Source organism: Papio anubis, chromosome 20 (genome assembly GCF_008728515.1).
Source record: "Papio anubis isolate 15944 chromosome 20, Panubis1.0, whole genome shotgun sequence".
Taxonomy (NCBI): Eukaryota; Metazoa; Chordata; class Mammalia; order Primates; family Cercopithecidae; genus Papio; species Papio anubis.
The window spans coordinates 19793101-19926357 of NC_044995.1; the positions used below are offsets into that span (position 1 = coordinate 19793101).

General features: G+C 42.4%; 4 protein-coding genes across 41 annotated transcripts; 3 read left to right on the forward strand and 1 right to left on the reverse strand.

Annotated features, from left to right (window-relative positions):
- Positions 1-11178: 11178 nt before the first annotated feature.
- ZNF382 (zinc finger protein 382) lies at positions 11179-58358 on the reverse strand. 18 transcript variants are annotated; one of them, XR_004180301.1, is made up of 9 exons: positions 58195-58304; positions 44426-44597; positions 42218-42338; positions 33824-33894; positions 31387-31513; positions 30703-30795; positions 14111-15527; positions 11329-11471; positions 11179-11218 (listed from the first exon to the last, which is right to left on the reverse strand). XR_004180301.1 is itself a non-coding variant. In XM_031659564.1 (8 exons), the coding sequence occupies exons 3-8, from the start codon at positions 42219-42221 to the stop codon at positions 11423-11425; spliced, it is 1761 nt and encodes a 586-aa protein (XP_031515424.1). In that variant the 5' UTR covers positions 42222-42338; positions 44426-44597; positions 58280-58358; the 3' UTR covers positions 11225-11422. The 18 variants fall into 18 exon arrangements, 17 of the variants coding, with proteins under 17 accessions (XP_031515424.1, XP_031515422.1, XP_031515425.1 ...); XM_031659564.1 differs by lacking the exon at positions 11179-11218 and having other exon boundaries at positions 11225-11471; positions 58280-58358; XM_031659562.1 differs by lacking the exon at positions 11179-11218 and having other exon boundaries at positions 11225-11471.
- On the forward strand, positions 28153-28816 carry LOC116271660 (28S ribosomal protein S24, mitochondrial). Its single transcript, XM_031659579.1, has one exon. The coding sequence runs from the start codon at positions 28172-28174 to the stop codon at positions 28673-28675; it is 504 nt and encodes a 167-aa protein (XP_031515439.1). The 5' UTR covers positions 28153-28171; the 3' UTR covers positions 28676-28816.
- Positions 36131-87000, forward strand: ZNF529 (zinc finger protein 529). Of its 10 annotated transcripts, none has more exons than XR_004180302.1 (5): positions 36131-36296; positions 40141-40225; positions 58164-58571; positions 59312-59371; positions 75462-75534. XR_004180302.1 is itself a non-coding variant. In XM_017952867.3 (5 exons), the coding sequence occupies exons 3-5, from the start codon at positions 76341-76343 to the stop codon at positions 86304-86306; spliced, it is 1638 nt and encodes a 545-aa protein (XP_017808356.2). In that variant the 5' UTR covers positions 36153-36296; positions 40141-40225; positions 76301-76340; the 3' UTR covers positions 86307-87000. The 10 variants fall into 10 exon arrangements, 7 of the variants coding, with proteins under 7 accessions (XP_017808356.2, XP_009192524.2, XP_009192522.2 ...); XR_004180304.1 differs by lacking the exon at positions 75462-75534 and adding an exon at positions 61916-61954; XM_017952867.3 differs by lacking the exons at positions 58164-58571; positions 59312-59371; positions 75462-75534 and adding exons at positions 76301-76394; positions 77387-77513; positions 84850-87000 and having other exon boundaries at positions 36153-36296.
- Positions 87001-104573: 17573 nt separating this feature from the next.
- Positions 104574-121570, forward strand: ZNF260 (zinc finger protein 260). 12 transcript variants are annotated; one of them, XR_004180305.1, is made up of 4 exons: positions 104574-106001; positions 108843-109062; positions 114708-114835; positions 115820-115838. XR_004180305.1 is itself a non-coding variant. In XM_021930317.2 (4 exons), exon 4 carries the CDS (start codon positions 118736-118738, stop codon positions 119972-119974), a length of 1239 nt encoding a protein of 412 aa, XP_021786009.2. In that variant the 5' UTR covers positions 105553-106001; positions 108843-109062; positions 114708-114835; positions 118273-118735; the 3' UTR covers positions 119975-121570. The 12 variants fall into 12 exon arrangements, 8 of the variants coding, with proteins under 8 accessions (XP_003915451.3, XP_021786009.2, XP_009192505.3 ...); XR_004180306.1 differs by having other exon boundaries at positions 104576-106001; positions 114751-114835; positions 115820-115834; XM_021930317.2 differs by lacking the exon at positions 115820-115838 and adding an exon at positions 118273-121570 and having other exon boundaries at positions 105553-106001.
- Positions 121571-133257: the final 11687 nt, after the last annotated feature.

Genomic DNA, 133257 nt, shown 5'->3' on the forward strand with positions numbered 1-133257 from the left:
AATTCTCCCCTAACATCCAGTTCTGTAGCCACTCACCTTCTCTCCACAGATGCAACAACTGCTAGCAGTTTCTTTTTATTCTAACAGGAATATTTCATGTAAATTTCATAAATTTTTGGACAAAAGTAGGTTATTCATAATACGTGATTTATTACACATTCTCATCGTAAGTCCACATTTGGCCCACTTCATTTTTTTTTTTTTGAAACACGCCCAGGCTGGAGTCCAGTGGCCCAATCTTGGCTCACTGCAACCTCCACCTCCGAGTTTCAAAATTCTCCTGCCTCAGCCTCCCAAGTAGCTGGGACTACAGGTGTGTGCAGCCATGCCCAGCTACTTTTTGTATTTTTGGTAGAGAGAGTTTTTCACCATGTTGACCAGGCTGGTCTTGAACTCTTGACCTCAGGTGATCCACCCACCTCAACTTCCCAAAGTGCTTGGATTACAGGCGTAACCCACTTCGCCCAGCCCACTTCATTTTTTAACATATTCCAGGAATTTTAAAACTTTGTGTTAACCATCAATTTACTGCCTCTCGGCTCCGAATCCTTCATTGCCTGCTCTACAGTATTGGAACTGGGTTCTGTGAACATTTCTCCTTTGTGACCTGGCATGATGTTAATTTCTGCCAGTAGAGTGTGGGGAGGACACTAGAGGAGGAGGTTGTTTCTCTTCTTAGTTTTGTTTCACTCTTGTCAGGCTCCTGTAGTGCTTGCAGCAGTAGCCCTTGGCTCCTGTAGTGTGTGACACGCAGCAGGACCAGCCTCTAACACGCACTTAGGTGGCTTCACAGCAAGTAATAAGAGGTAGTGGCATCTCTCTGAAGATGGCTTTTGCCGTCTACCAAGAGGTTGACTTCCAGGCTAGTCCGACATCTCTGCCATTCTGAACCATGCCTCTGCCCTTTCTAAGAAGGCCTGGATTTTGGCCTATGGGAGAGTGGGCTAGTTTGGGTTGGGTATCTCAGTCCATGCTTTCTAGGGTCAGTCACTGCTACCACTTTCTTTTGTATTCCATGAATATTCCAGGTAAAATTTTTAAATCCTTTGGACAGAAAGAAACCAGTGACTTCATTAATACTGTATTATAGGGTGGATTTATGTATATTTATATTTCAGAGATTTATTTTTTACTTCCTGAATCCAAGAATTCACATCCTTCATTGATTCTCAAAAATTCTCAACTATTTCCACTTAAAATATTCCTTTCCCTCATTCTCTGCCCACTTCTCCCTTCTCTGTCTATCCTCTGAATTATATGTTGACCTTTTCTTACTGTCTTTTTAGAAGGTCTTTTGCTTATTTGTCCAACAATACTGTCGAGAACAGAATTCCTTGTGTGTACATTTTTTAACATTACATATTTTGTATCATGCTATGCAATCCAAAATTTGTTTCATTCAGTCAATAAGTTCATGAAATTTAGTCTCTTTTTGTGATTGACAGGGGTTAAGGAGGGAGTGAGGTCAAGGGGGATGTGGATGTGGCTATAAAAATGCAACATGAGGCCGGGTGCAGTGGCTCACGCCTGTAATCCCAACACTTTGGGAGGCTGAGGCAGGCAGATCATGAGGTCAGGAGATTGACACCATCCTGGCTAACATGGTGAAACCCCGTCTCTACTAAGAATACAAAAAGAAAAAATTAGCCGGGCGTGGTGGCAGGTGCCTGTAGTCCCAGCTACTCAGGAGGTTGAGTCAGGAGAATTTCTCGAACCTGGGAGATGGAGCTTGCAGTGAGCCAAGATCGTGCCACTGTACTCCAGCCTGGGCAACAAGAACAAAACTCTGTCTCAAAAAAAAAGAAAAAAAAGAAAGAAAAGAAAAGAAAAGAAAAAAAGAAACATTTTTCTTTTTTAAGGTCAGGAAGAAATTCTTCTACATTTTTGTCTATTCACTTTGCAGTTGTACCTTACACAATTAGGTCTTTAGAAACTATTCCAGAGTAAAATTTTGTATTTACGATTCTCCCATAACTGTCTCTTGCAGCCCTTCTCTGTGAGATGGTATTTTTTCCTGCCTCTGGATGAAATGTCTGGCAAGTGTCATTATAGTCAAAAATCCAGGGAGGCCGAGGTGGACGGATCATGAGGTCAGGAGATCGAGACCATCCTGGCTAACACAGTGAAACCCCATCTCTAATAAAAAAATACAAAAAATTAGCTGGGCGCAGTGGCAGGCACCTGTAGCCCCAGCTACTTGGGAGGCTGAGGCAGGAGAATGGCGTGAACCCGGGAGGCGGAGCTTGCAGTGAGCTGAGATGGCGCCACTGCACTCCAGTCCGGGTGACAGAGGGAGACTCCATCTCAAAAAAAAAAAAAATTGCAACATGAGGAATCCTGTGGTAATGGAAATGTTCTGTGTCTTGATTCAATGTCAACATCATGCTTGTGATGTACAGTTTTTCAAGATAATTAGTATTGGGGAAAACTTGGTCAAGGGTACATGGGATCTTTTTGTATTATTATTGCAGTTGCATATACTCTAAAATTGTTTCAAAATAAAAACCTTGATTTTTTGAAGTTTAGGAAAGATCGTTTCAGACAAATATGTGAATCTGAATTATCAATGTACTGTAATGTAGAACATGGGACTTTATTATGTTTCCCATTGCTATTCTGAATGACTAGTGGTTAGGTTGTCTTTTATTTTAAAAAATGAGACATTCGGCCGGGCGCGGTGGCTCAAGCCTGTAATCCCAGCACTTTGGGAGGCCGAGATGGGCGGATCACGAGGTCAGGAGATCGAAATCATCCTGGCTAACACGGTGAAACTCCGTCTCTACTAAAAAATACGAAAAACTAGCCGGGCGAGGTGGCGGGTGCCTGTAGTCCCAGCTACTTGGGAGGCTGAGGCAGGACAATGGCATAAACCCGGGAGGCGAACCTTGCAGTGAGCCGAGATCGTGCTACTGCACTCCAGGCTGGGTGACAGAGCAAGACTCTGTCTCAAAAAAGAAAAAAAAAAAAAAAGAGACATTCATAGGCTGCTTTTTTTTTTTTTTTTTTTTTTGAGACAGGGTCTTGCTTTGTTGCCCAGGCTGGAGTGCAGTGGCACAATTATAGCTCACTGCAGCCTCATTTGTGGTTACTTGACTAATTTAGATTTTCCTATGTTTATACTTTCTCATTTATATACATTAAAATACTGATTTTTTTTTTTTTTTTTTTTTTTTTTTTTTTTTTTTGAGATGGAGTCTCACTCTGTCACCGAGGCTGGAGTGCAGTGGCACCGTGTCAGCTCACTACAACCTCCGTCTCCTGGGTTCAAGCAATTCTGCCTCAGCCTCCCGAGTAGCTGGGATTACAGGCGCCCACCACCATGCCTGGCTACTTTTTATATTTTTAGTAGAGACAGGGTTTCACTATGTTGCCCAGGCTGGTCTTGAACTCCTGACCTCAGATGATCCACCCGCCTCAGCCTCCCAAATTGCTGGGATTACAGGCATGAGCCACCACACCCAGCCAATGATCTGTTCTTAAAAAGACAAAATATTGGCTAGGCGCAGTGGCTCACGCCTGTAATCCCAACACTTTGGGAGGCCAAGGTGGGTGGATCATGAGGTCAGCAGACCATCCTGGCTAACACGGTGAAACCCTGTCTTTACTAAAAATATAAAAAATTGGCCGGGTGCGGTGGCTTACTCCTGTAATCCCAGCACTTTGGGAGGCCAAGGCAGGTGGATCACCTGAGGTTGGGAGTTCAAGACCAGCCTGACCAACATGGAGAAACCCCGTCTCTACTAAAAAAAAAAAAAATACAAAATTAGCCAGGCATGGTGGCGCATGCCTGTAATCCCAGCTACTCTGGAGGCTGAGGCAGGAGAATCGCTTGAACCCAGGAGGCGGAGGTTGTGGTGAGCTGAGATCGTGCCATTGCACTCCAGCCTGGAGCAAAAAGAGCAAACCATTTAAAAATAAAAAATAAAAAGCCAAAAAAATTGCTTAAGGTATGAGGTGGTGGGTGCCTGTAGTCCCAGCTACTCAGGAGGAGCTGAGGCAGAAGAATGCGTGAACCCAGGAGGTGGAGCTTGCAGTAAGCCAAAGGTCACCACTGCACTCCAGCCTGGGTGACAGAGTGGGGAACCTCCATCTCAAAAAAAAAAAAAGAGTAAAATGTGTGTGTGAGAAGGCAGGCAGTTGCTCCAAGCCTGTAATCCCAGCACTTTGGGAGGCCTGAGGCAGGACAGATCACACAGGTCAGGAGATCCCGAGACCATCACAGCTAACTTTCTGGGTGAAACCCGTCCCTAAAAATACCCAAAAATTGCTTGGTGGCAGGTGCCTGTAGTCCCAGCTACTAGGAGGGAAGAGGCAGGAAGAATAAGTAAGCCGGGGAGTAGAGAGAGCTTGCAGTGAGCTGAGATCCGACCCACAGCACTCAGCCGAGGCGTGAACTCCGTCTCAAAAAAAAAAAAAAAAATTAATGAAAACAGAAATTAAATTTTGTACATTGCTTATTTCAATGGCCAAATCCAGCAATAAAACATGGTATATTCAGCCTTTGCTTTTGTTTTCTTTAGAGATGGATTCTCTTGCTCTGTTGCTGAAACGCTAAGAATGCTGCATCTTTTGATCGTCAGCTCATTACCGCAAACTCTGCTTCTGGGTTCAAGCCATTTTCCTGCCTCCTCAGTACCCTCTGGATACAGGTACCCACCACCTCCTAAGCACTAATTTAATATTTTTTTAAAATGAAACAGGGATTTTCTCTATCGACTTTCCAGGCTGGTCTCAACTCCTGACCTCAGGTGATCCAACTGCCTTGTCCTCCCAAAATGCTGGGATTACAGCTGTGAGCTACCATGCCCGGCCAATAAGCTATATTTATTCTTATTTGATGTGGATGAAAATTGTCAAAACACAACCAATGGGTAATGTCAACATGCATTCTAACATGCAATTTATTGGATTTAGCCAATAGAATGTGGGTGGAAGTCATTTTTGGTAGAACTGTTGGGAAAAGGGCTCGTGGGGTGCCTGTATAAACTGGCCATAAAAATATGGGACAATAAGTTGTGGAAAGCCACAAGAGGCCTCTGAGGAAGAAAGCCTTCTATTTGCCATCACGTTCCCATGACCAGAGCGTGACCTGCTCTCTTATCTATAAACACTGTGCTCAAGGAGAAAGACACTCCTTTGAAGCACTGGAATGTGGCCAGATATGCCGGCTCCTACTTAGGCCCACTCCCCACAGTTGCTCTCTGATAAGTAAAAGAATAAATCAGTAGTTAAGTTTATGCTGCTTCAGCACAAAGGAAATTTACCTAAACCACCATTGCCCCCCTTTCACTGTTTCACCCCTGAACATCTGCTTCTTAGATCTAAGTGACTGTGCTCAATAAATAGTGTGGAGACCAGAGCTTGGTACCTTTGCAGCCTCTGATTTGCTCTGGCCCTCTGGCTCCCAACTTTATGAACTCTTAACCTGTCTCTTCTCATTCCTTTGTCGCCACTGGACTTCGGGTACCCTATGGGTGGTGTTGAGGCTGGTCCCCAACAGAACTTTACATGTGCTTTCATGTTATGACTTAGTTTTTGCTATTGGCCATGAGAAGAACATGCCACATGTAGCCATTTGCTCATCCATGAAAACCTTCCAAGAATAGTGGCACTGCTTCACTTCCACCTTCTAAATGTCATGCACATTTCACCAACATGGTGAAACCCCATCTCTACTAAAAATACAAAAATTATCCAGGTGCGGTGGCAGGCCCCTATAATCTCAGCTACTCAGGAGGCTGAGGCAGGAGAATTGCTTGATCCCAGAGGGCAGAGGTTGCAGTGAGCTGAGATCGTGCCATTTCACTCTAGCCCGGGTGAAAGAGCGAAACTCCATCTCAAAAACTAAGGCCGGGCGTGGTGGCCCATGCCTGTAATCCCAGCACTTTGGGAGGCCAGAGCGGGTGATCACCTGAGGTCAGGAGTTGGAGACCAGCCTAGCCAACATGGTGAAACCCCCCCTCTAATAAAAATACAAAAATTAGCCTGGCGTGGTGGCACGCACCTGTAATCCCAGCTACTCAGGAGGCTGAGGCACGAGAATCACTTGAATCCAGGAGGCAGAGGTTGCAGTGAGCCGAGATTGCACTCCAGCTTGGGCAACAGAGCAAGACTCTGTCTCAAAAAAATGAAGATAAATTTTAAAATGACCATTATAAAAAAGACAAACAATAACAGATCTTGGTGAGGGCAGAGAGAGGGGAACACTTTAGTACACTGCTAGTGGGAATGTAAATTAGTATAACCACTATAGAAAAAATTATAGAGTTTTCTCAAGAAACTAAATATAGATAATCCGCATAATCCAGAAATCTCACTGTGGGGCACATATCCAGAATGAAGGAAATCAGTATATCAAAGAGCTATCTGCACACCCATGTTTACTGCAGCACTATTAACAATGGCCAAAATACGGAATCAACCTAAGTCTCCCATCAATGCATAATGGATTTATACACAATGGAATACTATTCAGCCATAAACAGAATGAAATACTACCATTTGCAGCAACATGGGTGGAAGTGGAGGTTAATTATGTTAAGGGAAATAAGCCAGGAACAGAAATACAAACTTGGCATGTTCTCATGCATAAGTGGGAGCTAAAAGAGTTGATCTCATGGAGGTGAGAGTAGAATGATGGTTACCAGAGGTCAGGAAGTGAGGGGCCAGGGGTGAAGAGAGGTTAGTTAATGGATATAAAAATATGGTTAGATAGGGCTGGGTGCGGTGCCTCATGCCTGTAATCTCAGCACCTTGGGAGGCCGAGGCGGGTGGATCACGAGGTCAAGAGATCAAGACCGTCCTGGCCAACATGGCGAAACCCCGTCTCTACTAAAAATACAAAACTAAGCTGGGCATGGTGGCTGGCGTCTGTAGTCCCACCTACTCGGGAGGCTGAGGCAGGAGAATGGCGTAAACCCGGGAGGCGGAGCTTACAGTGAGCTGAGATCTGGCCACTGCACTCCAGCCTGGGTGACAGAGTGAGACTCCGTCTCGAAAACAAAAAAAAAGAATACTGCTGAGAACCAAGGGATAGCAGAATTGGCCCCATTTAGTATTATTCCCAATGATTGCATATGCCCAGATGACTATGTATTGACTGGTTTGTCAGCCATTGTTAGATGTGTTGGAGACACCCAACAGAACACACACCCTGAGTTCCATCTTCCATAGGTGTGCCACCCCTAGATATAAAGCCTGCCACTCCAATGGGGGGCTGATCATCTGGATGGAGTTTAAAATATGGGCTAAGTGCAGTGTGTTCCTTGTGTTGTGAGTTGACCTGCGGAACAATGATGAGACCATGTAGCAAGGCCTGTGTGTGTGTAGACTGACTACTACTGGATATATAATTCAGAAGCCAGTCAAAGATATCTTTGGAGACACAAATCAGGAGGTACTGCTGCTAATGAAGCAGAGCTAGGGATTTTTATTTTAAAAAGTTACAGACAGTACAATTCACTTTTTTATGCTTCTATTTTTTACACATGCACAGATTTTTGTTATCTATGACCACAAGCAGGATACAAAACAATTCCAACACCTCAAAGAATTCCCTCGTGCACCCCCTGTGTATTCAGACCCCACCCCACCCCAGACACTCAGCAACCTTTGATGTTTTCTGTTGTTATATTTTCACCTTTTCCAACATGTCATATAAATGGAATCATACAGTATGTAACTTTTTGGGACTGGGTTCTTTCCCTTAGCATAATGTATTCGACGTTCATCTATATTGTTGCATGTTTCAGTAGCTCATTATTGTTATTGTTGAGTAGAATTCCATCCTGTGAATGTACCACAGTGTATCCATTTACACACTGAAGAACATTTGCTTGTCTCTTGTTTTTAATTTTTTTAAATTATAAATGATACTCACAAACACTCATGTACAGGTTTCTGTGTGCACATAATTTTTCATTTCTCCAGGATAAATACTTATAAGTGGGATTGCTGGGTCATATTGGATGTGTAACTTTTTGAGACTGGCATATTGTTTTCCAGAGCAGCTTTACCATTTTGCCTTTCCTATTAGCAATGTATGAGAGTTCCAGTAACAAATCCGTATCTGTACTCCTGAATCTAAAATAAAGGTTAAAAAAGAGAGAGTTCCGGCTGGGCGTGGTGGTTCATGCCTGTAATCCCAAGGTGGGCGGATCACCAGGTCAGGAGATCAAGACCATCCTGGCTAACACGGTGAAACCCCGTCTCTCCTAAAAAATACAAAAAATTAGACAGGCATGGTGGCAGGTGCCTGTAGTCCCAGCTACTTGGGAAGCTGAGGCAGAAGAATGGTGTGAACCTGGAGGCGGAGCTTGCAGTGAGCCGAGATCGAGACAGAGCGAGACTCCATCTCAAAAAAAGAAAAAAAGGAAAAAGAGTTTCAGTTGTTCCACATTCTTGTCAGCACTTGGTATTGTCACATATCTAGGGTTTTGAAAAGCCCAATTATAAACTGATGAATATCTCAAATAGTAGAACATCCCAGGTGAATGTTGAAGACTAGTGTTGGAGCCTGTGCTTTTGCTGTTGCATTTTACTTGTGAAGTAGGGCATGGCAAGCCTGGTTCTACTGCTAGACCAGAAACTGAGTGGAGAAATTAAAACATTAGCTGGCAAGAAATGATCACATTTGAGATGTACTGTGCACTATCTGATACTGGGGACACAGAGGGTGAGGAGATATGCTTGTTCACATACATTATCAGGAAATACGCAACAGTTATAGGAACCATGTTTGTAGGATGGAGCTGATTTACAGTCAGACTGCAAAGCTCTAACATTATCTCCATGATGCCTGGATGTCTGGCTCTGACTCTTGGTTGGGATAAAGCCGGTAAGTACATGAGGTACTGGATTAAAGTGGCATGACCTCGGCTCACTGCAAGCTCCGCCTCCTGGGTTCATGCCATTCTCCTGCCTCAGTCTCCCGAGTAGCTGGGACTAGAGGTGCCCGCCGCCACGTCTGGCTAATTTTTTGCATTTTTAGTAGAGACGGGGTTTCACCGTGTTAGCCAGGATGGTCTCGATCTCCTGACCTTGTGATCTGCACGCCTCGGCCTCCCAAAGTGCTGGGATTACAGGCGTGAGCCACCGCGCCTGGCCAGTTAAAGTCTTATATTCCCTGGGAGACTCCCACAGCCAATTTGTTAATGATGGCTTTTTAACTTTTTTTAACTCACATAACCAGTTAGATAGCCTGGCATGACTATGTAACCAGTGAAGAGAGAAGAATAAAAAACCTATGCAGTGGCTGGGCACGATGGCTCACGCCTGTAATCCCAGCACTTTGGGAGGCTGAGTTAGGTGGATTACCTGAGGTCATGAGTTCGAGATCAGCCTGGCCAACATGGAGAAACCCCATCTCCACTAAAAACACAAAAACTAGCTGGTCGTGATGGCACATGCCTATAATCCCAGCTACCTGGGAGGCTGTGGCAGGAGAATTGTTGAACCTGGGAGGCAACACACATGGGACGTCTGACCACTGGTGCTTGACTGGCATTCCCAGACATTAAGAAAACCACCTCGAGAAGGCAGCTACATGACTTTGGAGCCCTGAAGTGCTTACTCTTCCCTTTGCTGAGCCACATCCCGGTTTCTAAATCCAAAAAACATTTCCTGGGTGTGCTCTTGTGAGTCTTGTTAGTCCTCTAAACTGATGAAATCATTTTGCATATGTCTTTATGACCTTTGCAGTTAGGTCTACAAAATATGAATTTGCAAAATCACTCCTATTTTGTCGTATATATTTAGGCCAAGTTGACTTAGATTCTATAAACATGTTTGCTCCTTAGAGCTGCCCAAACTTTATTGAGCAATAGATAAGCTAGATGAAAAATACTCACGCGGCACATGAAATTTTGGTTCATGATGGACTGCATACACAATGGTATCTCATAAGATTATAGTACCAGCTACAGGGTGTGGTGGCTCCCCTGTAATCCCAGCACTTTGGAAGGCATGGTGGATCATGAGGTCAGGGAGATCGAGACTATCCCTGGCCAACACATGGTGAAACCCCATCTCTACTAAAATACAAAAATTAGCCAGGCTTTGGTGGCTTGCACCTGTACTCCCAGCCACCTCGGGAGGCTGAGGCAGGCGGGAATCACTTGAACCGGGAGGCTGAGGCTGCGTGAGCCAGATCACCCATGCACACCAGCCTGGGCGACAGAGTGAGACTCTGTCTCAAAAAAAAAGAAAAAACAATTATAGTACCATATTTTTACTGTACCTTTCTGTGTTTAGATAGGTTTACATATACAAATAATTACCATTGTGTTACAATTGCCTATAGTATTCAGCACAGTAACATGCAGTACAGATTTGTAGCCTAGAAGCAATAGGCTCTACCATATAGCCTAGGTGTTTAGAAGGCTGTACCATGTCGGTTTGTATCAGCACTCTGTGATGCTTGCAAAATTATGACACTGCCTAATGATGTATTTCTCAGAATGTATCCCTATTAAGTGAGGCAATGCTGTATTTATCAATTCATAAAGTGAAAATCTCTAAAGTGAGTGGAGTGGCTCACACCTGTAACCCCAGCACTTTAGGAGGCTGAAGAGGGAGGATTGCTTGAGGCCAGGAGTTTGATACCAGCCTGGGCAACACAGCGAGACCCCATATGTATAAAAAATAAAAACGTTAACTGAGTGGGATAGTGTATGCCTGTAGTCTTAGCTACTTGGGAGGCTGAGGCAGGAGAATTGCTTGAGTCCAGGAATTCAAGTCTGCAGTGAGCTATAATGGCACCACTGTACTCCAGCCTAGGTGACAGACTGAGAACCTGTCTCACAAAAAAAAAAAAAGGCAAAGAAAATTTCTGACTTCTTCAAAAGAAATCTTCAAGCAGGATTCTGGAATATAGCCCAATGTTGTTTCATGCCAAAATATAAACCACAGGACCAAATTTTCCTAAGGAGCAGCAGCTTATATGTAAATAGCTTTAGAAAACACAACTTTGGCCGAGCACAGTGGCTCACACCTGTAATCTCAGCACTTTGGGAGGCCGAGGCGGGGGGATCACCTGAGGTCAGGCTTTGGAGACCAGCCTGGCCTACATGATGAAACCTCTCTATTAGCTGGGCGTGGTGGTGGGCGCCTGTAATTCCAGCTACTTGGGAGGCTGAAGCAGAAGAATCGCTTGAGGCAGAGGTTGCAATGGGCCGAAATTGCACCACTGCACGCCAGTCTGGGAAACAAAAGCGAAACCCTGTCTCAAAAAAAAAAAAAAGAAAGAAAGAAAGAAAACACAACTTCATTTAGACTTTCGTTAAAGCATTCAAAAGTACCTCCTTCACAGACATTCATTAGATTCCATACCTTGATTTCTCTCTGCGCCTTTGTTGAGAAATGACAGCACGGGGTCTTTTGAGGATGGATCACATTATCCACAGCCTTTCTTTGGGGGCTATTTTCATTTTTTGTGTGTGCAAAATTGGGACGTATATGATGAATATGATTTACTGCCAGAAAATGAGAAAGAACATATATAGACCCCTCAATTGAGTTGTTATTAAGGTATGTAATTACAAGCCAAAAATGCAGCCAAATCTTCAACTGTATTTTATGGTCAGTTTTTCTTGATGCCAAAATCACCTATTAGTAACCACCATATCTTTGCTCATTGACTGCAGATCCAAATATTTATATCTTTATTTATTTATTTATTTATTTATTTTTGAGACAGGGCCTCACTCTGTTACCCAGGCTGGAGTGCAGTAGCACTATCCTGGCTCACTGCAACCACTGCCTCCCGGGCTCAAGTGATCCCCCCACTCAGCCTCCCCAGTAGCTGGGACTACAGGCATGTGCCACCATGCCTGGCTAATATTTTGTAGAGATGGGGTTTTGGCATGTTTCCCAGGCTGGTCTCAAACTCCTGGGCTCAAGTGATCCTCCTAACACCTTCCAAAGTGCTGGGGTTACAGGCATGAGCCACCAAGCCCAGCCTTATACCTTTACTTTTATGATATGTTAATAGATACTAAAAAATTACTTTTCCCTGTTAATAAAACAATCAAGTTAAATAAAAACTTTTTTATTAAATAAAAAATAAAACTGTTTTTAGTTTAAAAGCCTGACCATTTTGTTGGCCAGGAATTTGGGAAGCCCTCAGCTGGGCAGTTCTTGCTTGAGGTCTCATTTGTGGTACCAGTTGGGTATCAGCAGGGTCCACAGTCATCTGAAGGCTTGACTGGATGTCCAAGAGGCTTCACTTAGGTGGTTGGCAGCTGATGCTAGCTGATCGCTGGGAGCTCAGCTGTGGCTGTTGACCTGGGTGCCTACACATAGACTTCCTAGCATTATAGTCTCGGTATGGCTAGACTTCTTTCATGGAAGACAGCTCTCCCCAGAGTTAAAAGTCCCTGTAATCCTAGCACTTTGGGAGGCCGAGGCGGGCAGATCACCTGAGGTCAGGAGTTCAAGATCAGCCTGGCCAACATGATGAAACCCTGTCTCTACTAAAAATACAAAAATTAGCCATGCGTGTGGTGCTTGCCTATAATCTCAGCTACCCAGGAGGCTGAGGCAGGAGAATCACTGGCACCTGGGAGGCAGAGGCTGCAGTGAGCTGAGATCATGCCACTGCACTCCAGCCTGGGTGACAGAGCAAGACTCTCTCTCAAAAAAAACAAAAAAACAAAAAAACAAAAAAAAACAAAGTCCCAAGCACCATTTGTTTCCTTTTAATCTTCCTTTCTTTAGTATTAATTCTTTGATGGTGTAAAAGAAATGAGCAACAGTTAAAGTCATTCTTACAATCATTTCATTTGAAGAGTTCTCATCCTATGTGAATTCCCTGGTGTAGCGTAATATATGAACGATGGCTATAAGCTTTTCCATATTCATCATTTGTACTTGACCAGTAAGATACAGACCGTAGGTAAAGACTATATTCCTCCCCATGCTCCAACTTCAACACACTCACAGGACTTTTCTCTAGTTGGAATTCTCTGATGGTGAAAAAGAGAAATGCTGGATGCCTCTCCTTCTCTAGTAGACTTTTTGCTTTCAAATAAGGCATTAACTGTGGCTAACAGTAATCTCACATTTATGACATTTGCCTGGAAGATTTGGGCTGTGGCTAAACGTCTTTCTACATATATTACGTTCATTCACATTCCCAGTTTTCACAATAACACTGATCAAGTTTCCCTGTAGCAAGAATTCTCTGGTTTGAACCAGCACCATATTGATAAAATTTATAGCTGTTTCCCTTCAGTGTCAATTATCTCATGTGGTGAAAGTTCTGAATCGTCTGCCAGTATCTGACTGAATACACATATGCACTAAGACCCAGCGATTCCATTCCTAAGTATATACACAAGAGAAATACATGTATGTACACCAAGACAAGTATGCTCTCAGAAGCATGATTTATTATGACCCTAAGCTGTAAACAATGTAAAAGTTCATCAACAGGAGAATGGATAAATTGTGATATAATCATATAATAGAATTCTATACTGGATAAAAATAAATAAACTTCTGCCACATGCACTAATGATTAGACTCAGGGACATGATGAATGTAATAAGCCGTACATGAAAGAATGCATGATAATCCAATTTATAGAAAGGTTTATAATATGTAAAAACTAATTTGTAATGTTAAAAGTCAGAATCATGGTCAACTGTGAGGAGGTAACAACTAATTTTTATTTTGGATTTGCAATGAGAAGTACAGTTTATACCTCCTTCTTTTAAAGAACCTCTCTACTCACTGTATAGTCCATGGACCGCAGTCAGTTGGCCAACTAGTTATTACTGATTAACAAAAGGATATGTATTGAAATGGAAAATGTGATTTAAAATGTTTATAACACCTTGACAGAGGAATTTTTTGTCTGCTGAAGCTAGTAATAAAAAAATTTGGACTTTTTAATGATTTTTGTCATGTAATTTGTCTAATAACATTTGTGTGTGTGTGTGTGTGTGTGTGTGTGTGTGTGTGTGTGTGTGTTTTACAGGCTGGCAAATAGTAGGTTACCATGTGGTATAGTACCTTAAACTGTTGGATATTATTATGCTTGCAAGCAACATCATCTACAGGGTTTACTATGACTTAACATTTTTTTACAAAAAAAAGCCGCATTACTTACTGAATTCCCATGGTTTCTACCTTGTGAGTTTTCTGATGGACAATGAGGTTTGACTTACAACTGAAGAACTTCCCACACTGTTTACATTCATATGGTTTCTCTCCTGTGTGAGTTTTCTGATGGCGAATGAGGTTTGATTTCCTACTAAAGGCTTTCCCACACTGAGGACACCCATTGGATTTCTCTCCTGTATGTATTCTGTGATGAACAGTGAGGATTGCCTTCTGGCGGAAGGACTTCCCACATTCATTACAAATATAGGGTTTCTCCCCTGTGTGAATTCTCTGGTGGAGAGTGAGGGTTGTCTTTTGGCAGAAGGACTTCCCACATTCATTGCAAATATAGGGTTTCTCTCCTGTGTGAGTTCTCTGATGCACAGTGAGGGTTGTCTTCTGGATAAATGCCTTCCCACACTCATTACACTGATATGGTTTCTCTCCTGTGTGAGTTCTCTGGTGATCAATGAGGTATGACTTCTTCCTAAAGGCACTTCCACACTGAGGACATTCATAGGCTTTCTCCCCCGTATGTGTTTTGTGATGTCTAGTGAGGGTGGCCTTCTGGCGGAAGGACTTCCCACAATCGATACAAATAAAGGGTTTCCCCTCTATATGTGTTTTCTCATGAAGGGTGAGGGCTGTCTTCTGACGGAAGGCCTTTCCACATTGATTGCAAACATAAGGTTTTTCACCGGTGTGAATTCGCTGATGTTCAATGAGGTATGATTTCCTTCTAAAGTTATTCCCACAGTAAGGACAGTGAAAGGGTTTCTCTTCTGTTTGTGGTCTCTGAGGCATAATAAAGACAGACTTTCTGCAGAGGAATTTCCCATATTTGTTGTAGGCAGAGGGCTTCTTTTCCATAAGATTACTTGGATGGACACTGAGGCTTGACTTTTCTATGAAGGCAATTCCATCTTTATTGTAGTCAAAGGTTCTTTCTCCTCTGTGAGCTCTAGTATGTGTAAAGAGCATTCCTTTCATCAGGAAGGATTTTTCACATTCATTATGGTCAAACGGTGGCTCTGGAGCTTGAACCTTCTGATGCTGAATAAGCTCCTGTTTACCACTGAGAACTCTTTCTGTTTGTTTCTGGAGGTTCACTGCAGGATGAATTTTCTCATGCTTCGTACTGAGGAGTGATTTCTCCCATCCAGTACTGTCCCCACACTTCTCTTTTATGGGGCTTATATTTCTAATGACTAGTTCTGAAATATTTTTCAAAACTTTTCCATCAGGTTTATATTCACATAGTATGGTTTTTGAAATACGGTTCTTGCCTAGAGTAAGTGCTTTACCATAAATATTACTTCTCTCCTTAATTAGTTTTTTGTGATTGATGAATATGAGGGATCTAGAATGCCTGTCTTGGTATTCTTTGAACTTCACTAAGACATCTTCAGTTTTCCCATCTTCTTCTAGAAAAGAATACAATTAACACTGTGAGTCTTCACATAAATGCTATGGATTGGGTATACAGCCAGACAAACTATGGTGAGATTATCTCACTACTCTGATCTACAAAAAGGCCAGAATAAATTACCTCTTGGTAGCGAAAATGTATAAACACAAATACAAATCTTGCTACTCTGTTAAAATGAAGAAAAACTGGCATAAGTAAAAAACATTCATATCTTTGGCATGTTATAAATATAAGCTGCACTGAGAAGGTATAAGAAACACAAGGATGGCCAGGCTCAGTGGCTCATGCCTGTAATCCCAACACTTCGGGAGGCCAAGGTGGGTGGATCACCTGAGGTCAGGAGTTTGAGACCAGCCTGGCCAACATGGAGAAACTCTGTCTCTACTAAAAATTCAAAATTAGCTGGGGGCGCAAGCCTGTAATCCCAGCTACTCGGGAGGTTGAGGCAGGAGAATTGCTTGAACCTGGGAGGCAGAGGTTGTGGTGAGCCGAGATCGTGCCATTGCACTCCAGCCTGGGCAACAAGAGCGAAAGTCTGTCTCAAAAAGAAAAAAAAAAAAAAAAAAAGATAAGTGAGCAGAAGAGAAAGAATGATGAAAGAGGGATTCTCCTTGGAATAGAAGATTCAGAGCTGCTGAAGTGAGCCTACCAAGGGTGCTGAACAATAGGCAATGTGACAGAAAATTATTTAGGAAGAGACAAAAAGCTATACATTGGCCGGGCGCGGTGGCTCAAGCTTGTAATCCCAGCACTTTGGGAGGCCGAGATGGGCGGATCACGAGGTCGGGAGATCGAGACCATCCTGGCTAACACGGTGAAACCCCGTCTCTACTAAAAAATACAAAAAAAAACTAGCCGGGCGAGGTGGCGGGCGCCTGTAGTCCCAGCTACTCCGGAGGCTGAGGCAGGAGAATGGTGTGAACCCGGGAGGCGGAGCTTGCAGTGAGCTGAGATCCGGCCACAGCACTCCAGCCTGGGCGACAGAGCGAGACTCCGTCTCAAAAAAAAAAAAAAAAACAAAAAAAACCAAAAAGCTATACATTATTTATCCCCTCATGACTAAGTAAGTGTTATAAGTGCTTCCAATTCTTTCTTCTTCACTTGCATTGAGCCCATGAATGGTAAATGAACTTTCTCAGCTCATAGTGTTTACAGAAACATTAGTCTATAGTCTAGGCCCTAGATGTCCATACAACTGCAATTTATTTTCTCTTGAAAGCAGAGAATCTGGAAAACATATTCCCATGAGGAATTATCAAATACACCAAAAGACAAAATATATTTCCAACACGAATATAATCACTGTTGTGTATACATATTTTACATATTATATATGTATTTAAATTCATTTTTATTTTTTTGAGAAAGGGTCTCGCTCTATCCCCCAAGCTGGAATACAGTGGTGTGATCCTGGCTCACTGCAGCCTTGGCCTCCCAGGCTCAAGCAATCCTCCCACCTCAGCCTCCCAAGTATCTGGGGCTACAGGTGTGTGCCACCATATCCAGCTAATTTTTTATTTTTTTTTTACAGACGGGGTCTTCCTGTGTTGCCCTGGCTGGACTTGAACTCCTGGCCTCAAGTGATCTTCCAAAAGTTCTAGGATTATAGGCGTGAGCCACAGTGCCCGGAGACTATAGTATTCTGATTGCTGTTACCATCAATTTATTCTGCCAGAGATGGTCAATAATGAAATTCTCCTGACCAACAATTCTAACTTCATTCTTTCAATTTGCCAAATTACTTTTTTCAGCTTCAGGGAAAGATAGGTTTGAGTTTTCCTCCCAATACAGTCACCTTAACTCTGCAATTCCCTGTTGGAGTTGTAAAGGGCTGGATTCTTCGATGTATGTGCAAAGCACTGATTAATCTTAATCATTTTAAAAAAATTATTGTATATCTTACTATAGTTGCCTTACTACCATCCATATTTGGGAGGGCAATTTAAAGATGGATTCATCTTACCTATGATTTACATTGTTATTTATAATAGTCCCATACTGGGAACAGCCCAAATATCCATCAAAAGATGAACAGGTAAAACTGTGTCATGTATTATACAATCGAATACTACCACAGCAATAAGAAGAAACAATGCTGATACACAATGACAACAGGAATGAATCTCAAATATTTTGCAGTGTGTAAGCTTTACGAAAAAGAATACATATCATACAATTCCACTTCTGCGCAGTTCTAGGACATGTAAAACTAATCTGTATTGGTAATTGGAGTTACATTGCCTCCCTAAGCATATACCTCCAAGTATATGCTACTATCCAATTTTTCTTAAAGTTTTCACATAGTCTTTCCTTTTATTGGAGACAAAGTCTCACTCAGTCACTCAGGCTGGAGTGCAACAGCATGGTCTCAGCTCACTGCAACCTCCACCTCTCTGGTTCAAGTGATTCTCCTGCCTCAGCCTCATGAGTAGCTGGGATTACAGGCATGTGCCACCACACCTGGCTAATTTTTGTATTTTTAGTAGAGACAGGGTTTCATTATGTTGGCCAGGCTGGTCTCGAACTCCTGACCTCGTGATCCACCCGCCTCGGCCTCCCAAAATGCTGGGATTACAGGTGTGAGCCACTGCACCTGATCCCCACCCTTTTTTTTTTTTTTTTTTTTTTTTTTTTAAGACAGAGTCTCATTCTGTCACCCAGGCTGGAATGCAGTGGCACAATCCCAGCTCACTGCAACCTTAGTCTCCCAGGTTCAAGCGATTCTCATGCCTTGGCCTCCTGAGTAGCTGGGACTATGGGTGTGTGCCACCACATCTGGCTAATATTTTTTGTAATTTCTAGTGGAGATGGGGTTTCACTGTGTTGGCCTGGCTGGTCTCGAACCCCTGACCTCGAGTGATCCACCGCCTTGGCCTCCTAAAATGCTGAGATTCTAGGCATGAGCAACTGCTCCCGGCTAAGCTTTCACATAGTTTTTCTACCTTTCAGTATCCCGTCTGTCTGAAATTGTAATAAAATTATGGTCTGGAACATTCACTTCAAGATATTTTCCAACAACCTGGGATTTTAACATGATCATTCTATGAAAAGTCCTTGATTTGATAATATAATATTGCTTTCCCAACTAAAACTCACATTTTTGGAGGTCAATATTTTATTGACGATCTTCTCTAAAATCTTCTGAGTATACATTTACACACTGTTATCTGAAGTTAGGGGATACAATGCTGGCAGGTACACCTAAAAAGAACTTAGTAGTAAATGATTTCTAAGTGGATAAGAAAGATATTTTCCTTGCACGGTATAACAGTCAATAAGATAACTACTGAATACCTGGTCTCTGTTACAAGCTGCAGTAAGGAAAGGCAAAAGAGAGGACCTTATTTTGGGGAAATGATGAACCAAATGGAGAAAGAAGTTTCATGTAAAACAACTTCGAATTAGGTACCAAATTACTAGATCATATCAGAGGACATGTCTGCTCACATATTACAGATGTTAAGTAGAATGGGAATGCATAAAAAACAGAAATAGACACAGTCTACACAGTAGTCAAGGTATTTCATGGAGGAAATGAAACTTGATTTTTTAGTTAAGTGATATATTAGTATTGTGTGGTAAAGAATTTAATCTTGCTGCCGGGCGCGGTGGCTTACACCTGTAATCCCAGCACTTTGGGAGGCCGAGACGGGCGGATCACGAGGTCAGGAGATTGAGACCATCCTGGCTAACACGGTGAAGCCCTGTCTCTACTAAAAATACAAAAAATTAGCTGGGTGCGATGGCGTGCGCCTGTAGTCCCAGCTACACGGGAGGCTGAGGCAGGAGAATGGCGTGAACCCGGGAAGCGGAGCTTGCAGTGAGCCAAGATTGCGCCACTGCACTCCAGCCTGGGCCACAGAGCAAGACTCCGTCTCAAAAAAAAAAAAAAAGAATTTAACCTTGCCAAATGAGAGGCCTAACCTTTAACTTCAGTTTCAGGGTGGTAATTTTTAAGGCCTTTGAGTGTCATGGCTAATAGGAGTTTATTTGTTTGCCAGGGAGTCTTTGGCTGCCCAGACAGTAACAATGTGATTTAGGGTAGGGGCTTTGAGTCATGCAGCAAGCATCAGCTCAGCTTCCTAAGGCACTGGAAACTGAGCTCAGTCACGTGGGCAATCAGGCCTATTTGATGGAGCCCCAGTAAAAACTTTGGACACTGAGGCTGTGCTGAGCTTCACTGGTTGGCAGTACTCTGTATGCATCGTCACACAGTGTTGCCAGGATTGCTCTCCATGACTCCACAGCGATAGGGCAACTAGAAGCTGCAAGTTTGGCACTTTCCCATACTCTGCCTATTTCCTTCTTCCCTTGACTGATTTTAATCTTTTGCTGTAACAAATGGTAACTGTGAGTTTAACAGCTTTCACTGAGTTCCATGGGTCTTTTCAGCAAATTATCAAACCTGGCCAGGTGTGGCGGCTCACACCTGTAATCCCAGCACTTTTGGAGGCCGAGGCAGGTGGATCACTTGAGGTCAGAGATTTGAGACCAGCCTGGCCAACATAGTAAAACCCTGTCTCTATTAAAATACAAAAATCAGCAAGGCATGGTGGCACATGCCTATAATCCCAGCTACTTGGGAGGCTGAGAATCACTTGAACCTGGGAGGTGGAGGTTGCAGTGAGCCAAGATCACGCCACTGCACTCTAGCCTGAAAGACAGAGTGAGACTCTGTCTCAAAAAAAAAAAAAAAATTATCAACCCTAAGGGCAGTCCTGGGTATCCCTGAATTTACAGCTGGTGTCAGAAGTAAGGGTGGTCTTGTATGGATTACTGTACCCTCTAACTTCATAGTTGGTTAACTTTGCAAATATATATGGAACATTTAGTATCCATCATATAAGGAAAGGTCCAGCTGTGATGAATAGAACCAATTACAGTTTTCCCTCATTATCCAATCCAAGGGGACAGGTTCCGAAACCCCTAAGGATACTAAAATCCAAAGATGCTCAAGTCCCTCATATAAAATAGTGTAGTATTTGCATATAACCTATACATCTCCTCCTGTACACTTTAAATCATCTCTAGATGACTTATAATACCTAATACAATGCAAATGCTATGCCAACAGCTATTATACTATACTGATTTTTATTTGTATTTTGTGTGTGTGTGTGTGTGTGTGTGTTTGTGTATTTTTTTTCTATTGGCAGTTGGTTGAATCTGCTGATGTGGAAGCCATGAATTGGCGGGCTGATTGTATATGGAGTATATTTAGGACTCTTGAACAAATAAGAGATTATCAAAAGCTCTTAGTCACAGACAGAAATACATTTGGAATGACCAAATGAGGTATGATCCTGTCACCCATGAAAACAGAGGGATTTAAATTTCATATTAAAAAGTGTTATCTTTTTAGCATAATGACAGAATAAACTGAAAAAAAAAAAAAAAAAAACTAGGGAAAAATCATGGCAAATTCAAAGATTAATTACAGCAGCCCACACCTGAAATGAATGATATGGCTCTCATTTTGGAAGCTGTCAATGGCAAATGAGAATATAAGAAGATGTAAAGATATTTTACAGGGTGCAATAATATAACACATTGTAGAGAGATGATTAAGAAAGTATAAGAGATGATGGACTCAATCCTATACTACTTGGGCTGATTATGGGCACAAGAAAATACAGAAACAAATAATAATAAATAAGATTATGGGAACAGGCCTGGCGTGGTGGCTCATTCCTGCAATCCCAGCACTTTGGGAGGCTAAGGCAGGCAGATCACTTAAGGTCAGGAGTTCGAGACCAACCTGGCCAACATGCTGAAACCCCATCTCTACTGAAAATACAAAAATTAGCCAGGCGTGGTGGCATGTGCCTGTAATCCTAGCACTTTGGGAGGCTGAGGTGGGCAGATCACTTAAGGTCAGGAGTTCGAGACCAACCTGGCCAACATGGTGAAACCCCATCTCTACTGAAAATACAAAAATTAGCCAGGTGTGGTGGCATGTGCCTGTAATCCCAGGTATTCGGGAGGCTGAGGAGACAGGATCACTTGAACCTGGGAGGCAGAGGTTGCAGTGTGCCCAGATCACGCCATTGCACTCCAGCCTGGGCAACAGAGCGAGACTTCATCTCAAAGTCTCAGTTAACTACATTGCTGCAGGGCAAGACTGCAAGGAGCCCAAAAGGGAAAGAATGCTAGAGCCCTGAAGGAGCTGAGCAAAGAGTTCAGTGGCTGCTTAGCTCTGAGAAAGAGTTTGCGATTCTAGCCCTGTGCCAACAGGAACCTTGTTAAAATCTTGGTCCCAATACCAGCAAATTGGAAATGTGATATTAAAAGAGAGCAGTTCAGCATGGATTCATGAAGACCAACATGGGGCAGTCCCTTTCTGGTATTTTTAAACGCACTGAAAATTTTAAAGCAGAGTGGAAAAACAGGCAAATAAAACAAAATAAAAGAGCAAAAAATCCTGGTCCATTCATCTTTGTCCTGGGTTAGGTGAAAACAAAACAAAACAAAACAAAACAAAACAAAACAACCTTGGTCTTTCCATTGAGACTCCAGAAGGGCTGTGTTTTAGGAGTAGAGACTGCATCCCAGGACTCAGGACAACACCATAAAACTTTAATCAACAAGGCCCAGTCCTTGGGCATGTCCACCGAAGGGCCCAGTTTTAGAAAGATTTCTGTCAAGTCGGTTTAGCTGGAATCCCCTATTCTCAATATCTGATCTCTCGCCTCACCAGACCCTGCAGGTGATATCTGATCACCATGACCTGCTTTCAATAGGAATCCTGGTAGGTCAGCTGAGCAAGATTACCCTATCCACTCAGTAATTTCCCATCACGGCCCCTCTCCCCCAACTATAAATTTCCTCTCTTCCTTATCGTATTCAGAGTTGGCCCATTCTCTCCCCACTACTTCAAAACCCCATTGTAGCAGTCCCTGAGATCTGCCTTACAAGTGTCAGGATAATGTTTTTCTTTAGTATTTATAGTAACACAGCTTGGATAGGAACAGATTGATTATTGGACCCCTTTGGCATCTCACCCAGAACCCCAAGTGCACACCTTTTGAGCCTTAGTCTTCACTCCTGACTGACTGGGGACCCATTGGTGAGTCGGACTCCTGGTCCACCGCTCTGGACAAACTCCCATTGAAGCTGGTACAACATTTTGATTCCTTAGATTCTGAGCATACTCTAGAGGCTGGGTTAGAATCCTAGGTTCCTCTGTTTATATGAAGTTGGGTCAGAGACATTGGTTTCTTTGTTTAAAAAGTACCTGCTGGGCTACAGGTCTTTCTTCCTGTGTCTTTCTTTTGGGTGGGAATTCACTTCCTGACTCTCGGGGCTAGAAAATTCTTGACCTGTGAGGCCTCTCTGTTTGATCCTGTTGCTCCCATGGGAACTTCTCAGTTGACTGATGGTGTATGTTCCCCTGTTGGTATATGCTCTGCCAGCTTCCTCCACTTCCTTTCTTCTTGGCATCACTTTACTAAGGATTCTCTAAACTGGCTCCTGTAAGACCTCTCCTTTCCCACTGCTCCACTCCTCCTTCCTCCTCTCACCACCTCTGATCATTCCTTCAGTTCCCCTGAATCCTTTGACATGTGGCCCTTCAGAACTGCTCCATCCCTTTATCCACCCTGCCAGACCTTTCCCTTCCCACTCTAACCCCTACAGTCACTTGAACTTTAGGTGCCCTGCCCCACATTGGGGGCACTGAAGGGGCCCCCAAAGGAAACACCTGTGGCTGAGAAGGAAAAAAGGGCTAACTGGAAACAAAGTAGATATTTTATTCACTCAGCCAAGCTTTGGAGACATCCAGATAGCTCAGTGGCACACCTAAAATTTAGTCACAGCTTCCATATGATTATATAACAGGGAAAATGAAAATCTGAAAATCCCCTCCACAAATATTGGCTAAAAAGCATTAGCCCACACATTGAACAGCTAACCTTGTTCCATGTGTCAGAAACACAATTCAGATAAAAATATAAAGTGGAGCAAAGATAAGGTGTAACACTATTTTACTGACTCCTGGCTAACATTTTAGAATGAAAGTTATAAGATCTCTGTTTGGGACTGTCTGCCTATGTATGTCTATGTATGTATATTATGTATATGTGATATTTTCTTACCTCGAGATGGTATTAATTATTTATTTAAACATTTTAGTTATTTAGAGATGAGGTCTCACTGTTGCCCAGGCTGGAGTGCAGTAGTGCATAGCTCTCTGCAGCCTTGAACTCCTGGGCTTAAGTGATTCTCCTGACTCAGCTTTCTGAATAGCTGGATCTACAAGTGCACACCACTGCACTGGGACACATTTTTTTCAGAGACTGGGTCTTGCTATGTTGCCCAGGCTGGCCTCACACTCCTGGCCTCAAGCGATCCTCCTGCCTCAGCCTCCTGAGTAGCTGGAATTACAGGTGTGAGCCACAGCACTTGGCCAAAGTAATGTATAAACTCCCTTAAAGAGTTTATTCAAATTGTTTTAAGATAAAAATGAGTGTTTGTGTAAGTGAAATGTTCCTAACACCCCCAGAAATATAGGAACGAACCCAAAGGCCTTTCAAGTTCATGTGACTTGGGGTAAAATTTTGATAACTGAGTTTAATATTTTTGGTTTAATAAGAAGAGGTGCATCTATGAGCACATATTTTTATTTTACTTGGCTTTACTAGTCAAATAAGTTACTATTGTATTTACTATGTTTAAAACTATAAAAACTATACATTCAACTTAAGAAAAAAGGCACAAATAAATATGTAGTAAAAATGAATTGTCTGATATCCATTATTTCATATACATCAAACACAGCAGGAAAACAAAATAAAACAAACCTATGCATTTAACTTTTCAGGTTTTCCTGATTTGCTTTTAATTGCCTTTTACTTGTATATGCTATACAGTTAACAAAGAAGTGACTTGAGATAATGGCTAGTTTTGTTTAATGTATTATGAAATTTTCATGAACAATCCAAACATAATAAATACTATTTGTGTAGGTCAATATAAGTGGAATAAGAGTTTTATAAATAGGCTTTTCCACAGTTGTTTCATAATATCTGCCTAAAAACAGTTTCCAAAATCTTCTTGGTAACCTGCAACCTAAGAGTCATGCTAAGTTAACTAATACTCATTTATAATTTCTAAGATAAACTACTGCAACATTCATTATTGAACATAAGTTTAAATTTACATACTTTTGGCTCTTTAATTTTATACAGAATAGAAAGACTAAACATATTTGGATCTGTTAAACGCTAAAAAATTGTACTATGAGAAAACATGTATTGATAAAGTTGTGAGATGATGTATTCATAACATTTGCTAATCTGTTACAGCATGCTAGTATGTAGCAGATAATTCACAACTATCTACTTCTTAGTTTACTCTGTTAAAAGGTTACTAATGGTTAACATTATAATCACTATATGTAATTAAAACTACTAAAAATAGGCAGGGGGCAGTGGCTCACGCCTGTAGTCCCAGCACTTTGGGAGGCTACGGCGGATCACCTGAGGTCAGGAGTTCGAGACCGGCCTGGCCAATATGGTGAAACGCCATCTCTACTAAAAAAACACAAAAATTAGCTGGGCATGGTGGTGCGCACCTGTCATCCCAGCTGCTCCTCAGGAGTCTGAGGCACAAGAATCGCTTGAATCCGGGACTTGGAGGTTGCAGTGAGCTGAGATCCTGCCACTGTACTCCAGCCTGGGCGACAGAGCGAAAGACTGTCTCAAAAAAAAAAAAAAAAATAATAATAATAAAATAAAGAAAGAAAGAAAAAGAAAGAAAGAAATGGTTCATTGCAACCTCTGACTCCCAGGTTCAAGCAGTTCTCCTGCCTCAGCCTCCTGAGTAGCTGGGATTACAAGCGTGCACCACCACGCCCAGCTATGTTTTGTATTCTTTTAGTAGAGACGGGGTTTTGCCATGTTGGCCAGGCTGGTCTTGAATCCTGACCTCAGGTAATCCACCCACCTAAGCCTCCCAAAGTGCTGAGATTACAGGCATGAGCCACTGTGCCCGGCTCACTCTTACTATTTACAATAGCATCAGAAATATTAAAAGCTTAGAGAGGGCCCGGGGCGGTGGCTCACGCCTGTAATCCCAGCACTTTGGGAGGCCGAGGTGGGCGGATCATGAGGTCAGGAGACCGAGACCATCCTGGTAAACACGGTGAAACCCCATTTATTCTAAAAATACAAAGAAATTAGCCGGGCATGGTAGCGGGCACCTGTAGTCCTAGCTTCTTGGGAGGCTGAGGCAGGAGAATGGCATGAATACGGGAGGCGGCGGAGCTTGCAGTGAGCGGAGATCGCACCACTGCACTCCAGCCTGGGCAACAGAGCGAGACTCCGTCTTAAAAAAAAAAAAAAGCTTAGAGAGAAACTTAATGAGCAATACTTAAGACTTCTATACTAAAAACAGGAATTTCTTACAGGAATTAGAGAAGCTAACTAAAATGGAAAGCTATAGCATTGTCATGAACCACAGAACTCAATATTGCTAAGACATTAGTTCTCACTAATAAAAAACCTAGCACGTTTATCTAAAGAAATCAAGAAGTTGATTCCAAAATGAAATTGAGAAGAAAATGACCTAGAATAGCTAAAAGTTGTTTTCGTGTGTTTGCTTTTTTTTTTTGAGATAGAGTCTCACTCTGTTGCCCGGCTAGAGTGCAATGGCACAGTTTTGGCTCACTGCAATCTGTGCCTCCCAGGTTCAAGAAATTCTCCTGCCTCAACCACCCGAGTAGCTGGGACCACAGGCGTGTGCCACCATACCTGACTAATTTTTGTATTTTTAGTAGAGATGGGGTTTCACCATGTTGGCCAGGCTGGTCTTGAACTCCTGACCTCAGGTGATCTGCCCGCCTCGGCCTCCCAAAGTGCTGGGGTTACAGGCATGAGCCACTATGCCTGGCCCTAAAAGTTTTTAAAAAGCACAAAGTTAGAAGACTTACTCTAACTGACTTCTAGACTTCTTATAAAGTTACAATAATCAAAGACCAGGTGGTATTGTCAATGTGACTTAAAATATGTCCAAAGAAACAACAGATTGTCCAAAAATAGACTGACACAAATGTGATCAATTTTCTCTATGATCATCAGAGTAATTCAGGCAACAAATACTGATGGAACAAATTGATAACCATATAGAAGAATAGACTCTCGAACCCTACTTCACATCATAAAAAAAACATGAGGTGCATCACAGAACTAATCATAAAAAGCAAAATATACAGCCAGGTGCAGTGGCTCACACCTGTAATCCCAGCACTTTGGGAGGCTGAGACAGGCAGATGAGCTAAGGCTGGGAGTTCGAGACCAGCCTGACCAACAAGGAGAAACCCCGCCTCTACTAAAAATACAGAATTAGTGGGGCGTGGTGGTGGATGCCTATAATTCCAGCTACTTGGGAGGCTGAGGCAGGAGAATCGCTTGAACCTGGGAGGCGGAGGTTGCGGTGAGCTGAGATTGTGCCATTGCACTCTAGCCTGGGCAACAAGAGCAGAATACTGTCTCAAAAAAAAGCAAAATATACACACAAAATACAGAGCACTATCCTCACCATACCTAGAAAAGAGAACTATCCTCACTATACTTAGAAAAAGACAAATATTTGTTTGAGAGGTCAAATAATTAATTATAAAAGAAACAATGATTAACTGAAATTCACCAAAGTTAAAAACTTCTATTCCTCAAAAGACACAATTAAAATGAATACGCAAGTCATAGACTAGGGAAAATATTTGTAATACGTACATTGAACAAAAGATGTCTATCCACAATATGTAAACAATTCCTACTACTCAAGGAAAAATAGATACTACTTAAATAAAAAATGGATAAAACACTTGAACAGGGCTGGGCATGGTAGCTCACGCCTGTAATCCCAGCACTTTGGGAGGCCAAGGTGGGCGGATGGCAAGGTCAGGAGTTTGAGACCAGCCTGGCCAATATGATGAAACCCCGCCTCTACTAAAAATACAAAAAAGTACCCAGTGTGGTGGCGCACATTTGTAATCCCAGCAAATTGGGAGGCTGAGGCAGGAGAATTGCTTGAACCCAGGAGGCAGAGGTTGCAGTGAGCCAAGATTGCGCTACTGCACTCCAGCCTGGGCGACAGAGTGAGACTCCATCTCAAAACCAAAGAAACAAACAAACGAACAAACAAACAAAACACTTGAACAGATGCCTCTAATATAAAAAGCACGTGAAAAGGTTTTCAATATCATTAGCCGTAAAATAAATCTAAATTAAAACTGCGAAGTTGGCCGGGTGCGCTGGCTCACGCCTGTAATCCCAGCACTTTGGGAGGCTGAGGCGGGCGGATCACGAGGTCAGCAGTTTGAGACCAGCCTGATCAACATGGTGAAACCCCGTCTCTACTAAAAATACAAAAATTAGCTGGGCATCGTGGCACACGCCAGTAATCCCAGCTACTTAGGAGGCTGAGGCAGGAGAATTGCTTGAACTCAGGAGGCGGAGATTGCAATGAGCTGAGACTGCGCCATGGCACTCCAGCCCAGGCAACAGAGCGAAACTCTGTCTCAAAAAAAAAAAAAAAAAAAAAAAACTGCACAGTTATACAACAAGAATGGCCAAAATGACCAGAATGGCCAAAATGAACATAAAATGTAGAAAAGAGGTCCCGCGCTCAGCTCGGCCCAAGATGGCGGCTTCCGTGTGCAACGGGTTGCTGGGGCCACGGGTGCTGTCCTGGAGCCGAGAGCTGCCTTGCGCTTGGCGCGCCCTGCACACCTCCGCGGTCTGCGCCAAGAATCGGGCGGCCCGAGTACGCGTAGGCAAGGGGGACAAGCCGGTGACCTACGAGGAGGCACACGCGCCGCACTACATCGCCCACCGTAAGGGCTGGCTGTCGCTGCACACAGGTAACCTGGATGGAGAGGACCATGCCGCAGAGCGAACGGTGGAGGATGTTTTCCTTCGCAAGTTCATGTGGGGTACCTTCCCAGGCTGCCTGGCTGACCAGCTGGTTTTAAAGCGCCGGGGTAACCAGTTGGAGATCTGTGCCCTGGTCCTGAGGAACTTGCCTCCACACAAGTACTACTTCCTTGTGGGCTACAGTGAAACTTTGCTGTCCTACTTTTACAAATGTCCTGTGCGACTCCACCTCCAAACTGTGCCCTCAAAGGTTGTGTATAAGTACCTCTAGAACAATCCCCTTTATTCCATCAAGCTGTAGCCTGCAGAGAATAGAAACGTGGGAAAGGAGTGGTATGCGGGGGAAATGCATCCCCTCAGAGGACTGAGGCGTGGTCTGTCAGCTGCTGTTGAATAAAGACCCTCTATCTTGTCTCGCCTCTCTGTTTTTACTGTTGGATGGAGTGTGGGGCAATCAAAATTCTCATACAGTGCTGATGAAAGTCTAAAATGGTATAGTAGTTTTAGCTACTAAACTACCAAACTAAAATGGTAGTTTCTAAAGAAGTAAAATATGTATCTGCCTTATGAATCAGCAATATCACTGCTAGGTGTTTACTGAAGAAAAATAAACATGTATGTCCACAGAAATATTTTTACAAGAATGACTATAGCAACTTTGTTCATAAACTAAAAACATCCTAAACTAAAAACATCCCAAATGTCTTTCAACAGGAGATGCATAAACTGATATATTCATACAGTGGAAAACTGTTTCACAGTTAACAAACTACTTATGCATGCAGAAGCATGTATAAATCTCTCAGACATGAAGCTGAGTGAAAGAAAGCAGATATGAAAAAGGTTTGCAATAGACAAAATGAATCTATGTTGGTAGACGTCACAACTCTGATTGTCTTAATGAGAGGGACTGAGTTGGAAGAGGCCTGGTGGATCTTAATGGGTTAATGAAACTGTCTTTTATCTTGATTGGAGTGTGAGATACATGGGTTTATACTTCTGTCAGAACTCACAGAACTTTACACTTTATATCTCCATGTACGTTATACCTATAAAACATGGAATAGATTCTTGGTAAGGTAATAGCAGCCAATATTTCCATAAACACAGGTAAACAAGGAAAAGATTTACATGGGGGTGATATTCATACCTAAAATTTACATTTTAGAGGCATGAAAGTCAGCCATATATAGGCACTTTATAGGTCTCAGGTCTTTAATACATCGCTAATAGGAAGGCTACTATGAAAATATAGAAAATAAAAAGTGCTGGTGAAGAAACTGTAACCCTTGTACACTGTTGGTGGGAATGTGAAATGACGCAGCTACTACAGAAAACAGTATGGTGATTCCTTAAATATTAAACACAGAATTACCACATTATTCAGCAATTCCACTTCTGAGACTATACCCAAAAGAACTGAAAGCAGGGACTAAAACTGATATTTGTACACCCATGTTCACAGCAGCAATAGTCACAATAGCCAAAAGATGGAAGGAACCCAACTGACCACTGATGTATGAATGAATAAGCAAAATGTGGTATATACATACAACAGAATATTAATCAGCATTAAAAAGGAAGGAATGGATGAACCTGGAGGACATTATGTTAAGTAAAATAAGCCAGTCAGAAAAAGGATAAACACTATGTGATTCCACTTACAAGAGGTACCTAGAGTAGTCAAATTTACAGAGACTGTAAGTAGAACGGCGGTTGACAGGGCTAGGGAGTAGGGATAAAGGGAAGTTATTTTTATTTATTTATTTTTTTGAGATGGAGTCTCGCTCTGTCACCCAGGCTGGAGTGCAGTGGTGTTATCTTGGCTCACTGCAACCTCTGCCTCCCAGGTTCAAGCAATTCTCCTGCTTCAGCCTCCCAAGTAGCTGGGATTTCAGATGCCTGCCACCACGCCCAGTTAATTTTTTGTATTTTTAGTACAGACGGGGTTTCACCATGTTAGCCAGAATGGTCTCGATCTCCTGACCTCATGATCCGCCCACTTCGGCCTCCCAAAGTGCTGGGATTACAGGCGTGAGCCACTGCGTCCGGCCGTGGGAAATTAATGGGTACAGAGCTTCATTTTTGCAAGATGAGTTCTGGAGATGGATGGTGGTGATGGTTGCACAACAGTGAGAATGTACTTGATGCCACTGAACTATATGCTTAAAAAGTTTAAGATAGTATATTTAATGTTATGTGTATTTTACCACAATAACAAAAATAGATCCCTAAAAACATTCAAAGGCATCAACTACTTGACATTTAATATTTACTAGACTTCATTTATAGACTCACCTAGATAGCTGTAACTTGGAAAAATTCTCTGTGTCCATAGCTCTTCTCCTTGTTCCAACTTGCGGATCATATCAGGCTTAGTCATGTGAAACCCTGATGATGGAAAATGAGACTCTTGGTCTAAGCTGTTTCAACTTTAAAACTATTGAAGTAAGATAAAGATACAACTTCAAGGTAGTAAATGAGGTATACATTAATGTCTTACCAAAGTTAATACCTTATACTACACAAGTGATGATATAATCATATTTTCTTTTCTTTTCTTTTTTCTTTTTTTTTTTTGAGACAGTCTCGCTCTGTCACCCAGGCTGGAGTGCAGTGGTGCAGTCTTGACTCACTGCCACCTCATCTCCCAGGTTCAAGCAATTCTCGTGCCTCAGCCTCCTAAGTAGCTGGGATTATAGGTATGTGCCACCACACCCAGCTAATTTTTGTACTTTTTAGTACAGATAGGGTTTCACCATGTTGGCCAGGCTGGTCTTGAACTCCTGGCCTCAAGTGATCCACCTGCCTCGGCCTCCCAAAGTGCTGGGATTACAGGCGTGACCAACTGCGCCTGGCAAGATAATACTTTCTACTAAAAAAAAAAAATCACCTCTAATCCCTGAAATTCAAAGTTCTATATGTATCAGGAATTCTTAGAAGGAGATGCATGACATTGAAAGATTCAGGAGTGCTTCTTACCCACAGATACAAAGTGGCAATAGTTTTCCAACATCACATCCCTGTAGAGGGCCTTCTGAGCAGGGTCTAGTTGCTGCCACTCCTCCTGGGTGAAGTCCACAGTCACATCCTTGAATGACACTGATCCCTGTAAGGGCATACTCTAGTTCATCCTGAAGTGATCGGAAATGTGTGAGAACTAGATATTGGAGACCTAGTACTGACAATGTTTACTGGTCAGACTAGTTTCCTTATTTATGTTTTATATTGTATAAAATTCTCTCTCTGAAAATACATCCATTTGTATTTACTTATAATCTCATGCTAAACATACTGAGATCACACTACTTGTCCTGAATGTGACTGGTTGCCTGGTAGACCAAAATGAATAAAACCCTGACCCTGCTCATGAGAAGTTACAGGCTAAGAGAGGGGCATACATGTAAATACATGCACTTAGTAGGTTTTACAGATGCAATGACAGAAATACGTACAAGGTAAAGTGTCACAAAACAAGGAAAAATTTCATTTTGTACTCTGAGGCTTCACTGAGGACATAAAAGTTTTGTACTCACAACGAATTTGTTTTGTAGGAATACAGGGCATCAGCTTTTAAAAATTCATGGGGAGAAAAAAACCAGTTAGTAAATCAGGAAATAGCAAAAGGCACAGTATGTTAGGAAACAGTCTTTGAGCTCTAAGAAGGAAAAGGTATATGGAGGTAGGCAGTGGGGATATTATCACATGACACTAGATTTTTTTTTTCCTACAGAACAGCGGTCTTAAAGATATACTGAACACATTCCCAACATTGTAGCTATTTATAAACCATCAATAGGCATTTATGAAAATCTACATTGTTAATGATTACTGCTCTTGAATGTAAATTGTTAACATTTTATTTCCTTCCAGTAGACTATCTCGTACATTCTACTGTGATGCATGCCCTACTTTGGGTCTGTTGCTTTAAGGAATAGAAAGAACGTGAATAAACATAAGGACACACATGTTATGTGATAAAAGTTTTGAGGCAATACTCCTGAAGACTAGAAAAGGCTTAATGTATATTATGTGGGAATGACAATTAAGTAACCTTGGTTACAGATGTCTTCTAGATTAAGGAAGTGTCAGCGGGCTGACAGAGAACAACTGCACCTACATGACCACCATTACAACAGAGATGGTTGTAAATTGGCTGTAGAGTGGAAAAGATACAGGCATGTTATCTGCATAGGCAAATGCATGGCTGCTGGGACTAGAAAGTGAAAATGGGAAACAGAAGAAAATGTAGGCTGGACCAAAGGAAGTAATGAGGTAACCTTGGAAGTGTACTTTAAGTGTCTGTGGAACATACAGGTGGTGATAGCTAGTGGAGGTTGGATATACAGTTTTGACACTCTGGACAGGGGTCTAGAGTAGAGAGGGGTATTTGAGAGTCACTAGAATCACACTAAGTGTAGCCTTCAGAGTGAATGTGATTATGCATAGAGAAAAAGGGACTGTGAAGAAGAGAACCAATTAGCATCTGAGGAAAACCAATATTGTAAAGGTTGGTGGATGAGCTAAAGAAGAATTTTCTGAAAGATATGAAAAGAGGACAAAGTACTGTTTGATCAACAATAGAGTATTTCAAAAGTGGCCTGGCATATGAATTTCCTTCTCCTGCACCAGCATATAAAACATTAAAAGAAACTAAAAAGAAAATAACAAATCTCTAACAGCATCAGAATACTGGAAAGGTTTTCACTGGCAGGCCACAATTTATAGGATCGGCTAGCAGACATGAATAAAACAGGAAGATCAGAGAGGAGGAACACAAAACCTGTTTCTTTGACAAGCCTACAATCAAATTGCTACCCTAAACGCCTCACAAAGCAGGACATCTTTCCAGAAACGAATGCTGGGGTCTACCACTTCTATCTCCCAACATATCATTGCAAAACCTAGGCTAGCGGAGATAATTAAGGTTTTTCCATGTCTGCTCCATGACTACTCACAACTTAGATCTCAAATCAGCATCAGGACAAGTTAAATTGATTCAAGCCATATATTCCCATTTAAATCAAGACAATACCTTTCTGTTTCAGCAGTTTGTCTGTGAGAAGACTGAGAAAGGAGATGATGAATGATGTACCCAATGAATATGTACAACTAGAAGGCGCGCTTGGGGAAGGCTTAAGTTGATCTGGTTGGAATGGAGAAATTGTGAACAGGGCTGGATATAGGATGAGGCAGGTGAGGCATCTAGAATGCAAAATTTAGGAAGGCACAGCCCTGAGGGTACCCCTTAAATATTTCACCTCATGCCACTTGCCTGCCTCATCCTAATCTGGCCCTGACTGAAGACTAGTTTCACAGAAGAAAATCTCAATATCTGGGAAGGTTAAAGGACAGGGAAGCTCATGTTCATACACCATGAAAAAAAATTATTCCAGAAAGAGAGGAAACATCACCTCACCTGAGACATGGCTTTGAGATTTCTAGATGAACCTTCTCTTTCGAGCTCTTCTTTTGGAAAAGGAAACAGTCCTGAGAAAGCAGAGATAGAGGATACATGTATGTGTGAGACCATAGTTAACTCAGAACTCCCGGAATTAACTCAGTTAAATCTGCATGAATGTTCACTATTTCAGCACTTGTCCACCCTGCGTACCCTTCAGATGTCCAGGATGGTAGTTAGTGGGAAAACGGACAAATCAGGCTCCCTCACAAACACCAGAAACCCGGTCTGTTGGTAAAGTAGACAGGATTCTGGGGAACCTGTTTTAACTTCAAGAGAGGGAACATTGTGTTTTTCGCTCTGCAGCTCTGCCTTCCATCTCCCACTAAACACAGGTTTACTGTGTATTTCCAAATGGTTCTTCTTGGACTTTTTGCCAATTTACACTGACAGTAGTGGATGAGAATACCTTCCCAAGCCCTGATGAAGACAGTTGACAACTTTTAAATCTGTGCTTATCTGGTCTATATTGTATTGAGAATGATTTTTTTTTTGAGACGGAGTTTCACTCTTGTTGCCTAGGCTGGAGTGCAATGGTACAATCTCAGCTCACCACAATCTCCACCTCCCGGGTTCAAGTGATTCTCCTACCTCAGCCTCCTGAATAGCTGGGATTACAGGCATGCACCACCACACCCGGCTAATTTTGTATTTTTAGTAGAGTCGGGGTTTCTCCATGTTGGTCAGGCTGGTCTCCATCTCCCAATCTCAGGTGATCTGCCCACCTTGGCATCCCAAAGCACTGGGATTACAGGCATCAGCCACCACGCCAGGCCCGCAAAATAACAATTTTAATTATTATAGTGAGACTGGACTTATTAAAAATCTATCCAATACTTTTTATTATCTTAGCATGTCTAAGGGAGTAGGGAACCTCACTCATATAGAAGTGTTGAAAGTGGTAGTTATGACAGGCACCGTGGCTCACACCTGTAATCCCAGCACTTTGGCAGGCCTGGAGGGGGAGGATCACTTGAGGTCAGGAGTTCAAGACCAGCCTGGGCAACATGGTGAAACCCCATCTCTACTAAAAATACAAAAATTAACTGGGTGTGGTGGCGCAAGCCTGTAGTCCCAGCTACTCAGGAAGCTGGGGCAGGTGAATCACTTGAACTCCAGGGGCAGAGGTTGCAGTGAGCAGAGATCACGCCACTGCACTTCAGCCTGGGCAAAAGAGCAAGATTCCATCTTAAAACAAACAAACAAACAAAAACAACAACAAAAGTGGTAGCTATGGTAAAAAAAAAAAATTTTTTTCCTGCATGGCCCCCAGTGGAACGCTATTCATTTCAACATATTGGTTTTAGTTAATATAGTGTTTCCAGGTAACGAATCTGGGAATTATGAAAATCACCTTTTCCCCTCTGATACTGTTATCTCTATTTTATTTGCTAAATTGCTGATTAGTTACAATTTTGGAGGAAGGTTTAATGGCTACTATTCAGATAATCAAATCTTACATAACCAACTAGCCATGGTCATAACAGAGTTCCTCAATCATTCAAATATTTAGGTCACCAAGGCCACAAAACCACCAGAAGTAACAGTAGGTTACAAACACATGCAGAGTCACAGTCAATCAAACATCCTTCAGAGAACCAGCAACCTACAGGCCCCACTTGTCATTCACAACCTCAGACAGCAGCTAACACGATTCCAGGCAAAGTCACAATCACATCCACAGATCACTTTCAATTCTCCACACTCACAGTCTCAAATGCGACTCACACCTAATCTAAAAATAGACACACGCAGAGGAAACCTCGCGCAGCAACACTACTCCGTCCACTTTTCACACAATCGGCCACAACATCCCAAAGAGACAAGCACCTAAAATGCAGCAGGTTGGGCGCAGAAGGCCACCCCCATTCAACTCGCGCGCGCGCGCACACTCAGCGCCCGCTCCGCGCAGGGACCCGCCGCCAGCGATGGCGCTTCCGCGGGATCAGAACGGGCAAAATCCCCCTTCGCGTAGCTCGCTCCGGGTCACCCTCAAGGTCACGCCCACGGACCACGCCCGAGGCCCGGCTCGTACAGATCTGAGCGTCTGGATACCGCGGTCTCGGTTCTCTCTTCAGAATTACCAGGCCCGGCTGGGACTCTTGGTTACCTCCCTGGCCTCCCCACCCGGTTCCGCGTCCTTAGACAGCTCTCCTGGAACGGAGCTCCCAGTGCCCTCCTCGGCCTCCTCAGCACCCCTGGCACCCACCAAGCCTCACCCCCGGCCCAGGGTGAGTCGTCTGCGCCTGCGCACTCGCGCGTGGGCCTGAGCTCCCAGGAGTCTCCGGGGCTGCCCGTTAGGCGCCGCGCGGTGCTCGCTGCGGGAGCTCCCCTCCATTTGCACCCACGCCGACTCTATTGCGACGGGGACTACGCTTCTCCCAGGACCCTGGCTCCCTTTTCCGTTAACCTGGTGGTCGTTTTCCGTGTGGTGAGTTGAGGTGACCCGGGTCTGGATGCGAGAGGAGCTCACGGCAGGGGACCCGGGTTCCTGGGGCGCGGAGAGGGCTTGTGGAGGCAGAAGCCCCAGGCCTGTGTGCAAGTTACCTGCTGGGGAGGGAGACTGTGACTGTGTGTGTGTGTGCGGTTCTGTGGCTGCGTCCGTGTGTGGTGTGATTGTGAGTGGGCGCGCCTGTGACGGGCCCGGGACGGGTGCGGGGTATGTGCACAGCAGGTGCACAGCCGGGACAGCCCTGATTGTCCCCTATTGGGTCCGCGGGACCGAGTGGGGGCGGGGCCACTGACGGCGCTGAGCGGTGACTGTGAATGTGTCATGCTGTTATCAGTGATCCTGTGATAGCGCTGTTGTGACCCACTGGAGACTGTGGTCAAAACTGGCCTGGTGCAGCTTTACAGAGTTTGATTTCTGCAGTTCTGGGGCTCGGGAATAGGTGGACAAAATCGCTGTGTGGCTCGATCTGTGTCTGTGGAAGACTCCGAGACCTTCTGTTCTAAAGCATGGCCCCTGTCGCTTTCATAAAGCATAATGCACAGTGGCATGCAGCCTCGCCAACATCTGGGGCCAATTTTAAGTTGCGTGATTTCTTAAGAGTTTGTTGTACTGGGATTTCTTTCACTGCCTCAGTCATTTCACCTTATAACTACATTGCACAGTGTGCAGTCAAATGGCTATCGAAAAGGAAGCTGGATATTTGAGATCCAGAATGAAGTTTCCAACTGAAAAAGCACAGCCTTGTGTTTCACATGGACAAGGCTGTGTACTGATATGCACAGCCTTGTGTTTGATACGGAGATGTTAGAGCTGGAATTGCTCCCAAGGCAAGGTCCTGGGAAGATACGATATTGAGGCCCCAAAAGTAGGATTCCTTTCTCCAAAGATGTGTGTGTGATGGAGTTTCACTCTTGTTGCCCAGGATGGAGTGCAGTGGCGTGATTTCAGCTCACTGCTACCTCCGCCTTCTGGGTTCAAGTGATTCTCCTGCCTCAGCCTCCCAGGTAGCTGGGATTATAAGCATCCACTGCCATGCCCAGCTATTTTTTTTTTTTTTTGTATTTTTAGTAGAGACAGGGTTTCACCATATTGGCCAGTCTGGTCTCCCAACCCCCGACTTCAAGTGATCCACCCACCTTGGCCTCCCAAAGTGCTGGGATTATAGGCATGAGCTGCTATGCCCAGCCAAATTTGCTACCATTTTCTTAAGAATTTTTGCATGAGGTTTTTGGTCTGTCATTTCTTTTCTTGTAGTATCTTTATCAGGTTTTGGTATTAGGGTAGTACTGGCCTAAAAATATATGAACTGTCCTGTCCTTCCCTATTTTCTGGAAAAGTCTGTATAAGATTGGTATTATTTGTTCCTTAAATTTCTGGTTGAATTATCTGGCAAAATCATCTAGGCCTGGAGATTTCTCTTCTTGATGTAATAAATTCAATTTCCTTTTTTTTTTTTGAGACGTAGTCTCGCTCTGTCACCCAGGCTGGAGTGCAGCGGCACGATCTCGGCTCACTGCAAGCTCCGCCTCTCCGGTTCACGCCATTCTCCTGCCTCAGCCTCCCAAGTAGCTGGGACTACAGGCGCCCGCCACCATGACCAGTTAATTTTTTTTGTAGTTTTTAGTAGAGACGGGGTTTCACCGTGTTAGCCAGGATGGTCTCGATCTCCTGTCCTGGTGATCCACCTGCCTCAGCCTCCCAAAGTGCTGGGATTACAGGCGTGACCAACCGTGCCTGGCCTCAATTTCCTTGATATATCTGTTTCATCTTGTGTGTTTTAGTAAGTTGTATTTTTTTAAAGGAATTTTGTCCATTTCATCTGAATTCTCAAATTTGTTGACATTAAGTTGTCTATAGTAATTTTTTTTTTTTTTTTTTTTTTGAGACGGAGTCTTACTCTATCGCCAGGCTGGAGTACAGTGGCGTGATCTTGGCTCCCTGCAACCTCTGCCTCCCAGGTTCAAGTGATTCTCCTGCCTCAGCCTCCCGAGTAGCTGGGACTACAGGCGCGCACCACCACATTCAGCTAATTTTTGTATTTTTAGTAGAGATGGGGTTTTACCATGCTGGCCAGGATGGTCTCGATCACTTGACCTTGTGATCTGCCCACCTTGGCCTCCCAATAATAATTATCTTGTTAGACTCCTAATGTCTAATATGTTCCTTAGTGATAAGTTATCTTTCATTTCTGATATTAGTAATTTGTCTTTGCAGTTTTTTAGTTGATAATTCTAGTTAAGTTTTTATCAATTTTTTCTTTTTTTTTTTTTTTGAGACGGAGTCTTGCTTTGTTGCCCAGTCTGGAGTGTTGTGGCGCTATCTCAGCTTACTGCAACCTCCACCTCCCAGGTTCAGGCGATTCTCATCCTTCAGCCTCCAGAGTAGCTGGGACTACAGGCGCATGCCACCATGCCTGGCTAAGTTTTGTATTTTTAGTAGACATGGGGTTTCATCATGTTGGCCAGACTGGTTTCAAACTTCTGACTTTAGGCTGGGTGCGGTGGCTCATGCCTGTAATCCCAGCACTTTGGGAGGCCGAGGCGGGCGGATCACGAGGTCAGGAGATCGAGACCACAGTGAAACCCCGTCTCTACTAAAAATACAAAAAATTAGCCGGGCACGGTGGCAGGCGCCTGTAGTCCCAGCTACTCGTGATGCTGAGGCAGGAGAATGGCGTAAACCCGGGAAGTGGAGCTTGCAGTGAGCCGAGATTGCATCACTGCACTCCAGCCTGGGCAACAGAGCCAGACTCCGCCTCAAAAAAAAAAAAAAAAAAAAAAAAACTTCTGACTTTAGATGATCCGCCCACCTCGGCCTCCCAAAGTACTGGGATTACAGGCATGAGCCATCATGCCCACCCAAGGTTTTATCAATTTTGTTCCTTTTTTCAGAGAATTCGCTTTTAGTTTGGCTAATTATATATCTATTTCATTTATTTTTTTCTCTCATCTTATTTCCTTTCTTCTGGATATTGAGAGTTTACTTTGCTTTTTCTTTTCTAGCCTTTTAAAGTAGAACCTGTAGTTATTTATTCTAGGCCTTCTCTTCTAATATAAGCATTTAAATCCAGAATCTCTACTTTAACTCCATTCCACAAATTTTCTTTTTATTTATTTATTTATTTAGGTATTTACTTATTTATTTTTGAGGCAAAGTCTCACTCTGTCACCTGGGCTGAAGTGCAGTGGTGTGATCACGGCTCACTGCAACCTCGACTTCCCGGGCTCAAGTGATCCTCCTGCCTCAGCCTCCCACGTAGCTGGGACCACAGCATGTGATTGCATGCCATCGCATCCTGTTAATTTTTGTATTTTTTGTAGATAAAAGGTTTTACCCTGTTGCCTAGGCTGGTCTGAAACTCCTGAGCTCAGGTGATCCACCTGCCTTGGCTTCTCAAAGTGCTGGGATTATAGGTATGAGCCACCATGCCTAGCCCCACAAATTTTTATATGGTGCATTTTCACTATCAGTTAGTTCAAACTATTTTCTTTTTCCCATTGATTTCTTCTTTAACCTATGGATTATGTAGAAGTGTGTTTAATGTCCAAACATTTGTGTGTTTTCTAGGTACTTGTCAGTGATTCCTAATTTCATTTCACCAAAGAACATATTGTGTATGATTTTGATCCTTTGAAATTCACAGATGCTTTTTTTATGGCCTAATATGTGATATGTCTTGAATATACCATGTGCACTTGAAAAGCACGTGTATTTTACAGTTGTTGGGTGCATTATTTTGCAAAATATTAATTTTATCAAGTTGGTTGCTAATCCATATATCTTCACTGATATTTTTTGTCTTTTTTTTTTTTTTTTTTGCCAGTTGCTGAGAGATGGATGTTAAAAATCAAGGCCAGGACTACAGTAAGGCTGAAATCATTGAAGTCCTTGGAGCAGAACTGAAAGAGGTACTTACTAACTTTTAGGGTTGTGTAAGTGCAGTGTTGTTTGAAGCTCTGTGTGTGTTTCTGTAAAGACTGGTCTGGAAAACAGACCAGGGGAAAACATTTCTTTGCTTTTCTGCTCCGCTCTCACATGAAAACAACAAACACAGTAAGAGTCAACACCAAAGACTTCAGTGACCCCCAGATATGTGGCGATTTCCCCTACCAGCAAGCAAGCAAGCAATCAGTTCTGCAGCAGACACCAACTGCGTATCCTCCAATTTAATTCTGACACTATCTGCCTGGAAATAGCATCAGATCCCTCAGGCTGAGGGCTCAGTCCCTAAGACTGGCATCTCTTCAGACACCAGTTGCAAGTGCGGGCCTCTAGAACTTCTGACCAACCGGGCTTCAAGTTGGCGTTCCCAGACATTTACAGTGGCTCATGGCTGGAGGATCACTTGAGGCCAAGAGTTCAAGACCAGCCTGGGCAACATGAGACCTGTCTCAAGAAAATAAAAAGTAAAATTAGCTCGGCATGGAGGTACAAGTCTGTGTAGTCCTAGCTACTTGGGAGGTTGGGGTGAAAGGATCACTTGAGTCCAGGAATTCAAGGTTACAGTGAGCAGTGATCTGTGCCATTGCACTCCAGCCTGCGCAACAAAGCGTGATCCTGTCTTAAAAAAAAAAAAGAAAAAAAAAGATGGGGTTCTCACAACTCCCTTTTTGGGTTCAATTAATTTGCTGAAGTGGCTCACAGAACTCAAGGAAACACTTATGTTCGCTGGTTTAATATAAAGGATATTACAAAGGATATAGATGAAGAGATGCATTGGGCAAGGTATGGGGAAGGGGCATATTGTTGGAAGCACAGAATAGGCAAGACTCCAGAGAAAGTTTCTCTTCTCTCCCCACTTCTTGCTGCCATTGTCTGTTAAGTTTGATCCGCAATAGATGGATCTCATTCTCCTTTTCCATTTCCCTCATATTTGTCATGGCCCTTTTGAATCCTGCCATTCAGTGTTCTGATTTTCACAGTGCTGGGGGTCATCAGTATGTTCCTAAGGTGGAATAGCACTCACTTCAGACCAAGGATGACAGAGGTGTGGGGAGCAAACATACACTTAGAGGATAGGGCAGACCAAGTGAATGACAACTCTTTCCATCACACCCACCCTCAAATCATGAGGTACTTATCCACTTTTACCTTTGAATACAGGACTGTGGTTCTCCTATGCAAAGACGGCAGGGAGTGGACGCTAGGAGGGTAAAACAACGCTGTGAATCAAGCTCAAGAGATCTCCCTCGGAATTGCATTAAACTACTACCAGAGGTCATATACTAAACTAGTAATCCCTTAAGGCATAAGACATGTTAAAACCACTTTATTGAGCCATAATTCACATACAATTCACTCATTTAAAGTGTACAATTCAATGGATTTTTGTATATTCACAGAGTAATACATTCATCCTCACAATTTTATTTTATTTTGAGACAGAGTCTTGCTCCTTCGCCCAGGCTGTAGTGCAGTGGCATGATCTCGGCTCACTGCAACTTCCTCCTCCTGGGTTCAAGTGATTCTCCTGCCTCAGCCTCCCAAGTAGCTGGGATTACAGGCACACGCCACCACACCTGGCTAATTTTTGTATTTTTAGTAGAGAAAGGGTTTCACCATGTTGACAAGTCTGGTCTCAAACTCCTGGGCTCAAGCATCACCACAATTTTAGATTGTATTTGTCTCCCAAAGAAATCCAGCTCCCCTTTGCTATCACTTCCAAACCCCCATGCCCTCCAGCCCTAGGCAACCGTTAATGTGCTTTTTCTTGACAGATTTTCCTGTTCTGGACATTTCATATAAATGGAGTCATGCAGTATGTAAATCCTTCATGACTAGCTTCTTTAACTTACCATAATGTTTTGAAAGTTCATCCATTGTAACGTGTATCATTATTACTTTCTTTTTATGACTGAATAATATTCTAAGATATGGTAAAGATATGACATCTTGCTTACCCATTCATCAGCTGACGGATGTTTAGGATGTTTCCATTTTTTGGCTACTGTGAATAATGCTGCTGTGAAGATTCATGTGCCTGTTTTAGTGTGGAAATGTTTTCATTTCTGTCAGGTAGACCTGAGGAGTAGAATTGGAGATTATGCTGACATGATGTTTAACCATGTCAGGAACTGCTAGATTGATTTTCACAGCAACTGGACCATTTACATTCCCACTAGCACGGTAAAAGAGTTTTTATTTCTCAACATCCTTGACAACACTTAAAAAAAATTATAGCCATCATAGTAGGTGTAAAGTATTCATAGTATCTCATTATTGTGTTGTTGTGCATTTCCCTAATGGTTAAGAAGGTCATGGGATTTTTTTTTTTTTCCCCTGAGATGGAGTCTTGCTCTGACACCCAGGCTGGAGTGCAGTGGCGTGATCTTGGCTCACTGCAACCTCCACCTCCTGGGTTCAAGCGATTCTCCTGCCTCAGCCTCCTGAGTAGCTGGGATTACAGGCGCTTGCCACCACGCCTGGCTAATTTTTGTATTTTTAGTAGAGACGGGGTTTTACCATGTTGGCCAGGCTGGTCTCAAACTCCTGACCTCAAGTGATCCACCTGCCTCGGCCTCCCAAAGTGTTGGGATTACAGGCGTGAGCCACCACACCCAGCCGGTCATGGGATTTTATTATACTTTTATGCATGATAGGAGTAAACAGAATCTGCAAACTCTTCTTTTTCCTTCACATAGAAACCTTATACATACTGATGTCTTCTGGAAAAACAGAGATGAGTTTAAGCATTATCAGGGCAGCAAATTATGACATAAACAACAGGATTTAGGATTACTATTGAAATATGAGGTCTTAAAGACTCCTTTGCACAAATAATACAAATAAGCAAATTATAGACAGGAAAATAGCTCAGGATGATCAGAGTTCTCTCTCTACTGACCAGGAGAGTAACACTGATATTCACTGAGTGTTCTCAATTCAATAGTTTATCATATCAGGTTCTTTTAAATAGATTTTATGACACAGAGTGGTGTCTTTTCCCCTGTAGCTCCATAGGGAGAACACATCTCCTCCATATTTTTAAAAGATTCCTTTTTACTACGATTAGGTGGGTCTGCATCCTTAAGAATTTTACTTGTTTGCGTGATGACAAAACAGGACTGAAAAGCTCAATACATAAGGAAATGGAAAATGGAGTCAACAATTTTTGAAGTTAAAATGTTAATAAAGAGCATATAATGTTTTATAGTCATTGCCACTCCTGTCATTGCCTGCCCTTTCATTGTCACCTCTTCTGCCTCATGATCCACAGTTGGAACCCCTTAAATAATCAATGTGGCATGTAAATCAAGGAACAGTACATACATAGCTTAGAAGATGTAAGCATAAATGTTAAGATGTTGCTTAGAGATCCATAGTTACTGAGCCAGCTAGGGAATGAGCTGTGTGGTGATGTTAAGTATCATTAACCATCACATTCAGTCCTGGAGCTGGACAGAAACCAGAGTCTCCTCATTACCTTCCATCCCACCAAAATCCAGCCTCACAATGTTGCCACTGCTGAGGAGTATGGAAAGGAGTCACGAGCTAATCACTTAGAAAAATTCATAGTAATCTCTTTTGTATGCATAGTGCCTTACGGTTTACAAAGCAATTTTCCAGCTTTTATTTCAGTTTTGTGAGAAACAGGTAGAAAGACACTAATTTATTTACTACACTGACACTGAATATACTTTGTCTCATTTCATAAAAACTTACTCCCTCCATTTACAGATGAGATGGGTAGAGCAGAAATGCCTGTCTTCATTTTACATCAGAAGAGAATGAGGCTCAGTAACATTAAGGGATATACACAACTAAAAACAGTGCAGGTGGGGATTGTAGCTAGATCTGTCTGAGCACAGAGCTCTGGAACACTGACTGCCCTGCAGCTCAGTTACTCCACATGAAGATGAATCTGGGGCTCTCTGCTGGTCAAGAGGCAGCTCATTTCTGTATCAAACTTCGCAAAAACTTCCTACTCATCCATGAGCCCCTGTGAACCTTTAAACTGGAAGTAATGGGAGGGCAGCAAGTGGAAACTGATAGGCCTGAGTCTTTAATTCTTTCCTCCATGTTTAATATTGGGTTTGTTGTTTCTCCCCACCACAAACTCAGAAAGGCAAGGACCATGCACTTTGGCCACAGCAACCTGATTGACTTACGTGCTATTCTGGTCAGACTTCATCTTCCAAGAGCTGTCACCAGGCCTCCCCTTAGTTCAATGACCCATCTCCTTCTTCACTTTCTTTTTAATCAGGCTTATACTTGCTGCTTCTTTTATGCTTTGATTTTTATGAGATCAATTAAGTGTTCTTTATTCTCCTTTCCCCTGCACTGGATTAAAAATAAGATATTGTATTGCTTTATTATTGGAAGTTACTCTTAACCTTGCATCTTTGACTTAATGGCTAACTGGTATCTCCTTCTTGAGCAATAAAAAAGACCTTAGAATGCTTTAGGTTCTTTCTCTTTCTCTTTTTCTTTCTTTCTTCTTTTTTGAAACAGAGTCTCCCTCTGTCACCCAGGGTGGAGTGCAGTGGGGCGATCTCAGTTCACTGCAACCTCCACCTCCTGGGTTCAAGTGATTCTCTTGCCTTAGCCTCCTGAGTAGCTGGGATTACAGGTGCGTGCTACCACACCCGGCTGATTTTTTTTTTTTTTTGAGACGGAGTTTTACTCTTGGTGCCCAAGCTGGAGTGCAATGGCACGATCTCGGCTCACTGAAATCTCCGCCTCCTGGGTTCAAGAGGCTGGTTCCTCAGCCTCCCAAGTAGCTGGGATTACAGGTGCACGCCACCACACCTGGCTAATTTTTGTGTTATTAGTAGAGACAGGGTTTGAGGCCAGGCTGGTCTCAAACTCCTGACCTCAGGTGATCCATCCACCTCAGCCTCCCAAAGTGCTGGGATTACAGGCGTAAGCCACCACACCCGGCCCACCTGGCTGATTTTTGTATTTTTAGTGAAGATGGGGTTTCAGCATGTTGGCCAGGCTGGTCTCCAACTCCTGACCTCAAGGGATCTGCCCATCTTGGCCTCCCAAAGTGCTGGGATTACAGGTGTGAACTACCGCATCCCGCCTCTTTCTATTTTTGTCTGGTGCTTTTGATCTAATTTGTTTTGAAATTCCATAAAAAGTAATCATCATTACTTGGTAAACAGAATCCCCAACATACTCACCAATTTCCTTGCTCATCATTTAAAATTTTATCTCATTCTGTCTTTTGAGTTTTTCTTTTTGCTGATTCAAATCCTTTAGAAATTCTTCCAGTGAGTCTATGAAAAAAACCTTTGTCTGAAAATGTCTTTATTTTGCCCCACTCTTAATTGCTACTTTTCCTCTATCACTTCGAAGGTATTATTCTCCTGTCTTCTGATATCTGTGTGCAATCATCTTTCCTTTTAGGTAGCATGTCTTTTCCGTTTTTCTTTTCTTTCCTTGCCTCCCTTCTTTTCAAGATTTCTGTTCTGCATTATCACTGTGATGTGTCTAGGTGTTAGATCGGCTTTCATTATCCTACTTGACACTCATTTTGATTCCTCATCTTAAAATTGACTTTAATTATGAAAAGTTCTAAACCACTTTTTCTTCTGATGCTCCTCCTCCTTTTTCTCCTTTTATGACATTCATTAGATGTGTCTTGGGGCCCTTTTATTTTCTTCCATGTCTCTTAGTTTCTCATTTGTCTTTCACTTTTTATCTCTGTGCTGCATTATAGGTAATCTCTTCAGATATATCTTTAAGTTCATTAATTTTGAGCTGTGCTTGTTATGTTCTCTACACTTAAGATCTCTTTTATTTCTAGAAATTCTCTTTGGTTATTTTTTAAATCTATTGATTCTTTTTAAGTATTGTGCTTTCATTCTGAGTTTTTTCCATTTAAAACATTTAATATTATTTCATATTGTCATATAATATGCAGTTCTTAATAGAAGCCAACTTTATTATTTATTTAGTCTGCTGACCCGCCTGTGATGGTTACTTCCTTGTTGTTTGTAATTTTTGAGCTCATCTCAGTGGGGCAGAGGTATGCTTTGTTTTTGTTTTTAAGGGTTTTTCATGTGCCCTGGATTGAGAGAGTGTTCAAAACCATGTTACATTTACTTTTGGCTGAGTTGCAGGGGTTTCAGTGGAGCTGAAGCTGGTTCTGTATGTAGGGATTTTTACTTATTAAAAATTAAAATTTTAGGCCACGTTTCGTGGCACATGCCTGAAATCTCAGCACTTTGGGAGGCCAAGGTGGGAGGATTTCTTGAGCCCAGGAGTTCAAGACCAGCCTGCACAACAAAGTGAGACCCTGTCTCTAAAGTTTTTTTTTTAATTAGTTGGCCATAGTGGTGCCTACCTGTAGTCCCAGCTACTTGGGAAGCTGAGACAGGACAATCACTTGATACTAGTAGTGAGTCATGATCATGCCACTGGACTCCAGTCTGGACGAACTCCAGTCTGGGTGACAGAGTAAGACCCTGTCTCAAAAAAAAAAAAAAAAAAATTAGATACAGACTTTCTGCTTTTCTATTTCATCTTGAGTCAAGAGTTTTGAGAAGCTGTGCTTTTAAAGGAATGGATGAATTTCATCTAAGATGTCAAAGTTATTGGCATAAAATTGTTCATATTATTGGCATATCATTTTACCGTCTGTAGGATCTGTAGTGGCATCTTCATTTTTATTCCTGACATGGGTAATTTGTGTTTTCTTTTATTAGTTATGCTTACTAGGGATTTATCAATTTTTTAAATACCTTCAAATAAACAACTTTTTGTTTTGTTCATTTTCTTAATGGTCTGCTTTCTATTTCTACTTAATTGATTTATGCCCATCTTTATTTCTTTTTTTCGACTTTGGGTTTAGCATATAGCATGTTTGTTATTCTTTTTCTAGTTTCTTGAAGCCTTTCTTCATTTTTAAAAGTTGTGGCAAAGTATATATGTAACATAAAACTTACCATCTTAACTATTTTTGAGTGTACAGCTCAGTAGCATTAAGTATATTCCCATTTCTGTACCACCAATATCCACAACTTTTTCATCCTGTAAATGTGAAACTATATCCATCAAATAATAACTACCCTTTTCCCCCTGCCTCCAGCCCCTGGCAACCACCATAAGAAACCTACAGACTCTCTCACTATAGCGTTAATAGCCAAAAAGTGGGAGACCAGTAATTATCTTTTTGTGATTGGCTTGTTAGAATAATGTCCTCATGGTTCAGCCACATTGTAGCATATGTCAAAATTTCCTTCCAAGGCTGGATAATACTACATTGTATGTGTATGCCACATATATTAGTCTGTTTTATGCTGCTATAAAGGAATACCTGAGGCTAGGTAATTTATAAAGAAAAATGGTTTATTTAGCTTATGGTTCTACAGGCTGTACAAGCAGCATAGTGCCAGCATCTGCTTCTGGTGAGGCCTCAGGAAGCTTACAAAAATGGCAGAGGGCAAAGGGAGAGCTAGCATATCACATGGCAAGAGGGAACAAAAGGGAGAGGGAGGAGGTGCCAGGTTCTTTTAAACAACTAGCTATAGGGTGAACTCATATCCATGGGGAGGACACCAAGCCATTCATGAGATCCACCCGTATAATCCAACACGTCCCACTAAGCGCCACCTCCAACATTGGGGGTCACATGTCCACATGAGATTTTGAGGGAACAAATATCCAAATCATATTATCACATTTTGTTTATCCACTCATCCACTGATGGACATGTGGGTTGTACCTATTTCTTGGCTATTGTGAATAATGCTGCTATGAATTTCTTCTTTCTTAATTTAAGTACTTAACATTCCTCTCAACTCTGCTTTAGCTGTATCCTTCCATTTTTGACATGCTGTCAAATTTCATAGTTCAAAATATTTCCCCCTTATTTATTCAATGATCTGCAGATTTAGAAGTGTGTTATTTAATTTCTATGTACTGAGGGATTGTATAGATTTCTTTTTTTTTTTTTTTTTGAGAAAGAGTCTCGCTCTGTTGCCCAGGCTGGAGTGCAGTGGCATGATCTCGGCTCACTGCAAGCTCCGCCTCCCGAGTTCACGCCATTCTCCTGCCTCAGCCTCCCGAGTAGCTGGGACTACAGGCGCCTGCCACCACGCCCAGCTAATTTTTTGTATTTTTTCAGTAGAGACGGGGTTTCACCGTGTTAGCCAGGATGGTCTTGATCTCCCGACCTCATGATCCGCCCATCTCAGCCTCCCAAAGTGCTGGGATTACAGGCGTGAGCCACAGCACCTGGCCAGTATAGGTTTCTTATTACTGGTTTCTAACGCACATTCCCTGTAACGTGGCAATCTTTTGAAGTTTATTGTGACTTATGGTCCAGCTATGGTCTATCGTGGGGATTGTTCATGTACTTGAAAATAATGTAATTTTTCAATTGTGAGTATAGTGTTCTGTAAACCAACAATTAGGTCATGTTGACTGGTTTGGTTCGCATCTTCTGTACAGTTGTCCCTTGCTATCCACAGGGGACTGGTTCCAGGACACCTTGTGGATACCAAAACCTGCAGATGCTCAAATTTGTTACATAAAATGGTGTACAATTTGCATATAACCTATACATATCTTTCTGTATACTTTAAACCATCTCTAGATTTTTAATAATACCTAATACAGTGTATATGCTATATAAACGTTACACTGTATTTTAAAATTTGTATTTTTACTGTCGTCGTGTTTTTTCTGAGTATTTGTGCATTGCCATTGGTTGAATGTGCATATATGAAGAGCTGATTATATATACCACTGAGTTTCTTGCCTACAAATGCTATCAATTACTGAGATATAATTGTGGATTTCCAATTATGCTTGTGGATCTGTTTATTTCTTTTGTTCTGTTAGTTTTTGCTTCATGAAATTTAACACTCTCATTATAGGTTCATGCCAGTGTACATATTCCTGATGAACACATACAGCCATGTGCCAGGTAACAATATTTTAGTCAATGATGGACACATACAATGGTGGTCCCATAAGATTACAGTGGAGCTGAAAAATTCCTATCACTTGTGGACGTTTTCGTGCAACATATCACTCAGGTGTTTGTGGTGAGGCTGGTGTAAATAAACCTACTGTGCTTCCAGTTGTATAAAAGTATAGTACATGCAATTATGTATAGTATGTAATAGGTGATAATAATAAATTATTACGTTACTAGTTTATGTATTTATTGTACTATTAGTATTATTATTTTAGACTGTACTCCGTCCTTCTACTTATTTAAAAAAAAAAAATGGTAACTGTAAAACAGCTTCAGGTGGCCAGGCGTGGTGGCTCACACTTGTAATCCCAGCACTTTGGGAGGCGGAGGCTGGTGGATCATGAGGTCAGGAGATCAAGACCTTCCTGGCCAACACGGTAAAACTCTGTCTCTACTAAAAATACAAAAAATTAGTCGGGTGTGGTGGGCACCTGTAGTCCCAGCTACTCGGGAGGTTGAGGCAGGAGAATGGTGTGAACCTGGGAGGTGGAGGTGAGATTGTGCCACTGCACTCCAGCTTTGGGAGGTGAGATTGTGCCACTGCACTCCAGCCTTGGCAACAGAGCTAGACTCTGTCTCAAACAAACAAACAAAAAACCTGCCTCAGGCAAGTCCTTCAGGAGGTATCCAAAAGAAGGCATTGTTTTCATAGGAGATGACAGCTCCATGCATATTATTAACCCTGAAGACCGACATTTCAGTGGGACAAGATGTGGAGGTAAAAGACAGTGATACTGATACTTTGGACCCTGTGTAGGCCCAGGCTAAAGTGTGTGTGTCTTTGTTTTTAACAAGAAAGTTTAAAAAGTAACAAACATTTTTAAAATAAAAATTTTTTTAAATAGAAAAAAGCCTACAGAGTAAGGACATAAATATTTTTGTGTTCCTATATAATGTGTCTGTGTTTTTTTTTTTTTTTTTTTTTTTTTTGAGACGGAGTCTCGCACTGTCACCCAGACTGGAGTGCAGTGGCCGGATCTCAGCTCACTGCAAGCTCCGCCTCCCGGGTTCCCGCCATTCTCCTGCCTCAGCCTCCCGAGTAGCTGGGACTACAGGCGCCCGCCACCTCGCCCGGCTAGTTTTTTGTATTTTTTAGTAGAGACGGGGTTTCACCGGGTTAGCCAGGATGGTCTTGATCTCCTGACCTCGTGATCCACCCGTCTCGGCCTCCCAAAGTGCTGGGATTACAGGCTTGAGCCACCGCGCCTGGCCCATGTGTCTGTGTTTTAAGTGAAGTGTTATTACAATTCAAAAAGATAAAAAATAGTAAGTTTATAATGTAAAAATATCACAGGAAGCTAAGGTTAATTTATTATTGAAGAAAACTTTAAAAAATAAATTTAGTGAAGCCTAAGCGTACTGCTTGTAAAGTCTACAGTAGTATACAGTAATGTCCTAGTCCTTAGCATACTCACACAACTCATTCAGTGACGCACCCAGAGCTTCAGTCCTGCAAGCTCCATTCATGGCAAGTATCTTATATAGGTGTGCCATTTTTTAATAATTTATACAGTATTTTTACTGTACCTTTTCTATGTTTAGATACACAAATACCACTGTGTTATAAATGCCTACAGCATTCAATACAGTAATATGCTATACAGGTTTGTAGCCTAGGAGCAATAGGCTATACCATATAACCTAGGTATGTAGTAGGCTACCCCATTTCTATTTGTATTAAGTGTACTCTATGATGCTTGCATGATGCAATCACCTAATGACACATTTCTCAGAATGTATCCCTGTAGTTAAGTGACAAATGTATATGCAAATTCCTAATGACCTGCTCTTTTATGATTGTTACCTATCTCCTGCAATATTTTGTTTTGAGGGCTATTATCTGATATTACTATAGCCATGCCAACTTTCTTATACTTAATGTATTATCTTTTTCTTGACCAATTTTAAGTAGCTTTCTCAGCTTAGAATTTCTTTGTTTTTTTTTTTGAGACGGAGTCTCACGAGTCTCACTCTGTCTCCCAGGCTGAGTGCAATGGCGCAATCTCAGCTCACTGCAACCTCCGCCTCCTGGGTTCAAGCAATTCTTTGCCTCAGCCTCCAGTGTAGCTGGGATTACAGGCACCCACCACCATGCCCGGCTAATTTTTAGTAGCGATAGGGTTTTGCTATGTTGGTCAGGCTGGTCTCGAACTCCTGACCTTAGGGGATCCACCCGCCTTGGCCTCCCAAAGTGTTGGGATTACAGGCATGAGCCACTGCGTCTAGCCGCAAATACCCAACTTAATACTACATGTGACCGGGTGTGGTGGCTCACGCCTATAATCCCAGCACTTTGGGAGGCCATGGCTGGCAGATCACTTGAAGTCAGGAGTTTGAGACCAGCCTGGCCAAATGGCGAAACCATCTCTACTAAAAATACAAAAATCAGCCAGGTGTGGTGGCACGCTTGCCAGTAATCCCAGCTATTACAGAGGCTGAGGCAGGAGAATCGCTTGAACCCAGGAGGCAGAGGTTGCAGTGAGCCGAGATTGCGCCACTGCACTCCAGCCTGGGTGACAGAGCAAGACTTCATCTCAAAAAAACAAAAAAACAAAAACAAAAAAAATCTCCCCCAGCCGGGCATGGTGGCTCATGCCTGTAATCCCAGCACTTTGGGAGACTGAGGCAGGGGGATTACAAGGTCAAGAGATCAAGACCATCCTGTCCAACATAGTGAAACCTTGTCTATACTAAAAATACAAAAAATTAGCTGGGTGTGGTGGTGCACACCTGTAGTCCCAGCTACTTGGGAGGCTGAGGCAGGAGGATCACTTGAACCTGGGATGGTGAGGTTGCAATGAGCCGAGATCACGCCAATGCACTCCAGCCTGGGCAACAGAGTGAGACTCTGTCTCAAAAAAAAAAAAAAGAAATCTCCCCTACACCCTTTATTCTTGCTCCTCACTTGAATGACAGGAAAAAAAAAAATGGATTCAGTTCTTCATTTTATAAAAAATCTAAGGGAGAAATGGACAAGAGAAAAAGAGTGGGTGGTACTGAAATTAGCATCCAAAGGCTTAGAATACCATTTATTTTTCCACCAAGACTGAAGGCCTACTCTATTCCTAGGCTCCTGTCACCGCGGACCTGTTTCTCTTGTCCTCTCTCTTCTCCAGTGCTTTCCTGAATATAAAGAGTAGACTTCAGCTGAGCGTGGTGACTCATGCCTGTAATCCTAAGCACTTTGTGAGCCCAAGGCAGGAGGATCACTTGAGCACAGGAGTTTGAGACCAAACTAAGCAACATAGTGAGACCCCATCTCTACAGAAAATTTTTAAAAAAATAGCTGCATGTGGTTGTGCATGTGCCTGTAGTCCCAGCTGCTCAGGAGGCTGAGTGTGACGATTGCTTGGGCCCAGGAGTTTGAGACTCCAGTGAGCCAAGACCATGCCACTGCATTCCAGCCTGGGTGACTCTATCTCAAAAAAAAAAAGAGAGTACACTCTTCTATCTGATCTTTCAGTCAGACTACTCCCATGCCTCTGGTGGGATGGGAGTAGAATGGAGCTGTATAAATGGGACAAGGCCCCCTGGGATATGACTAGAAGGGAAAGAGTGGTGCAACATGACCCAGAAGGGGCAGGGAGAACAATGTAACATGGGAGGACCTCCCTCTTCCCATATGCTGTTAATAATAATGTTATCTACCCATTCTACTTCGATAGAAAGTAGGGCCGGGCATGGTGGTTCACACATGTAATCCCAGCACTTTGGGAGGCTAAGGAGGGCGGGTTGCTTGAGCTCAGGAGTTTGAGACCAGCCCGGGCAATGTGGCGAAACTGTCTCCACCTAAAATACAAAATTCAAAAATTAGCCGGGTATGGTGGTGGGTGCTTGTGGTCCTAGCTACTCAGGAGACTGCAATGGGAGGATCACGAGCCTGAGAGGTTGAGGCTGCAGTGAGCCAAGATTGCGCCACTGCCCCCCGCCTCAGTGACAGAGAGAGACCTTGTCTCAAAAAAAAAATTAAAGAAAAAAGAAAAGAAAAAGAATCACTCACTAGTAAACTGAGATATGTGGACATGATGAGGTTTTCCCTAGACTGGGCTCTCCTGAGTACTCACTATCTAGACATCAAATCACTATCTGTATAAAAAAGGTTTGTGAAAGTAATATAATTCAAGGGAATATGTTTCTGTTTATGGGAGTGAAAAGAGTGCTGAGTGATATATCCAATTATTATTATTATTATTATCATTTTTGAGATGGAGTCTTGCTTTGTCACCCAGGCTGGAGTGCAATGGCACGATCTTGGCTCACTGCAACCTCCGCCTCCTGGGTTCAAGCAATTGTCCTGCGTCAGCCTCCTGAGTAGCTGGGACTACAGGTGCATGCCACCACGCCTGGCTAATTTTTGTATTTTTAGTAGAGACGGGGTTTCACTGTGTTGGTCAGGCTGGTCTCGAACTCCTGACCTCGTGATCTCTCCACCTCAGCCTCCCAAAGTGTTGGGATTACAGGCGTGAGCCACTGTGCCCGGCCAAAATACCCAATTATTAAGTGAACAGTAGTTACAATTAGAAGGGAAACTTGGAGAAGGCAACATGGTTATCTGACTGAAATAAAAGAAAATGGGGAATCCTGAAGGGGTGGCCTGCCCCTCCACACCTGTGGGCGTTTCTCAGGTGGAATGAGAGACTGAGAAAAGAAATAAGACACAGAAACTAAGTATAGAGAAAGAAAAGTGGGCCCAGGGGACCGGCGCTCAGCATACAGAAGACCCACGCCCCAAGCCGGCACTGGTCTCTGAGTTCCCTCAGTATCATTCTCTCTACCATCTCGGAGAGGGGGAAGTGGCAGGACAATAGGGTAATAGTGGGGAGAAGGTCAGCCAAGAAAACATGTGAACAAAGGCCTCTGTGTCATAAGTAAGTTTAAGAAATGGTGCTGTGCTTTGATGTGCCCATACGCAAACATCTTGGTGCAATAAAGAGCAGTATTGGCCAGGCGCGGTGGCTCAAGCCTGTAATCCCAGCACTTTGGGAGGCCGAGTCGGGCGGATCACGAGGTCAGGAGATCGAGACCATCCTGGCTAACCCGGTGAAACCCCGTCTCTACTAAAAAAACACAAAAAACTAGCCGGGTGAGGTGGCGGGCACCTGTAGTCCCAGCTACTCCGGAGGCTGAGGCAGGAGAATGGCGTAAACCCGGGAGGCGGAGCTTGCAGTGAGCTGAGATCCAGCCACTGCACTCCAGCCTGGGCCACAGAGGGAGACTCTGTCTCAAAAAAAAAAAAAGAGCAGTATTGCCGCTAGCATGTCTCACTTACAGCCCTAAGGCGGTTTTCTCCAGTCTCAGTAAATAGAAGGTATAATCAGGTTTTACACCTAGACATTGTACTCCCAGGGAGGAGCAGGAGACAGATGCCTTCCTCTTATCTCAACTGCAAAGAGGCCTTCCTCTTTTACTAATCCTCAGCACAGACCCTTTAAGGGTGTCAGGCTGGGGGACGGTCAGGTCTTCCCCTTCCCAGGAGGCCATATCTCAGGCTATCACACGGGGAGAAACCTTGGACAATACCTGGCTTTCCTAGGCAGAGGTCCCTGCGGCCTTCAGCAGTGTATTGTGTCCCTGGGTACCTTCCGCAGTGTATTGTGCCCCTGGGTACTTGAGATTAGAGAATGGAGATGACTTCTAACAAGCATACTGCCTTCAAGCACTTTTTTAACAAAGCACATCCTGCACAGCCCTAAATCCATTAAACCTTGGGTCAGCACAGGGCACAGGGGTGGGGCTAGGGTTATAGATTAACAGCATCTCAAGGCAGAATAATTTCTCTTAGTACAGAACAAAATGGAGTCTCTTATGTCTACTTCTTTCTACATAGACACAGTAACAGTCTGATCTCTCTTTTCCCCACAGAATCCTATCTCATGGAAGTTTAATGGTAGGCAAATGCTCAGATATCCTGGGAGAAAGACTATTTCAGAAAGGAGAGAAGAAACATTCTCAGCCATAGCTTTTATAATTTGCAGAAAAGGACCCTTGCTGTTTTGGATTCTTTTTTTTTTAAATGTGAACAACATAGAAAGAAGGGGTCAAAAGAAGCCACATGAGGCTGGGTGCAGTGGCTCACGCCTGTAATCCCAGCACTTTGGAGACCAGCCTGGCCAACGTGGTCAAACCCTGTCTCTACTAAAACTACAAAAATTAGGCGTGGTGGCGAGCACCTGTAATGCCAGCTATTCGGGAGGCTGAGGCAGGATAATCGCTTGAACCCGGGAGGCGGAGGTTGCAGTTAGCGGAGACGACACTATTGCACTCCCACCTGGGTGACAGTGAGACTCCATCTCAAAAAAAGAAAAGAAAAACAAAAAAACCATGTGAAACCTCTTACTTTAGAGTTTCTATAACTTGGTTAAACCTGCCTAGTTAACTAATAAACATTTACAATTAAATATTAATTAATCATTATGCTAGATAGTAACTATTTAGTAATACAGGTTGGGGAAGTAGAGAAGAAAGTAATTACACTGTAGGCTCCAGACAGTTTATTTATTTATTTATTTATTTATTTATTTTTTTTTTGAGACGGAGTCTCGCTCTGTCGCCCAGGCTGGAGTGCAGCGGCCGGATCTCAGCTCACTGCAAGCTCCGCCTCCCGGGTTCACGCCATTCTCCTGCCTCAGCCTCCCGAGTAGCTGGGACTACAGGCGCCCGCCACCTCGCCCGGCTAGTTTTTTGTATTTTTTAGTAGAGACGGAGTTTCACCGGGTTAGCCAGGATGGTCTCGATCTCCTGACCTCATGATCCGCCCGTCTCGGCCTCCCAAAGTGCTGGGATTACAGGCTTGAGCCACCGCGCCCGGCCGGCTCCAGACAGTTTAAAGAAATTTTTCTTTTAAATGAAGTTTGAAATTTGATTTTTACAGTAAACACTTTAATCAGAAAATGACTATTTTAATTACTACAAGGCTGACCTTGTGATTTTTAGTATTTCAAGTACTTTTACTTGGCTTAGAGTGATTTAGGAGGGCATTAAATCACCCCCAGTTTCATCCAGGGACAAGCAGGCGGTGGGTAGTGTGTGGGAGGGAACCTCAAATCTATATAACTGTTGAAAGTGGTAGGGATGAAAGTATTTTTCTTCTGTGCTACATATGGAGTCCTCCTCATTTCAACATACTGGATTTAGTTTGTATGATGTTTTCAGTTATTGCAACCCTGTCATCTAGAAATTATAATTTTACCTCTTAGTTTCCAATGCTTATGCTATTTTACTTATTAGAAACTATCATAATTCTGCAAGCAAAATGACATACACCACACACACAGAGTTCTTCAGTCATTAACATCACTTACATAGTGATCCATTTTCAGTTATCATGGAATGTACACACAAAACCATGATAAACAACAATTAGTACAGACACATTGTTTCCTGTGATCTCACCTACTCCACAAAGCCACAATCCTATGGACCCTACATGACATTCACAACCCTGCTGAGCCCATCTCATAATTCCATACGAACATAGCAAAGCAAACTCAGAAACTACTTACTCCAGTTACACAATCTCACACCACAAATCACAACTAATTATTCTAAAAGGCTCATCAGCTTCTTGGAAAGTTAAATGTAAAGTTACCAATTACCCAGCAACTTTTCTTCTAAATATTTGCCCAGGAGAAATAGAAAAGTGCCAGCTTTATTCATAATGTATAAAACCTGCCAAATGTTCAACAACAGAAAAATGACTACACAAATTGTGGTCTATTTGCACAATGTAGTGCTGTTCAGAAAAAGAAAACTGAACTACACATGAAATCTCGCAGACATTAGGGTAAAGGAGAAATATGGAATTCCGGAACTGACAGTTACAGTGACACAAATCAGAACTATGGCTGTCTCTACTTTGAAACTGCAAAGGACACCAGCAAACTTTCCGGTGCTGCTGGTGTTGTAAACCAAAAATAAAATCCTAAGCACCCCCAGACCATCTGAATGGACTCCTCCTCTTGGCCAGGGCATTCCTAACCTGAAAAACTACTAGTAAAGTCATGATAGAAAGGCGGGTGGCGGGCTGGTCGGACATGCCTCATTATACCCTCCTCCATTTTGGAATTACTGATAACAAAAAGACCCCACGTCTGAAAAGAAACATTTATACTCTTTTATGTGTGAAGCCTGCTACTTGCTATCCTAAGTCTTACGTTAATAACTCTCAACCCATTGTCAATCAAATAATCTTTGAATCTATCTATGATCTGGAAGGCCACCCATCTTCCAGTTGTCCCGCTTTTTCGGAGGGAATCAATATACATTTTACATGTATTTAATTGGTGTCTCATGTTTCCCTAAAAGGTATAAAACCACATAAATCCCGACCACCCTGGGCACAGATTCTCAAGATCTTCTGAGGGCTGTGCCACCGGCCACTGGTCACTCATATTTAGCTCAAAATAAGTCTCTTCAAATACTTTAGAGTTTGAGTCTTTTCGTCAACAGTGTACAACACGCACTAGGGCGGACACACACACACTGAGCCTCCGCTACCTGCCAGATTCCATTCCGGGGCTTTCTCATGGTGCAAAACGGACAAAAACTCCAAGTCACCCTCCGGTTCACGACCACGGATCACATCCTGAGGCCCCCACATTTAAAAGCCAGAGTAGAGCAAAACCTCGCCCGACTCAGGCTCCGAGTTCTCCGTTCGACCCTCCCCAGCCTAAAGCCGGTACCCGCTTCAGGCCTTCCCAGCCCGGCCCTCCAGTTCCTTCTTCGGCCTCCCTTAGCTTGGGGTCCGGGTTTTCTCCTCCGCTGTGCAGCCGGTCCGCGACTCCCTTCACCCTCCCCAGCTCGGGCTTCCGGTTCTTTCCAGAGGTGAGGTAGGGGCCACCTAGACTTCCGCAGCCCCCCACCTCCCTCACGGTCACCCTCGCCCCAACTTCCTGTTCCTCATTCTGCCCTCCCAGCCTGGGTTCCCGGTTACTGCCTCGACCTCACCTTGCCGTCGGGGACCACCAGCCGCCTCTTCCGCGCCGGGAAGACGCGCAGCCGCAGCCTCCGCCGAGGGAAAGGGTCTACGCACCCGGAAACTCCAGGAGTCTATGGCCTGGTGCGGCCCCTGCCGCCAACGGGCTCGGCTTCAGCTTCAGGGCCCTTTCGTTGTTGGACTACGTTTCCCACAGGCCCCAGGGCCGCGGATGAACTTTGACCTTTGCATCTCTTTCCGGTGTTTTGGTTATTGAGGTAAGCCTGACTCGGGCAGGCTGCGGGAGGAGCTTGCGGTGAAGTGTCCCGGCGCTGCCAGGCGAAGTCAGTCCACGTGGAGCCGGGGGCCTCAGGCCTTTGTACGCGGGAGCTGCGGACGATGGTTGCTGGTGCTGTTGCTTGTTATGGCGTCATTGTGGTGTGCGTGTGTATGTATGTGTGTGTGTGTGACGAGACCCTAGTGTGTGCCGTGGGTGCTCTTTGATCGGGCTCATGGGACGGTGAGTAGGGGCGGGGCCTATCGTGTGACCCTGGTCTATGGTAATGTGATCGTGTGACGACAGCACTGTTGTGACTGACCAACTATAAGTGTGAACGGCGTAGAGGCTTTTTTTTTTTTCCATGAGCCTGTAGGAGTTTGTTTTGGGTAAAGCGTCATTTTTCTGACTCTGGGATGTCTGTGATGTAATCTCTTCGTGAGGTCTTACACACACACACACACACACATACGCATATAAATAGATAGATTAGACAGATATGTAGAAGATAGATAAATGATAGACAGATACGATAGATAAATGAAGTTTCTTGGGAAAGGGGAAGGCATAGATGTAGTATTCATTCCTGGGATAACTCCCCTTGCATGAATTTGGAGGCCATTTATACATTAAAGAACTACAGTATTTCCTGAGCTGTGTCCCCTGGAAACTGCTGTGAACTTAAAGAGTACACTTCTAGGCCTTGGTCGTACCTTTTTCTCGGATACAGGGCGGAGTCGACAATATTCTAGTTTCCCTCTTCGATCTGGATGTGTTTGTTGTGTGTGATGGGCTTTTCTGGTGGTGAACAGTGTGTTCTTATTTAACCAGTCCAGGATGTCATGAGTCCTTTCTCCCTCTTGGTTATGTAGTTCTGCAAGTGAAGGCCCCCTGAAGTGGAAGACAGCATTGGTACTAATGGCCAGCTCAAGGTTAGTTTACTTTTTTCTTCATTTACCTGTCCCTTAGCCTTCCCTTCCCAATTAACAAGAAGACCGTAGAGATGGGTCCCCTTGTCCTCCAGTGACTTTCCAAATGCCCATTTCCTTTTCATTGAATATCCACATACCCATTAGGTAAATCATTCAATTCCCCCATGTGCTTCTTTTTTTCCAAAGGATTCTTATGGTATAGAAATACAACTCCGGGAGAAGTTAAAACATTTTTTTAGAATGTAATTTGTTAAGGAGGAGATGAGTGATTAAGTAGAATAGCACACTAGATACCTTTGATCTTATTTATAGACTTGATTTGCAAACAAAGCAAGATAGGAGATGGTAGGTATTAATCAGTAAGTGACAAAGTTAGCTTTGGAGACATCTAGGAATATGATAGGAGTTTTGTGCAGAGAAGGCTATGTCAACAAGGGCAGGGAGTTTTTCCAGAACATTCATGAGGGGATTTAAGTGGTGACAACCAAATCTTGTTTGAGATTTGGCAGTGTGACTGATTCAGACAACATATTGGTGTAGATGGTGAGAGGCAGCCTGATACAGTGGTGTTTGAGTCTAAAGCAGCACAGTCTAATACTAATATAATATAAAGCCACTTAGGTAATTTAAAAATTTCCATTAGACAGTTTTTTTTTTGTTTTTTTTTTTTGAGACGGAATTTCACTCTTGTTGCCCAGGCTGGAGTGCAATGGTACGATGTCAGCTCACTGCAACCTCTGCCTCAGCCTCCCGAGTTGCTGGGATTACAGGCGCTCGCCACCATGCCTGGCTAATTTTTGTATTTTTAGTAGAAGACGGGGTTTCATCATGTTGGCCAGACTGGTCTCAAACTCCTGACCTCAAGTGATCCACCCACCTCAGCCTCCCAAAGTGTTAGGATTACAGGCGTGAGCCACTGTGCCCAGCTTTAAACACATTTTAAAAAGGCAAAGAAACAGCTGAAGTTAATTTTGGTATTGTATTTTATTTAAACCAATATATCCAAAATATTATTTCAACATGTAATGATATGAATACACTGAAGTACTTTACACTCATATCTTTATACCAAGTTTTCAAAATCTGGTGTATGTTTTATTGTTATTGCATGTGTCAGTTTGGATGCTAAATTTTCAGTGTTTAAGGTGAATTATAGTCCTCCCAACACAATAAAGTTGCGTTTAATAGAAAAACATTTATATTGCTTTTGTATTTAAATTAAAATTAAAATTAAATGTAATCCTGTGTTAATTAGCTTAGGAAAAGAGAAAAAAATTTAAAATTCAGTTATATGTTCACACTACATTTCAAAGGGGTTAATAGTTACTCATTTTTCCACTTTACAGTTTCTTGTTATAGAATATAGACAATAATTATATCAGTGCTTTAGGTCTTTGTGAAGCCTGGATACATTAATATGGACATAACCCTAGAGAATGTAATAAAGGCCTGGCACTTTAAGTCCTTACCTGCAAGGGAAGAAAAAAGCTGGTTTGTGAAGATTCTTAGTATTCCCTATACATTTTCTGTAAATCAAGAACAATGAAAATATAAAGTTAACTTTGATGGGCACTTGAAATGAATTTTTTAAAAGCCAGATTTGCAAATGTTCTATTAACTTAAGGCAATTTGACTGTCTTAGGTTCGATGATTTGCTAGAAGGACTCACAGAACTTAGAAAAGCTGTTATGCTCATGGTTATTGCTCATTACAATGAAAAGGTGCACATTAAAATCAGCAAAGGGAAAAGTTGCATAGGGCAAAGATCGGGAGAAACCAGATGCAAGCTTCCAGTGCAGTTGCACAGGCAGCACCTGATTCTCCCAGCAACAGTGTGTGAATATAGATGTGAAGCGTGGCCAACCAAGGAAGTTCTCCTAAGCCATGGTTTCCAGGGTTTTTTGTTTTGCTTTGTTTTCTTGTGGTCTCGTGGGGTTTTTGTTTGTTTGTTTGTTTGTTTTTTGAGATAGGGTCTCGCTCTCCCGCCCAGGCTGAAATGCAGTAGTGTGGTCACACCTCACCGCAGCAGCCTCTACTTCCCGGCCTCAAGGGATCCTCCCACCTCAGTCTCCCGAGTAGCTGGGACTACAGGCACACACCACGACACCTGGCTAATTTTTGCATTGTTTGTATAGATGGAGTTTTGCCATGTTGCCCAAGCTCCTCTTGAACTCTTGGGCTGAAGTGATCCACCTGCCTCTGCCTCCCAAAGTGTTGGAATTACAGGTGTAAGCCACTGCCCTGGCCCGTGTCTGGGGTTTTTATTGAGGATAAGTCATGTGGGCATGAAGGTTCTGTGCACTGACCTTAGCTACTTAGTCAAGCCTATCCAGAAGTCAGATTTGTACAGGTATTTATCATAAACCACATTGTTACAAAAGCTATCTGGCATGGGTAAGACCTCAGATATACATAGACTCTCTTATCAGGCAGGATACTCTTAATTGCTCAGAGATTATCTCCCAGGAGCTGGTCAAGGACTATTCTTTGGAATGTACAGGGTTTGAGCACTCTAAACCAATTCTTCTTTTTTTTTTTCAACAGAGTCTTGCCCTGTCACCCAGGCTGGAGTGCAGTTGTGTGATCTCAGCTCACTGCAACCTCTGCCTCCCAGGCTCAAGCAATTCTCATGCCTCAGCCTCCCGAGATGCTGGGACTACAGCTGTGCACCACCACACCCAGCTCTTTTTTTTTTTTCCATTAGAGACAGGGTTTCACTATGTTGGCCAGGCTAGTCTGGAACTCCTGGCCTCATGTTATCTGCCCGTCTCAGCCTCCCTAAGTGGTGGGATTACGGGCATAAGCCACCATACCCAGCCAGTTTTTTAAAAAATAATTTGTTTCTCTTCGTTGATATGTCATTTTCCCGATTTCCTTTTTAGTTCTTTTTCAGTTTTCCTTTAGCTCTATAAGCATATTTAAGACAGTTTTTACAAAGTATTTTTCTTTTTTTTTTTTTTTTTGAGACAGAGTCTCGCTTTCTGTCGCCCCAGGCTGGAGGTAGTATGCTGATCTTGCTCACTGTAAGCTCATCTGGCTTATCGCCATTCTCCTGCCTCAGCCTCCCAGCTGGACTACAGGCAAAGCATTTTTCTTTTTGAGACGGAGTCTGGCCTGCTCACCCAGGCTGGAGTGCAGTGGCGCCGACCTTGCCTCACTGTGCAAGCTCCTCGGCCTCCCCGGCTTACGCCATTCTTCCTGCCTCAGCCTCCCGAAAGTGGCTGACCACAGGCTCACCACCTCAGCCTCGCTAGTTTTTGTATTTTTAGTAGAGACGGGTTTCACCGTGGTTCGCCAGGATGGTCTCGATCTCCCTGACCTCGCTGGGATCCGGCCTGCCTCGGCCTCCCAAAGTGCTGGGATTACAGGTTTGAGCCACCGCGCCCGGCCTACAAAGTATTTTTCTATTTGCTCCAATGCTTTTGTTTCTTCAAGGGTAATTTATTTTGCTCCTTTGATGGTACCCTGTCTTCCTGTGTCTTTGTATGCCTTGCAGTCTTTTGTTGAAAATTGGGCATTTGAAGAAACTGCTACTTCTCCTAATTTATGCAGACCGTTGGAGAAGATCTTCACTAATTAGAGCCTTGGGATCATCTCAGGGTGAAAGTCTAAAGTCTTATGTTTTTCCTGGGTCTGTAGCGTGCCTGTGCTTGCACCTGTGTATGTGCTTTTACCAGTTTCCCCAATATGCATAACTGCTTTCAAATGCCTTAATTTCCGTAGGGTCTCATCCTTGCTTTTTAGGCCGTTGATGTTACATTATATTTTCCACCGGTAATCGTTTGCTCCAAGTATCCACAGGTGTCCAGGCAATTAAAATATCATTGAGTTTTGCATATTGATCTTATATCCTGCAGTGCTGCTGCACTTATTTCTAGTTTTAATAGTGTTTTAGCTTTGATGCACCACAGTACCCACTGACCTTTGTGGCTTTTACCTGCCTGAGATCTGAGCTGTGCAGCTTTTTACATGTCAAAACTCAAAAGTCAGAGTGGCTCACGCCTGTAATCCCAGCACTTTGGGAGGCCGAGGCAGACGGATCACTTGAGGTCAGGAGTTCGAGCCCAGCCTGGCCAACATAGTGAAACTCTCTATTAAAATATCTCTATTAAAAATACAAAATTTTGCCAGATGTGGTGGCAGGTGCCTATAATCCCAGCTGCACAGGAAGCTGAGGCAGGAGAATTGCTTGAACCCAGGAGAAGGAGGTTGCAGTGAGCCACTGCACTCCAGCCTGCATGACAGAGCGAGACTCCATCTCAAAAAAAAATCAGACAAAATGGAAACCAGTACCTCAGTACCTCAAGGAGCCCGCAGACAGATTAACATGTTCCAAATAAGCTCTGCTTTGTTCCTTCTGGCCTGAAGGAGGGAAATGGGAACTGGGCTGCTTCTTCCAGGCTACGCTACGGATGGATTAAGGGCACCAGTAACATAATAAACAAAGTCACTACCATTTTGAAGTGGCTTTCTCTTGACTGGGCATTTGTTTGATAGTTACAGTCTTTGAGTGATTTCCAGACCCTTACAAAGATATTTTAGCTAGTCTCTAGTTGTTTTTTAAATGTTTCAATAGAGAATAGGGAATTGAAGCTTCCTCAAATGCCATCTTGCTGATGTTATTCTCATGGTTCTGTTATTATTTTCCTGATGTCTAATGATTTTGAGCATCATTCCATGTACTTGTTGGCCATTTGTTCATCTTTTATGAAGAAATGTCTACTGAAGTCTTTTGCCAGTTTTTAACTTGGGCTCTTTGTCTTTTTGTTGGGCTGAGTCGTAGGAGTTTTTAGGTATTCTGGATGTTAAATGCTTGTGAGATATATGATTTGCAAATATTTTCTACATTGTGCAGGCTGTCTTATCAGTTTCTTCTATAATGACTTTTTGATGCACAAAAGCTTTTGGTTTTGATAAATCCTAATTTATCAAAATTTTCTTTTGCTGCTTGTGCTTTTGGTGTCATCATTTAAGAATCCATTGCCAAATATAGGCCAGATGCGGTGGCTCAGACTGTAATCCCAGCACTTTGGGAGGCAGAGGTGGGTGGATCACTTGAGGTCAAGAGTTTGAGACCAGCCTGGCCCGCATGGTGAAACCCCGTCTTCTACTAAAAATACAACAAATTAGCCAGGCATGGTGGCAGGTACCTGTAATCCCAGCTACTCGGGAGGCTGAGGCAGGAGAATCACTTGAACCTGGGAGGTGGAGGTTACGGTGAGCCGAGACGGCGCCACTGCACCCCAGTCTGGGTGACAGAGTGAGACTCCATCTCAAAAAAAAAAAAGAATCCATTGCCAAATACAAGTTCATGATGACTTACCCCTGCATTTCCTTTTAAGAGTTTTATAGTTTTAGCTGTTATATTTGGGTCATTGATCTGTTTTCAGTTACTTTTCTTTTTTATTTATTTTTTCTTTTTTATTATTTTTTTTTTTTTTGAGACGGAGTCTCGCTCTGCCGCCCAGGCTGGAGTGCAGTGGCGTGATCTTGGCTCACTGCAAGCTCCGCCTCCCGGGTTCATGCCATTCTCCTGCCTCAGCCTCCCGAGTAGCTGGGACTACAGGCGCCCGCCACCTCGCCCGGCTAGTTTTTTTTTTTTTGTATTTTTTAGTAGAGACGGGGTTTCACCGTGTCAGCCAGGATGGTCTCGATCTCCTGACCTCGTGATCCGCCCGTCTCGGCCTCCCAAAGTGCTGGGATTACAGGCTTGAGCCACCGTGCCCGGCCTCAGTTACTTTTCTTATGTGTTGTTAAGGAATTATGCAATTTCATTCTTTTGCATGTGGATATTCAATTTTCCTGGCACCATTTGTTGAAAAGACTATTTTCCTCGATTTCACTAGATTGGCAACCTTGTCAAAAATCACTTGACCCTAGTTACACTGGTTTAAATTTCCACTCAGTTCTATTCCATTGATCAATATATCTATCCATATTCAGTGCCCCACAGTCTTGATTACTGTGGTTTTATAGTCAGTTTTGAATTGGGAAATACCAGTCTTCCAGCTTTGTTTTGGCTATTCTGAATCTCTTGCAATGTCATATGAATTTTTTTTTTTTTCTGGAGACAGAGTCTCGCTCTGTTGCCCAGGCTATAATGCAGTGGCGTGATCTTGGCTCACTACAACCTCCACCTCCTTCAAGCGCTTCTTCTGCCTCAGCCTCCTGAGTAGCTGGGATTACAGGTGCCTGCCACCACACCAGGCTAGTTTTGGTATTTTTAGTTGAGATGGGATTTTACCATATTGGCCAGGCTGGTCTCGAACTCCTGACCTCAGGTGATGTATCTGTCTTGGCCTCCCAAAGTGCTGGGACTACAGGCATGAGCCGCCAGGCCTGGCCCTTTTTTTTGTTTTTTTGGTTTTTTTTGACACAAGGTATCACTCTATCACCCAGGCAGGAGTTCAGTGGTGCAATCACAGCTCACTGCAGCCTCAACCTCCTGGGCTCAAGTGATCCTCCCACCCTAGCTCCAGCCCCCAACCCCCCAACCCCCCACCTCCCCAACAGCTGGGACCACAGGTAAGCACCACCATGCCTGGCTAATTTTTTTGTATTTTTGGTAGAGACAGGGTTTCACCATGTTGGCCAAGCTGGTCCTGAACTCCTGGGCTCAAGCGATCTGCCTGTCTCAGCTTCCCCTCAAAAGTATTGGGATTGGTGGTATGAGCCACTATGCCTGGCCTCCTTTTGTTTTTAATTGACTTATTGTACTGTACCATTTTAATTCCGTTGTCATTTCTTTTATATAATCTGATTGTTTTCTTAGCATGTGTTCTGGAGATTACAGTGAATATTTTACATTTACAAATAACTGGTTTGAATTAATAGACTTTGGTCAGGGAACTCCAAGACCACTTTCAGGTTCACTGACTGCTAGATGGACTCACACAACTCAGAAAAGTGTTGTTGTTGTTGTTGTTTTACCACTAGTGAAAGGATCACATTAAAATTAATAAGAGCTGGCTATTCCGGGGGCCAGAATTTATCTTCTAGGTGTTAGTCAAGGGCTAGAACTTTCTTTGGAATAGGCAGGGTTTAAACATTCCAGACACTACTGCACTCCAGCCTAGGCGAAAGAGTGAAATCCTGTCTCAAACAAACAAAATTCCAGACTTGTTGAGTCAAAACTGTTGCACACTCCTTAGCTTTAATAGTATATCCAAAACTTGTTCCTATACAGTTCTGCTCCTTTTCATGTTGTTTTGTCACAGATTACATTTTTATACATTGTGTGCCCTTTAACATTGGTTTGTAATGACTGTTTTATGCATTCATTAGTCTTATAAATCATATTGGGGAAATTAAAAGGACCTACAAGCCCAAGATGCGATAGACTTTTGTATTTGCTTTTTTTTTTGTTTGTTTGTTTTTTTGAGACTGAGTCTCACTCACTCTGTCACCCAGGCATGAGTGCAGTGGCATGATCTCGGCTCACTGCAACCTCCGCCTCCGGGGTCAAGCACTTCTCCTACATCAGCCTCCTGAGTAGCTGGGATTATAGGCATCTGCCACCATGCCCAGCTAGCACTGTGTTGGCCAGGCTGGTCTTGAACTCCTGACTTTGTGATTTGCCCACCTTGGCCTCCCAAAGTGCTGGAATTACAGGCGTGAGCCACCGCGCCCAGCCTGTTCTTCATTTTTGTACGTGGCTTTGAGTTACTTTCTACTGTCTTTTTATTCCAACTTGCAGGGCCCCCTTAGCTTTTCTATTATGGCGTGTCTTCAAATGATGTTCGTCAGTTTTTATTTACTTGGGTATGTTTTAGTTTCTCCTTCATTTTTGTTTTTGGTTTCTTTTTTCAACTTTTATTTTCGATTCAGGGGGTACATTTGCAGGTTTGTTACATGAGTATATTGTATGATGCTGAGATTTGGGGTACAATTGATCTTGTCTTCCAGGTAGTGAACCTAGTACCCAATAGTTTTTCAACTCTTGTTTCTCTCCCTTCCTCCTGTCTCTAGTAGTTGTATTGTTCCCATATTTATGTCTTTCTGTACCCAGTGTTTAGCTCCCACTTAGCAGTGAGAACATGCAGTATTTTATTTTCTTTTTCTGCATTAATGCTTTTAGAATAATGGCCTGCAGCTGCACCCATGTTGCTTCAAAGGACATGATTTTGTTCTTTTTTATGTATGGTATTCCATGGCATATGTATACCACATTTTATTTATCCAAGCCACTGTTGAGGGCACCTGGGTTGATTCTGTGTATTTGCTATTGTGAATAGTGCTGTGATGAACATGAGTGCATGTGTCTTTTTGGTAAAATGATTTATTTTCTTTTGGGTATGTACCCAGTAATGGGATTGCTGAGTCAAATGGTTGTTCTGTTTTTAGTTATTTGAGAAATCTCCAAACTGCATCCCACAGTGGCTAAACTAATTTACACTCCCACCAACAGTGTATAAGCATTCCCTTTTCTCCGCAACCTCACCAACATCTGTTCATTTTGACTTTTTATTTTTTATTATTTATTTATTTATTTATTTATTTATTTGAGACGGAGTCTCGCTCTGTCGCTCAGGCTGGAGTGCAGTGGCCGGATCTCAGCTCACTGCAAGCTCCGCCTCCCGGGTTTACGCCATTCTCCTGCCTCAGCCTCCCGAGTAGCCGGAACTACAGGTGCCCGCCACCGCGCCCGGCTAGTTTTTTGTATTTTTTAGTGGAGACGGGGTTTCACCATGTTAGCCAGGATGGTCTCGATCTCCTGACCTCGTGATCCGCCCATCTCGGCCTCCCAAAGTGCAGGGATTACAGGCTTGAGCCACCGCGCCCGGCCCATTTTGACTTTTTAACAACCATTCTGATTGATATGAGATGGCTAACTCATTGTGGTTTTGATTTGCATTTCTTTTATGGTTAGTGGTGTGGGGCATTTTAAAAAGTGTGTTTGTTGACTGCTTGTATGTCTTTTGAGAAGGGTCTGTTCATATCCTTTACCCACTTTGAGTGGGGTTGTTTTCTGCTTGTTGAATTGTTTAAATTCCTTGTAGATTCTGGATATTAGACCTTGGTTAAATGCATAGTTTGTGAATATTTTCTCCCATTCTGTAGGGAGGTGTTTACTCTGTTGATAATTCCTTTTGCTGAGCGGAAGCTCTTTAGTTAGGTCTCATTTGCCAATTTTTGTTTTGTTTCAGTTGCTTTTGAGGAATTAGTCATAAATTATTTGCCAAGGCTGATGTTTACAAGGGTATTTCCTAGGTTTTCTTCTCGGATTTTTAGTTAAGCCTTTCATCAAACGTGAGTTAATTTTTGTATATGTTGAAAGGTACGGGTCCACTTTAATTCTTCTGCATATGCCAGTCATCCCAGCACCATTTATTGAATAGGGAGTCCTTTCCTCATTGCTTATTTTTGTTGACTTTGTCAAAGATCACTTGGTTGTAGGTGCGTGACTTTCTTTCTAGGTCCTCTATTCTATTCCATTGGTTTGTGTGTCCGTTTTTGTACCAAGACCATTGCATTTTGGTTACTGTAGCCTTGTAGTATAGCTTGAAGTCAGGTAATGTGATGCAACCAGCATTGTTCTTTTTGCTTAGGATTGCGTTGGCTATTCAAGCCCTTTTTTGGTTCCATGTGAATTTTTAAATAGCTTTTTCTAGTTCTGTGAAGAATGTCCTTGGTAGTTTGATAGGAATAGCATTGAATCTATAAATTGCCCTGGGCAGTATCGCCATTTTAATGATACTGTTTCTTCCTACCATGTTTTTCCATTTGTGTCATCTCATTTCTTTGAGCAGTGTTTTGTGGTTCTCATTGTAGAGATCTTTCACCTCCCTGGTTAGCTGTATTCTTAGGTATGTTATTCTTTTAGTGGTAATTTTAAACAGGATTGTGTTCCTGATTTGGTTCTCGGCTTGACTGTTGTTTCTGTCGTCTTACTCTCAATCTGCTTGCAGCTTTGCAGCTGAGTCACCCATAGACAACTTTCTTAGTCTGTTTGTGCTGCTATAAGAAAATACCTGATTTATAAAGAACAGAAATGTATCACAGTTCTGGAGGTTATGAAGTCCGAGATCAAGGCATCATCAGGTTCAACCGTCTTCTTCCAAGGGTGCCTTGATGCTGCATCCTCCAGAAAGGACGTGTGTCCTCACATGCAAAAGGGAGAAGGACAAGGAAGTCTGCATTGAGCCTCTTTTATGAAGGCTGTAATCCCATTCACAAAGGGAGGAGCCCTCATCACCTCTTAAAGGCTCCACCTTCTAATACTATCACATTGGCAACATCTGAATTTTGGAGAGGACATGTTACATTCTGCCCCTGGACCCCCTCCCCCCATATTCATGTCTTTCTCACATACAAAATACATTCATTTCTTTCCAATAGCCCCCAAAGTATTAAAACTCATTTCAGCATAAACTTTAAAGTCAACTTAAAGGGCAGAGTCTCATCTTGATATCTATATCATGTGATGATTCATCCTGAGGCAAATTGCTCTCTAGTTGCGTACCTGTGACACCAAACTAGTTACGTGCTTCCAAAATTCAGTGATGCATAAGACAGGCATTTCTTTTTTTCCCCTTTTTTTTGAGACAAGAGTTTCAGTCTTTTTGCCCAGGCTGGAGTGCAGTGGTGCAGTCTTGGCTCACCGCCACCTCCGCCTCCCGGGTTCAAGCAATTCTCCTACCTCAGCCTCCCAAGTAGCTGGGATTACAGGCATGCGTAAACCATTCCCGGCTAATTTTTTTGTATTTTTAGTAGAGACGGGGTTTCTCCATGTTGGTCAGGCTGGTCTTGAACTCCTGACCTCAGGTGATCGCCTGTCTTGGCCTCCCAGAGTGCTGGGATTACAGGCATGAGCCACCACGCCCAGCCAGGACAAGCATTTCTATTTCAAAACAGATAAGAAAGTATGGGTCACTGGTCCCAAGTAGGTCCAAAACTGAACAGGGCAAATAACAGTAAACCTTAAGCCTGGAGAATAATCATCTTTGACTCCTTGTCGCATGTTCCAGACACACTGGGATGGGGGTTGGACCCCAAAGGCCCAAAGGGACCCTGCCACCAGGGCTTTGGTGTTCACAGTTCATACTGCAGCTCTCTTGGGTTGGAGTCAGGTGCCACTGGCTCTCCCAGGCCCATGTTGCATTCTGCTGGCTCTACAGGTCTAGGGTTTGGGGAATGGCACAGTCTCTATGACTCCACTGGACATTGCCGTAGGGGGGACTGTCTGCAGTGGCTCTGCGTCTGTAGTGGGTCTCTGTCTAGGCCCTGGGGCTCTCCAAGGCATGGCACACCTGTAATCCCAGCTATTCAGGAGGCTGAGGCAAGAGAATTGCTTGAGCCCAGAAGGTGGAGGTTGCAGTGAGCCTAGATCGCACCACTGCACTCCAGCTTGGGCGACAGAGTGAGACTCTGTCTCAAAAAAGAAAAATCTCTTTGAAGGATGCCGTGCTTCTACATCTTGTGCACTCTGCACACTTGCAAAATCAGCAGCATGTACATGCTGAGGTTCACCACTTTGCCCTCCAGAGCCGGGACTAAACTGCACCTGGGCCCACTGGAGCCACAACTAGGGCAGCCAAGGAGCACTGTGCTGGGATGGGAGGGGCAGAGACTTGAGGCAGCCCCGGGCAGCAAGCCCCATGAGTGCTCTAGACCCTTCCCTTGAAACCATCCTGCCTTCAAGGCCCTCGCACGCTGGGCCTGTGATGGGAGGAGCAGCCTTGAAGCTCTCTGAAGTGCCATTGGATTCATTCTCCTGTTGTCATGATGAAAAGCATCTGGCTTCTTTCTAGCCACACTCTTACCAAAAAGTCACTTGGTCACACCCTTGGTTTACTTTCCTAAATGTCTTTTGATTTACATGCTCAGGCTGAGAATTTTCAAATCTCTATGTTTTGCTTCCATGTTATAAATCCCATCTTTGTATTGTTTCTTCTCACATTTTACTCTAGTTAAGAGAAACCGAGCAGCACTCTGAATACTTTGCTGCTTAGAGATTTATTCTGGCAAATATCTTACTTCAGAAACAGCTTCGGATTTATATTGGCTTAATTCAAGTGAGATAGAGAAATGTTACTCCTATATAACTCTTATTTCCTTTTATCTTCTCTTGTAGTAATATAGGTCTTCACATTACATCTACAGATGTTTCGAACTCAACCAATCGTTGTAATTTTTACATTAAATAAATCTATGTTTTAAAAAAATGAGAACTTTTATACATTTATAACTTCTATTTTGTCAGTCTGATTTCTCACTTTGGGTTCTCCTTATGAGGTCCAGATAATCCGGATTGGAGTTACCATCTGGATTCATTTCCTTAGCCCAGTACAACTTTGCTTTCCCCTGCCTTCTTTGTGTTATTATTAGCAAATATATTACATTTCTGTATGTTATGGGCCCAATAATACATAATATACACATTGTTTCATAAAATTTGTCTATCAGTTAAGAGGAGAAGAGATATATATGTATACTGTCATTTACAATTACATAAAATTGCCTTGCTTCTCTTTTTTTTTTTGAGACAGAGTTTCGCTCTTGTCGCCCAGGCTGGAGTGCCTTGGCGCCATCTCGGCTCACCTTAACCTCTGCCTCCTGGGTTCAAGTGATTCTTCTGCCTCAGCCTCCCAAGTAAATGAGATTACAGGCATGTGTCACCACACCTGGCTAATTTTGTATTTTTAGTAGAGACCAGGTTTTTCCATGTTGATCAGGCTGGTCTCGAACTCGCAACCTCAGGTGATCTTCCCACCTCAGCCTCTCAAAGTGCTGAGATTATAGGTGTGAGCCACCATGCCCGGCCTCTTCTCTTTGTTTTTTCATATGGATTTTTATTACTACCTGGGATCACCAGCCTAAAGAGCTTCCTTGAGTACTTTTTAAGGTCAGTCAGCTAGCAGTAAATTCAGTTTTTATCTGGAAATGTCTTTTCATCTTAAGTTTTGAAATGGTCTTAAGTTTTGAAATACAGGTTTGCTGCATAAGGATAACCACCCCCCTTTGTTTTACTGAGACATAATTGACACATACTTATGTATATACACACACATACAAGCACACTTTATCTGTCCACCCATTGAGGGACACTTAGGTTTTCATACCTTGGTTATTGTGAATAATGCTGCCATGAACAAGGACTGCAAATATCTCTTCAAGTTACTGACTTTGGCCATGCGTGGTAGCTCACGCCTGTAATTCCAGCACTTTGGGAGGCCAAGGTGGGTGGATCATGAGCTCAGGAGTTCGAGACCAGCCTGGCCAATATGGTGAAACCCCATCTCTACTAAAAATACAAAATTTAGCCGGGCATGGTGCCACACACCTGTAATCCCAGCCACTCGGGAGGCTGAGACAGGAGAATTGCTAGAACCCTGGAGGCAGAGGTTGCAATGAACCGAGATTGCAGCACTGCACTGCACCATGGGCGAAAGAACAAGACTCCGTCTCGGTGCAGGTGGAAAAAAGTTACTGACTTCATTTCTTTTGGCCGTATAGCCAGAAGCAGGATTGCTGGATTGTATGAATGTTCTATTTTTAAGTTTTTGAGGAACCTCCATACTCTTTTTCAGAAGGATCATACCAGTTTACATCCCCAACAGTGTACAAGGCTTCCCTTTTTTCCATATCCTTGTCAACATTTTTTTTCTTTCTTGTCTTTTTGATAATAGCAGTCCTGTTAGGTGTGAGGTGATATTTCGTTGCGGTTTGATTTGCATTTCCCTGATGTTTAGTGATATTGAGCACCTTTTTATATACCCGTTGACCATTTGTATATCTTCTTTGGAAAAATGTCTGTCAGGTTCTTTGCTCATTTTTTAGTTGGATTTTTTTTTTTTTTTTGCTATTGAGTTGAATGAATTTCTTATATATTTAGATATTAACCCCTTGTCAGATATATAATTTGCACATATTTTCTCCCACTCTGTAGAATGTCATTTCACTTTTTAAATTGTTTCCTTTATTTTATAGAAGCTTTTTAATTTGATTAGATTTCTTTGTTTTTGCTTTTGTTTCAGGTGCTTTTGGTGTTATATTTTTAAAAATCATTGCAAGACCAATGTCAAGAGCTTCACTATGTTTTCTTCTGGGATTTTTAGAGTTTCAGGCCTTATATTTAAGTCTTTAATCCATTTTAAGTTAATTTTTGTAAGTGGTGTGAGGTGGGGGGTCACTTCATTTTTTTGCATGTTGATGGATTTAGGATTCTGGGTTGAAGTATTTTGTGTATGTGAGTACTTTGTATATGTCATCCCACTGCCTTCTGGCTTTCATTTTTTTCTGATGAGAAATCAGCAGTTAATACTTCTGTATTAGTTTCACTTATAGACTGCAGTTTCCTTTTACTGCTTTCAAGATTTTCTCCATTTCTTTCTTTGGATTTCAGTGCTTTTATAATGATGCATCTATGTTTGGATCTCTGTGCATTTATCCTGCTTGGTGTTTGTTGAGCTTCCTGGATGTGCAGTTTAATGTTTTTCAATAAATTTGGGAATTTTAAATTCATTATTTCTTTGTAAATTTTAAATGCTTTTTTTCTCTCTCATCTCTCTTCTGGTACTCCTGTTTATAGCAGTGTGCTTAATGGGGTCCCACATTTCTCTGAGATGTTAATTTGTCTTGTTTTCTCTCTGTTCATCAGATTACACCATTGCTATTAATCTATCTTCAACTTTGCTAATACTTCTGCCAGTTCATATCTACTTTTGAGTCCTCTAGTGAAAATTTCATTTCAGTTATTTTACTTTGTAACTTCAGAATTTCCATGTTTATTATTGATAATTTGTATCTCTTTGTTGATATTCTCCTTTTGATGCAACATTATGATCATACCTACATTTACTTCTTTATGCTTTCCTTTGTCTATTTGAATATATATTATAATGTATAATTTGAAGTCTTTACCTGTTTATAATTTGAAGTCTTTGCCTGTTAAATCTGGTTGCTCTCACAAGCAGTTTCTGTTGTGGGCTGCTTTTCCAGTGTGTGAATCATACTTTCCTGTTTCTTTGCCTGTCTCTTGTTTGTGGAAAGTGGATTTTATAGACAGTAGTTGGAACTCCAGTACTTTTGTCCACACCCTCTGCCTCAGGGCTTGTTATTGGTACTTGCTTATTTACTTGCTTAGTGACGGTGATATGGTTTGGCTCTGTATCTCCATCCGAAACTCATCTTGAATTGTAATAATCCCCACATGTCAAGAGCAGGACCAAGAGGAAATGATTGAATCTTGGGAGTGGTTTCCCCCATACTGTTCTTCTAATAGTGAGTGAGTTCTCATAAGATCGGATGGTTTTATAAGGGGCTTCCCCCTTAGCTCGGCTCTCATTCTCTCTCCTACCACCCTGTAAAGAGGTGCCTTCTGCCATGATTGTAAGTTTCCTGAGGCCTCCCCAGCCATACAGAACTGTGAGTCAATTAAGCCTCTTTCCTTTGTAAATTACCTAGTCTTGGGTGTATCCTTACAGCAGCATGAGAATGGACTCTGGATTGTTTTAGTAAAGTCTATTCTCACCATGGTGTAAAATCCCTGATGTTGCTCATTGGAGTACAGCCTTGCCTACTTTTACAGACAGCATTAGATGATAGTGGTTTTGACAGGGCTGTCTTTGAGCATCTCCCTGACCACCCCCAGCTGTTAGCACCACCGATTGCAACTTAATGACAGTATTGCTTTCGTAAGTGCCCTGGAATATATGTTGCTTCACAGGCTAATATAATCAAACTGGGGCTTTCTTGAGGTCAGTGTTTGAGATTTGTTCTGACAATAGAATGTCTCTTCCCAGGTGGTCTCTCAGTTTCTGTCTGGCAAACAAACCACCCTATAGTATAACATACACCTCTAATCTATCAACCTCCTCCCAATTGCCCTTCACCAAAATTTTCAGTTTTTGACATTGCCCTTAGGTTTAAATTTCTCCACATTCTGTTGCAAGTCAATTCAGTTCCTTTGAGGAGCAATACAGAACTCTGTTCTATGGCCTACTTCTCCCCCTGGACAAAATCTCAGAGCTACTGTTCTAGTGCTGGAGGTATGGACAATGGCATGCATCTCTCTAAGTGATTCCCCTGCTTTAGGAGCTGAGTGCTTGGTAGATGGCAGATGGGTCTCTAAGTGATTCCCCTGCTTTAGGAGCTGAGTGCTTGGTAGATGGCAGATGGGGCGGCAGCCAGGTCTCCCTGGCTTGCCTGTTTGGGCATGGAACACCTGCCCCAGGAGCCAGGGCACAGCAATTGGAACCTCAGTATGCTCAGCAGTACCACATCCAAGTTAAAGCCTACATTTCATGTTTTGGGGCGAGGCAGAGGAAGGGAGTCTTCATTCTTCAGCTGTGCAACAGGTAGGTAACTGGGGCAGAGTGAAAAGTGATGATGTCTTACCCCACCTAGGAAGATAGCTATCCAACTGGGGCAAGGGTTGAGAAGTGGCGAAGAAGCCCCATGCCCTTGGCTATCCTAGCTGGAGTGGAGTCTTTCTCACCGAGACAGAATGGACAATGGAGGGCTCAGGTTTGGTTCACATAGTCCAGACTCTCAGAGTTCTTTTTTTTTTTTTTTTTTGAGACGGAGTCTCACTCTGTCACCCAGGTTGGAGTGCAGTGGCCGGATCTCAGCTCACTGCAAGCTCCTCCTCTCGGGTTCACGCCATTCTCCTGCCTCAGCCTCCCGAGTGGCTGGGACTACAGGCACCCGCCACTTCGCCCGGCTAGTTTTTTGTATTTTTTAGTAGAGACGGGGTTTCACCGTGTTAGCCAGGATGGTCTCGATCTCCCGACCTCGTGATCCGCCCGTCTCGGCCTCCCAAAGTGCTGGGATTACAGGCTTGAGCCACCGCGCCAGGCCTACTCTCAGAGTTCTTAACATGCTTTTGGAGATTTTCGTAAACTAATGTTTCTTCATTTGCTGTACATTCCTAGCACCATTTCCAGAGACTTTAAATTGTGATTCTTTTTTAAAAAACAATTTTTACAGTTTCATTGGGGATCGTGTCCATGGAGCTCCTCATGCTGTCATGCCAGAAGTGGAATTCCCTGACCAGTTCTTTACAGTTCTAACCATGGACCATGTAAGTTACTATTTCTCTTTTCTTTGTGATATTTCTTTTTTCTGATTCTTCCTACCACACACCTCTGTCAAAGAACCTGCACCACAACCCCATACTTTTTCACTTTCTAGTAAGGGCTGGAGTCTAACAGCATAGTGTCCCTCCTGTGTGCCTCTCTATTCTCCAAAGAATGTTCAACACTCCTGTGTGTTCAGTCCTTTGTCAAGAGCAGATATAAAGCAGAAGTGGAATCCCTGTACTTTTCCTTGTCATATCTTGGATAGGGAAAAAGCAGATGGATCTGTTTGACAATTGGGCATACTCTGACCTTCTCCACAGACTTGAGTTTCCAGGTAGATTGGATTTGATGTTGAATGGCCTCAGGTCATATAAAATGATGATGATTGTAGGTGCAGAATTGGAGAAGACCTTGTCTAACCTAAACATTGCAGTATAATTAAGGCTGTCAAATTTTTAGCAAGAAAACTACTCTGTAGCCACTAAAAAACACTTACTAAAAACTTTGTTGCTAGAAGTAATAAATTGTATTATATAATGTGACATAATATGTCACATAGTAATGAACTTGGAGCTACAAGAAATCTTTAATTTTGTTCACACCCCATTTTCAAAGTTAGATATTTTTCTCCTGTACAGGGGAATGAGGGTATAGAAACTTACATTTATTGATGATTCATGAGGCAGGCACATAGCATGAAATGTGCTTGTATATAGTACTTCTTTTAATTTGTAAACTGGTTATTAATTTCCAGACATGGTTGGCTAAATAAGAGATCCCATAAGTATGCAGAAAGATTTCAGTGGATCAAAGGGAGTCTTTAAAGATGATAGTCTGGTTTGGAAGCACTAATTTCCTTACTTCCCGTGTCACAGTCTTCTCCTGGCCTCCTTGTTTACTGTCCAGTCCCCTTGCAATAAGGCAATTCATCTTGCCTTTTTCTCAAAAATATTTCCTTAAATTTTACCTGTAATGTACGGGTTTGTTGTTTCAGGAACTGGTGACACTCAGGGATGTGGTCATCAACTTCTCTCAGGAGGAATGGGAATATCTGGATTCTGCTCAGAGGAACTTGTACTGGGATGTGATGATGGAGAACTACAGCAACTTACTCTCACTAGGTAAATTTGTCTGCCTCCAATAACTTAGAATATACGCTCTAGACTATCAGCTGATATTCAGTGAACTCAAGGCTGTATTTTGTTTTTCATTTTGTTTTGTTTTGTTTTTGAGATGGAGTCTCACTTTGTTACCCAGGCTGGAATGCAGTGGCATGATCTTGGCTCACTGCAACCTCTGCCTCCCAGGTTCAAGCAGTTCTCCTGCCTCAGCCTCCCAAGTAGCTGGGATTACAGGCGTCCGCCACTACACCCAGCTAATTTTTTGTATTTTTAGTAGAGACAGGGTTTCACCACACTGGCCAGGCTGGTCTTGAACTCCTGACCTCGTGATTCGCCTGCCTCAGCCTCCCAAAGTGCTGGGATTACAGGCATGAGCCACTGCGACGGCCTCAAGGCTATGTTTTGAGAAACTAGATGAACTTCTGATTCCAAAGGCATGCTTTCAGTGTTGTTGTGTTGCAAATGACATCTCTATCAGTATTTAACATTCTTCATGATATTCTTACCTTCTCAGGCCCTGCATATAATTTCTACCTTCCTTGATACCAAGGAGCTGGATTTGACTTATGGAACACGTACAGCATATCATTGAGACATTACAGGTTGCGTATCCCTTATCCAAAATACTTGGGATGAGAGTGTTTTGGATTTGGGATTTTTTTCAGATTTTGGAATATCTGCATATACATAATGAGACATCTTAGGGATGGAACCCAAATTGAAACGCAAAATTCATTTATGTTTCATGTATACTTTATACACATATAAAGTTGCCCGAAGGCAATTTTATACCATGTTTTTAATAGTTTTGTGCATGAAACCAAGTTTGTGTTAAGTAGTTATGTATATTTCACTTGTGGCATCATGTCAGTGCTCAGAAAGTTTTGGATTTTGTAATTGAATTTCAGATTTTAGATTAGGGATGTGCAACCTGTACATTGTGTTTGAGGTCGGAATTGCTATAAATACTTTATATTCTTACCCACCTTCTGGGAGAACTTTTAAGATACCGTGTGTCCTGATTTCTTATGATTGTTAAAAGAATCTCTACAATTTATATATTGAAGGATTGATAAACAGTTCATATTCATTTCCTCCCACCTGCTTTATGGCTAAAGAACGTTGCATTTAACATTAAATTAGTATTCCACCAAGGACCTTTTAATAGCTCAGAAAGTTACTTACTTTCCTCTCAGCTTCCATAGTTCTTGCCTTCTAGTTGGCCCCGTCCTAAGCACTTTAAATAACTGGCTCATGGCTAGGCGTGGTAGCTCATGCCTGTAATCCCAGCACTTTGGGAGGCTGAGGCGGGCAGATTGCCTGAGCTCGGGAGTTCACGACCAGCCTGGGCAACACAGTGAAACCCTGTCTCTACTAAAATAGAAAAAAATTAGCCGCGCATGGTGGCGTGTGCCTGTAGTCCCAGCTACTCAGGTGACTGAGGCAGGAGAATTGCTTGAACCTGCTTGAACTCGGGAGGTGGAGGTTGCAGTGAGCTGAAATCGCGCCACTGCACTCCAGCCTGGGCAACAGGGCAAGACTCCATCTCAAAAAAAAAAAAATGACTCGTTTAATTCTTACAATAACTCTGTGACGTAAGTGCTGTTTGTATTATTGTTGTACAGAAGAGGTTGCTTACAACAGAGAGTATTTAGGCACTTCTGCAAAGGCTCCACAGCCACGTAATTACAGAGGAAGGCTTTCTACCCAGGCAATCTGGCACCAAAGACAGTATTTTAAACTGTTACACTGCTTCTCCAGACAAAGAATTAGTATGGGTTTAAATAACATAAGACCTTTCCTTACCTGTCTAGTCTGTTTATACGTGATAATTCTGTGGTTACTCTAAGGTGAATGTTTTTCCAGTTCCCTCACAATTCTTTTTTCTGTCTTTTTCATATAATGTTGATTTTATTTAGTAAAACTTTAACCAATTCTCAAAGCTGTATTTTAAAAATTGGTTATAATAAAAAAAAATACATTGTTACATTTCTTTGTTGTAAGCAGTCTTCCATTTCTGATCCAATTGGGATCACCTTATTGGAGGAAGGGAAGTTGCTCTATAGAGTTTATGAGATGTGAAGGAAGACAGGGCCAGGTGAGTGATGGCCACTGAGGGATAGAAAGTCATTGCCAAAGCACAAAGCCCATCTGGTCCAGGAGATGAGCCCCTGGGATTCTGTTGGGAAAATCCCTTCAAAAGCTTGTGGGTTTTTATTTATTTATTTTTATTTTTTATTTTTGAGACAGAGTTTCGCTCTGTTGCCAAGGCTGGAGTGCAGTGGCACAATCTCGGCTCACTGCAAGTCCTGTCTCCCAGGTTCATGCCATTCTCCTGTCTCAGCCTCCCAAGTAGCTGGGACTACAGGTGCCCACCACCATGCCCAGCTAATTTTTTGTATTTTTAGTAGAGACGGGGTTTCACCATGTTAGCCAAGATGGTCTCTATCTCCTGACCTCGTGATCCACCCACCTCGGCCTCCCAAAGTGCTGGGATTACAGGCGTGAGCCACCGCGCCCGGCCCAGACTGTTTTTTTGTTTTTGTTTTTGTTTTTAAAAGCCTGGCACTTGGAGAAGGAAATTAAGATCTTCTTCAATGCCACCGTTTTCCAGTTCCTCTTGTATTTAGACTTATGTATGTGTATATTGACCATAAACAAATGCTCATTCATATCCTCAATATTTATTTAGTGTCTACATTGAGACAGATATCAGTACAATAGTGAACAAGACCAATACAGACCCTGCTGCCATGGAACTGACATACTAGTTCTTGAGATGTATAATAAACAAGTAGAGAATATATATAACAGTATGTGTAAGAATAAAGGGGTAGAGAATGATGGAGAAAGAGCTAATTCAGACAGTGTGGTCAGAAACCAATCTCTCTGGTCTTAATTTGGCATTTTATACAGTTCCTTTTCAATGGTTCACCTAATGTTTTTGCATTTGGAAGTCCTCATTGGAATCAATGTGTTTCAATTTGTCATTCCTTTTATGTTAGTTGCTGTCATGTTCTTTGGTAAACTTTTGTAATTCTAATGGGAAAGGCAAAGAGGCTGTTTTTATTTTTTTATTTTTTTTTTTTATTTTTTTTTATTTTTTTAATTTTTTTTGTTTTGAGACGGAGTCTCGCGCTTTCGCCCAGGCTGGAGTGCAGTGGCCGGATCTCAGCTCACTGCAAGCTCCGCCTCCCGGGTTCACGCCATTCTCCGGCCTCAGCCTCCCGAGTAGCTGGGACTACAGGCGCTGCCACCTCGCCCGGCTAGTTTTTGTATTTCTTAGTAGAGACGGGGTTTCACCGTGTTAGCCAGGATGGTCTCGATCTCCTGACCTCGTGATCCGCCCGTCTCGGCCTCCCAAAGTGCTGGGATTACAGGCTTGAGCCACTGCGCCCGGCCTGTTTTTATTATTATTATATCTTTTATATTACTGTAAATAAGTAGCCACCTCAAATGGTGCTCTAGAATTTTTCATACCTTCTATTATGTCTCATTATGTTTATTGATGTTCAGTATACATTAGCCCACCAGAGTCTGATTTTTGATGTCCAGCAGTATGAATATTGGATGAAATTTTTTTTTTTTTTTTGAGACGGAGTCTCGCTCTGCCACCCAGGCTGGAGTGCAGTGGCCGGATCTCAGCTCACTGCAAGCTCCGCCTCCTGGGCCCACGCCATTCTCCTGCCTCAGCCTCCCAAGCAGCTGGGACTACAGGCGCCCGCCACGTCGCCCGGCTAGTTTTTTTTTTGTATTTTTAGTAGAGACGGGGTTTCACCGTGCTAGCCAGGATGGGCTCGATCTCCTGACCTCGTGATCTGCCCATCTCGGCCTCCCAAAGTGCTGGAATTACAGGCTTGAGCCACCGCGCCCGGCCTGGATGAAATTTTGATATACTGATGCCATGTTTCTTATGGTGATTTCTGTGTGCTTTGGCTTTATCCTTTAACCTTTGAATTTATTGTCACTTTTTGTCAAAAGCTTATCCAAGGCTCATTCCATACCCTTCCTATCCCAGACCCAGGCATTGAATTGGATATGAGTGCATTTTTCTGGTTTTGTTTAGTTTAGCATGTTGCAGTACATAAACTTTTTTCCCTTCATTTGACTCTTGTATTGTCAAAATGGTGGCACTTTAGCTCCCTCAAGCTATTTTTGTGTCCCTTTGATGTGACCCACTGTTGTAAAACTTTCTTCTTTCTGACAAAACATTACAGGGTACATCTCATACCTCCCCGGGTCTAGATCATGATCCAGGCCTTTGTTCTAGGATTCCTGGTTTATTACCTGGTTTATTTCAATAACAAGGACAATAAGGCATGGTTATTGTTCTTCTGTTTCATGGAGTGAGTGTTTGAAAATTTTATCTCCGGCTGGGCGCGGTGGCTCAAGCCTGTAATCCCAGCACTTTGGGAGGCAGAGACGGGCGGATCACGAGGTCAGGAGATCGAGACCATCCTGGCTAACGCGGTGAAACCCTGTCTCTACTAAAAAATACAAAAAAACTAGCCGGGCGAGGTGGCGGGCGCCTGTAGTCCCAGCTACTCGGGAGGCTGAGGCAGGAGAATGGCGTAAACCCGGGAGGCGGAGCTTGCAGTGAGCTGAGATCCGGCCACTGCACTCCAACCTGGGCGACAGAGCGAGACACGGTCTCAAAAAAACAAAGAAAGAAAATTTTATCTCATTCCAGGAATGTTTTTCCAACTATTATTGCTTTTTGGGTTGGTTTTAAATATCTCTTTACCAAGAAATTAATTCATTAGACTACATTTTCAGCTTTATTAGCATAGGAGTCTTATAACATTTTGTGTATGTTTTCATCACGTGATTGTTTGCTAATTTCTCACCTTTTCTTTAGGTCACTGTTCTTTTGTCTTTAGTAGGATATATACATTGGTTATTTTTACTCTTTTTTTTTTTTTTTAAAAACAAGCATTTAAGTTTTTACTTTTTATGAGACAAATATATTTATGTTCCATAGATATCAGTTACAAATGTTTTCAACATCATGGTTCACTACAAACTTTGTGATTTCAATTACATTTCCACATTGACCCAACAGTTATTTAGCAGAGAGCTTCTTTTTCTTTTCTTTCTTTTTTTTTTTTTTTTAATAAGACATAGTCTCACTCTGTTGCCCAGCTTGGAGTGCGGTGGTGCAATCTCAGCTCACTGCAACCTCCATCTCCCAGGTTTGAGTGATTCTTCTGCCTCAGCCTGCCAAGTAGCTGGCATTACAGACATGCGCCACCATGCCCAGCTAAGTTTTTTTGTATTTTTAGTAGAAACGGGTTTCGCCATGTTGGCCAGGCTGTTCTCGAACTCCTGACCTCAAGTGATCCACCCACCTTGGGCTCCCAAAATGCCGGGATTACAGGTGTGACAGCCACAGCACCCAGCCTAGTAGAGAGCTTCTTTATTTCTAACTGAAAGTACTTTTGATTTATTGATACTGGCACTCAAATCTGGTTTTAATGTTTCTGTCAGATATTGATGTCTGCATTATTTCATCTTATACATAATTAAGTCACAGAAAATTATCCTTTTTCTGTGTTCATGTGTCACTCTGAGTTTTCCTCAGGCATTCCCTTTTCTCATTGTTCGCCTCCAGATGATGTCCATAAAATCCTTTGTTACAAAGTGCCTTACAGTCTTGTGTACCTAGACCACCTTCTTCATATTATTTTGTTAGCATATTCTCCTTTTCACTCATAAGCCTTTGCTCAGAATTGTGTAAGTCTAACAGTAGTTACAATTATATTCAGATATTTTAATATCTGAAATATTATATTTTGGGGAAGTATAGCATTAGTTGACTTTTGGCATAAGAAAATGGAAAGGAATATCTGTAAAAGAACATAAAAGAAAAAATAGGTTTTAGAAGGACAGCAGAGTAAAGGTAAATATGCTGTTGAAGAGAAGTAAATAACACATCCCATCTTGATTGTATTTCTTCATTCCACATGTCAGTCATGGCTCTGCATACAAGGGAATAAGCAATAATGGTGGGACAATATGTGTAAGTGGAGAAGCAGTTGGAAAATAAATACATATGAATGTTCACCATATTTATGTATCTTACTGTATTATAAATATACGTATGTAATCACTAATACAATGAGGGTTGGGAGGCATTGATAACTGGCATTATTCTTATAGCTACATAATTATTTTGATAGTTGTTTTCTAGTGACTTATCTTTGTATATATACTTTTATTTTTATTTGGATTCATTCAGTGATTTACTTTTCCTCTATTAATTATCATATACTATGCCCTTAGGGCTTGTTGTACATTGGCACATGAAAATTTATTATATTTGTCCTTGTGGAATTTAAGGAATAAGGAAGTAAATGGTGTAAAAGTACTGAATACACAACTGAAAAAACATATATATAAGGGTAAGGCACTAGATACGGGATTAGAAATGGAAATGAAGTTATTTAGGGTCAACTAATATGCCCTTTCTGAGGGCAGGTATCTTGAGACCTTAACAAAGAAAAGAAGCTGGCATACAAAGAGACCGTTTATGTGAAATGAAATGTCCTGTGGATAGCTCTAAATGATAGGATATTTGTTTTGATCTAGGAGGTGAAAAATGATTAGCAGAATGGAGTTAAAATGAGGTTTTTTTTTTTTTTTTTGAGATGGACTCTTGCTCCACTGCCCAGGCTAGAGTCTACGCAGTGGTGCGATCTCAGCTCCCTGCAGCCTCCCCTTCCTGGGTTCAAGCAATTCTTGTGCCTCAGCCTCCTGAGTAGCTGGGACTACAGGTGTGTGCCATCATGCCCAGCTGTTTGTATTTTAGTAGAGGCAGGGTTTCACCATGTTGCCCAGGCTAGCCTCAAAGTCCTGAGTTCAGGTAACCCACCTGCCTTGCCCTCCCAAAGTGCTAGGATAACAAGCATGAGCCCACATGCCCGGGCAAAATGAGGTCTTACAAACTGTACCTTGTTATTATCCTTGGTAAAGTTTATTTTTGGGGAAGAAAACCACAAAAGTGTTAGTATATATGGATTATAAAATTTTGATCTGCATTAGCATTATCTCTATAAGATGCTAATGACTAGTTCTACATCTACAGATTTTGATTCTGTTTAACCAACAAGCTTACCAGGTGATGACCAACACACAAATTTCAGATCCACTGACTTAATCACATTCCTCATAATCTTTATGTTCTGCTGTTATTCTGTGAGCTCTCTTTATCTTTCTCTAAATTTCATAACATTTTTTAAACCAATTCATGTATATGGTGAATTATTCTTAAATTGTCTCTTCTTTCCATAACTTTTATTCTTGTAGTACATGAAAATTATTTTTTCCTTTCTTTCAGATTTGGAGTCCAGGAGTGAGACTAAGCATTTATCTGTAGGAAAAGACATTATTAAAAACACTGGTTCTCAGTGGGAGGTAATGGAAAGTAGCAAGTTACGTGGCCTTGAAAGTTCCATTTGCAGAAATGACTGGCAAAGCAAAAGCAAGATTGAAGTACAAGGACCTGAAGTGGGATATTTCAGTCAAATGAAAATCATCACTGAAAATGTGCCCACTTACAAAACTCATGAATCTCTTACGTTACCTCAGAGAACTCATGACAGTGAGAAGCCCTATGAATACAAGGAATATGAGAAGGTCTTCAGTTGTGACTTAGAGTTTGCTGAATATCAGAAAATACATACTGGTGGAAAAAACTATGCATGCAATCAATGTTGGAAAACCTTTGGGATAGACAACTCCAATATGTTACAACTGAATATTCATACTGGTGTGAAACCTTGTAAATATATGGAATATGGGAATACATGTAGTTTTTATAAAGACCTTAATGTATACCAGAAAATTGATAATGAGAAGTTCTGCAAATGTAAGGAATACAGAAGGACCTTTGGAAGAGTTGAAGAAGTTACTCCACTTCAAAGAGTTCAAGATGGTGAGAAACACTTCGAATGCTCATTCTGTGGGAAATCCTTTAGAGTGCATGCCCAACTTACTCGACATCAGAAAATCCATACAGATGAGAAAACTTACAAATGTATGGAATGTGGCAAGGACTTCAGATTTCTTTCACAGCTTACCGAACATCAGAGAATTCATACTGGTGAGAAGCCCTACAAATGTATACACTGTGAGAAGGTTTTTAGAATTAGTTCACAGCTCATTGAACATCAGAGAATTCATACTGGTGAGAAACCTTATGCATGTAAGGAATGTGGAAAGGCTTTTGGAGTATGTAGAGAACTTGCTCGTCATCAGAGAATTCATACTGGTAAGAAACCCTATGAATGCAAAGCATGTGGAAAGGTCTTTAGAAACAGTTCATCCCTGACTAGACATCAGAGGATTCATACTGGTGAAAAACCCTATAAATGTAAAGAATGTGAGAAAGCATTTGGAGTAGGTAGTGAACTTACTCGACATGAAAGAATTCACAGTGGTCAAAAGCCTTATGAATGTAAGGAGTGTGGAAAGTTCTTTAGACTTACGTCAGCCCTTATTCAACATCAAAGAATTCATAGTGGTGAGAAACCTTATGAATGTAAGGTATGTAGGAAGGCCTTTAGACATAGTTCAGCCCTTACAGAACATCAGAGAATTCATACTGGAGAAAAACCCTACGAATGCAAGGCATGTGGGAAGGCCTTTAGACATAGTTCATCCTTTACCAAACATCAGCGCATTCATACTGGTGATAAACCCTATGAATGTAAGGAATGTGGGAATTCCTTTAGTGTTGTTGGGCATCTTACGTGCCAACCAAAAATTTACACTGGTGAGAAATCATTTGACTGAAATAAATGTATAAAGTGTTTTTTTATTTCCGATTTTCACAGGAAAAAACTATGGATGGATTTAATAGGTAATCAAGGCAATTCAGTATCTCCCTCTTTTAAGTCTGTTTTTAGACTTCATGGCCATTCTGTATGTAGACATAGAATTGCTTAGTCATAGCTGATATATACTTATAGCTTTGTTAGATATTGCCAAATATTTCTCCTTTTTATGTTAAAAAGAGTTTTTTTGCATGAGTTTCTCATCGTGGCATGTTTTGTTTACAATAGCCTTTGATGTTTGCATTATTGTTCTTTTCACTATTCAGTTTTTTAATTGTAATATTACTTCAGTATCTTTTCTGCATTGTAATTCTTTGCTTGTGATATCTATAGTTATTTTCCTCCAGAGAGTTAGAACTCCTAGACAGATATAACGTAGTTTTACATTCTTATTGCTCTTCATTTTGTGTAATGTTCTTGTTTTGTTTTGTTTTGAATGATAGAAGTGTGATCTTTCCATTTTCACCAAATTGTTCACTTCTCTTTAAATTTCTATTTTATTTTGATACAACATGTTCCCCCAAAATAACATATACATAGGAACTGGTTATATTCCACCATAACACACACACACACTATATATATATAGTGTATATATACATACAGTGTATATAGTGTATGTGCGATGTATACTATATATACTCACACATGCACTATATATATAACACACAGTATATATATACACATACTATATGTATATATAGTATATACAGTATATATGTATATATAATATATACTCTGTGTGTGTGTGTGTATATATAGTGTTTGTCTGTTATATTGGAATATAACCACTTCCTTTAAGCAGTCTTTTTACCCACAGGCTGTACCAACCAGGATCCAAATGAAGAGAACTTTTAAATATTTGATAAAATTACTCATCCAATAAGTCTGTTAAAATTTATCATTCTCTTAAATTATCATTCTTAAATTTGTCAAACACCTTTAAAAGGGGAGGAAAAAATGACCACTGAACTTACATTAAGAGGATTTACAACTACAGCTTCAAATTTTTTTTAATCTATTACCATTATTTTTATTTTTATTCTCTCTTAGAGTTGCCTTATTAGGTTTGGGCATTTCAACAATCAACAGACCTTCTGTGATTTAACTAATCTCATTTAACTCCAAAATCATCTCTGTCTCAGGACAGCTGACTTGGTTATGCAGTCAGTGAGATCACAAGCCACTGGTTATTGAAATTTTTTTTTTTTTTTTTTTTTACTTTTCATTTTTTTTGAGACAGAGTTTTGCTCTGTTGCCCAGGCTGGAGTGCAGTGGCGTGATCTTGGCTCACCTTAACCTCTGCCTCCCGGGTTCAAACTATTCTCCTGCTCAGCCTCCCAATAGCTGGGATTACAGGCATGCGCCACCATGCCTGGCTAATTTTGTATTTTTAGTAGAGATGGGATTTCTCCATGTTGGTCAATCTGGTCTCGAACTCCTGACCTCAGGTGATTTCCCCCCCACCTCAGCCTCCCAAAGTGCTGGGATTACAGGCATGAGCCACTGCACCCGGCCTGGTTATTGGATTTATTTATTTAATTTTTTTGAGATAGAGTCTTGCTCTGTCACCAGGCTGGAGTGCAGTGGCGTGATCTCAGCTCACTGCAACCTCCACCTCCCAGGTTCAAGCAATTTTCCTGCCTCAGCCTGCCAAGTAGCTGGGATTACAGGCATGTGCCACCACACCTGGCTAATTGTTTATATTTTAGTAGACACAGAGTTTCACCATGTTGGCCAAGACAGTCTGTATCTCCTGACCTCGTGATCCGCTGGCCTTGGCCTCCCAAAGTGCTGGAATTACTGGTGTGAGCCACCATGCCTGGCCAGTTATTCGATTTTTATAAGAAAATTTTACTATTTTCAGATAAATTTATGTCACCATCATTCATTACATTTTAATTTTTGAAACTGGTGTCTTTCCCAGAATTTATATACTCTATAAAGGTCTGAATGATTACCAATATTAAGCCATTTTCTCATCTGATATATTGAGCAATGTTTTATGTAAGTATTGCTTATTCAAGTAGTTTTAAAAGATATGTAATTGGTTATTGTTTCATGTCCTACACAGTAAGAACAAGAGTTTTGTCAGGATATTTGCTATTTCATATCTTTGAAATAGAGTAGTAGCTCTGTTTCTAACTAAATTCTATTTATGTAACAACACAGCTAATTTACTCTTGGACCTTTTTATCCTGAGTTACCATCAGTGCTGATGTTCCTCTTTTGGGTATAGCTCTCCAGGAGAACTTGTCCTATGTTTCTTTGTGTGTGTGTTTTTCCTTCCAGCTTAAACAAATTAAAACTACTAAATATCTAAACCTTGTATACAGACATTAAAATTAAAATTAGTGAGAGAAACAAAATATCCTTGTGTCTTGGCTTTTACTTTTTGAAGTCATTAACAAATGATAAATTAATGAATAAAATGTATCCTATTATGTTTTCCTTATTTGTAATTACAGCTATATTTTTATCATATTAACATTTTTCATTTAACTTTGTTATGAACTTAATGGCATTTCACACTTACTCCAAACCATAATATAATTATCGTTGTGGTATTACTGTTTGGTTTTTACTACAGTTTCTTACTCAAAAATATAAAATTTCACCATTCTTTCCATTTTCATTTGCCCCTTTATTCTTTGTGACTTTTCCCTAGCCTGCATAGGAGCTTTATTCTTATATTCAATAGGATAGGATATTGCAGTCTCATCCTGTTTTCTGCTGTCCTGCACCATTAAATTTTCTATGTCCAATGAAGGAATTCTAATTCTATTTAATAGCAACTAGTATTAAAGACTAACATACGTATGTCAGGGACAGGCAGAGAGTCTGTGATTGAGATTTCTGGAGTTATATAACCCACTGTGCCACCCCCCCAAGCCCCCAACTTGCCAGAATTCATCCCTTAACCTGCAGTGTGATTGTATTCGGACATAAGACAATGAGGATATAAGAATGTGATTCTAATTTGATACAAATGGTGATCTTACGAGAAGCGGAAGGAAAGATGTCTCTCCCTATGCTCACACACAAAGGAAAGGCCACATGAGGACACAAGGAGAAGGTGGGAATTTAGAAGCCAAGAGAGCCCTTACCAGGAATTAAACCTGCTAATCCCTATTTTAATTAGAACAGTGAGAAAATAAGTATCTGTATTTAAGCCTCACAGTCTTTGGCATTTTCTTACAGCACCCTAAGCAAACTAAGACAGTTGTTGGTACTGAGAAGTGGGGTGCTGCTATAACAAATACCTAAAAATGTGCAAGTTCAAGCTTTGGAACTGGGTGGTGGGCATATAGGCTGGAAGAATGCTAGAAATATGTATGTAAAAATGATTCTGGGGAGGACTCAAAACAAAATAGAATCACTGGAGAGAGGGCTTCCATTTTAAAGAATACTGTCATGAATGGTATTCATGTTAAAGAAACAATCATGAACAAAATGTTGGTAGAAATATGGACATTTAAGGCCATAATGGTTTAGTCTCAGAAATGAGGAACAGTTTATTGTAGCAAGGAACTTGGCTGAATCACGTTCTAGTGTTTTGTGGAAGGTAGCGCTTCCAAGCAATGAAACTGAATAGTAGCAGAGATTTCTAATTATTGAACTTGTGGCTTGGGTTCTCTTTATTGCACATATAAAATAGGAAAGGAGAGAGTTGAATTGAAGGAGGAATTCTTAAGCAATAAGAAACTAAAATGTGAAGATTTGGGAAATTCTTAACCATACTGGGAAAAATGATGAAATGTGTATTTTGCTGTTTTGGGATAGTGTTGTATACATGATATGTTTGTTAGATATTGTTAGTTTATAATGTTCTAGTCCTATTTCCTTCTTGATCTTCTGTGTAGATGGTCCATCCATTATTGAATGTGAAGTACTGAAGACTCCCACTATTGTAGAACTGTTTTGTTTTTGTTTTTTTTTTGCCTGCAACATTTTGTAGTGTTTGCTTCACTTCTTTTGGGGCTCTATTTGGTGTGTTTTTGTTTATAATTATTATATCTTTTGATGCACTGACCGTTCTATCAATATATAATGTCTTTTTTTGTCCCTTGTAAAAAAATTTTTTTTTTTTTGAGACGGAGTCTCGCTCTGTCGCCCAGGCTGGAGTGCAGTGGCAGGATCTCGGCTCACTGCAAGCTCCGCCTCCCGGGTTTATGCCATTCTCCTGCCTCAGCCTCCCGAGTAGCTGGGACTACAGGTGCCCGCCACCTCGCCCGGCTAGTTTTTTGTATTTTTTAGTAGAGACGGGGTTTCACCGGGTTAGCCAGGATGGTCTCGATCTCCTGACCTTGTGATCCGCCCGTCTCGTCCTCCCAAAGTGCTGGGATTACAGGCTTGAGCCACCGCGCCCGGCCTTATAAAAATTTTTGACTTAAAGTCTGTATTGTTTGATACTAGCATAGCCACCTACCTCTCTATCGCTTAACTATTTGCATGGAATCTTTGTCCATCCCTCTCACTTTCAACCTATTTACATTTTTGGATTTATGCTGAGTCTCTCGTGGACAGCATATCGTTGGATCATTTTTTTTTAAATCCATCTGGCAATCTCTGCCCTTTAATTGGAGAATTTAATCAATATACATTTAAATTAATTGCTTGTAAAGGATTTACTTCAGCCATATTTTAATTTGTTTTGTGTATGTCTCTTTTTGTTTCTTAATTCTCCCAGTATTGCTGCCTTTTGTGTTTAATGGATTTTTTTTTTTTTTTTGAGATCGAGTTTTGCTCTTGTTGCCCAGGTCAGAGCGCAATGGCCCGATCTCAGCTTGCCACAACCTCCGCCTCCCAGGTTCAAGCGATTCTTCTGCCTCAGCCTCCTGAGTAGCTGAGATTACAGGCATGTGCCAGCACGGCCGGCTAATGTTGTATTTTCAGTGGAGATGTGGTTTCTCCATATTGGTCAGGCTGGTCTCAAACTCTTGACTTCAGGTGATCTGCCTGCCTCAGCCTCCCAAAGTGCTTACAGGCGGGAGCCACTGCACCTGGCCGGAATTTATTTATCATTTTGGTTCCTTTTATTTTCTGTACATTTTGTATTCATTTTCTCAGTGTTTACCTTGGAGTTAACACATATTCTACTTTGAATTAATACTACCTTAGCTTCAATCATTTACAAAAATTCTGGTCCTATACATCTCTGTCCTTCCCCATTCACATTATTATTGACAGGAATTACATCGTTACACATTGTGTGCCCATTTGCAGATATTTATAATTACTGTTTTATGCATTTACGTGTGTGTGTGTGTTTTTTGTTTTTTTTTTTTTTAGATGGAGTCTCACTGTCACCCAGGCTGGAGTGCAGTGGTGCAATCTCGGTTCATTGCAACCTCCGCCTCCTGGGTTCAAGTGACTCTCCTGCCTCAGCCTCCCGAGTAGCTGGGACGGCAGGTGCCTGCCACCATACCCGGCTAATTTTTGTATTTTTTGTAGGGACAGGGTTTCATCATGTTTCTCCAGGCTGGTCTCAGAACTCCTGAGCTCAAGGGATCCATCCACCTCAGCCTACCAAGGTGCTGAGATTACAGGCATGAGTCACCATGCACAGCTACATTTTTCTTTTAAATCATATAGGAAGAAGACAGGAATACACGACAAAAATACAATATTGCTGGCTTTTGTATTTACCTATGTAAATACACAGTTATATAGTTACCTTTACCAATGTTCTTTATTTCTTCCTATAGCTTTGTGTTACTTTCTAGTATCTTTTCATTTCTGCATGAAACATTTACATTATTTATTTTTACTTCATTATTATTATTTTTAGAGACAGGGTCTTACCCTGTTGCCCAGGCTGGAATGCAGTGGCACAATCATAGCTCACTGCATCTTCAACCTCCTGGGCTCAAGCAATCCCTCTGACTTAGTCTCCTGAGTAGCTAGGACTCCAGGTACCATGCCTGGACTTTAAGGTGTAGCATCAGAGAGATACAGCCTTATAGAGACTGCTTACCCAACTCCCATAATTGCATAAGCCAATGCCCTCTAATAAATCTCTTAATATACAGATATCGTATGTATATATCTCTTAATGACTCTGCTTGTCTTATTCAAGCCTGACTGATTCAATACCTTTCATCAGGATGAGGAGACTCCTTTATTTTCCTAGTTCTATTCCTAGCATTTCAAAAGTTTTAAATCACGCATGTATGTGGGACTGTATCAAATAATTTTTGTGTCTATTGAAATCATGTATTTTCAACTTACTTGTATGTTGAGAGCTTATATTATCAATGGGTTTGGGATTCTGTCAGATGCTTTCCTGTTTTTGTTGTTGTTAAGGACTTTTTTGTTTTTTGAGACAGGGTCTCACACTGTTGCCAAGACAAGAGTACAATGGCGTGATCATGGCTCACTGTAGCCTCGACCTCCATGGGTTCAGATGATGCTCTCACCTCAGCCTCTTGAGTAGCTGGTACTACAGTCACACCACCATGCCTGGCTAGATTTTTACTTTTTGTAGAGACAGGGTTTCACCATGGGTCCCAGGCTGGTCTCAAACTCATGGGATCAAGCAATCCGCCTGCCTTGGCCTCACAAAGTGCTGGGATTACAAGTGTCAGCCACTGTACCCAGCCTTGTTCAGGATTTTTGTGTCTATGTTCGTGAGACTTTGTAGTTCATGGTCTGCAGTTTTTCTATTGATATTTATTTATTTATAATTTTTTTTTTAAGACGGAGTTTTGCTCTTGTTGCCCAGGCTGGAGTGCAATGGTGCGATTTTGGCTCACTGCAACCTCTGCCTCCTGGGTTCAAGCAATTATCCTGCCTTGGCCTCCCATGTAGCTGGAATTACAGGAACCTACCACCATACCCAGCTAATTTTTGTATTATTTTATTTTATTTATTTATTTTAAAGATGGAGTCTCTCTCTGTCGCCCAGGCTGGAGTGCAGTGGCACCATCTCAACTCACTGCAACCTCCGCCTTGCGGGTCCAAGCAATTCTCCTGCCTCAGCCTCCTCAGTAGCTGGGACTACAGTAGCAAGCCACCATGCCAGGCTAATTTTTGTATTTTTAGTAGAGACGGGGTTTTGCCATGTTGGCCAGGCTGGTCATGAACTCCTGATCTCATGATCCGCCCGCCTCAGCCTCCCAACATGCTGGATTACAGGCATGAGCCACTGCACCCAGCCTTTCTTCTGATATTTAAAATCTGCCTTTGGTATAGGCTTAATACTGGCCACACAGTATGACCTCAGAATTGTTTCCTTCTCCTTGTCTGTTTCCTGAAAGAATTTGTGAAGTATTGGTATTATTTTTTCTTTAAATATTTTATAGATTTCTATTTATGGACTATTCTTCATGAAAATTTTAATGAAGTCCTTTTTTAGTTATAGGTCTATTCAAGTTTTGAAATTTCTTCTAGAGTTGGTTCTCGTAGTTTATGACTTATCAGAAATGTTTCCCTTTTATCTAATTTGCCTAATTTGTTAGCATAAAGTTTTAATTTTTATAGGTTTTTGACAGTGATTTCCCTTCTTTCATTTCTGATTTTGGTAATTTGTGTTCTTTTTTTCCTTGTCAAGTTTGTTATCTTTTCAAATAACTACCTTTTGGTTTCAGACATTTTCTAGTAAGTGTCTTAATGTTTTCTCTTTCTTTGATTTCCATTGTGATCTTTGTTTTTCTTTTGCTTGCTTTGGATTTAGTTGCTCTTCTTTTTCTAGCTTAAGTTTCTAACTTTGCTGTTTCTTAAAAAGTTAAAATCTTAAACTTTCTCACTATACAATTCATCCACATAACCAAAAACCACATGTACCTCAAAAGCTATTTGTATTAGTTCATTCTTCATGCTGCTAGAAATAAATACCCGAGACTAGGTAATTTATAAAGAAAAGAGGTTTAATTGGCTTACGGCTCCACAGGAAGCATGGCTGGGGAGGCCTCAGGAAACTTAAAATCATGGCAGAAGGTGAAGGGAAAGCGGGCACATCTTTCGTGGCCAAAGAAGGAAGACAGAGCGGGGAGGTGCCACACACTTTTAAACAACCAAATCTCACGAGCATTCACTCAATATCATGAAAGCAGCACCGAGGAGGAAATCTGACCCCATAATCCAATCACCTCGAGGCCACCAGGCCCCACTCCAGTATTGGGGATTACAATTTGACATGAGATTTGGGTAGGTACACAGACCTGAACCATATCACTATTGGGAAAAAAAGGTGGCTAGAATGCAGTGGCATGATCTCGGCTCACTGCAGCCTCCCTTCCTGGGTTCAAGTGATTCTCCTGCCTCAGCCTCCTGAGTAGCTGGGACTACAGGTACATGCCACCACACCCAGCTAATTTTTGTATTTTTACTATAGACAGGGTTTCACCATGTTGGCCAGGTTGGTCTCAAACTCCTGACCTCAAATGATCTGCCCACCTCAGCCTCCCAAAGTGTTGGGATTACAGGCATGACTCACTATGCCTGGCCTTACATCTGAAAAAACCTAGTTAACATTAAACTTTTACTAGGCAAAACTTATAAGTTTAATTTACATTTCATTCTTATCAGCGAGGATAATTATCTTTTCACATTATTGTACACTGAAATGTGTCTACCTGTATTTCATGTTAAAGCCCGAATGACTGATGGAACTAGATTTGAAGATAGGACCTTTAAGGAGATATTAAATAGGTTAAATGAAAGTTTTAAGTGTGGGAACCTAATATGATAGCGTTCTTACAAGAAGAGGAAGAGACACCAGAGATTTCTTTCTCTCCTCCAACACACAGAAGAAAAGCCATATCAAGACAAAAGCAAGTGGCCATCTACAAGCGAGGAAGACAGCCCTTCACCAGAAATCAACCCTACTGGCATCTTTATCTTGAACTTCCAGCCTTCAGAACTATAAGAAATTTATGTGTTTTTGTTTTATTTTGTTTTTGACACGGAATCTGGCTCTGTCGCCCAGGCTGGAGTGCAGTGGTGCAATCTCGGCTCACTGCAATCTCTGCCTCCCAGGTTCACGCCATTCTCCAGCCTCAGCCTCCCGAGTAGCTGGGACTACAGGCGCCTGCCACCATGCCCGGCTAATTTTTTTGTATTTTTAGTAAAGACGGGGTTTCACCATGTTAGCCAGGATGGTCTCAATCTCCTGACCTTGTGATCCACCCGCCTCGGCCTCCCAAAGTGCTGGGATTACAGGCATGAGCCACCGTACCCGGCCTAAATTTATGTTTTTTAAGCTACTCAGTCTGTGATATTTTGTTATAACAGTTCAAACAGAAGAAAACATGCATACCAAAAAGCCATTTTTTGTTCCTTTTCTATGAACTATCTCTATATTCCGTGCTTATTTTCTTTTGGATTATTTTTCCTCATGAGATAGGCAGTACTTTCATTTCATTAAAATTAGCTTTTTCTGGGATATATGTTGCAGGTAAGTTTTCCCAGGCTATCAATTATCTTTTGGAGTTTTAGCATTAATAGTTTTTTGCCAAGTAAAAAAATTAATTTATTGGCCGGGCGCGGTGGCTCAAGCCTGTAATCCCAGCACTTTGGGAGGCCGAGACGGGCGGATCACGAGGTCAGGAGGTCGAGAGCATCCTGGCTAACACGGTGAAACCCCGTCTCTACTAAAAAAAATACAAAAAACTAGCCGGGCGAGGTGGCGGGCGCCTGTAGTCCCAGCTACTCGGGAGGCTGAGGCAAGAGAATGGCGTACACCCGGGAGGCGGAGCTTGCAGTGAGCTGAGATCCGGCCACTGCACTCCAGCCTGGGCGGCAGAGCGAGACTTCATCTCAAAAAAAAAAAAAAAAAAATTTATTTATTATTATTTTCAATTATGGGTTCTAGGATTTGTGTTAGACTTAGAATGATTTCCATGTCCTGAGGCTAACATTTTTTCCACATTATTTCTAGAACTTTTATGATTTCATCTTTCACATTTGAATCTCTGATCCACTTGGAGTAGTAGATATGAAATGTTAAGGACCTATTTTCCTTCCCTCCACAATGGTTACAATATACAGTTGTATATTATAAGCGAAGTACTAAATAATCCATATGTGTGCCCCTAATTAGAAATGCTGTCTTTATCATGTGAAGAAGAATATACTACCTACTGGGTCTGGAGTTTCTATTCCACTCCGCTGATCTGTTTGCTTATCTGTCAGAACCATGCTATTTTAAGACTTTTATTTTGTGACAGGGTCTCACTCTGTCACCCAGTATGAAGTGCAGTAGTGCAATCACAGCTCACTGCAGTCTTGACCTCCCAGGCTCAAGCTATCCTCCTGCCTCAGCCTCCCAAAGCATTTGGGAGGATGGCTGAGACTACATTATGTGCATGTGTCAACATACCCAGCTAATTTCTGTATTTTTGTAGAGATGGTGTTTCATTATGTTGCCCAGGCTGGTCTCAAAATCCTGGGCTCAAGTGATCGTCCACCTCGGCCTCTCAAAGTGCTTTTAGTGATTACAGGTATGAACTACCACACCCAGCCAAGGCTATTATTTTATGTTTAAACATATGGTAGAGTAAATGTTCTGAATTACTCTTTTGCAGAATTTTCCTGGCTATTCTGTCTGCCATATTGACTTTTTCACATGAACTTCAGAATTAACTTGTCTTTAATAAAACAATTATTTATTAATAAAATAATTATCAGATTTGGATTACTCTAAATTATTACAAATTAAGTTTTTAAATTGCTAGGAGTTTGAGGCATCCTATACTATGCTTTTTCACTTGTTTTCTGATTAGTCCCTCCATATTCAAGTTCTCTTCATAAGATTATACCAATTCTTGCTAATTATATTCCTTAGTAACTTATATTTTTATGTCTATCATTGCTGGGGTCTTTTACAACTTGTTCAATTGAATCTTCTATCTGTTGTTTTCATATATATATGTATATCATATATATTATGTGTACTATTTTGGCATATTTTATATCCAGCCACCTTCTTGAAATTTATTTAAAATTGCTTTCTAGGCCCGGCGCAGTCTAGGAAAAAAAACCAAAAATTAGCCAGCTGTGGTGGCATGTGCTTATAGTCCCAGCTACTCAGGAGGCTGAGGTGGGAGGACTACTTGAGCGCAGGAGGTTGAGGCTGCAGTGAGCCAGGGTTGCCTGAAGTACAGAGCAAGACCCTATCGTTTTTTCTTTTTTTTTTTTTTTTTTGAGACTCAGTTTCACCCTTGTTGCCCAGGCTGGAGTGCAATGGTGCAATCTCAGCTTACCGCAACCGCCGCCACCCAGGTTCAAGCAATTACCCTGCCTCAGCCTCCCAAGTAGCTGGGATTACAGACATGTGCCAACATGCCCAGTGAATTTTGTATTTTTAGTAGAGACAGGGTATCTCCATAGCAAAAATTGTTTATAGCCAGTTTCTCCAGGATATGTGAAAGGCTGAGGAAGAGGACTTTTTGTGAGGTGGGACTATTTTTGGGAAGAGCTGTGGATGTGTTCTCAGCATCCTGAGGGAAGGAGGTGGATGTTTCCTCCTCTAATCAAACCAAGCAAGTTGACCCGATCCATCCCAGTCCCTCTAATATCCAAAGGGGACTGTGTTAAGAGAGTTCCCAGGAGAACGTTACCTTTTTTCCTGGCATTTAGGGGAAACAGAGATAGGAACTTGATTCACACGTGGTGACAGGATATGGACCATATGGAGTAAGCTGACCTCAGGAGATCTTGGATCCTGTTCTAGAGAACTTCTGGAGAATCAATGTGACCCACCAGAAAAGGATGACCACAGTATGCCTACAGTTAAGGAAAGGATTTTAAGTGGCCTCTGTAAACAGGATGTTCTGACAACATGGCCTCCCCTGCAGTTGAAGATCTGCAGCAAGGTATTTGCTTAGAAACCCGGGAAAACGCCTAAAGATAAGAAAAAGGGTGAGCTTTGACTATCCGTGAAGGCAGGAGAGAACCAAACACTGATTAAAACAATACCAGTTAAGTAAGACCTTTCCTGTCTCTTTTATTTTTTATTTTTATTTTTTGGGACAGAGTCTCGCTGTGTCACCCAGGCTGGAATGCAGTGGCGCTATCTCGCCTCACTGCAAGCTCCGCCTCCCGGGTTCACCCCATTCTCCTGCCTCAGCCTCCCCAGCAGCTGGGACTACAGGCACCCGCCACCTCGCCTGGCTAGTTTTTTGTATTTTTTAGTAGAGACCGGGTTTCACCGTGTTAGCCAGGATGGTCTTGATCTCCTGACCTCGTGATCCGCCCGTCTCGGCCTCCCAAAGTGCTGGGATTACCGGCGTGAGCCACTGCGCCCGGCCCTTTCCTGTCTCTTACCTTTCTTCCTTCCCCTTCCTCTTCTCCTGCTTTAGGGAGGCTGAGCAGTCTACTGTTGGAGGAAGCTGAGAAGACCATGGAGGGGAAATGGAAGCTGCTCACATATTCCTTTCCTGATTCCTTTCCATCTTTATGTAAGATTCAGCTGTAGGAAGAAGTCTTAAACAGTTTAAAGTACTAATAATTATAATACACCAGGTATTTCATTTAGCAAATTAAGGCTGATCTTGTCTACCGGAATTTTTTTTTTCTTTTTTTTTGAGACGGAGTCTCGCTCTGTGGCCCAGGCTAGACTGCGGTGGCGCGATCTCAGCTCACTGCAAGCTCCACCTCCCAGGTTCACACCATTCTCCTGCCTCAGCCTCCTGAGTAGCTGGGACTACAGGCACCTGCCACCGCGCCCAGCTAATTTTTTGTATTTTTTTATTAGAGATGGGGTTTCACTGTGTTAGCCAGGATGGTCTCAACCTACTGACCTCATAATCTGCCCGCCTCAGCCTCCCTGGGTTTTTGAGTATAATGACACTTGCCAGACACTTCATCCAGAGGCAGGAAAAAATACCATCTCACAGAGAAGGGCTGCAAGAGACAATTATGGGAGAATAGTTTTTTTTGAAAATACAAAATTTTACTCTGGAATAGGTTAAAGACCTAACTCTGTAAGGTAGAACTACAAAGTCAATAGACAAAAATGTAGAAGAATTTCTTCGTGACCTTAGAAAAGAAAAATGTTTCTTTTTTTTCTTTTTTTCTTTTTTTTTTTTTTTTGAGACAGAGTTTTGCTCTTGTTGCCCAGGCTGGAGTACAGTGGCACGATCTTGGCTCACTGCAACCTCCATCTCCCAGGTTCAAGAAATTCTCCTGACTCAACCTCCTGAGTAGCTGGGATTATAGGAGCCCACCACCACACCCGATTAATTTTTGTATTTTTAGTAGACATGGGGTTTCACCATGTTGACCAGGCTGGTCTTGAACTTCTGACCTCAGGTGATCTGCCCACCTTGGCATCCCAAAGTGCTGGGATTACAGGCATGAGCCACTGCTCCCAGCCAGAAAAATGTTTCTTAAATAATAATACCATAAGCCACACACATATACACAAACACATAACAATATTAAAATAAGTATTTCTATTTAATAAAAAGTATAATAAACAGAATACATAAGAGGATATCAGCAGAATCTAAAACTGTCAGGGAGCTAATATCTAGAAAATGTAAGAAACATTTGCAAATTAACAAGAAAAAGACTAATCCCAATTATATTTTAACAAAAGGTATAAAAGGCAATTTACAAAGAAGCTGAAAAAGCTAACAAGCATAAAAGATATTCAAAATTACTGGCAATCAGAGAAATGCACATTAATACTACAAAGAAATACTACTTTGTAACTTTTAGACTGATAACTATGAGAGAGCTACACAGTGCTGCATTCATGCAGATGTGGGATATGGAAACTCTCATTCCGTAGTGGTGGGAGTCTGGACTCATACAACCAATCTGGAGAGAATTTGGCACCACTTAGTCAAGTAAACTCATATCCTATGACCCAGAAATTCTGTGGCCTAAGAAATTCTCAAACTGGCCCATAAAGGGATATGTATGAGATGATTAATTTCAGCATTTCCTGTGGTGGGAGGGTATGGAGGCAATCTGCATGTCCACTCCCTGGAAGAGTAGGCAGGTAAGGTGATCAATGCCTTCAAATAAATGTTTACATAGTAACAGATAATTGTAAAAATATTGTGATTAGTGAAAAAGAACAGGAGGCATTATTTATAAAGATTTTTAAAATACATGTATGTAAAATATATGCTTTGTAAGAACATTTTCAAGCATAAAGATAAAATTAATCCTTTTTTTTTTTTTTTTGAGATGGAGCCTCACTCTGTCATCCAGGCTGGAGTGCAATGCCACGACCTCGGCTCATGGGAACCTCCATCTCCCAGGTTCAAGCGATTCTCCTGCCTCAGCCTCCCGAGTAGCTGGGATTACAGGTGCGCACCACCACGCCTGGCTAATTTTGTATTTTTAGTAGAGACGGGGTTTTGCCATGTTGGATGGGCTGGTCTCAAACTCCTGAACTCAGGTGATCTGCCTGCCTCATCCTCCCAAAGTGCTGGGATTACAGGCATGAGCTGCCGTGTCCAACAAATGAATCATTTTGAATGAGTGTCTACAGCGAAGGAGAATGGAAATAGAGTATGGTGTTGGAAACAGATCAACAGAGTCCTTGTAAAGATTAGTGATAAATGAGTCTGATTAACTCAAGTTCAGGTTCAGAGGGTGATTAAAAATACATACATAAACATTTATCTTCCAGACATACTTCCTAGGGAGTTATGCATTTAATGTCATTGTTATTTCCTCTTTTCAGAATTTTTTTTGCCTCTAAATTTTTTTACTTGTTTAATTACTCTAACAAGTATCTCTTAAAAAAAAAAAAGAAGTTAAGGGCTGGGTGCGGTGGCTCACACCTGTAACCCCAGCACTTTGGGAAGCCAAGGCGGGCAGATCGCCTGAGGTCAGGAGTTCAAGACCCGCCTGACCAACATGGAGAAACCCTGTCTCTGCTAAACATACAAAATTAGCCAGGCGTGGTGGCGCAAGCCTGTAATCCCAGCTACTTGGGAGGCTGAGGCAGGAGAATCACTTGAACCTGGAAGGCGGAGGTTGTGGTGAGCCAAAATCGCACCATTGCACTCCAGCCTGGGCAACAAGAGCAAAACTCCATCTTAAGAAAAAAAAAAAAAGAAGTTAAATAGTAATGGTGATATGTACTCTGTCTCTTTCCTTATGTAATGGAAATGCTTCTAGTATTTCCCTGTTAATAACTCAATTGGCATTTAAGAATCTAAATCTGGCCAGATGCGGTGACTCATGCCTGTAATCCCAGCACTTTGGGAGGCCAAGGCAGGCATATCATTTGAGGTCAGGAGTTCGAGACCAGCCTGGCCAATATGGCGAAACCTCATCTCTACTAAAAATACAAATTTAGCCGGGAGTGGTGGTGGGCACCTGTAACCGCAGCTACGCGGGAGGCTGAAGCAGGAGAATCACTTGAACCTGGGACATGGAGGATGCAGTGAGCCAGGACGGCGCCACTGCACTCCAGCCTCGAGGAAAGAGTAAGACTCCGTCTCAAAAAAAAAACAAAAAAAAAAAAACAAAGAATTGGCCAGGTGTGGTGGCTCACTCCTATAATCCCAGCCCTTTGGGAGGCCAAGGTGGGCGGATCGCTTGAGGTCAGGAGTTCGAGACCAACCTGGCCAACATGGTGAAACTCCGTCTCTACTAAAAATACAAATAATTAGCCAGGCGTGGTGGTGTGCACCTGTAATCCCAGCTACTCAGGAGGCTAAGGCAGGAGACTCGCTTGCACCAGAGGCAGAAGTTGCAGTGAGCCAAGAGTGCACCACTGCACTCCAGTGTGTGCAACAGCAAGACTCTGTCTCAAAAAAAAAAAAGAAAAGAAATATGTATTAATCAAAATTAATAATCAAGTTTACATGTGAGAAAAATTCATTATATTTTATGCTCTAGATACAGAAACTTAATAATCAAAGAAAACAATAATCAAAGCAGGGAATATCTTTCACCCCACATCAAAAGTCCTATGGATGATGAAGACCTTATCCTGAGTTTGAAGAATGTTGGCTTATCATACCCCTTGGTGCACCTCTTCCCTATCCCAGAGGTAGAGTTAACACAGAGTAATCTCAGAGAGTAACAGAAACCTAAGGCAATCTGGGCATGTTTCCTCTGTGTAACCAAAAAGAAACTAAGTAGCACTGCTATCATTTATTAACTACTTACTATTCTTTCATTAATCAAAGATTTACTGAGAGCCACCTATGTGCTAGCCATTGTAAATGCTGAAGATGGAACAACTACAAAAGACAAGTTCCTTCTTTCACAAGCTTGAGTCTAGTTACAATGAAGAAAATTAAAGTGCAACTACACATTTCATGCATATATAGGTAGAATACACATATTTTCTAATCAAATTGCTTTTTTTTTTTTTTTTTTTTTGAGACGGAGTCTCGCTCTGTCGCCCAGGCTGGAGGGCAGTGGCGCGATCTCGGCTCACTGCAAGCTCCGCCTCCCAGGTTCACGCCATTCTCCTGCCTCAGCCTCCTGGAGTAGCTGGGACTACAGACGCCCACCACCTCGCCCGGCTAGTTTTTTTGTATTTTTTTAGTAGAGACGGAGTTTCACCATGTTAGCCAGGATGGTCTCGATCTCCTGACCTTGTGATTCGCCCCTCTCGGCCTCCCAAAGTGCTGGGATTACAGCCTTGAGCCACCACGCCCAGCCCCAAATTGCTTTCACACAACATATATAATTTATAATCCTCTATTTTCATTTAATATGACATTGTAAACTCTCATCCCCTTCCTTCCATTATAAATGCATGGTTATGGCCAGGTGCGGTGGCTCACACCTGTAATCCCAGCACTTTGGGAGGCCGAGGCAGGTGGGTCACCTGAGGTCAGGAGTTTGAGACCAGCCTGGTCAACATGGTGAAACCCCGTGTCTTCTAAAAATACAAAAATTATCCATGCATGGTGGTGCACGCCTGTAGTCCCAGCTACTCAGGAGGCTGAGACAGGAGCATCGTTTGAACCCAGGAGGCAGAGGTTGCCGTGAGCTGAGACTGTGCCACTGCACTCCAGACTGGGCAACAGAGCAAGACTCTGTCTGAAAAAAACCAGAAAACAAAAAATACATGGTTACGAGACAGCTGCTCTGCATGTAGCACGATATCCACATTCCAGACAGAAAGGGGGAAAAGAATGCATGCGCACCGAGACTGCCCCACACCATCCCCACACCTTTAAAGAACTGCCTGAGGGGCCAGGCGCAGTAGCTCATGCCTGTAACCCCAGTACTTTGGGAGGCTGATGCAGGTGGATCACCTGAGGTCAGAAGTTTGAGACCAGCCTGGCCAACATGGTGGAACCCTTGTCGCTACTAAAAATACAAAAATTAGCCGGGCATGGTGGCGGGCGCCTGTAATCCCAACTACTCAGGAGCCTGAGGCAGGAGAACTGCTTGAACCTGGGAGACAGAGGTTGCAGTGAGCCGAGATCATGCTACTTGCACTCCAACCTGGGTGACTGAGTGGAGACTCCGTCTCAAAAAAAAGAAAAAAGAAAAGAACTGTCTGAGAAGCCCAATCTAAGAACTTTAACTTACGTCAACAGGAGAAGCTAGAACATGTAGAGTTTGGGTTTTTTTTTGTTGGTTTTCTGTTTTTCTTTAAGCAGAGCAAACAAACAAGATCAAGACTTTTATAGCGATAAAGAAGGGAATGGATATTGGGTTAGCCACATATGTGGCAAAACAATGAACAGTATCTACAATTTAATATATTATTAAATAGCTTTCAATTGTGTAGGAAGTTAAAATGTCACTTATAACATTAGATACATGTCAATATGTGCATATACAAATATGTGTATTTGTATATATATGCATATATATCTACATATGTATATAGGTAAAACCAAACTAGGCATACATGATAAACTGAACCATTTGCTATATTAATAAGATAAAATTAGGAAGATATTTCCAAAGAGAAACATCAGATTCCAGGTTACTTGATAAGCCCTTTTAGGCATTTGCTAAGGGAAAAAAAAAAAAAAAAAAATCAGCCGGTCACCGTGGCTCATGCCTGTAATCCCAGCACTTTGGGAGGCCGAAGCGGGCAGATCACGAGGTCAGGAGTTCGAGACTAGCCTGGCCAACATAGTGAAGCCCCGCCTCTACTAAAAATACAAAGAAAAAAAAATTAGCCGGGCGTGGTGACCCGCACCTGTAAGCCTAGCTACTCGGGAGGTTGAGGAAGGAGAATCGCTTGAACCTGGGAGGCAGAGGTTGCAGTGAGCCGAGATCGCCCCACTGCACACCAGTTCGGGCGACAGTGCGAGACTCCGTCTCAAAAAAAAAAAAAAAAAATCATGTCCTGGAAAAACAAAGCATTTTAGGAACAAAGAGAAAACTTCAAGGCACCTTAAACATGGCTTTTAGATATCACAACCATTATTTCCTCTCCTCTGGGGAACCTCTCTTGGAGGACATAAATGAGAAGGGAAAAGACAATACACCTCCCCTGGTGCCCAAATGACAACACCAGAGCTCACTCTGCGTTCCCCTCCCCCGCCATGGAGGGCTACCAGAGGAAACTGGGGCTTCCAACTCAAACTCAGTGTCATAGAAAAATCCCCTTTACTATAACGGGACCGAGGTGTCTTCTGCTGTCATATATGACTATGTGTGACATTTGGTCAAAGACACACAAACACAGTCTCAACTCCACGCACACACAGTGCTTGACAGTCACACACCCACCACTGGATACAAAGTCACAAGCACCCACCCTCCATATTCCCACACAAGGACAGAGTCACAACTACACAAGTACGAAGCCCCCTATATCTGCACACAGACGAACATATGGTCACAGAGTCACAATCACACACCCACCGCGGGCGCACAATCACAGCTAACCCACACCCTCACACAGCGTTACACAGTCACACATTAACAGTCCTAATCCAGGGACTCACGGGACACCCACAGAGTCCTCCCCACATCCGTACACAAGGTGTCACACACAGTCACAATCACACACATCCTGTGCTAGGACATACAATCACAAAATCACAATTTCACAACCGCCCTTCCTCGGCCCGTTCCGCCTGAACAGACTTAATACTCAGTCTCAACCCCCGCACCGGATTCTAGACGCTTCACCTCCAACCTCCCCCGGATCATGTAGTCTCCGAGAGGACCCGCTCAGAGCCCAGCACCTGGGTCGCTCGCACCTCTCCACGGAGTCGCGGGAGTCTCGAGGGGAAGGACCGAGAGCGCGGCGCCTTCTGGGAAATGTAGTTCAGCGCCACGCCCACGATGGGCAAGATGGCGCTCGGCTTGAGCCTAGCCAAAGGGATTACCCTCATTCCCGAACCGTGTCTGAGAGTCTCCTGGGGGTCCTGGCTTAGTATCGCACCGTGGCTCTTACATGAAGTCAGTACAGCGTGTTTAAGCTGATCTTACACCTGTGGCACACCACTACCCAGTCCCAGGGATGGAGTAAACCAAGACTCGGCCTTACACCCCGCGCCGGCCAGGGAGACAGTCCCACAGCTCCAGCGGAGGAAAGAAAGTTCGCGCGAAAAGCAGACTCAAACCGCTGAACCTTCTGGGAAATGTAGTCTACCCTCAAAAGAGTAGCACGGAGGACGGGCCAAGATCTGTAGCTTCCGTCCGGTTCTGAGCCTGGGCCTGGCCCAGCCCAGGAGACCTCTGGGAGCGCTGCCCGCCGAAGGAGTGCGCAGGCGCGGACTCTCCGACTCGCCATGGTGGTCTTTGTCTGCCGGTGAGTTGGTTTCGGCTCTGTGGGACTTGGGTTTCTGGACACTGAAACGGGCCAGGGACGCTGGAGGGGAGGATTTGCAGTGCCTGCGACGGGACTGGGGAGTGTGGAGGGGAGGAATCGCATTCTGTGATGTGCGGTGATCAGAGCTTGTGTGGCTGGGGGCAGGGGTACAGTAGGAAACGGGTGGGTTCACGGGTGGGTGACCGAGGGTGTGAGGGAGTGTTGAGGGTTGCAGAGTTAGTGAGAAACTGGTTCCAAGTTTGTGAGGATGGACAGATGGCTTTGTGAGGTAGTAACCTCTAAGCCTCACTTTTCTCATTTCTAAAATAATACAGATGCGTTTTCTGGAAAATAGGAAAGGGAAAAGGCTAAGGAATTGAGCGGATAAGTACTTTTAAACGTGATTTTTATATAAAAGCAGACCTATTGTGGAGTAGAAAACAAAATCAGCATTACCTTTCCATTTTTTTTTAAAGAGGAAAGATTGCCGAAAAACTTGTTACTGGATGCCTGTACACCCAGTAGGCATTGACTTTTCTTGATACTTTGGAGAAACTTTGGTGCAGTTGCTTAGAGAGACCCTGAACTAAGGAATATCTTTAAGAGTTTCTAAGGAATATCCTCACTAGTTTCCACTAGTGCAGACAGCACAGAATTGGGAAGCTACTTGTCCTGCAGAGGTCAAGAAACTCCCTAGTTCGTCAATGAGGGCAGCAATCTGACTCCTAATTTAATCAGGGTTTCCCCAGCCTTTTGTAAATATAGGGGAAATTTTTTTCTTCTATATATAAAGATAGAAGTATTCTATCTTAAAGTATCTTGTCACACTTATTCTTAACATATTTTTCAATAAAATAAAAAAGTAACAGTGTTAATAGTTTTGAAATACACAGAAAAAGTAAAAGATACAAAGAAGACGACTTAGTTTCTGCTTTTCCTCTAACTATTGGTGTTTCTAAGTTTCTGGCCTTGATCATCTTTTCACCTCTAAGTACTCCTATCAGCAACAATATTACGCTGCCATGGCTTCATCTAATGCAGTGACTAATAAATATCTGTTTCTACTGGAGGCTTGTCCTGAGCTCCTGATCCATATTATCTAATTCCCCAATGTACAGTCCATCTGGAAGTTGCACCGGAACTTCAAGCTCTTTATGTCTGAAGTGTGATACTGATAGCTCCTTCTTCCTGCAGTCTGCCTCCATCTATTTCCCCTCTGTACCTGTTTCAGCAATTCATAGCACGGGCTAGCCAGGTTCTAAGTCTCTCACATCTTAGAGAAGGCTTCTGAGTAAGTTTTCTCCTTTCATTTGTTATATCCCATTACAAATTGTAAACCTAGGTTTCTCAGCACACATAATCGTAAATGTATATGTTTGCTGAATCAGTGAATGAGCATACAGTCAGCCCTCTGTATCTGTAGGTTCTGCTTCCACGGATTCAACAAACATGAATCATAACTGTTGTTAAGCTTGCGATGGTTGTGTCTGTACTGCACATGTACAGATTTTTTTTCTTGTCATGATTCCCTGAACAATATAGTACAACAACTATTTACCAGGCATTTATGTTGTATTAGGTATGATAAGTAATTTGGAGATAATTTTAAAGTATATGGGAGGATGTGCATAGGTTATATGTAAATATACTTCCATATACTTTATTTTTATTTTTTTGAGATGGAGTCTCATTCTGTCACCCACGCTGGAGTGTGGTGGTGCAATCTTGGCTCACTGCAACCTCCGTCTCCTGGGTTCAAGTGATTCTCCTGCTTCAGGCTCCCAAGTAGCTGGGGTACAGGTAATTTTTTTTTACCACCATGCCTAGCTAATTTTTTAATTTTTAGTAGAGACGGGGTTTCACCATCTTGGCCAGCCTGGTCTCGAACTCCTGACCTCAGGTGGTCCACCTGCCTCAGCCTCCCAAAGTGCTGGGATTATAGGGATGAGCCACCACGCCTGGCTTTATATTTAAAGTATAAGGGACTTGAGCATCTGCAGATTTTGGTATCCACAGTGATCCTGGAACCAATGCCGTGTGATATCAAGGGAAGACTATTATTGTAGGATACTTACATATTTAACTTCTAGTTAATCTAAATAAAATATTAGTCCTCTAAATTTTTTAGAGCTCTGACTTATAAATACCATCAGAATAATTTCTTATATTTTTTCCATATCACTCAAGGTTAGTTACTTCATATTTATGAGAAAAGTGTTATGGGGAAAAATTATATTCAAAAATGTGACTTCAGTCAGGAGCAAGGTCACAAGTGACACCTGCTCAAAGGAACCTGTACAGGTTGTGATGTGGATAACTTTGGCATCTTAGTCTCTCATAGTTTCTCTGTGTAACCTAAATTCTGAGAATAAAGTCCCTTCTGTTTCTCATTTTTGAAATGTTTAGAGCTTTTTTTTTTTTCTTCCTTGAGACAGAGTCTCCCACTGTCGCCTAGGCTAGAGTACAGTGGCATGATCTTGGCTCATTGCAACCTCTGTCTCCTGGCTTCAAGTGATTCTCCTGCCTCAGCCTCCTGAGTAGCCAGGATTACAGGTGCCCACCACCCCGCCTGGCTAATTTTTGTATTTTTAGTAGAGATGGGGTTTCACCGTGTTGGCCAGGCAGGTCTTGAACTCCTGACCTCAAGTGATCTGCCCACCTCGGCCTCCCAAAGTGCTGAGATTACAGACGTGAGCTTCCATGCCCGGCCACTGAAATGTGTAGAGTTTTTGAATGGCATAATGGATCTGGGCTGAGATGCTATGTACAAATACTCTTTTCCTGTTTGCTCGCATGTAGGTCAAAGCCAAAGACTCATCATTACTTTGTTCTTTTTCACAGGCTTGCTTCCTTGTACATCCTCAGGAGCTGCAAAACCTCTTAGAGTTCTAAGGGCTCTGCCTGAATTTTGAGATGCTGCTTTGTTCCCCAACTATAACATCCAAGTCCAGTGTCATTTTTCTTCTCACAAGTTTAAAGTCAACACTTAAAAGAAGAACAGCAACAGGTGATTGAGAAAGAAATGTGAAGAAGGTTCTCTGTGTGAGTAAGCAAGAAGCTGGTAGGTATGAATGGGATAAAGACTTACTGCAGTTATTCAGTGAGAGTTTGTAGCCTCAGCCTCTGAGTTGTTGTGGGTTTTTGTTGTTGTTGTTGTTGTTGTTTTGAGATTTTCGTACTAGCCTTTTAGAGTGACTGTTGCTGGGAGTTCTTTAGATACCTAAATGACATTTCCAGACTGTCTTCCTGAATCTATGCATCCCTTTTATCAGATTCTAGAGGACTGATTGCTCTGTTCTGGATGCCAGTCACTCTACATCATTTGCAGTCTCACATTTACGATTTTTCACAGCCTCAATTTCACTTTTCTTCCTTTCACTAACATTCTCCATTTTTCACTTTTCCCTGTATGCCTAGATGCATTTCCTTAAGCATTCAGTCCTTCATAGATCTGTTAGCTTTCAAAAACTAGCATGTAAGCTCTTTTCTTTAAAATGTAATCTTTCTGTGTACAGCTATTATGTATCAGTTTAAAAATTTTTGAAAACTAGCAAGTAGATTCTTTACGTTTTAACTTTCTGTCATTCTTTCTCCTTCCATTGTTATATTCCTCAGAATTGAATTTTACTTCCTTACTCTTGTTTTCCATTGTCTTCCTACCTCCAGCCATCATAGTCCAGCGCTGCGTCACCTCCTGCTTTTTAACAATATTGCAGGCTTGGGGATTAGTGCTGACTTCCTATTAGTTCATTTCGCTGTTAATTTTAAAAAGAAATAATAATGGCTGGGCGCGGTGGCTCATGCCTGTAATCCCAGTACTTTGAGAGGCTGTGGCAGGCAGATCACGAGGTCAGGAGTTCGAGACCAGCCTGACCAACATGGTGAAACCCCATCTCTGCTAAAAGTACAAAAATTAACCTGGCGAGGTGGCACACGCCTGTAATCACAGCTACTCAGGAGCCAGAGGCAGGAGAATCACTTGAACCCGGGAGGCGGAGGTTGCAGTGAGCCGGCATCACGCCACTGCACTCCAGCCTGGGCGACAGAGTGAGACTCCATCTCAAAAAAAAAAAAAACTATTATTATCAAAATGTGATATATTTCCTTTTTGTTTTTGTTTTTGAGTGCGAGTCTGGCTGTAAGCCCAGGCTGGGTGATGGCGGATCTCAGCTCGCAGCTCGCCTCGGGTTCGCCATTCTCCTGCCTCAGCCCTCCATGTAGCTGGAGCTGGCGCCGCCACCTAAGCCCGGCTAATTTGGCTTGAAGCAGAGGCGAGTTTCACGATGTTCAGGATGGTCACCGATCTCCTGACCTTGTGATCGCCCTCTACGGCTTACTCCCAAAGTCAGGATCTGAAACTTGAACCACAGCGCTCCGGCAAATAATATATACTTGATAGAAAATTAAAACAATTGGATATGTCTCTTCATTCCTCACCTTCAATTCCGTTTCCCAGAAGCAGCCACTGTTAACAGTGTCTGCTATATGCTTCTAAATGTTTTTATGAGGATACAAAAAGGCTCTCAAGTAGAGCAGTGATATGATTTGACTATGACAAGATTACTGTGGCTGCTGTGTTGAGAATTGTAAAGAGGTGAAAGCTAAAATAGCAAGACTGGTAAGGAGGCTGTTAAATAATCCAGGCAAGACATGTGGCTTAGACCTTGGTGGTCACAGAGAGGATTGTCCAAAATAGCCAGTAAGCACGAGGTTGTAAAGACTGTGTAATCTGACAGAAAGAGAAATGTTTTTTGAGCAACAAGGAGAATGAGATTGCTATTTGAAGAGATGAGAAGAATTTGAGAGGAGTTGGTTTGGGAGCTGCAGCAAGAGTTTGAATGGGGCAGGGTAAGTGAGATCACTATTAGACATCCAAGTGGAAATGTTGAGTAGTCAGTTGGATATTTGAATTGGTTGTTGAGGAGAGAGGTCCAGGCTGGTGATTAATATTTGTTAGGCATCTCAGATTCATGATACTTAAAGCAATAAGAAGCGCACTAATCACAGTAAAGCTAAGTGATTATAATAAACCTCAAAGTGCCAGTTTAAGGAATGTAGGAATTGATTTCTTGGTCACATAATACTCATGTAGTGAATAGTCTGGATTTGCGTGCTAACTTTGGTGCTTATGGTCCCTGAAGGATATGGATTCCTCCCAGGTTCTCTCTTTATTATCTGGTTGTGGTTGGAGCTGGATCAACAATGCATCCTGGTTTCAGCCAGATAGAAGATGGAGGAATTGCTACGCTAGGGCAGGAGTTCAGCAAACTTTTTCTGTAAAGAGCCAGATGGTTAATATTTAAGTCTTTGTAGGCTACAGGGTCTCCATTGCAGCTACTCAACTCTAGCGTTATACTGTGAAAGTAGTCATGGACGAGAAAATAAATAAAGATGGCTATGTTCCAGAAAGACTTTTAGTTTGCCAACCTTGTGATGTTTTTGTTTTTGTTTATTTTATTTTATTTTTATTTATTTATTTATTTATTTTGAGATGGAGTTTCACTCTTGTTGCCCAGGCCAGAGTGCAATGGTGCAATCTCGGCTCACTACGACCTCCACCTCCCACGTTCAAATAATTCTCCTGCCTTGGCCTCCTGAGTAGCTGGCATTACAGGAACACATCACCATGCCCAGCTAACTTTTTATATTTCTAGTAGAGACAGGGTTTCACTATGTTGGCCAGGCTGGTCTCGAACTCATGATCTCAGGTGATCCACTTGCCTCTGCCTCCCAAAGTGCTGGGATTACAGGCGTGAGCCACCACACCTGGCGCCAACCCTTGTTTTAACAGGTCACTATTTACATAGAATACAATTAAGAGTTTGCTTACCATTAGAGCATTTTGACTTCTATTTCGAAAGCTTTTATTTTTTTATTTTTTTGAGATGGAGTCTCACACTGTCACCGGGGTGGAGTGCAGTGGCACAGTCTTGGCTCATGGCAACCTCTGCCTCCGAGGTTCAAGTGATTCTCCTGCCTCACCCTCCCAAGTAGCTGGGATTACAGGCGCCCACCACCATGCCTCGCTACTTTTTTGTATTTTCAGTAGAGACGGGGTTTCACTGTGTTGGCCAGACTGGTCTCAAACTCCTGACCTTGTGATATGCCTGCCTCAACCTCCCAAAGTGCTGGGAATACAGGCGTGAGCCAACGCACCTGCCCTTATTTTATTTTTTGAGACAGAGTCTTGCTGTGTCACCCAGGCTGGAGTGCAGTGGTACAATCCTGGCTCACTGCAACCTCTGCTTCCCGGGTTCAAGCGATTCTTTTGCCTCAGCCTCCTGAGTAGCTGGAATTTACAGGTGCCCACCACCATGCCTAGCTAATTTTTATATTTTTAGTAGAGACAGAGTTTTACCATGTTGACCAGGCTGGTCTCGAACTCCTGACCTCAGGTGATCTGCCTGCCTCATCCTCCCCAAGTGCTGGGATTACAGGTGTGAGCCACTGCGCCCAGTCCTGAGAATATTTTTTAAACCATGGGATAAATGTTGAAAGAACCATTTTACTTGGCATTCTGATGATGTTTTCTAGTTTAGTTCAGCATTGTCATTTACAGTATTAAAAATTCAATTCTGATAAGTGTGTGAAGGATGTAGGGTTTTAATTACAAAGGAGATATAATTTTGAATTTTCTTTTGGATTGTTTGGAATATAATAGCATAAGTCCTGATCTGTTATGCATCATACCAATTTTCATGAATTTTTTAAAAGTAATTGGAAAACTTTAAATAAATAATACCACTATCTAATCAAAGTTTAGTAAAATTCACATACTAAGCCATCTATGCCTTGGACTTTAAGGAGCAAGTGCTCTATTTTTTCCTTCTTCTTTCTTTTTTTCAAGACAAGGTCTTGCTCGGTCTCCCAGGCTGGAGTGCAGTGGCATGATCACAGCTCACTGCAGCCTTGAACTCCTAACTCAAGTAATCCTCCCACCTCAACCTTCTGAGCAGCTGAGACTACAGGCGCCTGCCACTGTGCCCACCTAATTTTTAAATTGTTTGTAGAGACAGGGTCTCACGGTGTTGGCCAGGCTGGTGTTTTTTTTTTTTTTTTTTTTGAGACAGAATCTCGCTCTGTCACCCAGGCTGGGGTGCAGTGGGGCAATCTCGGCTCACTGCAACCTTTGCCTCCCGCGTTTGAGTAATTCTTCTGCCTCAGCCTCCCGAGTAGCTGGGACTACAGGTGCCCGCCACCACGCCTGGCTAATTTTTTTTTTTTTTTTTTTTGTATTTTTAGTACAGACTGGGTTTCACCACGTTAGCCAGAATGGTCTTGATCTCCTGACTTCGTGATCTGCCTGCCTTGGCCTCCCAAAGTGCTGGGATTACACGGGTAAGCCACCACACCCAGCCCTATTTTGTTCTATGTTTATTTTTCTGTTTAGGTTTTCTGTCTTTTCTGGTTTCAGTTTGCATGGGTTATACTTGCTAAGTTTTCTATTTGCATGGGGTTTAACAAAATAGTCTGTACTATCCTTATTTTCTATCTATAGTTATTTCCAAATACCTTTTTCTTTTTTGTTCTTCTTTTAAGTTTTTCCCTAAGAATGCACTCATGAATTTATTATTTCTCTTTTTCTGTTTGTAATACATTAATTTCTTTTTCTTATTTTTACTAATTTTCTGTTTTTCTTTTTTCTTTTTTTTTTTTTTTTGAGACAGAGTCTCACTCTGTTGCCCAGGCTGGAGTGCAGTGGCACAATTGGCTCACTGCAACTTCCTCCTCCAGGGTTCAAGCAATTCTCCGGCCTCACCCTCCCGAGTAGCTGGGATTACAGGTGCGCACCACCACACCCAGCTAATTTGGTATTTTTAGTAGAGATGGGGTTTCACCATGTTGGCCAGGCTGGTCTCAAACTCCTAACCTCAAGTGATCTGCGCACTCGGCCTCCCAAAGTGCTGGGATTACAGGCATGAGCCACCGCGCCCGGTGTGTTTTTCTTATATTTGCTTTTTCTTATGTTAATTACTTTGAGTGCTTATTTTACTACTTTTTAAAAAATGATGTAAGCATTTATGCTAAAACTTCATTCTCCAAGCATTTTTTAAAAATATGTTTTATAGGTTCTGTCATACTTTGTTTTCATGAATAATATTTCTAAATATTCTGCAATTTATTTTAATTTTCTCTGGCCAAGGGTTTGTTCAAACCAATAGGTTTTGAAATTTACAAGTGAAAGGTTTTGTTTTTGTTCTGTCATTTCTATGTGTTGTGTTTTGTTTTTGTTTTTTTGGTCAGAGTATTTTGTCCATCCTTTACTACTTTGTGGAATAATACTATATGGGCTGATTTTAAGAATGTTCTTTGGGCGTTTAAAAAGGTGGTTTATAATCTATTTTCAAGATATAGGATAAACTGATTAATAAAATATGTTATAAATGTGTATACATTTTTCTTTTGATATATATTGTATTTTGTGGATTTGAATTCAGAGGTTGAGAGTGGTTGTTTTCTCGGTTACTAACGGGGTTCTGAAATGGTTACCCCCAGTATGTTATACCCATACTTCCCCTTCTGACTTCTGATACTAGTAAGATCACTGCTCTTTTATTAAAGCATTTGTAAGTATTTACATAACTATAACATTGTAAGCATTGTTGACTGGTAAATCAAATGATTTGCTCTGATTTTGTTTGATTTCTTGTATAACCTTTTGATTTTCTTTGAGTTAATATTTGCCTCTTTGTTTTGTTTGCTTAGTTGTCCATTTTTGTGTTTTGGTTCTTCCCAAACTTTCAAACAGAACTGTAAAACCTAGAAGTCTAGGTTGGAAACAACTTATTGTCAGGATTATCCATTGTCTTGCAATCTGATGCCTTTTTGATGTGGTATGTCTTTTTCTTTTATTTCCTTTTATATGATAAATACTGTTTTGGAACATTTAGGATTCTGTTTTTTGGGGGGTTTTTTTGTTTTTTTTTTTTTTTAACGACAAGGTCTCACTCTTGCCCAAGCTGGAGTTCAATAGTATAATAATAGCTCGCTCCCCTGGGCTCAAGCCATCCTACCATCTCAGCCTCCCCAAGTAGAAGGGAGTACAGGTATATGCCACCACACCCAGATAATGTTTTTTATTTTTAGTAGAGACAATATCACACTGTTGCACAGGCCGGTCTCAAAGTAGGATCCTCTTTTTATCCCTAGCTGGAATTTTGTATTGATGTGCTTTTGCTGGGATCTTTTTAAATGGAATGTTCTTTGTACTCAATGGGCCTGTTAAGTATGTAGACTCATGATTTGTAATTCTGGGAAGTGTTCTTTATTAGTTCTTTGAAAATGTCCTGTACTAATTTTTCCTCATACTTTCTTTGGAACTCCTTTAGTATATGTTGAACCTTCCAGATTCTTCCACTAACCCACTAATGTTCCAGTCATTATACTCTTTTTTTCTCCCTTCTTCCATTCTTCCTTGTTTTATTCTAGGAGATTTTCTAGACTTTCTTTCCCCAACATATTGAATTTTTAAGATCAATTTCATATTGTTTATTTCTAAAAACACCTCTTTATAGAATACTGTTAATATTTCATTGTAGTGATAATAGTAATATCCTAACTTTCCATGATATTAATTGTAGTCTTACATGAGTGAGTTTTTCTGCTCTTTGCCTTGTATTTTGTTTGATCTGGCTTTGATGTTAGGGCTTTCATCAAATGTTTTCTGATCTTTAGCTCTACATTAATTTGTGTACATAAGCAGGGCTTATAAAATGGTGGTTTTCACTGTGCATCAATCAGTAATATAGATATGTTTCTTTAGATGATTCTAAATGTTAATATCTGTAGGTGTTCTCATGGTCCTCTCATTTTTTCAGAAAATAATTCTTCCGGGCCGGGTGCAGTGGCTCATGCCTGTATTCCCAGCACTTTGGGAGGCCAAGGTGGGCAGATCACGAGGTCAGGAGTTCAAGACCAGCCTGGCCAATATGGCGAAACCCTATCTCTAACTAAAAATACAAAAATTAGCTGGGCGTGATGGCAGGCGCCTGTAATCCCAGCTACTCTGGAGGCTGATGCAGGAGAATCCCTTCAACCCGGGAGGCAGAGGTTGCAGTGAGCCAAGCAGCACTCCACTGCACTCCAGCCTGGGCAACAGAGCAAGACTCCGTCTCAAAAAAAAAAAAAAAGGAAAGAAAAAAAGAAAATAATTCTTCCATCATCTGACACCTAGCAACCACCAGCATTCTGGAAATCTAACAGTAGAGGAGCCTCTGTTACACGTATAAACTTTTACTCATTCTTCTCTTCTTACTATGATGCTCTCATTACTTTGCTGGTTGTCACTTAATTTGGAGCCTTTTGGTTTTGTCTGGATGATAAACTTCACATTTCTGTCCAGCTAGGAGAGCTCAGGGCATTAGCTGGTCCTTTCACAGTCATTTTGTAAGCCCTGCCTTCCATTCTTGCCCAGTCTCTCCACTGATAGAGCCTGTCTGTCAATATCTGTGTTACAGACCTGTGAAGCTGGCACCCACATCTGCTGGCTTTTCTTTAAACCACTCAGTTCTGCTGTTAATTTACAGTTCTCTATTTGCTTTCTTTCCAAAATTTCCTAATACTTTTTTTTTTTTTAGAGACAAGGTCATGCTCTGTCACCTAGGCTGGATTGCAATGGCATGATGATAGCATACTGCAGCCTCGAAGTCCTGGGCTCAATCTATCCTCCTACTTCAGCCTCCCAAGTAACTAAGACTACAGGTGTATGCTACTGCACCTCCCTAATTTTTTAAATTTTTGTAGAGATAAAGCCTTGCTGTGCTGCTTAGGCTGATCTCAAACTCTTGGCCTCAAGCAGTCCTCCAGCCTTGGCATCCTAAAGTGCTGGGATTACAGGAATGAGCCACTATCCCTAGTCCTCCTAATACTTTTTGTCCACTGATATCTTCTTAACTTTTTAGTTCTTAAAAGTGTGTGTCCCCTTTCACCCTTTACTGTCATTTTAATGGTGTTTGGGGAAGACATAGAAATAAACACCGTATTTAAAATTTTCTGTTCATTTTATTTTTGTCCTGTCTTCCTATGCTCTCCCAGTCTTTTAAGTATTTGTCCTTTCATCCTGTTTCTCACCTATTCTTTATGTTTTAAAGACCGAGTCGGCTGGGCACAGTGGCTCACACCTGTAATCCCAGCACTTTGGGAGGCCGAGGCGGGCAGATCATGAGGTCAGGAGATTGAGACCATCCTGGCTAATACTGTGAAACCCCATCTCTACTAAAAATACAAAAAATTAGCCGGGCGTGGTGGCGGGCACCTGTAGTCCCAGCTACTCGGGAGGCTGAGGCAGGAGAATGGCTTGAACCCAAGAGGTGGAACTTGCAGTGAGCCGTGATCACGCCACTGCACTCCAGCCTGGGCGACAGAGCAAGACTCCGCCTCAAAAAATAAAATAAAAGACTGAGTCCTGCTCTGTCACCCAGACACTGGCACGATCATAGCTCACTGCAGCCTTGAAATCCTGGGCTTAAGCAATCTGCCCACCTCAACCTCCTCAGTAGCTAGGACTACAGGCACCATACCTGGCTAGTTTTTAAATTTTTTATAGAGACGGGAGTCTCACTATGTTACGCAGGCTGCTCTCAAACTCCTGGCCTCAAGCAATTTTCCTGCCTCACCCTTCCAAAATGCTGGGATTATAGGTATGAACCATCATACTTCGCCTTATTTTCTCTGATTTTACTGATTTATGAAGCGTGCTGGGTTACATTTAAAAGCAGTTAAAATTACACATACCTGGGAACGTTATTTGTATTTGAACTTTATTTTATAATGAGACTAGGCTTGGATAAAGAATCTATTTTACAGCCATGCGCAGTGGCTCATGCCTGTAATCCCAGCACTTTGGGTGGCTGAGGCGGGCGGATCACCTGAAGTCAGGAGTTCCAGACTGGCCTGGCCAACATGGAGAAACCTCGTCTCTACTAAAAATACAAAAATTAGCCAGGCGTGGTGGTGGGCTCCTGTAATCCCAGCTACTCCAGAGGCTGAAGCATGAGAATCGCTTGAACCCAGAAGGCAGAGGTTGCCGTGAGCCAAAGTCACGCCTTGCCCTCCAGCGTGGGTAACAAGAGCAAAATTCCATCTCAATAAAAAAATCTGTTTTACAATAACACATTTCTGAAATCAGATTAATAATGGGAAACTTCAAAGGTGTTAGTGATGTTACGTTGATGATAATGATAACCTAATTTATTGGATATTTATTATGTGCCAGGCACTATATATTTTATTAACTCTTTTTCAATGATGATTTTTTTGTACTTCCTTTTAGAAGAAGCCTGGGAAGTTTATAAACAGATAAAGACGCAACATGAAAGACTTGTAAATTAAGTCTCATCTTTCTCTGTGAAAATACAGACTGAGGAAAAATTTAGGAAACAAAGTATTTCCTCTGAACACAGTCACTGATTCTTCAAGACTACCCTTCTGTGTATGGGACTCAGTTTAAAACAGTTTGAAACATAATTTATAAATAATTTATACCTAAATATGAGAGAAACTGTATAAGAACCATCAAGAATATAAAGAGAATGTTACATTTTATCCCTTTTTGTAATCATCTCATCTCAGGGTAATCAGTGTGAGAAAAGTCTTCCATCATAAATTTAACTTCATTAGATACCCGAGAATTAGTATTGAAAATACACCCTATGAATTTAGTGAATGTGGGAAAGCTTTCATCATTATTACATCTTCTTTGATACTAGGGAAATCTCCTGATTACATTCACATGCATGATAGGCATGTTGGAAAGTCTTCAGCATGAATCAGATCTCCTTCAGCATGATCAAATTCATACTGGAGAGGAACCTTATGAATGTAATGAATGTAGAAAAACCTTTAGCCTGAAGCAAAACCTCCTAGAGCATAAGAACATGCATACTGGAGAGAAATCTCATGAATGTACTGAATGTGGTAAAGTGTGCTCTCGAGTCTCATCCCTTACTCTACACCTTAGAAGTCACACAGGAAAGAAGGCATATAAATGTAATAAATGTGGAAAAGCCTTCGGCCAGAAAGAAAACTTCCTTTCTCATCAGAAACATCACACCGGAGAGAAACCTTATGAATGTGAAAAAGTTTCTATTCAGATGCCAACCGTCATCAGACACCAGAAAAATCATACAGGAACCAAACCCTATGCATGTAAGGAATGTGGCAAAGCCTTTAACGGCAAAGCGTATCTCACTGAGCATGAGAAAATTCATACTGGAGAAAAACCATTTGAATGTAATCAGTGTGGAAGAGCCTTCACCCAGAAGCAATACCTCGTTAAACATCAGAACATCCATACTGGAAAGAAGCCCTTTAAATGTAGTGAGTGTGGAAAAGCTTTTAGCCAGAAGGAAAACCTCATTATACATCAGAGAATCCATACTGGAGAGAAACCTTATGAATGTAAAGGGTGTGGGAAAGCTTTCATTCAGAAGTCAAGCCTCATTAGACACCAGAGAAGTCACACAGGAGAGAAACCTTATACATGTAAGGAATGTGGGAAAGCCTTCAGTGGCAAATCAAATCTCACTGAGCATGAGAAAATTCATATTGGAGAGAAACCCTACAAATGCAATGAATGTGGAACAATCTTCAGGCAGAAGCAATACCTCATTAAACATCACAATATTCATACAGGAGAGAAACCCTATGAATGTAATAAATGTGGAAAAGCCTTCTCTCGAATCACATCACTTATTGTACACGTGAGAATTCATACGGGTGATAAGCCTTATGAGTGTAAGGTCTGTGGGAAAGCCTTCTGTCAAAGCTCATCTCTCACTGTGCATATGAGAAGCCATACAGGTGAGAAACCCTATGGTTGTAATGAATGTGGGAAAGCCTTTTCTCAGTTCTCAACCCTTGCTCTGCACATGAGAATCCATACTGGTGAAAAACCTTATCAATGTAGTGAATGTGGGAAAGCTTTCAGCCAAAAGTCACATCACATTAGACACCAGAGAATTCATACTCATTAAAGTTCTCTATGAATGCCTTGGATTTAGCAAAACGTTCAGCAGATTTTACACTTAGTAGTGTGTTGGAAAATTCATTTTACATTAAAGTGACATGAATGTGGGAAGTCCTTCAGCAGCAATTCAACACTTAAATACTGTGATGTTTAATAAGTATTATAGTATAAAGAAAACCCATACCCCCAAAACTCCCACAACAAGCATTATCGATGCTCTACTTCTAAGAGTATTCTCATTAAAGTTAGGATCTAATCATGGACACTACTTAATGTGTTCCTGGAAGGCCTACCAGATGCATTAAGAAATAGATAGGAGACGTATAAGGTTTTGAAATTAAGAGACAAAATTATCATTTTTGTGATATGTTTTGCTACGTATATGACTTGTAAAACTAGAATCATCAAAAGTATGTGTTGTTGAAGCAGTCAAACTGAGACAGAATATTGAATTCAGAAATACATGCATGAATATATGGGGAATTGGTAATTGATAGAGGTGGTATCCCAAATTGGTGGGGAAATCATGGATTATTTAAAAAGTAATTGACTCTTCATATGGAAAAATAATAGATCTTTCCCATCATATGTTAAAATATTTTTCTTATGAATTCTAAAAGTACTGAAGACTAAAATGCAAAAAGCAATACTTAATAATATAACAGTTTTATAAGAAAATATTTTTAAAACCTTAGGGCAGGAAAGAATTTCTAAAACATTCCAGAATACCTGGTAGTTCCACTCTTGAGTATGGTAGTCCCCTATTTTCTGCAAGGGATGGACTCTAAGAACCCCAGTGGATACCTGAAACCCAGATAGGACCAAACTCTATGTCTATGTTTTTTTCTTATGTATACATACCTATGATAAAATTTAGTTTACACATTAGACACAGCAAGAGATTTAAAACAATAATAAATATAATGGAACAATTATAACAATATGCTGTAATCATAAAAGTTATGTGAATATGATCTTTCTCAGAATACCTTATTGTACTATTCTCAACTGTTTATGAACTGTGGTGACCACAGGTAACTGAAACCATGGAAAGCAAAACTGTGGATAAGGGGGAACTACTATATATATGCATATACCCAAGAAACACATGAACACAGGGAGTCACATACTGGTCTGTAGCTGTATAACTCATTGCATCATGAGTTATAATAGCCAGAAATTGGGAAACAAATGCCTGTCTCTTGTGAAATAGATGAATAAAATGTGACATAGTAACATAGTAGAATACTCTCTAGCAGTTAAGTGACAAATTAAGTCTATATATTAACAGAAAGATTAAAAAAAAACATTCAAGTGAAGAAAAATGATGAACATACTGTAATGATGCTTTTGTGAATTTGAATAAAATCAACACTAACCAGCCCTAGTACTAAGCATGGTTATAGATAAATTATGTAAAACTAAAGAATGGATTGAAAGGATATGTATGTACTCAATTCCCAAAAGTGGAGTGGTTACCTCTAGGAAGAAAGGAGGTGGAAGGGAAATGTTACCAAGCATGGTAGTTAAAGGATACTTCAATTTTGTATCTATTTCTTATTAAAAAGACATAAACATTCTAAGTAAACTAACAAAATGTTAATTCTGGGTGGTGGTAATATTTGTGTTCATTCTATCATTCATGCTATTTATTTCCTTAAACTTCTGAAAATTAGAAAGTCCAGAGAGGAGTGAGGAAGCTATACATGAAACATTATAAATGGACTTACATTCCTAGTGAGATACTAATATTCTATAGAAGATATTTCTAAAATCATATGAAATAATTTTTAATTGGGGTGGCAACTTAAATGCAATTAAACTAACTCGTGTCACAAGAGTAATCTTTTTTTTTTTTTTTGAGACGGAGTCTCGCGCTGTGTCACCCAGGCTGGAGTGCAGTGGCGCGATCTCGGCTCACTGCAAGCTCCGCCTCCCAGGTTCAGGCCATTCTCCTGCCTCAGCCTCCGAGTAGCTGGGACTACAGGCGCCCGCCACCACGCCCGGCTAGTTTTTTGTATTTTTAGTAGAGACGGGGTTTCACCATGTTAGCCAGGATGGTCTCGATCTCCTGACCTCGTGATCCGCCCGCCTCGGCCTCCCAAAGTGCTGGGATTACAGGCTTGAGCCACCGCGCCCGGCCCACAAGAGTAATCTTTACATAATCTGTATGTAGTTCTAATCTGTATATAGTCTTGGAGGTTATAATTTGCCACAGGTTGATCACATACATTTAAGGATCATATTATTAAATAATATATGCACAGACATGGAGAGAATTAGTTTTCACCAAAACATTTATCAGAAATTTTAATACTCTGCATAACCAGTATTAGCATTATAAATTAGCCACTTTTAAAATGAGAAAACTGTGTCACTCTTAACTTTTTTTTATAAGCCATTGAGTAAAACATTAACTCGTGGATTTCAGCTTCAGTTTTAACTTGCAGACTAAATTTCTTTCACAGTTATGTCAGACACACCCAAGTCAATCCCAACCCCCTTGTTACCTTGGGAAGACAGTGCTGAAAAAGGAGATCTTCCACCTAAACAATGTTCTCTTATTTGAAGCAAATCTTTTTGAGAATTTCTGTTTACTTGATTTCCTTCCACAATAAATTGACAGAGAAAACTACTAATGATTTTTTTTTTTTTTTTTTGAGACGGAGTTTTGTTCTTGTTGCCCAGGCTGCAGTGCAATGGCACAATCTCGGCTCACTGCAACCTCCGCCTCCCAGGTTCAAGTGGTTCTCCTGCCTCAGCCTCCTGAGTAGCTGGGATTACAGGTATGTGCCACCACGCCCGGCTAATTTTGTATTTTCAGTAGAGATGGAATTTCACCATGTTGGCCAGGCTGGTCTTGAATTCCCAACTTGAGGTAATCCACCTGCTTCGGCTTCCCAGAGAGCTGGGATTACAGGCATGAGCCACCACGCCCGGCTAATTTTGTTTTTTTAGTAGAGACTGTGTTTCTCTAATGTTGGTCAGGCTGGTCTTGAACTCCTGACCTCAGGTGATCTGCCCACCTCGGACTCCCAAAGCACTGGGATTACAGGCATGAGCCACCATGCCTGGCCTGATATTTTTGAATGATTATGAAAATGAGTATACAGCATTGAAACCTTAGAGTGATTTTAAATATATCAATTTCTTTTAAACTCAATATATTGTTAATATTACTATAGCACTTATTAGCGTTTCTGGAGGTTGGTCTTGAGATAAGATTAAAAATGACAGTTGTTGATTTTCTGAGGTAATATACCCAAAGAAAATATTTGTATGTCTACATGAATCTAAACTATTCTGTCTTCTTCCGTTCTTCATTTTGCTTTAGTTAAATAATCTTTCATATTTTGTAAGTGTTTTGCCCATGTGCTTGTGTAGCCTTGAAGTCACCAGAATAACTAGGACTCAAATTCAGACCAAACCAGCAGTACTATCTTTTTGTGCCTTGAGTTAGCCATGGTCCTGGACCCAGCAAAAAGAATGATTTTGATGGTCAGAGTAAGATGAGCAATTGCAATATAATATTCTCTAATATTGTATACTGTAAATTTATTCATCTGCCCCTTTGTTTACTCACAGTTTGCTTATTTGCCACCATAAGAAATGCTACAATAAAAATTCGTGTAATCACCCCTTCAATTTCAGTTGTTTTTATTTCTGTGGGTCAGATTATAGGGAAGGGATTGGTAGATAAAGGGATGGATGCTATTTTAAAATTTTTAATAGATGTTGTCAGAATCAGGTCCAAAAGAACAACATATCCTCTGGCCCTGCAATAGATCCTATGATGCTACTTAATTGTATGCTTCTTTGATGAGTATAAACCTCACTTGCTGCCAGATTTGCTTCTTTGAGAGTTTTCATATTGTTAGCTCATTTTTCTATAGGATTATTTATCTTTTTGCCCCCCTTTTTATTTTCTTGAGTTAAGATCTGGCTCTATTGCCCAGGCTGGAGTATTGTGGCACAATCTTGGCTCACTGCAACCTCCACCACCCAGGCTCAAGCCATCCTCCCACCTCAGCTTCCCAAGTAGCTGGGACTATAGGCATGTGCCACCATGCCTGGTTATAGTTTTCTTTTCTTTTCTTTTCTTTTTTTTTTTTTTTTTTGAGACAGAGTCTCACAGTGTTGCCCAGTCTGGAGTGCAATGGCGCGATCTCCGCTTACTGCAACCACTGCCTCCTGGGTTCAAGTGATTCTCCTGCCTCAGCCTCCCGAGTAGCTGGGACTACAGGTGCACACCACCATGCCCAGCTAATTTTTGTATTTTTAGTAGAGACGGGGTTTCACAACGTTGGCCAGGATAGTCTCAATCTCTATGATCCGCCCACCTCGGCCTCCCAGAGTGCTGGGATTACAGGCATGAGCCACTGGTGCCCGCCCTAGTTTTCTGTTTTTTGTAGACAGGGTTCATCATGTTGCCCAGGCTAGTATTGAAATTCTGAGCTCAAGTGATCCACCTACTTTGGCCTCCCGAAGTACTGGGATTACAGGCGTGAGCCATCGCACCTGGCCATTTTATATTACTGTATTTTTAATATCAAAGCTAAATATTTAGACAAATAATTGCCTTTTAATTATAGCCAACTTGGTCACACACAAAATTTATTGCATAAATTTATCCTTCATGAATTTTATAGTTACACATAGTTAGGCATCAGCGAGGCAGGTGAGGGCTCTCTGCCCACCCACTAGGAATGTCAGGTAATGGTTTGGCAGTTTTGACACTGCCTCTTGAAAAATGATAATTCTGCCAGGCGCAGTGGCTCACGCCTTTAATTCCAGCACTTTGGGAGGCCAAGGCAGGTGGATCATTTGAGGTCAGGAGTTCAAGACCACCCTGACCAACAAGATGAAACTTTGTCTCTGCTAAAAATACAAAAATTGGCCAGCAATGGTGGCATATGCCTGTAGTCCCAGCTACTCGGGAGGCTGAGACAGGAGCATCGCTTGAACCCAGGAGGCAGAAGTCGCAGTGAACTGAGATCATACCATGCAACTCCAGCCTAGGTGACAGAGCGAAACTCCGTCTTAAAGAAAAAAAAGAAAAAAAGATAATTCCAAGGAGGGACAATCTCCTGATGGTCCACACCTGTTAACATTAAAAGTGTTAACTGAATGCGGGCCCAGGGAAAAGCAGCTTCTTGGCCATGTGTGTTAAGAGACAAAATGGTGACATGACCTACCAGGGGCACATGCCACCAGAAAAAGGAAAAAAGCCTCACATGGGCATGTGCATAACTCCCTAAACATGTTGCATGTGCCTAATTCCAAAGGGTAAGGAAAGCACTGCGCATTTGGCGAGCCCACCCTAAAGGAAGAATCATGGGAAAGAGGTGAGTCTATAAAGTCCTAGGATCAAGGTTAAAGTCTTTTTTTTTTTTTTTGAGACGATATCTTACTCTGTTGCCCAGGCTGGAGTGCAGTGGCGTGATCTCGGCTCACTACAACCTCCACCTCCCAGGTTCAAGTGATTCTCCTGCCTCAGCCTCCCAAGTAGCTAGGATTACAGGTGCACGCCACCGTGTCCAGCTAATTTTTGTTTTTTGTTTTTTGTTTTTTTGTTTTTTTTGAGACGGAGACTCACTCTGTCGCCCGGGCTGGAGTGCAGTGGCCGGATCTCAGCTCACTGCAAGCTCCGCCTCCTGGGTTTACGCTGCCTCAGCCTCCGGAGTAGCTGGGACTACAGGCGCCCGCCTAGTTTTTTGTATTTTTTAGTAGAGACGGGGTTTCACCGTGTTAGCCAGGATGGTCTTGATTTCCTGACCTCGTGATCCGCCCGTCTCGGCTTCCCAAAGTGCTGGGATTACAGGCTTGAGCCACCACGCCCGGCCTAATTTTTGTATTTTTAGTAGAGACGGGGTTTCACCATATTGGCCAGGATGGTCTCGATCTCCTGACCTCATGATCCACCCTCCTTCACCTCCCAAAGTGCTGGGATTACAGGTGTGAGCCACTGCGCCCGGCCAAAGACTCTTTTTTGGGGGGAAGGGGGGAGGGGTTTTTTCTCTCTTGGACCTTCAGGCATATGTTTGGCTCTCTTCCAAATGAATTTTCCTTTCTTTACTGTTCTAAAGCCTTTTAAAATAAACTTCCACTCATGCTCTGAAACTTGCCTCAGTCTCTTTTTCTGCTTCCCCTCAGTTGAATTCTTTTTTTTTTTTTTTTTTTTGAGACGGAGTCTTGCTCTGTGGCACAGGCTGGAGTGCAGTGGCCGGATCTCAGCTCACTGCAAGCTCCGCCTCCCAGGTTTACACCATTCTCCTGCCTCAGCCTCCCGAGTAGCTGGGACTACAGGCGCCCGCCACCTCACCTGGCTAGTTTTTTGTATTTTTTAGTAGAGACGGGGTTTCACCGTGTTAGCCAGGATGGTCTTGATCTCCTGACCTCGTGATCCACCCGTCTCGGCCTCCCAAAGTGCTGGGATTACAGGCTTGAGCCACCGTGCCCAGCCCAAATTCTTTCTTCTGAGCAGTCACGGGCTGAAGTTGCTGGGGACTCCTATGAATATGCCACTGGTAATGGGGTAATTCAGATCTCTGTCACCACTAACTTTATCGCAACTTATTCAGACCTTTGACAACATGCTTTGACTTTCTGCTTTGTCCTATGCTTTCTTTAAGAAAAAAAAATCACTTTAGGGACCAATATTTATCACATAAGATTCTTTCTCATACAAAGTTATTCTCTTTTGCTTTTAACTTGCCTTACCAAAAATGTATCTTCATATTAATAACTTTCTTCACGTCTTTCTGTCCTATTGGTTCTTTTTCTTTTTCTTTTTTTTTTTTTTTTTTTTGAGACGCAGTCTCACTCTGTCTGCCAGGCTAGAGTGCAGTGGCACCATCTTGGCTCACTTCAACCTTCTCCTCCCAGGTTCAAGCAATTCTCTTGAACCTCAGCCTCCCGAGTAGCTGTGACTACAGGTGCCCGCCACCACACCCAGCTAATTTTTGTATTTTTAGTAGAGACAGGGGTTTCACCATGTTAGCAAGGCTGGTCTTGAACTCCTGACCTCATGATCCACCCTCCTCCCAACGTGCTGGGATTACAAGTGTGAGCCACCACAGCTGGCCTATTTAGAGTTTTTATAAAATTCAAAATGCCAAAAACAAACATTTATGTTCAGCAATTTGTATTTCAGTTCTTTAATCTTATTTGGTACCAACCAAGACATTTAGTATCTATTAATTATGTAACATAATGGTAAGATGTCAAACTACATGAAAAGTCTTTATGTCTACCATTTATAATTACCTAATTGATTTTTTTTTTTTTTTTGAGACAGAGTCTCACTCTGTCACCCAGGCTGGAGTGCAGTGCCACGATCTCGGCTTACTGCAAGCTCCGCCTCCTGGCTTCACACCATTCTCCTGCCTCAGCCTCCCGAGTAGCTGGGACTACAGGTGCCCACCACCACCATCACCATGTCAGCTAGGATGGTCTCGATCTGACCTCGTGATCCGCCCACCTCAGCCTCCCAAAGTGCTGGGATTATAGGCGTGAGCCACCGTGCCTGGCCCTAATTGATTTATTTTTAACAATTATACTGAAATTCTGAAAACTGAGCTATTAGACAAAGTCACTATTTGAAGTTATTCATGTATCTGATGTGTGATCAATATCGAGAATATACAGAAAATTCCTAATACTTAACAAGAAAGCAAACAACGAGACCAAAAGGGTAAATGAATTAAATAGCCATTTATCCAAATAAGTTTGTTTTTTTGTTTGTTTGTTTGTTTGTTTTGAGACAGAGTCTGGCTCTGTCACCCAGGCTAGAGTGCAGCGGCACAATCTTGGCTCACTGCAACTTCTGCTTCCAGGGTTCAAGCAATTCTCTGACTCAGCCTCCAGAGTAACTGGGATTACAGGTGCATACCACCATTCACGGCTAATTTTTATATTTTTAGTAGAGATGAGGATTCGCCATGTTGGCCAGGCTGGTCTCAAACTCCTGACCTCAGGTGATCGACCCGCCTCAGCCTCCCAAAGTGTTGGGATTACAGGTGTGAGCCACTGCAACCGGCCCAAGATTTTTTCATGCTCCAGTGCTTACTGATGCATGAAAAAATCTCAACATCATTAGCAATATGCAAATCAAAACTAAAATGAGATTACCAACTCACCAATTAGGATGGCTATTAAACAAAATACAGAAAATAACAAGTGTTTACAAGGATAAAAAGAAATATGGGGCCGGGCACGGTGGCTCAAGCCTGTAATCCCAGCACTTTGGAGGCCGGGGCAGGCGGATCGCGAGGTCAGGAGATCGAGACCATCCCACCTTCAACTGCAGTGCGGCCAGTACTTTAAAAAATACAAAAAGCCAGCTGGGCGAGGTGGCAGAGAGCGCCATAGTCCCAGCTACTGGGCTGAGCAGGACAGCGGTGTAAACCAGGCCGGAGCTTGCAGTGGAGCTGGGGTCAAGCCACTGCATAGCCTGAAGCTGACAAGCGGGAACTCGTCTCAAAAAAAAAAAAAAAAGAAATAGGAACCTGGCCTGGTGCAGTGGCTCACACCTGAAATCCTAGCTTGCTGGAGGCAGGCAGACAGGTGCAGGCTCAGGAGTTCAAGACTGCCTGGGCAACATGGTGAGAATCCTGTCTCTGCCTAAAAATCCACCAAAAAATTAGCCACTTTCCTCCAGCCCGCAAGGCAAAATAGAGAACCAAAGAGACTCACCAATGCTCAAAAAAGAAATGGGAATAGCGCGAGAGACGAGGTCTGTCTGTCGCCAAACTGGGAGAAATCTGTCGTAATGTGAATCAACTCACTGCAAGCTCGCCTCGGGTTCACGCCATTCTCCTGCCTCAGCCTCCGGAAGTAGCTGGGACTACGAAGCCATACCAGCCGACTGGTTTTTGTATTTTTAGTAGAGCGGGGTTCACCGTGTCAGCCAGGATGGTCGATCTCTGACCTCGTGATCCGCCCGTCTCGACTGCCAAAGTGGCACGGATTACAGGCGAAAAGAACCGCAGCGCCCGACCAGAAATAGAACTCTTATGCCCTATTGATGAGGGTGTAAAATGGTGCAGCCACTATGGAAAAATTAGAGTAGTTCCTCAAAAAACATTAAATATATAGCACTTTGGAGGCTGGGGAGGCGAGGGGGATCTCTTGAGCCAAGGAGTTCCGAGACCAGTCTGGGCAACCTCTACAAAAAATATAAAAATTAGCGCTGGCTGTGGTGGCATGCACCTGTACTTTATGCCCCTAAGTTGAAATTTTTTTTTTTTTGAGGCCAGTGTGCTCTGTGCCAGGCTGAAGTGCAGTGGCGGATCTCAGCTCACTGCAAGCTCCAGCCTCCCGAGGTTCACGCCATTCTCCTGCCTCAGCCTCCCGGTGGCTGGGATTCTGACCGCCACCTGGCCCGGCTAGTTTTTTTGTATTTTTTTTTAGTAGGAGGCGGGGTTTCACCGTGTTAGCCAGGATGGTCTCGATCTCCTGACCTGTGATCCGCCCGTCTCGGCCTCCCAAAGTGCTGGGATTACAGGCTTGAGCCACAGCTGACTTTTTTGAGATGGAGTTTGCTCTTGTTGCCCAGGCTGGAGTGCAGTGGCATGATTCTCCTGCCTTAGCCTCCCGGTAGCTGGGATTACAGGCATACACCACCACGCTTGGCTAATTTTGTATTTTTAGTAGAACAGCGGCTTCTCCCGTTGGTCAGGCTGGTCTCGAGCTCCTGACATCCCGACCTTAGGTGATCCACCGCCTCGGCCTCCCAAAGTGCTGGGATTACAGTGAGCCACTGCGCCCAGCCAGACTTTGAGTCTTGCTCACAGCCGCTGGGTGCAGTGGCAGGCTCAACTCACTGCAACCTTCGCCTCCCGGGTTCAAGTGATTCTCCTGCCTCAGCCTCCTAAGTAGCTTGGATTACAGGTACCTGCCACCACCTCCGCTAATTTTTTGCATTTTTTTGGTAGAGGCGTGTTTTGCATGGCCAGGCTGGTGTGGGCGCTCTTGACCTCAAGTGATCACCCGCCTCAGTCTCCCAAGGGCTGGGATTTGAGGCATGAGCCACCGCTCCCTGAAGTCTTGATAATGTCAAGATAATGTTAGCAGTGGCACAGATCAGGGTTATCCCAAGTTACCAGCAGCGTATTCATATCAGTCCACAGCAACTTCAGCCCTTGCCTCAGAAGGCTGCTCAGGAGGCCGAGGTGGGAGGATTCCTTGAACCCTAGATGTTGAGGCTGCATTGAGCTGTGGTCTCACCACTGCACTCCTGCCTGGGCAACAGAGAGACCCTGTCTCCAAAAAAAGAAAAACATTAAACCACAACTGCATCTGATTCAACATTCCATTTCTAGAACATATACTTAAAAGAATTGAAAAGAAGGGACTCAAACACTCATGTTTATAGCAGTGTTATTCATATTCCTGCAAAAGCATGGAGGCAACCCAGTGTGTCACAGATAGATGAATGGGTAAGCAAAATGTGGTATATACATACAGTGGAATATTATTAGGCCTTAAAAATGAAAGGACATTCTGCAACGAGCTACAATGTGGATGAACTTTGAGCACATAATGCTAGTGATATATTCCAGTCACAAAGATAAATACTACATGATTCCACTTATACAAGGTATACAAAGTAGTCAAACTCATAAAGACAGTAGAATTACAGTTTTTAGCAGAAAAGAAGAATGGGAGTTAATTGTTTAATGGGTATAGATTTTCATTATGACAGGATGAAAAAGAATTTTTTTTTTTTTTTTTTTTTTGAGGCGGAGTCTTGCTCTGTCACCCAGGCTGGGTGCAGTGGCGGATCTCCCAGCTCACTGGCTCCCTCCCAGTTCACGCCATTCTCCTGCCTCAGCGCCGAGTAGCTGGGACTACAGGCGCCCGCCACCTCGCCCGGCTAGTTTTTTGTATTTTTTAGTAGAGATGGGGTTTCACCGTGTTAGCCAGGATGGTCTCGATCTCCTGACCTCATGATCCACCCGTCTCGGCCTCCCAAAGTGCTGGGATTACAGGCTTGAGCCACCGCGCCCGGCCGATGAAAAGAATTATAAAGACGTGGTGGTGACAGTTGCACAACATTATGAATGTATTTAATACCACTGAACAGTACACCTTAAAATGTCTAAGATGAGAGCCAGGCGCGGTGGCTCACGCCTGTATTCCCAGCACTATTCCCAGCACTTTGGGAGGCTGAGGTGGGCTAATCACAAGGTCAAGAGTGCGAGACCAGCCTGGCTAACATAGTGAAATGCCGTCTCTACTAAAAGTACCAAAAAAAAAAAAAAAAAGCCGGTTGTGGTGGTGGGCGCCTGTAATACCAGCTACTTGGGAGGCTGAGGCAGAAAAATCACTTGAACCCAGGAGTCGGAGGTTGCAATGAGCCAAAATCATGCCACTGCACTCCAGCCTGGGTGACAATGTGAGACTCGTCTCAAAAAATTTTGAAAAAAATGCTGGGCGCGGTGGCTCACGCCTGTAATCCCAGCACTTTGGGAGGCCAAGACGGGTGGATCACAAGGTCAGGAGATGGAGACCATCCTGGCCAACATGGTGAAACCCCATCTCTACTAAAAATACAAAAAATTAGCCAGGTGTGGTGGCGGGCACCTGTAGTCTCAGCTACTCAGGAGGCTGAGGCAGGAGAATGGCTTGAACCCAGGAGGCGAAGCTTGTAGTGAGCTGAGATTGTGCCATTGCACTCCAGCCTGAGCGACACAGTGAGACTCCATCTCAAAAAAAAAAAAAAGGTCTAAGACGGCAAATTTATTTTATATGTCTTTTGCCACAGAAGGGGTTTCCCAGAACACTCCTCCAGTTGCTGCTTGACAGGCTTCTAACCAGCCTTCATCTAACAGGATATAGACCCTTGGGAGTCTAAATGAAAGTTTGGCACTTTCCAAGTCTCCCCCGGCTCACTCCATGTCTACAGATTCTTTCTTAAAAAAAGAAAAAAAAAAAAAAAAACTATTTCCACACATAGAGTGCCCCAGTTTTCACAGCTCCCAACTAAGAGACTCCATCCTAAACCATCTAAAATTGGGAACTGAAAGGACTTGGCATTCACTAGTCTCTCTAGAACACAGAACGAACAGGTGGGTTGTTTGTTTGTTTTTTGGTGTTTTTGTTTTTGCTTTTGAGATGGAGTTTCGCTCTTGTTGCCCAGGCTGGAGTGCAACGATGCGATCTGGGCTCGCCGTAATCTCTGCCTCCCGAGTTCAAGCAATTCTCCTGTCTCAGGCTCCTGAGTAGCTGGGATTACAGGCATGTGCCACCACAGCCAGCTAATTTTGTATTTTTAGTAGCGACAAGGTTTCTCCATGTTGGTCAGGCTGGTCTCAAACTCCCAACCTCAGGTGATCCGCCTGCCCCAGCCTCCCAAAGTGCTGGGATTACAGGTGTGAGCCACCGCCACCGGCCAAGAGGTGGTTTTAAACTGATACACGAACCCTGCCATTGTTTACATATCAGGACCAGTGCAGCGAATGGTCTAAAGTGCACACCTCTCAGTTTTTCTCTGGAAGTGTCTGTCTGCACACTTTTTCAGCTGTGGTTTGAGAATCTATCCTGCACCTGGAAACTAATGGGGTAGAGAAGCAATAGACCTATGGGAGCCTGAACAGGAGCTTAGGCATTTCCTGTGCTTTTCCCCCTCAGTTTGCTTGAGCAATAAAGCCAGGTATGTAGATGCTCCCTGAAGGAGCATTGAGTGCCATAACTTCTACATCTCCCTCCCAAGGGGTTGCCTCTATAACCACCTAGCTCTGTAAGTTGATTGAGCTCAGCATTCCTGAGCCTCCCTAGACCACAGAAAACAAAGATGTGGACATTCAATGACGCCACGTCTAGCAAAGGATCAGAGGATGCAATTTGAAGGAGAGTGCAGGCATTTGTTACAGATACACTCCCTGACTTAATGCAGGGAGACTTGGAGATAAATTCCTCTCAGCTTCACCCTGAGGATAAAATGAAGTGGAAGACAAATCTAACGCCCCAATCTTTCCAGCTACATCTAGAGGGACTGGCTTCTATCTTACCTGACTCAGAGGACTGCCAGGTCTTGGCACATCCTAATCTCCTAGGGGTCACTAAAAACAGAGACTGCAGTTTGGACAAATACAAAAATGTGAGAGGCACCTTACATGTATTGATTAGGCTCTTCTTTTTTTTTTTTTTTTTTTGAGACGGAGTCTCGCTCTGTCGCCCAGGCTGGAGTGCAGTGGCCGGATCTCAGCTCACTGCAAGCTCCGCCTCCCGGGTTCACGCCATTCTCCGGCCTCAGCCTCCCGAGTAGCTGGGACTACAGGCGCCCGC

Coding starts and splice junctions, on each gene's coding strand:
- LOC116271660 (XM_031659579.1), top strand. CDS start 28,172: ATGGCGGCTTCCGTGTGCAACGGGTTGCTGGGGCCACGGGTGCTGTCC.
- ZNF382 (XM_031659564.1), bottom strand. Junction 30,796..31,386: donor TTGCCACTTTGTATCTGTGG/GTAAGAAGCACT, acceptor TTCCATCATCAG/GGTTTCACATGACTAAGCCT. Junction 11,472..14,110: donor GTAGAAACCATGGGAATTCA/GTAAGTAATGCG, acceptor ATTTTCTGGCAG/TAAATCATATTCATCATATA.
- ZNF529 (XM_009194260.4), top strand. Junction 76,395..77,386: donor CAGTTCTAACCATGGACCAT/GTAAGTTACTAT, acceptor TTGTTGTTTCAG/GAACTGGTGACACTCAGGGA. Junction 77,514..84,849: donor CAGCAACTTACTCTCACTAG/GTAAATTTGTCT, acceptor CCTTTCTTTCAG/ATTTGGAGTCCAGGAGTGAG.
- ZNF260 (XM_003915402.5), top strand. CDS start 118,736: ATGATAGGCATGTTGGAAAGTCTTCAGCATGAATCAGATCTCCTTCAG.